General features: G+C 43.9%; 3 protein-coding genes across 3 annotated transcripts; all 3 read right to left on the minus strand.

The window, feature by feature from the left end:
* Positions 1 to 9,346: 9,346 nt before the first annotated feature.
* LOC140187543 (lysophosphatidic acid receptor 6-like) lies at positions 9,347 to 15,491 on the minus strand. Its single transcript, XM_072242923.1, has 3 exons — positions 15,431 to 15,491; positions 14,585 to 14,707; positions 9,347 to 11,356 (listed from the first exon to the last, which is right to left on the minus strand). Exon 3 carries the CDS (start codon positions 11,354 to 11,356, stop codon positions 10,352 to 10,354), a length of 1,005 nt encoding a protein of 334 aa, XP_072099024.1. The 5' UTR covers positions 14,585 to 14,707; positions 15,431 to 15,491; the 3' UTR covers positions 9,347 to 10,351.
* Positions 15,492 to 30,630: 15,139 nt separating this feature from the next.
* LOC140187544 (lysophosphatidic acid receptor 6-like) lies at positions 30,631 to 36,676 on the minus strand. The gene is made up of 2 exons (XM_072242924.1): positions 36,638 to 36,676; positions 30,631 to 31,963 (listed from the first exon to the last, which is right to left on the minus strand). The coding sequence occupies exon 2, from the start codon at positions 31,961 to 31,963 to the stop codon at positions 30,959 to 30,961; it is 1,005 nt and encodes a 334-aa protein (XP_072099025.1). The 5' UTR covers positions 36,638 to 36,676; the 3' UTR covers positions 30,631 to 30,958.
* A 3,890-nt stretch (positions 36,677 to 40,566) lies between these two features.
* Positions 40,567 to 119,186, minus strand: LOC140187548 (complement factor B-like). The gene is made up of 18 exons (XM_072242940.1): positions 119,051 to 119,186; positions 106,667 to 106,873; positions 100,876 to 101,058; positions 94,794 to 94,964; positions 92,285 to 92,359; positions 90,704 to 90,828; positions 87,661 to 87,793; positions 85,416 to 85,544; positions 82,600 to 82,680; positions 78,867 to 79,019; positions 76,210 to 76,340; positions 65,055 to 65,157; positions 55,964 to 56,108; positions 54,355 to 54,440; positions 50,694 to 50,821; positions 45,247 to 45,328; positions 43,051 to 43,100; positions 40,567 to 42,317 (listed from the first exon to the last, which is right to left on the minus strand). The coding sequence occupies exons 1-18, from the start codon at positions 119,133 to 119,135 to the stop codon at positions 42,195 to 42,197; spliced, it is 2,190 nt and encodes a 729-aa protein (XP_072099041.1). The 5' UTR covers positions 119,136 to 119,186; the 3' UTR covers positions 40,567 to 42,194.
* Between the last annotated feature and the right edge of the window lie 1,674 nt (positions 119,187 to 120,860).

Genomic DNA, 120,860 nt, shown 5'->3' on the forward strand with positions numbered 1-120,860 from the left:
GCAGTTTTTTGTTTTTGTTTCAATTTAAACATAATATTTGCAAATGCCTTTTTCTCTAACCTGACCTCTTTATTCTTAAGCTTATGCTGCAAAATTTACAGGGGACAAATATTTGTGGTGAAATATAAAGATATATTTCCTCTGATGCACAGTAATTGCAGAATCAGTGTGTCACTGAGGCACTTAAGTTAAAGTTACATCAAAGTTCTGTTCTCAGCCAAATGATAAATGGATGTCAACATCCATGAGACCATTGTTCTCCACTGGTGTCGTTCTCTTATGTGAATGTCCACACAAAAGATGTTGTGTTCTTGCTTCCGTAATGAGGATGGTTATTTGGACAAAGCTTTGATGCAAATCTAAATAATTTCTCCAATTCCTTTCTAGTTTTTTTTCTTATATGCAATACTTCCTACATCATTATTTCCATAAAGTGGCCAGGTGAGGGTTCGGAATGCTGCTGCAGTTTCCACAATGATGTTACCTGACCTGTCAGAGACCTCCTCAAATCTTTACAAACACTTTTGGATGTTTTTAAAACCTAGTCTTTTGGCGTTATATTTTCTCCTTGCCTCTTCCCATCTTGCATCTTAGCAAGATGTAAAGTCATGAGAGGACAATTCATTTCTTCTTTGGGGAAATGTCCAGTTTTCTCATTTAACTACGATTTTTTTTGTATCTAAAGAGTTTATAAAATAGGAATGATTCATTTGTCGCAATATGAATTATGTCTTCATTAACTTTGACATATTGAAAATGTTTTTTGGATTTCTCAGACTTCATTTAATTACTTTTTTCCAACTTTTGTATTGTTCTGTAGATCATGTTGTGAAGAATTGATGTTGATACATCAGTAAATGACATAACAAAAAAAAACAAGGTAATGCCATCTGTTAGTAATTTAATAATGTAGCTAGCTGATGGTGGGGGGGGGAGGTGGGGGGTAAGGTGTCTGTAAGAGAAGACCTGAGACAAATTTACGCACTTGTTTGTTTTCGGTCCCTCACAAGCTCAATGTCTTTCTCCTTTAGTGATACAGCTATAGAAACACAAAAAAGGAAAAAAAAATTATAACAAGCGTAAGAGAAGGCAAAGAGAAAGAGGGCTGAAATCATCACGAGTTGTCGTTCATTGGAGACGCAGAGCGAGGTTTAAAAAGATCTTTTTGGCAGGCAGCAAACAGCATGAGGTCAATAAAAAGAAAGGAGGTTCAACATTTAATATTGGAAAAACGTACACAATATTGAACCTGAAGTTCTTGCTCTTCGAAAACAGAAGAGTGCTCCAAAGAATGAGTGACTGTCAAAGCGTTAGAACCACCTGACAATTGGACGTACCACAGGCTTGCTCTCTCTCACCATTAAAGGGACAGGGAGGTGTCACTCTTGCAGTGCAAGAGGGGAAACATAACAAAACAACTCAGCTCGCTGATTTGCGATGGTAAAGTCTGGTGCATCGCTTTTTTTACCCCGGGGTCTCCAACTCAAGAATTGGCAACAAATTCTCCCACCAACAAGAGAGAATGAGATTCACATACTACAGAGCCCCTGACAGCCGATCCACTGCTCTTGATGTTCTGTTTTCTCTTGCGACGCTTTAGTCGGCATCAGCATGGAGTTGGTTCGTCCACAGGGCTGCGAAACCTTGGAAACCCAAAAGGCCGCTCGTCTTCGAGGCGGTGTCCTGGGATATTGAAAAGCGGCTGGTCTAGAGCCCTGGGGAGCAGTTCCCACCTCCAAAGTACTGAAGTTTGAGTGTAACTCCAGATCAGGGTTTTTGACAGAACCCCATTCACTTTGAAAAGGAAAAAAAGAGAGACGTTAAAGATTGAAATTAAACTGTTTCTGCAGATGAGCTCAGAGGAGTTGTCGTTCAGTGCCATCATACAGTGGCATGCAAAAGTTTGGGCATCCCTGGTCAAAATTTCTGTTACTGTGAATAGCTAAGCGAGTAAAAGATGACCTGGTTTCCAAAAGGCATAAAATTAAAGATGACACATTTCTTTAATATTTTAAGCAAGATTACTTTTTTATTTCCATTTTTTACAGTTTCAAAATAACAAAAAAGTAAAAAGGCCCGAAGCAAAAGTTTGGGCACCCTGCATGGTCAGTACTTAGTAACACCCCCTTTGGCAAGTATCACAGCTTGTAAATGCTTTCTGTAGCCAGTTAAAAGTCTCTAAATTCTTGGGGGACTTTCACCCATTCTTCCTTGCAAAAGGCTTCTAGTTCTGTGAGATTCTTGGGCCATCTTGCATGCACTGCTCTTTTGAGGTCTATCCACAGATTTCTGATGATATTTAGGTCGGGGGACTGTGAGGGTCATGGTAAAACCTTCAGCTTGCGCCTCTTGAGGTAGTCCATTGTGGATTTTGAGGTGTGTTTAGGATCATTATCCTGTTGTAGAAGCCATCCTCTTTTCATCTTCAGCTTTTTTTAACAGACGGTGTGCTGTTTGCTTCCAGAATTTGCTGGTATTTAATTGAATTCATTCTTCACTCTACCAGTGAAATGTTCCCCGTGCCACTGGCTGCAACACAAGCCCAAAGCATGATTGATCCACCCCCGTGCTTAACAGTTGGAGAGGGGTTCTTTTCATGAAATTCTGCACCCTTTTTTCTCCAAACATACCTTTGCTCATTGCGGCCAAAAAGTTAACTTCATCAGTCCACAGGAACTTGTTTCCAAAATGCATCAGGCTTGTTTAGATGTCGCTTTGCGAACTTCTGATGCTGAATTTTGTGGTGAGGATGCAGGAAAGGTTTTCTTCTGATGACTCTTCCATGAAGGTCATATTTGTGCAGGTGTCGCTACACAGTAGAACCGTGCACCACCACTCCAGAGCCTGCTAAATCTTCCTGAAGATCTTTTGCAGTCAAACGGGGGTTTTGATTTGCCTTTCTAGCAATCCTACGAGCAGTTCTCTCGGAAAGTTTTCCTGGTCTTCCAGACCTCAACTTGACCTTCACCATTCCTGTTAACTGCCACTTCTTAATTACGTTATGAACTGAGGAAACGGCTCCCTGAAAACGCTTTGCTATCTTCTTATAGCCTTCTCCTGCTTTGTGGGCATCATTTATTTTAATTTTCAGAGTGCTAGGCAGCTGCTTAAAGGAGCCCATGGCTGCTGATTGTTAGGACAAGGTTTGAGGAGTCAGGGTATTTATAAAGCTTTGAAATTTGCATCACCTGACCTGGCCTTTCCTAATGATGACAGTGAACAAGCCAGAGCCCTCACACGCTAATTAAGGTCTGAGACCTTGGCAACAGTTATCTGAGAGCTCAAATCTCTTGGGGTTCCCAAACTTTTGCATGGTGCTCCTTTCCTTTTTTTCTACTCTAAAATTGTACAAAACAAAAATAATACACTAATCTTGCTTAAAATGTTGAAAAGAATGTTTCATCTTTAACTTTATGACTTTTGGAGATCAGTTCATCTTCTACTCATTTAACTATTCACAGTAACAAAAATTTTGACCAGGGGTGCCCAAACTTCTGCATGCCACTGTAGCTCTGCCCTGGTGTAGTTCTGATGTAAGCAGAGCGGCCTTTGCTGGAGCGGGACATTGTTAGAGTGGTCTGGCTTTGACTCAACAGGCTTGGGCAAGCACAGGTGGAGGTTCTAATTAAGTAAGAAAGTTTCGAGCAGATTTTTTTTCCCTGTTACTACACAGCTAGTGTACTGAGAATGGATATGAAGGTTAGTGGTATGTTCCTTGTGTGAGATATCAGGAAATTTGGGAGACTACCAATTTCTCTGAGAACTACATCTGCGCGAACTTCATTGACCTGCAGCTCCTTAGAGGCCATGTAAAGGAAATGGAACTGCAGCTGGATGACCTTTGGCCCATAAGGAAAAATGAGCAGTGTGCAGCAGTTCTGTTGGGCAAAAACTCCTTGTTAATGAAAGAGGTCACAGGAAAATGACCAGAATGGTTCAAGCTAACAGGAAGGCAACAGTAACTCCAATAATCATGTGTTATATCAGTGGTGTGCAGAAGATCACCTCTGAACACATAATGAACCTTGAAGTCTTCTAGCTATAGCAGTAGAAGACCACAAACATGCAGAAATGCACTCAGTGACCTCCTTATTAAGTACAGGAGTGTAGTTTTACTCCTAACATTTAGTCCAATAAAAGATCGAGCTAAAGCAGTGAAAATCCTCTGCATGATTGGATACATTGATCTTGCATGTTTATTTCTCCAGTTTGCCATGAGTCCAAATGATGTACATTAATGGGAGCACAAATGACACCCCAACTCCACACTACACTGAAGATTGCATTCATGCTACTTCCTGCACACTTGCTGAGCTCCTCAATCTCACCAACTTCGCCTCCAATTTCCACCGTGCTGTCAAAATTACTTGATCCATCTCTGACACCTTTTACCTTTCCTGATCTCCTTTTCTCATTTCTGGAAACAGACTTTTGCGGCTTTCTTAACTATACCTCTTCCCCACCCACTTCTCAGGACGAGGCTTTCCATTCTGGAACATATGAAATGTTGTGTTTATTTTTCCATCACCATCGATGCTGTCCTCACCTGCATCCCATCTACTTCCTGTACAACTGCCCTCATCCACCCTGCTGCTGCTACAACAGGGATAGGGTTCCCCTTGTCTTAATCTACCACCTCACGAGCATCCGTATCTGACAAATCATTCTCTGTAACTGCTGCCATCTCCACCAGGATCCTACCACTAAGCACACCTTTTCCTCCCATCCCTCTGCGACTCCCTTGTCTACTTGTTACTCCCCACTGATCTCCCTTAGGTCAGATATCCCTGCAAACAGGACAAGTGCTACACCTGCCCCTCCACATCCTCCCTCACCACCATTCAGGGCCCCAAACAGTCCGTTGAGTTGAAGTGACACTCCACCTGTGAGTCTATCAGGAACATCTACAGTTTCTGGTGCTCCCGATGCAACAGCCTCTACATCAGTGAGACTTGACGTAGACTGGGGGATCACTTCATCGCGCACCTTCACTCCATCTGACGCAAAAGACAGGATCTCCCCATGGCTAACCATTTCAACTTGACGTTCCTTTCCCATACCGACAGTCGGTCCATGACCTCCTCTATTGTCACAGTGAGGCTCCTCTCGGATTGAAGGTGCAGCATCTCATATTCCATCTGGGGGAATCGCCCATCTGATGGTGCAAATGTCGATTTCTCTAACTTCTGGTAATTTTTCCCCCTCTTCCCTTCTTTCTTTTCCCTTTCCCCAGTCTGGGTTTACCTCTCACACCTGCCAGTCACCTCCCTCTGGCGCCCCAACTCCTTCCCATTCTTCCATGGTCCACTGTGTTCCCCTATCAGACTCCTTCAGCACTTCACCACTTGGCTACACCTATCGCTGCCACCCTCTCCCCAAGCTGCTTTATTCACTGGTTTCCCCTATCACCTGCCAATTTGTACTCCTTCCCCTCCTCCCACCCTATTCTGGCTTCTTTCCCCCTTCCTTTCCAGTCCTGATGAAGGGTCTTGGCCCAAAACATCCACAGTTAATTCACCTCCCTTGATGCTGTCTGACTTGTTGAGTTCCTCTAGCATTTTGTGAGTTGCTCAAGTTTTCTAGCATCTGCAGAATCCCCTGTGCTTACAGTTATCATTTAAACCTTCTTAACCAGGTTATCTACTTGTGCTGCTGTCTGCAGGGGTTGCTGGACAGGTACAGAATGGTTCCTTTGTTCTACACTGCTTCCTAGCATCCTATTCATTGTGTTGACCTGAACCTTATTCAGCCTTTCCATTCACACCATCTCCTATGTTAGAACATAGAATATGGAACAGGACAGCACAGGAGCAGGCCATTCAGCCCAAAATGTTGTGCTGACCCAGCTGAAATGCACATCAGAATTAGAGTCAGGTTTATTATCACCGGCATATGTCATGACATTTGTTAACTTAGCAGCAGCAGCTTAATGCAATACATAACAGAAGAAGAAGGGAAAATAATAATAATAAATAGGTAAATCATTTACAGTATACACATACTGAATAGATTAAAAATCATGCAAAAAAAATAATATATGTATTTTTTAAAAAAGTGAAGTAGTGTTCACAGGTTCAATGCCCATTTAGGAATCAGATGGCAGAGGGGAAGAAGCTGTTCCTGAATCGCTGAGTATGTGTCTTCAGGCTTCTGTACCAACTACCTGATGGTAACAGTGAGAAAAGGGCATGCCCTGGGTGCTGGAGGTCCTTAATAATGGACACTGCCTTTCTGGGACACCGCTCCTTGAAGACGTCCTGGGTATTTTGCAGGCTGGTACCCAAGATAGAGCCAACTAAATTTACAATCCTCCGCAGCTTTTTTCAGTCCTGTGCAGTAGCTTCCCGCCCCCCATACCAGACAGTGATACAGCCTGTCAGAATGCTCTCCATGGTACATCTATGGAAGTTTCTGAGTGTAATTGTTGACATACCAAATCTCTTCAAACTCCTAATGAAGTATAGTGGCTGTCTTGCCGCCTTAATAACTGTTTCGATATGTTGGGACCAAGTTAGGTACTCCGAGATCTTGACACCCAGGAATTTGAAACTGCTCACTCCCTCCACTTCTGATCCCTCTGAGGACTGGTATGTGTTCCTTCGTCTTACCCTTCCTAAAGTCCACAATCAGCTCTTTTGTCTTACTAAAGTTGCGTGCAAGGTCGTTGCAGTGACACCATTCCACTAGTTGGCATATCTTGCTCCTGTATGCCCTCTCGTCTCCATCTGAGATTCTACCAACAATAGTTGTATCATCAGCAAATTTATAAATGGCATTTGAGCTATACCTAGCTACATAGTCATGGGTATAGAGAGTAGAGCATTGGGCTAAGCACACACCCCTGAGGTGCACCAGTGTTGATCGTCAGTGAGGAGGAGATATTATCACCAATCTGCACAGATTGTGGTCTTCCAGTTAGGAAGTTGAAAATCCAATTGCAGAGGGGAGATACAGAGGCCCAGTTTCTGTAACTTCTCAGTTGGGATTGTGGGAATGATGGTGTTAAATTCTGAGCTGTAGTCGATGAACAGCATCCTGACATAGGTGTTTGTGTTGTCCAGGTGGCCTTAGGCCATGTGAATAGCCATTGAGATTGCACCTCCTGTTGACCTATTGCGGCGATAGGCAAATTGCAATGGGTCCAGGTCCTTGCAGGGGCAAGAGTTCAGTCTAGTCATGAACAAGCTCTCAAAGCATTTCATCACTGTTAATGGCAATAGTCATTAAGGCATTCTTCTTAGGCAATGGTTTTTAAGCAAGTGGGGACTTCCACCCCTAGCAGTAAGAGGTTGAAAATATCCTTGAATACTCCTGCCAGTTGGTTGGCACAAGTTTTCAGAGCCTTACCCCGTACTCCATCAGGACCTTCTGCCTTGCGAGGGTTCACCCTCTTTAAAGACGGCCTACCATTGGCCTCTGAGACAGAGGTCACAGGGTCACTGGGTGCAGCAGGGATCTTCACAGCTGTAGTTTTATTCTCTCTTTCAAAGCCGGCATAGAAGGCGTTGAGTTCATCTGGTAGTGAGGTGTCACTGCCATTCATGTTATTGGGTTCTCCTACTGCAATCCATGTTTTCTATCACCAGAAAGTTTTGGATCCACTTTACCAGCTTGCCCTGGATCCCATGGGCTCTTCAGTTTGAACTAGGCTCTGATGTGGGACCTTTTCAGAACCTTACAGAAATCCATTTAGACTAATTCATCACATTAACCTCACTGAAGCATGTAGATGCTTCTTCAAAACATTCAATCAGTTTAGTCTTCTTAGCAAAGCCCTCTTGCTGTCCTTGATCAAGCCCAGCCTCTCCATGTGCAGGTTAATTCTATCTTTCAGGTTTCATCCTCTGTGTTAGACTCATGAGCCTATTTTATCTCAGTTGCCCTTCTCAAATAAGTGTACCATATCTACTCTTACCCTGTCATGTGGCATCTCGCCTATGGCCAGAGAAGATCAGAATATCTCTTGAATCCCACAAGGTTGCCTTTCTTCTCTCCCATAGCAACCTGGGATACATCTCATTGGGCTTTGGGAACATATCCACTTTTATAACAAGTAAGATATCTAATGGTGCTTCCTTTTTAACAGCAGTTAATTTAGTCCTCCCCTTCCCTGAATTATCCAACAAAACTGTCCTCCTTACTGAACTCAGATGAGGAATATATTTAACACCTCAACTACATTCTCTGACTCCGTACATGGGTTTCCACTTTGTCTTCTGTGGGCCCAATTCTTTCCCTGGGTGCCTTTCTGCAACTAATATAAAAATGCTTTGGGATTTTCCTTAACCTTGCTGCCAGTTCTATTGCATACCTCCACTTTGTTCTCCCAATTACTTTTTACGCACGCCCTTCACAGTTGATGCCCTGTTGGATGTCTCCTGTTTGCAGTTCTTTATAAATTCCCCTTTTGATTCCTTATCTAACCTTTGACATTTTTTCTTGATTCTCCATGCTCCTTGACATCCAGTGTTCCTTTGTTGTCTTTGCCTTTCACCATAGTCCTGAATTCTCATCGTTTCATTGGCAAATGACTCCCATATTATTTATAGATTTATCTGCCTTCAGTCCGCTTTCCCTGTGTCGTGTCATATATTGAAGAATATTCAACACAGCATTTCCAGTCTAACCTTGGCTTTCTCTGTTATATCCTTGAAACTTAGAGTTACAGTCAATATTTCTAAAATCCTCTCCCACTGACACCACTATTGCCCAGACACATTCACAAAGATTAGGTCTAGTGTTATCTACACACTAACTCAAAAAGCTTGCCTTTTAACAACTTTGCCTCCTCTGAACTTTCAGACTAAGGTGATCCCAGTTGATAGTACAGAAGCCATTTCAGGCTGTTTGTACTTTTAATTCTCCTTGTGGAAATTTTCTTGAAAGTTGGACCATGATGGGCTGTATAACAGACTTGTGTTAAAACAATCAGCCCACTGATATTTCCATCAGCTGAGACTGAATTGAGATGGGAAATCAGCGGTCACACTAGAGAACAAGGACAAACTGAACGTTGCTGTTTTGGAATCTGTCCATTCTTTCTCTCTTGATCTCTCCTGATGTCAATCTCCCTCATTTTTTATCTTCAGTCCACTCGCCTGAATGTTTCTCCTAACTGGAAGATGGATGGGTTTATAAGCACTAACTTCATTTTGAGGTCTGGACCAAATGCCTATATATGCAGTTTGGTAGATTGTAGCTGATCTATTTATTCGCTTGTGCTCTCTCACTCTCTGTAGATGTGGATCACTTGACAATGTATTTTAGAATTCATTCCATCATTCTTTTCATTAACAACACTTTCAGGTCTTATGGTTTTTAGATGCATAAATGGTCAGAAACTCTGTCAATTCAATGTTTTTATTTGTATAGGCAGACATACTCATGGGAGTAGCTTTATTTGTATAGATATGGGGAATTACAAACAAAACAATTATTGCCAAGAATCTACAAGTATCTTAGATGCCCATTTTCAAGATGTTTTCAGTGAAGCATATCATAATCACTCACTTTTGAACTTGGCTGAAAACACCTGCCTATTGGTACCACAGCAAGCATTTAAACACAAGAAATTTTAAAAAAGAACAGCCAGTTAATCTGTTTTGGAGTATGTTAAAGAATAATACTAGACTAGTTCCATGTAGTGGTAATGGTGGCTTGAACTGCTGGAACAGCTCACTTAGTCTAAGTTTGACATTTGTCTTGAAGTGCAAAGATGAAATAAAGCTCTGATATTACTGTGAAGATTGCATTCATTTGAAATAAAGTTAGGCTTGTGTCAGTACGTCCTACACTTCATGGCCACTTTATTAGTTCACCTGTACACCTGCTCATTAATGCAAATAACTAATCAGCCAATTATATGCAGCAATGCACTGCATAAGAGCATGGTCAAGAGGTTCAATTGTTCAGACGAAACATCAGAACAGGGGAAATTTGATCTAAATGACTTTGACTGTGGAATGATTGTTGGTGCTGGATGGGGTGGTTTACAAATCTGAGAAACTGCTGGTCTCCTGAGATTTTCACACACAACATCCTCTGGAGTTTATAGAAAATGGTGTGAGAAACAGAAAACTTCCAGTGAGCAGCAGTTCTGTGGGCAGAAACGCCTCAAGGGATTGGCCAGACTGGTTCAAACTGACAGGAAGACGACAGTCACTCAGATAATCATGCTTCCAACTGTGGTGTGCAGAAGGGCATCACTGAACGCAGAACACGTCGAATCTTGAAGTGAATGGGCAGCAGCAGACCATGAATATATACACAGTGGCCACTTTATTAGGTACAGAAGATGCATGATAAAGCAAGTGGCCACTGAGAGTAAATCATTGGCTCCTTACATCAATTGTCACACTCTTGACTCGTTGGTGGTTGTGGAGTTGCTGGCTACTGTAGGCAGTTTGTTACAAAAGCCCACGCCTTTAATGGTGTTAATGAGTATTGTCCGATATTTGGTGCTGGCGTAGAAGTACACAATAGGATCCAGGACAGTATTGGAATAAATGGCAAGAAGACAGCAGTAGTAAGCTACTCCAAGTTGTTGGAAAAGTGTGCAGTTCTTCACACCCACAGTGGAAATAACTAAGCGTGCTACATTTACAGGAAGAAAGCATATTACAAAGATGCACAATATGACTATCATCATCCGGACAGCATATTGTTTTTTTTGTGAATGTGCAGCTAATGTTAAATTGGCCAGTTTCCTTTGAACAAGTAAAGTTGACACCAGCAAGGAAGCCAATGGAATTCCAAAGGACAAAATAAATAACTTAACTGTGGAAGATTGTAATACTTCCTTGATTTGTGGATGATTAAAGCTCATACAACATAATCTTCCATTCATTTCAAAGGCAGTGGTCCGATAAAAAGCCGGGGATGTAACAAAGCCAGCTAACAACCAGATGAAGATAGAAAGGGTAATGGTACATTTCTTTGTAATCCTGTTTTTGGACTGAATGGGTTTGAGGACCATGTAACATCGATAATTACTGATGCACGTCAGGAAGAAAGTACTTGCCATCAAGATGAAATAAATGAAGAAGGTTTGGAGTTTGCACATAAATTCTCCAAATATCCAGTGGTTGTTGCTGTGGTAACTGATTACAAGCGGATAGGTGATTGAGAAAAGCAGATCACCCAGACACAGATTTAACATCAAAATATCAATTGGGGCCTTTTTCTTCACTTGTGAACAGAATATCCATAGCACTAGACTGTTAAAGCTTACAGCTAAAATGAAGAAGATTGTAAGTGCTGGAGGCATCAATCTTGTGAGGAATTGTTCATCCAAGAAGCACGTTTCATTAGTTCTGACTGTAGCTGATGAATTGCTTGTTTCCTCCGTGGAAGCCATCTACAAGTATAAGAACATGAACAAATAAAAAAGGATTTAAGTTGATTGTCTAGCTTTGCATCATGTTTGGTGATCTGCAAAAATTAGAGTGATACAGCATAGAAACAGGCCCTTCGGCCCAACTGGCCCATGCTGACCAAGATGCCCACCTAAGCTGATGCTACTTGCCTGAATTTGGCCCATATCCTGCTAAGCCAGGAGTTCCCAACCTGTTGTCCATGGACCCCTCGGTTAATGCTAGGGGGTCCATGGCATGAAAAAATGTTGGGAATCCCTATTCTAAGCCTTTCCTGTCCGTGTACCCATCCAAATGTTTTTTAAGCATTGTTAATGTTATCTGCCTCAGCCACTTCCTGTCAACTCATTCCATATTATAAATTATTCCCTGGGTGCAAAAGTTGCCCCTCGGGTTTCTGTTAGATCACTGCCCTCTCACATTAAATCTCTGCCAACTAGTTCACGCTTCCTCAAAACCACGGACAGAACTGTTCATTCACCCTATCTGTGCCCTCACTGTATTGCAAAACATCAAATAATGACTGCAGACATGTTTTATCTTAATGTCATGCATTGACCTGTTATGCATAATACACACAGCCTTCAGCAGAGTCTTAACTTTACTCTTTATAAAAAATGAGTCTTCTAGTCCTTAAATCGCTGAGTTTTTGAATCCCAAGCATTCGTGTGAATTTAAAATTATATGATAAGCCCCTTATTGTGTCCTCCTTAATTTCTGTACTGCCATCCCATTCTCCAACTGCCATCCTTCACACACCAGTTTCCCATCTATTTTCCCCTGAATTTCCACCTCTGAGTTTAATTTTGTTCAGATTGTTCCCAAATTCCTTTTGGAAAAGGGAGGCCATCACCTTGAAGGTTCCCACAGAGCTGTGTGTAGGTCTTTGCCATCACTTCTGGCTGCGCATTCCATACACCCATAACTTGCTGTTAACAGAATACCCTACCTCTGACATCCCCTATATTTTCTTCCAATTATCTTAAAATTGTGCCTCTTGTATTTGCCATTTCCACCCTGAGAAATAGGTGCTTCAGCCCTGACCTCAAATTTACCTGGTCCATTTTTGACACCTCCCTCACCTTTCTGAATGTCTTTGCCTCTCTCCCTCTCTGGAGACGGCTGTTCTTCTGATGTCTATTACAAACCCAGGACTCTCACAGCTACCTGGACTATACCTCCTCCCACCCTGTTACTTGTAAAAACACCATCTCCCTTCTCTCAATTCCTCCATCTCTGCTGCATCTGCTCTCAGGCTGAGGCTTTTCTTTCTGAACAAAGGAGATGTCCTCCTTCTTCAGAGAAAGGGGCTCCCCTTCCTCCATCAACTGCATCTCTTCCATTTCACGTATATCTGCTCTCACCCCATCCTCCCACCACCCTACCAGGGATAGAGTTCCTCTTGCCCTCACCTACCACCCCACTAACCTTAGTGTCAAGCAGATAGTTCTCCACAGCTTCCGCCATCTTCAACGGGATCCCAGCACCAAGCACATCTTACCCTCACCCCCCACTTCCTGCTTTCCGCAGGAATTGCTCCCTACGAGACTCTCTTGTCCATTTGTCCCTACCCACTGATCTCCCTCCTGGCATTTATCCTTGCAAGTGGGATGAGTGCTACACCTGCCCCTACACCTCTTCCATCACCACTATTCAGAGCCAGAAATAGTCCTTCCAGGTGAGGTGACACTTACCTGTGTGTCCGTTGGGATCATCTATTGAATCCAGTGCTTCCAGTGTGGCCTCCTGTATATTGGTGAGACCCTACGTAGATTAGGAGAGCACTTTGCCAAGCACCTATGCTCTGTTCACCAGAAAAAATGGGATCTTCCAGAGGCCAACCATTTTATTTCCACTTCCCATTCCCATTCCAATATGTCTATTCCTGGCCTTCTCCACTGCTGTGATGAGGCCGCACTTGGGTTGGAAGAACAACACCTTGTATTCCGTCTGGGTAGCCTCCAACCTGCTTGCATGAACATCAATTTCTTAAACTTCCAGTAATGTCTCCTCCTCCCCCACTTCACCATTCCCCATCCTCTTTTCCGTCTTTCACCTTCTCACCTTATCTCCTTGCCTGCCCATTGCCTCTTTCTGGGGCTCTTCTCCCCCTTTTCTTTCTTCCACGGCCTTCTGTCCCCTTCTATCAGACACCCCCTTCTCCAGCCATGTGTCTCTTTCACCAATCAGCTTCCCAGCTCTTTACTTCATCCACCCGCCCCACCCGCTTCAGGTATCACCCATCACCTTGTGTTTCTCTCTCCCCTCCCCCACCTTTTAAATCTACTCCGCTGCTTCTTTTCTCCAGCCCTGCTGAAGGATCTCCGCCCGCAACGTCAACTGTGCTGCCTGGCATACTGAGCTCCTCCAGCATTTTGTGTGTGTTGTTGGGATTTCCGGCATCAGCAGATTCTCTCTTGTTTGTAATAGGTGCCGGACGCCCACTCTGTCTATGCCTTTTATAACCTTGAACACCTCTATCAAGTCTCCTCTCGTCCTCCTTTGCTCCAAAGAGAAAAGCCCTAGCTCACTCAGACTTTCTTCATAAGACATGTTGATTAGTCCAGGTAGCATCCTGCCCACTTTCCACAGCCTTATGATGAGGCAACCAGTAGTCCATGTGGTCTAACTAGAGTTTTATCGAGTTGTAACATTACATCAAGGCTCTTGAACTCAGTGCACCAACTAGTGAAGGTCAACATATATTGTACCCCTTCTTAACAACCCTATCACCTTGCCCTAGACTTTGAAGGATCTATAGACCTGGATCCCAGGAGCCCCCTGTTTCTTCTACCATTAACCCTGTTCTCTACCTTCAAGTTTGACCTTGCAAAGTGAATCACTTCACACTTCTCCAGATTGAACTCCATCTGCCCAGCCCAGCTCCGCATCCTATCAATGTCAGTTTTAAGCTATTTCAACCTTCCTACACCATCCACACCATAACCAACCATTATGTCGTCTGCAGTGCATCCTTTCACTTCATTCAATAAATTTATTTTAAAAAATCTCAAAGAGCAGATGTCCGAGAACAGAGCCCCGAGGAACACCACTTGTCACCAACCCCCAGGCAGAATATGTTCCATCTACTGCCACCCTCTGGTTTCTGTGGACAAGTCAATTCTCAATCCACCTAGCCAGCTTTCTCAATAATATGATACCCCAACTTCTTTTCAACTTTCACATCAAATTCCCACAGATGTACTCCTTACCTTTCTTTCTCTTTGGCACCGGCTCAGTAAATTTATTTCTCCTTGTGGATTTCTTTTAAATGAAAAATCGGATGGCCCAGTGGTGTAGTTGGTGGTCCTCTGTGATCCTGTATAGGTCGTGAGCTGCCAAAGGAAATGGCTGATGCAGGTATAGTATGTTAACATCATTTTAATGGCACTTGGACAGGGACATGGATAGGAAAGGATATGGGCCAAACACAATCAAATGGGAATCTAGGCCACCGTGGGCCAGTTGGGATGGAACACATGTTTGCATTCTGTACGATAAAAACAATCTGATCAGCTGGACATCTCCCACCCCCAGCCCAACCCCAACCGACACACATCCGCCAGAGTAGCTGAAAACGGAGGATGAGCATTCGGGTGTCATTGAGAATCCACAGGAAGATGATGACAAAATATGGGAATTGCAGCCCCAAGGCAAACACTTTATTTCCAGCACTGTTGTACCAGGTCAACAAGGAGACCAAGGAAAACATCCAAAGATGTAACTCAACACTCCTACTGACTCCTGGGAGACTTTGACCTGTGACCACTCATAGAGGAGAAGATCAATTAGAATGTTTGGGAACCTCAAGGCCATTCCTCAGATGCACACAGATTGCCAGCATGATTATGGGCATTATGCATCCACTGCCTGAGTTACTTCTGCCTCCCTCTTCCCCACCATCTCAACAAGCACACTCCTCCCTCACTTGCAGTCCACATTGACTTCATCATCCAGGAACTGCTAATGAAGAAATAATGTTCCTCTGTCAGATTTTAATATATTCTACAAATATTCATTAAGTGATTAGAATCCAAGCAACCGAGTTCATTACTTACCAGTCTGAGCCTTGATGTTCCTGTGGCACTGCTGTCAGTGCTCAGCAAATCGTTTCTTGAAGATTGTTTTGCAATTCTAACTAACCTTATGTGAATGATGAAATTTGGGAGGTCCAGAATTGGGTAGAAAACTCAGCATGTTGTTTGTCAAAGTGACCGACAAAAAAAAATATTCAGGAAATGAGCTCATTGTTAAGGCAATGAGAGAAAATGATCAAGATAATTTCTTTAAAAGTTTTCATTTGTTTGATAAATGTGCATTTCTAGTAAGTTCAGAATTTATTTTAGATTTTCAGACTTTAGATATTTTAAAGTCCCTCATGAGAGGCTAATCCAGAAGATTAAGATGCATGGGGTCCTCAGTGAATTGGCAATTTGGATTCAGAACTGGCTTGCATGTAGAAGTCAGAGGGTTGTGGTGGAAGGGACTTATTCAAGCTGGACAATGTTCCACAGGGATCTGTGCTGGGACCACAAGAAGTATAGGCTAAGTCAATGGAGAGGAGTTTGGTTTTCATACGTTATCACAAAAGCAAGAAGCTTACATTCTCAGCTGGGTTAGTAATGGCCTTTGGCAAAGGAAAAGTTGATTTAGTCCACTTACCACTACTGTGGTTGGCCTTTTTGACTTCAGTGACTCCAGTCCCAACAGCGCAGAGTCCTGATGAGCCCAGGAAATAAGCTATTGTGCTTGAGCACTGGGGACCAGCCGCATTGCCTGCCGGGATTACATGAAACAAGAGAGTGATTTTCAGATGACATTTAGGAAGTTTCATACTGGAGAAGTTTAGGCGTCCAATACAAAAGGGAAAGGGCAGCACTGTTGGACTATTGGTTCATGAGCATTAGACTGCAACATTTTATGAACCACTGAGGTCAGGCTAACTGGCCTATAATTTCCTGTATTTTGCCTCCCTCTCTTCTTAAAAAGTAGAATAGCACTTGCAGTTTTCAAGTCCTCTGGAACCGTTCCAGAATCTAATGATTCTTGAAAGATCATTACTAATATTTTCACAATCTGTTCAGCTATCTCTTGCAGAAACCTTGGCTGCAGTCCATCTGGTCCACGTGAGTTATCTACCTTCAGTCCTTTCAGCTTTTCAAGCACCTTCTCCTTAGTAATAACAACTACACTCACTTCTGTCCCCTGACACTCTCGAGTTTCTGGCACACTGCTAATGACTTCCACAGTGAAGTCCGATGCAAAACACTTACTAAGTTCATCTGCCATTTTTGTCCCCCATCTCTATCTCTTCAGCGTCATTCTCCAGTGGTCCAATATCCTTTTACTCTTTATATATTTGGAAAAAATTCTGCTATCCTCTTTGGTATTATTGGCTAGCTTACTTTCATATTTTCTTTCCTCATGGTTTTTAGTTGCCTTCTGTTGATGTTTAAAAGCTTCTCAATCCTCTAACTTCCCACTAATTAGTGCCCTCTCCTTCACTTTCATGCTATCTTAGACTTCCCTTGTCACCCACAGGTGCCCCAGCCTCCCTTTAGAATACTTCACCTTTGGGACGTATCTATCCTGCACCTTCCGAATTGCTCCCAGAAATTCACGTATTGCTGTTCTGCCATCATCCCTGCTCGTGTTCCCTTCCAATCAACTTTGGCCTGCTCTCATGCCTTTTTAATTCCCTTTACTACACTGTAATACTGATACATCTGACTGTATCTTCTCCCTCTTGAGCTGTGGGGTGAATTCTATTATATTATGATCCTTATCTCCCAAGGATTCCTTTACCTCCCTAATCCCTAATCTGGTTCATTACACAACACCCAATTCAGAATTGTCTTTCCCCTAGTGGGCTGTTCTAAAAGCCCACCTCATAGGCATTCTACAAATTCCTCTCTTGGGATCCAGCACCAACGTGATTTTCCCAATCTACCTATATATTGAAATCCCCCATGACCATTGTAACACTGCTGTTTTTCCAGGCCTTTTCTATTTCTTATTGAAATTTATATCCCATATCCTGGCTGCTATTCAGAAGCCTGTATATAACTCCCATCAAGGTCTTCGTACCCTTGCAGTTTCTTAACTCTTCTCACAAGAATTTTACTTTGTCCGATCCTATGTCACCTCTTTCTAAGGGCTACCCCATCCCCTCTGCCTACCTGCCTATCCCTTGGATATAATGTGTATCCTTGGATGTTAACCTCCCAACAGTGATCTTCTTTCAGCCATGACTCAGTGATATCCACAAAGTCATACCTGCCAATCTCGAACTGCGCTTTAAGATCACCTACCTTATTCCAGATACTGCGTGCACTCACACCTTCAGTCCTTTTTGATCTTTCCCCCATGTTACATTTCAGCTCATCCCACTGACTACAATTTTGCCCTATCATCTGCCTGTCCTTCCTCACAGTCTCACTACACACTGCATCTACTTGTATACCAACTGCCCCTATCACTCCGGTTCCCATCCCCCTGCCAACCTAGTTTAAACCCTCCCCAACAGCTCGAGAAAACCAGACTGCCAGGATATTGGTCTCCTTCGGATCCAGATGTAATCCATCCTTTTTGTACAGGTTATACTTTCCCCAGAAGAGATCCCTGTGACCTAGAAATCTGAAACCCTGCCCCCGAACTACTCCCTTAGCCACTCATTCATCTGTACTATTATCCTATTCTTGCTTTGACTAGCACGTGGCACTGGGAGGTTCCTGCTCTTCAGCCTCTTCCTTAGTTCCCTATATTCACTGCACAGGACCTCTTCCGCCTTTCTACCTATGCTATTGGTGCCAATCTGCACAGTGACCTCTGGCTGTTCACCCTCCCTCTTGAGAAACTTCTGCAGCCACTCTGAGACATCCTGGATCCTAGAACCTGGGAGGGAACACACCACCCTAGATTAGATTATGAGGACAAGCAGTCCTCTTTTACTGTCATTTAGTAATACATGCATTAAGAAACGATACAATGTTTTTTCCAGAATGATATCACAGAAACACATGACAAACCGACTGAAAAACTGACAAAAACCACATAATTATAACATATAGTTACAACAGTGCAAAGCAATACTGTAATTTGATAAGAACAGACCATGGGCATGGTAAAAGTCTCAAAGTCTCTCGAAAGTCCCATCATCTCACACAGATAGTGAACCTCCAGCGCCGCCAACTTGCCGATGAAGCATCCTGGAAGCATCCGACCACAGTCCGACTCCCAGTCCGTCTGAAAACTCTGAGCCTCCGACCAGCTCTCCGACACCGAACACCGAGCACCATCTCTGCTGAGCGCTTTGACCCCGGCCCCGGCAACAGGCAATAGGCAAAGCCAAGGATTTGGGGCCTTCCCCTCCAGAGATTCTCGATCACACAGCAGCAGCGGCAGCGAAGCGGGCATTTCAGAAGTTTCTCCAGATGTTCCTCCGTGCTTCTCACGTCTGTCTCCATCAAATCAGGATTGTGCACGTCCCCCTAGTTAACACATATCAATATCAATTCAGAATGGCCGTGCTCGCTGCGTCGCACTGCCATCTTCTCCTCCCTAGCTTGTCTTTCATGCCCACAGAGTCAGCTGTCTGTCCTCCTAACCATTGAGCCTCCTATCACTATCACTCTTCCTGACTTTACCCTTCCCTACTGAGTCTGAGAGCCGGCCGCAGTGCCCCTGGCCTGCCTACTGCTGCTGTGCCCTGATAGCTTATCCCCTCAGCACTATCCAAAGGGGTATACTTGTTTTTGAGAGCTATGACCACAGGGGAACTCTGCACTCATTGTTTACTTTTCCTGGTGGTCACCCATCTGCTATCGGAAGCCAGCACACTATGGAGTTTGCAGCCTCCCAGATAGTCCTGATAGTTTACTTCAGCAAAAAAAAAGAGTATCAGCACCCTCCACCCACCAAACAAACAACAGCAAAGCCCCCAAGAAAGACCATGATCTGGTACAACAAAAAACGGATTGTCGGGCAGCATCCATGGAAACGATAGGTCGACATTTCGGGCCGAAGCCCTTCGTAAGGATGGTGGTTTCCCTTCTACCGTCATCAATGATGCCCTAACCTGCATCTCCTCCATTTCCCGCACTTCGGTCCTCACCCCATCCTCCGGCCACCACAACAGGGACAGAGTTCCCCTTGTCCTCACCTACCACCCCACCAGCCTCCGGATCCCGCACATTATCCTCCGCAACTTCCACCACCTTTAACAGGACCCCACCACTAAGCACATCTTTCCCTCTCCACCCCTCTCCGCTTTCCACAGGGATCGATCCCTCCATGACTCACTTATCCGCACGTCCATCCCCACGGATCTCCCACCCGGCACTTATCCCTGTAAACGCAAGTGCTATGCCTGTCCCTACACCTCCTCTCTTGCCACCATTCAGGGCCCCAAACAGTTCTTCCAGGTGAGACAACACTTCACTTGTGAGTCTGTTGGGGTCACCTGTTGCATCCGGTGCTCCCGGTGCGGCCTCCTCTACATCGGTAAAACCCGATGCAGATTGGGGGACCACTTCGTCGAACACCTCCACTCCATCCGCCACAACAGACAGGATCTCCCAATAGCCACCCACTTCAACTCTGCTTCCCATTCCCATTTGGATATGTCCATACATGGCCTCCTCTACTGCTATGATGAGGGTAAACTCAGGTTGGAGGAGCAACACCTCACATACCGTCTAGGTAGTCTCCAGCCCCTTGGTATGAACATAGAATTCTCCAACTTCCGGTAATTCCCTCCCCCTCCCTTCCTCTATCCCTATGTCACTCTGCCCCCTCCGCCAGCTGCCTATCACCCCCCTCATGGTTCCGCCTCCTTCCACTACCCATTGTGTTTTCCCCTATTCCTTCTTCACCTTTCCTGCCTATCACCTCCCTGCTTCCCCTCCCCAACCCCTTTATCTTTCCCCTTACTGGTTTTTCACCTGGAACCTACCAGCCTTCTCCTTCCCACCCTCCCCCCACCTTCTTTATAGGGCCTCTGCCCCTTCCCTCTACAGTCCTGTTGATGGGTTCTGGCCCAAAACGTCGACCCATCGTTTCCACGGATGCTGCCCGACCTGTTGAGTTCCTTCAGCGTGTTGTGAGTGTCGCTTTGATCCCAGCATCTGTAGATTATTTCGTGTTAAAAAACAGATTGTTCTCCCCGACAGTTCGACATGCTACAGGCTCTCTCCCTCTTCCCAATAAAGGGACAGAGAGGTGTCACCCTTTCACTGCGAGAGGGAAGACATGATGAGAGGCATTGATCGTGTGGATAGTCAGAGGCTTTTTCCCGGGGCTGAAATGGCTGCCGCAAGAGGGCACAAGTTTAAGGTGCTTGGGAGTAGGTACAGAGGAGATGTCAGGGGTAAGATTTTTATGCAGAGAGTGGTGAGTGCATGGAATGGGCTGCTAACAACGGTGGTGGAGGCGGATACAATAGGGTCTTTTAAGAGACTTTTAGGTAGGTGCGTGGAGCTTAGAAAAATAGAGGGCTATGGGCAACCCCAGTAATTTCTAAGGTAGGGACATGTTCCGTGCAAATTTGTGGGCCGAAGGGCCTGTATTGTGCTGTAGGTTTTCTGTGTTTCTATAACAACACAACAGGCTGATTTGCAATGATAAAGTCTGCCGCATTGCTCCCCACTGTGCTCTACCCCCGCCTGAGTTCTCCAACTCAAGAATTGGCAGCAAACCTCCCTACCGATAAGGAAGAGTGAGTGCGATTCGTCGAGTGCAGAGCCTCCAACAGCTGATCCGGTGTTCCCGAGGTTCTGTTTTCTCCCGCAACTTCTTGGAACCCCAAAGGGCCGCTTTTCTTCGAGGCATCGTCCTTGGGATATCAAAAAGTGGCCAGCCTAGAGTCCCCGGGAGTAGTTCCCACCACCGCAAAGAACTGAAGTTTGAGTGTAACTCTAGATCAGGGTTTTCGACAACCCCATCCGCCTTGAAAAGGAAAGATAGAGATTTAACTGTTTCTGCAGTTGAGCTCAAAGGACTTGTTGTTAAGTGCCATCCTAGCTCCACCCTGGTGGAAGTGAAGCTGTGGTTGAACACTGAAGTGTGGGTCTTCAGGCTCCTCTACGTCCTGCCTGGTGGCAGTATCGAGAAGTGGGCATGGGTCAATAGGTGGGAATCCTTGATGGACGGGATCTCACTTTCCTGAGATATTGCCCCTTGTAATGTCCACTGCTGAGATTTGTACGAGTGATGAAACTGACTGCGTCCACCATTCTCTTTAGACTCTTGCATTTCTGCACATTGGCGTTTCCATACCAGGCTGTGATGCTATCAGTCAGAATGCTTTCCACTGGACACTCATAAAAAATAACCTGAGCTTAGTTGAGAGACAAGAAAATTGGGGTGGAGTGATGTGTGGACATGAGAAGAAGTTACAGGACTGCATATGGGGATTGGGACTGATTGAAAATGCTCTGAGATCTGGCATAGACTCGATGAACTGAATGGGCTCCAACTAAGGGAATATGAGAATATTTGATTTCTTAAAGCTTGTTAGAAATGCAAGTTTCCATTCATTTTGAACCCACCAGTCAAAACCTATAAAAATTTGAGGCTGATGGCAGAGGATGCTGATAAAGTCTAGGATAATCATACACTGCCTAGGAGGATGAATACTTGGAGCTTGCAGGTGAAGATTCCAAAAGTCCAGTGATTTTTGTTCTTCCTGCGGAAACCTATGAGTGGGAAAGTTGATCAACCATGCATCTGTTCTCAGAATCAAGAGGTGTTGTCTTTATTTGAGAACAGAATATCCAAGATCTGGATTGCAGCTAAAATAGAAAAGATCAAAGGGACCGGAGGTATCATTGTTAATGAAAAGATGTTCATCCCAAATATGTTGTATTGGTTGCAACTGTAATTAATGAATCTTTTCATTTCTTGAGTAGAAGTGATCTGTACATATAATAGTGCCATATAGCCATATAACAATTACAGCACGGAAACAGGTCATCTTGGCCCTTCTGGTCCGTGCCGAACTCTTACTCTCACCTAGTCCCACCCACCTGCACTCAGCCCATTCCTTTCCATTCCTTTCCTGTCCATATAGCTTTCCAATTTAACTTTAAACGACAACATCGAACCTGCCTCAACCACTTCTGCTGGAAGCTCGTTCCACACAGCTACCACTCTCTGAGTAAAGAAGTTCCCCTTCATGTTACCCTTAAACTTTTGCCCCTTAACTCTCAACTGATGTCCTCTTGTTTGAATCTCCCCCACTCTCAATGGAAAAAGCCTATCCACATCAACTCTATCTATCCCCCTCATAATTTTAAATACTTCTATCAAGTCCCCCCTCAACCTTCTACGCTCCAAAGAATAAAGACCCAACTTGTTCAACCTTTCTCTGTAACTTAGGTGATGAAACCCAGGCAACATTCTAGTAAATCATCTCTGTACTCTCTCTATTTTGTTGACATCTTTCCTATAATTCGGTGACCAGAACTGTACACATTACTCCATATATGCATATAAAAGTTTCTCCGTTTGTTCTGCACTGTACACTAACGTTGGGCTTATGCAAAGCATATAACTTCCTCATGTTGCTACTGTGAAGCATCCAGTCTGGATGCTGATGTCTGTTCAGAATTGTATTTGCTCAGCTTCTTATCTCCCTTCCTCCGAACAGGAAGCTAAGGTTTTAAGGACTGCGGTGTGAGTTGTTTTTTCTCTTGATTACAAATGTGTGTGTGTATTGCTGGATTTATGTTAGAGACTTGTAAAGTCAGAGGGTCGTAGAAGGGGGAGACCCTTTGGGCCATCACACCTGCGCTGGACGTAACTACATATTCCATTTTCTAGCACCCATCTTGTAGAGTTCTGTGTATTTCTATTATTTATTATATTACTTAAATGTTGTGAGAGTATTACTTGACCCATCTCTGACACCTCTCACCTTTCCTGATCTCCCTTTCTCATTTCCGGAGACAGACTTTCACAGTTTTCTTCACTATACCCCTTGCCCACTCACTTCTCAGGATGAGAATGTACAAGACGTCCTCTTCATTTTCCATCACCATCGATGCTGCCCTCACCTGCATCCCATCCATTTCCTGTACAACTGCCCTCATCCACCCTGCTGGTGCCACAACAGGGATAGGGTTCCCCTTGTCTTAATCTACCACCTCACGAGCATCTGTATCTGGCAAATCATTCTCTGTAACTGCTGCCATCTCCACCAGGATCCTACCACTAAGCACATCGTATCATCACAGATATCGTATCTGTGAAGTAGGATGCCGTGTACAATCCTGATTTGATAGAGACAGACGTGAAGGAGCACGGAGGAACATCTGGAGAAACTTCTGAAATGCCTGCTTCACTGCCACTGCTACTGTGTGATCGAGAATCTCCGGCGGGAAGGCCCCAAATCCTCGGCTTTGCCTATTGCCTGTTGCCGGGGCTGGGGTCAAAGCGCTCGGCAGAGATGGTGCTCGGTGCATTGGTGTTGGACAGCTGGTCGGAGGCTCGGAGTTTTCAGACGGACTCAGAGTCGGACTGTGGGTTGGATGCTTCCGGGATGCTGCATTGGCAAGTTTGCGGTGCTGGAGGTTTACCATCTGCGTGAGATGGTGGGACTTTCGAGAGACTTTGAGACTTTACCGTGCCCATGGTCTGTTCTTATCAAGTTATGGTATTGCTTTGCACTGTTGTAACTATATGTTATAATTATATCGTTTTTGTCAGTTTTTCAGTCTTGGTTTGTCATGTGTTTCTGTGATATCATTCTGGAAAAACATTGTATCATTTCTTAATGCATGCATTTCTAATTGACAATTTGTACTCCTTCCCCTCCTCCCACCCTATTCTGGCTTCTTTCCCCCTTCCTTTCCAGTCCTGATGAAGGGTCTTGGCCCAAAACATCCACAGTTAATTCACCTCCATTGATGCTGTCTGACTTGTTGAGTTCCTCTAGCATTTTGTGAGTTGCTCAAGTTTTCTAGCATCTGCAGAATCCCCTGTGCTTACAGTTATCATTTAAACCTTCTTAACCAGATTATCTACTTGTGCTGCTGTCTGCAGGGGTTGCTGGACAGGTACAGAATGGTTCCTTTGTTCCACATTGCTTCCTAGCATCCTATTCATTGTGTTGACCTGAACCTTATTCAGCCTTTCAATTCACACCATCTCCTATGTTAGAACATAGAATATGGAACAGGACAGCACAGGAACAGGCCATTCAGCCCAAAATGTTGTGCTGACCCAGCTGAAATGCACATCAGAATTAGAGTCAGGTTTATTATCACCGGCATATGTCATGACATTTGTTAACTTAGCAGCAGCAGCTCAATGCAATACATAAAATAGAACAAGAAGGGAAAAATCAATCAATCAATTACAGTATACATATATCGAAAAGATTAAAAATTGTGCAAAAACAGAAATAATGTATTTTTGTATATCTAAAAAAAAGTGAGGTTGTGTCATGAGTTCAATGTCCATTTAGGAATCGGATGGCAGAGGGGAAGAAGCTGTTCCTGAATCGCTGAATGTGTGTCTTCAGGCTTCTGTACCTCCTACCTGATGGTAACAGTGAGAAAAGGGCATACCCTGGGTGCTGGAGGTCCTTAGTAATGGACGCTGCCTTTCTGAGACACCGCTCCTTGAAGACGTCCTGGGTATTTTGCAAGCTAGTACCCAAGCTGGAGCCGACTAAATTTACAACCCTCTGCAGCTTCTTTCTGTCCTGTGCAGTATTCCCCAGACCAGACAGCGATGCAGCCTGTCAGGATATTTGTTGACATGCCAAATCTCTTCAAACTTCTAATGAAGTATAGTCACTGTCTTGCCTTCTTAATAACTGCATCGATATGTCGGAACCAGGTTAGATCCTCAGAGATCTTGACACCCAGGAACTTGAAACTGCTCACTCTCTCCACTTCTGATCCCTCTATGAGGATTGGTATGTGTTCCTTCGTCTTACCCTTCCTGAAGTCCAAATCAGCTCTTTTGTTTTACTGACATTGAGTGCCAGGTTGTTGCTATGACACCACTCCACTAGATGGTACATCCTACTCCTGTACACCCTCTCATCTCCATCTGAGATTTTACCAATGGTTGTATCGTCAGCAAATTTATAGATGGTATCTGAGCTATGCCTAGCCACGCAGTCATGAGTATAGAGAGAGTAGAGCAGTGGGCTAAGCACACACCCCTGAGGTGCACCAGTGTTGATCGTCAGCGAGGAGGAGATATTATCACTAATCCGCACAAATTGTGGTCTTCCAGTTAGGAAGTTGAGGATCCAATTGCAGCGGGAGGTACAGAGGTCCAGTTTCTGTATCTTCTCAATCAGGATTGTGGGAATGATGGTGTTAAATGCTGAGCTGTAGTCAACGAGCAGCATCCTGATAGTTGTTCATATTGTCCAGGTGGTCTAAGGTAATGTGGAGAGCCATTGAGATTGTGTCTGACATTCACCTATTGTGGTGATAGGCAAATTGCAATGGATCCAGGTCCTTGCTGAGGCAGGAGTTCAGTCTAGTCATAACCAACCTCTCAAAGCATTTCATCACTGTAGATGTGAGTGCTACTGGGTGATAGTCATTAAGGCAGCTCACATTATTCTTCTTTAGGCACTGGTATAATTGTTGCCTTCTTTAAGCAAGTGGGAACTTCCACCTATAACAGTGACCTTGAATACTCCTGTCAGTTGGTTGGCACAAGCTTTCAGAGCCTTACCACATACTCCATCAGGACCTTGCGCCTTGCGAGGGTTCACCCACTTTAAAGACAGCCTAACATTGGCCTCTGAGACAGAGATCACGGGGTCACCGGGTGCAGCAGGTTCTTCACAGCTGCAGTTATATTCTCCCTTTCAAAGCGGGCACAGAAGGCATTGAGTTCATTTGGTAGTGAAGCATTGCTGCCATTCATGCTATAGGGTTCTCCTACTGAAATCCATGTAGACTCCTGCTTTCTATCACCAGAAAGTTTTCGATCCAGTTTACCAGCTTGCCCTGGATCCCATAGGTTCTTCAATTTGAACTAGGATCTTTTATATATTTTTATTGAAGGAATGACACAATACAGAATACATAATGGATTACATTTTCCTCCATTTTGCTTTTATATCTTACTCCTAGACAAACCTCCCCTCACCCACCCTCCCCAAACATACCATGGCACAAATACAAGTACGGACATTTCACAGCCATACCCCACACTACTTCAAGACGAAGGCCCACACACATCCACAACATGACAGATGATCCAGAATACACTCATATTACAATTCAGCAACCACCCTGTGAGGTAAATTATAAGCGTGTTAAATGGGAGGCAACTTCCCAAGTACAATCAAATGCCCTCAACTAGTAGGTAATTCCTTAAGACTCCCAGAATATGACAAGAAAGGTCCCTATTTCGAATGGAACTTTTTCACAGACCCCTCAAAATGAATTTATTCTTTTCTAATTTCAGAAGAAACATTACATCCTCTAACCAAGCAGCAGCGGATGGGGGAACGGCAGATTTCCAGACCAGCAAGATTCTCCTACAGGCCAATAGCAATGTAAATGCAATGATAACCGACTGGTTTGCATTTAAACCTAAACGATCATCTGCCACACCAAATACAGCTATAAGTGGACAAGGTCTCAGTGTCACCCCCAAAACCTCACCGATAATTTTTGAAAACCAGTGCCCAATAACCATCAAGCTGAGGGCAAGTCCAAAATGCATGTACTAAAACAGCTGGAGAGAAGGAACACCTGTCACAGCTAGCATCTGTGCCGGGATATATGTCAGCAAGCCTGGCTTTACTTAAATGTACTCTGTGTAAAACTTTAAATTGTATGAGCCCCAGTCTAGCACATGATGGCGAGGAATAAACCTTATTCAATGCTTCTGCCCAATATTCCTCAGCCAGATCCATACCAAGGTCATCTTCCCACCTACTCTTAGTTTTGTTTAGATCGTGAACTCCCAAAGACATCAGCTGAGAGCATAGTACAGGGATCAGCCCTTTATTATTAAAGCTAAGAGTGAGCTTTTCCCATAACATAACAGGTGGTAGATCAGGAAAAGTGGCGAATCTGCAGGTATTTAAAAAAATGATTATGTGGAAGACCATATTTACTGCACAGGTTATCAAAACTATCAAATATGTTATCAGTGTACAAATCCTTAATGCATATAAGACCGTTCAAACCCCATTGTCTAAAAACTGAATCGAGTGTGAAGGGAAGAAATAGGTGGTTTCTATGAATGGGACCCAAAACTGAAGCTGATGTGAACTTATAGTGGCAGCGAAATTGATTAAAAATTGGGGGTGGAGAGCACGACCAGGTTAGATGTGAATTGAGAGGATTTCAATGGTAAGGAAGAATACACTAAAACTAGGAGAGACGAGGAGTGGCAAGACCGTGTCTCAAGCAGGCACCTGTTTATGTCTGGCCAGTGGAGCCAAAATAATACCTTTTGAATGTTCGATGCCCAGTAATAAGGAATAAAGCTAGGAAGGCCCATTCCACCTACGTCACAACCTCTTTGGAGAGTGCGCTTATTAACCCTTGGGACCTTATTTTCCCAAATAAAGGAGGTTATAGCTTGGTCGACTGATTTGAAAAATAACTTAGGTAAGAAAACTGGCAAGCACTGGAACAAGTAAAGAAGTCTGGGAAGTATTGTCATTTTCACGTTTGAATTCTCCCAGCTATAGTAAGGGGTAAACTGCTCCATCTCTCAAATCAGCCTCCATTTGGCTAACCTGAGGCCTATAGTTAGCTTCAAACAGAGATGTAAGAGAGCGAGTAATGTGTATTCCTACATATACAAAACCATCTTTAGATAAAGGAAAAGAAAAAGATTCCTTTCGGATCTGTAGGGCCAAGTTATTAATGGGAAAGCATTTGCTTTTTTGAAGGTTCAGTTTATAGCCGGCGAAGGCTCCAAATTGACCTAATAATGACACAATAGCAGGACTACTACCTACAGGCTCGCTAACATAAAATAAGAGGTCATCAGCATATAGGGAAACACGGTGTTCCATGTCCCCTCTCCTAACGCCTTGAAATAATGTAGTTGACTTAAGTGCAATAGAAAGAGGCTCAATTGCAATTGCAAAGAGAAGAGGGGACAGTGGGCAGCCTTGGCGAGTGCCATGTGTTAATGGGAAATAGTCAGATTGAAAATAATTTGTCTGTATACATGCTAAAGGCGAGTGGTATAATAGCTTAACCCAGGCTACAAATATTCTGCCAAATCCAAATTTCTCCAAAACACTAAACAAGTATACCAATTCCACTCTATCAAATGCCTTCTCCGCATCCAAGGAGATAACAACCTCTGGACTTGGAGAATCACTGGGTGAATAAACCACATCAACCAGTTGACGGATATTAAAAAAAGAATAGCGATTTTTAATAAAACCTGTTTGATCATCTGAAATTATCTTGGGAAGGGGACATTCTAAACGTCATGCAAGCACTTTAGCCAAAATTTTCACATCTACATTCAAAAGTGAGATGGGGCGATATGATCCACATTGAGTCGGGTCCTTGTCCTTTTTAAGAAGTAGCGAAATACAAACGTAGATGCCTGTGAAAGAGTAGGGGGTAAGGAACCGTTCTCCAAAGATTCCTGAAACACTTCTAGAAGGACCGGTATGAACTTATCCTTAAATTTCTTACAAAATTCTATCGGCTAACCATCAGGGCCTGGGGACTTACCATTCTGCATAGCCATAATGGCATTATTAATCTCTTCCTGCCCAAGAGCCCAATCTAAATTCTTCACCTCCTCTGGTTCAAGAGTTGGTATTTCCAAATTATCTAAAAAACATTCCATGTTTGTTATATCTGAAGGAAACTCTGAGGTATACAGAGAGGAATTAAAAAGTTGCAAAGATGTTATTAATCTCTTTTGGATTGCTTGTCAAGTTTTGGTGTGTGTCTCTTATCTGGGGAATAAGTCGTGATGCAGCTTGACGCTTCAACTGATGAGCCGTAAGCCGGCTCGCCTGGTCACCATATTCATAATAGAGGCCACGTGTCTTAAGAATTAATTGTTCTGATAGGTTTGTAGGTAGAAGATTAAACTTTGCTTGCAAATCAGCCCGGCTTTTATATAATTCCGCAGCGGGTGCCTCAGAATATTGCCTATCCAGGTCCAAAATAGATTGCAGTAACACTCGCATTTCCTTCCTACGCTCTTTATTGACATGTGAAGTATCAGATATTATTTGACCCCACAAGTAAGCTTTTAAAGTTTCCCAAAGTAAAGTGTACAATACCGACTCAGTTTTGTGTCAATGTGAGCCGATATATAACTACAAAATTTCTCATTAGAAAGCAAAAGGGGGTTAAGTCTCCACAGAGGCCGTTCTCTAATTTTTAAAGGAAAACATAGGTCCAGTTTCACGGGCGAGTGATTAGATATAACTATAGCAGTGTACTCAATTTGTCTAATCATTAGTATCAAGGAGTTATCTATAAAGAAATAGTCTAGCCTGGAATAGGAATGGTGAACATGAGAAAAGAAAGAGAATTGCCTAACTGATGGATTCAAAAATCTCCAAGGATCCATATCACCATTTTGTTGCATAAACATCGAGAAGGCCTTTGCCATACCAGAAAATGTTCCCCGAGGGCAAGACCTATCAAGCAGTGGGTCAATAGCACAGTTCAAATCTCCTGAAAAGATTAGCTGGTGTGTATTCAGGTTAAATATTAATGACAAAACCTTATTTGCAAAGTGGACGTCGTCCCAATTAGGGGCATAATCATTTACCAAAATGACAGGTATCTGAAAGAGAGATCCAGAGACTATAATAAAGCGACCATTAGGGTCACTGATTACATCAGATGGTGTAAACTGCATTCTTTTGGTGATTTATATTGTCACCCCCCGGACCTACTATTAAATCTGGAATGAAAAACCTGACTAATCCACGCCTTACGACGTCTATTATGGTCCTCCACTCTTAGATGTGTCTCTTGTAGAAATAGTATATCTGCTTTTAATTGTTTCAGATGAGAGAAAACTTTAGTCTTTTAACAGGACCATTGAGCCCCTTTACATTCCAAGAAATAAACCTCACAGGGTGGCCTCCATCAGCCGCCTCATGTTAACTATATCAAAAGACACACAGGGCCTACAATCCAAAACAGTGCAAGGGTATAAGTTGCACACAATAACGCACAATGAAAAGAAAGTCTGGCCAATCTGTAACACACAAAAGAATAAACTGCCATGGTATTCCCCCCAAACATTCCCCCCACCCCCTTACACAACCAACAAAAAAAAACCCAATTAACCCCTGAAACCTAGATCTACCTCCCCAACTGAGGATGATCGCAGGCATTACCAAACAAAAAACTTCCAAAGCGTTCCCCATACAACCAAGCTTTCAATCTAATCTATGGTGGCTCCCCTCCTTAAAATTTATACCATCACTTATTCTACCTTTAATCTATCTAACTGAACGCAGAACACGTCGAATCTTGAAGTGAATGGGCAGCAGCAGACCATGAATATATACACAGTGGCCACTTTATTAGGTACAGAAGATGCATGATGAAGCAAGTGGCCACTGAGAGTAAATCATTGGCTCCTTACATCAATTGTCACACTCTTGACTCGTTGGTGGTTGTGGAGTTGCTGGCTACTGTAGGCAGTTTGTTACAAAAGCCCATGCCTTTAATGGTGTTAATGAGTATTGTCCGATATTTGGTGCTGGCGTAGAAGTACACAATAGGATCCAGGACAGTATTGGAATAAATGGCAAGAAGACAGCAGTAGTAAGCTACTCCAAGTTGTTGGAAAAGTGTGCAGTTCTTCACACCCACAGTGGAAATAACTAAGCGTGCTACATTTACAGGAAGAAAGCATATTACAAAGATGCACAATATGACTATCATCATCCGGACAGCATATTGGTTTTTTTGTGAATGTGCAGCTAATGTTAAATTGGCCAGTTTCCTTTGAACAAGTAAAGCTGACACCAGCAAGGAAGCCAATGGAATTCCAAAGGACAAAATAAATAACTTAACTGTGGAAGATTGTAATACTTCCTTGATTTGTGGATGATTAAAGCTCATACAACATAATCTTCCATTCATTTCAAAGGCAGTGGTCCGATAAAAAGCCGGGGATGTAACAAAGCCAGCTAACAACCAGATGAAGATAGAAAGGGTAATGGTACATTTCTTTGTAATCCTGTTTTTGGACTGAATGGGTTTGAGGACCATGTAACATCGATAATTACTGATGCACGTCAGGAAGAAAGTACTTGCCATCAAGATGAAATAAATGAAGAAGGTTTGGAGTTTGCACATAAATTCTCCAAATATCCAGTGGTTGTTGCTGTGGTAACTGATTACAAGCGGATAGGTGATTGAGAAAAGCAGATCACCCAGACACAGATTTAACATCAAAATATCAATTGGGGCCTTTTTCTTCACTTGTGAACAGAATATCCATAGCACTAGACTGTTAAAGCTTACAGCTAAAATGAAGAAGATTGTAAGTGCTGGAGGCATCAATCTTGTGAGGAATTGTTCATCCAAGAAGCACGTTTCATTAGTTCTGACTGTAGCTGATGAATTGCTTGTTTCCTCCGTGGAAGCCATCTACAAGTATAAGAACATGAACAAATAAAAAAGGATTTAAGTTGATCGTCTAGCTTTGCATCATGTTTGGTGATCTGCAAAAACTAGATTGATACAGCATAGAATCAGGCCCTTCGGCCCAACTGGCCCATGCTGACCAAGATGCCCACCTAAGCTGATGCTACTTGCCTGAATTTGGCCCATATCCTGCTAAGCCAGGAGTTCCCAACCTGTTGTCCATGGACCCCTCGGTTAATGCTAGGGTGTCCATGGCATAAAAAATGCTGAGAATCCCTATTCTAAGCCTTTCCTTCAATGTACCCATCCAAATGTCTAATCCTTCCTTCCCACATGGCCCTCCATTTTTCTGTCATCCATGTGTTTCTCTAAGAGTCTCTTAAATGTCTCTGGTGTATAGATCTTTGCCACCACTTCTGGCAGCGCATTCCATACACCCACCACTTGCTGTTAACAGAATACCCTACCTCTGCCATCCCCCTATACTTTCTTCCAATTGTCTTAAAATTGTGCCTCTTGTATTTGCCATTTGCGCCCAGAGAAGTAAGCGCTTCCACCCTGACCTCATGTTTACCTAGTCTATTTCCGACACCTCCCTCCCCTTCCTCGATGTCTCTGTCTTTATCTCTGGAGACTGCTAATCTACTGATCTCTATTGCAAACTCACGGACTCTCACAGCTATGTGGACTATACCTCCTCCCACCCTGTCACTTGTAAAATGCCAACCCTTCTCTCAGTTCCTTCACCCCCACCGCACCTGCTCTCAGGTTGAGGTTTTTCTTCCAGAATGAAGGTGATTTCCTTTTTCAAAGGTGCTTCCCTTCCTTCAGCATTAATGCTGCCCTCAGCTGCATATCCTGCACTTCACGCATGTCTGCTCTCACCCCATCCTCCCGCCACCCTACCATGGATAGTGTTCTTCTTGTCCTCACTTAGTACCCCACCAGCCTTCGTGTTCAGCACATAATTCTCCGCAACTTTGCCATCTCCATCGGGATCCCAACGCCAAACACATTTTTCGCTTCCTCCCCGATTTCAGCTTTCCGCAGGGACCCTCCCTCTGTGACTCCCTTGTCCATTCGTCCTTCCCCACTGATCTCCCTCCTGACACTTATCCTTGCAAGCGGAACAAGTGCTACGCCTACTCCTTGACTACTGTTCAGGCCCAAAGCAGTCCTTCTAGGTGAGGTGACCCTTCACCTATGAGTCTGTTGGGGGTCATCTATTGTTTCTGGTGCTTCTGGTGTGGCATCCTGTATATTGGTGAGACCTGACGTAGATTGGGAGAGCAAGCTGCCGAGCACCTATGCTCTGTTCACCAGAAAAAGTGGGATCTCCAAGAGGCCACCCATTTTAATTCCACTTCCCATTTCCATTCCAATATGTCCATCCATGGCCTCCTCCATTGTTGTGATGAGGCCACACTTAGGGTGGAGGAACAACACCTTGTATTCTGTCTGAGTAGCCTCCAACCTGCAGGCATGAACATCAATTTCTTGAACTTCCAGTGATACTTCCCTCCCACTTCGCCATTCCCCATCCCTTTTTCCCTCTCTCACCTTGCCCACCCACCGCCTCCTTCTGGTACTCCTCCCCCCTGTTCTTTCTTCCATGGTCTTCTGTCCTCTTCGATCAGACACACCCCCTTCTCCAGCCACGTGTCTCTTTCACCAATCAACTTCCCAGCTCTTTACTTCATTCCCACGCCCCGCAGCTTCAGGTATCACCCATCACCTTGTGTTTCTCTCTCCCCTCCCCCACCTTTTAAATCTACTCCGCTGCTTCTTTTCTCCAGCCCTGCTGAATGGTCTCCACCTGAAACATCAACTGATTACTCTTTTCCATAGATACTGCCCGGCCTGCTGAGCTCCTCCAGCATTTTGTGTGTGTTGTTTGGATTTCCTGCATCAGCAGATTCTCTCTTGTTTGTAATAGGTGCCAGACGCCCACTCTGTCTATGCCTTTTATAACCTTGAACACCTCTATCAAGTCTCCTCTCGTCCTCCTTTGCTCCAAAGAGAAAAGCCCTAGCTCACTCAGACTTTCTTCATAAGATATGTTGATTAGTCCAGGTAGCATCCTGCCCACTTTCCACAGCCTTATGATGAGGCAACCAGTAGTCCATGTGGTCTAACTAGAGTTTTATCGAGTTGTAACATTACATCAAGGCTCTTGAACTCAGTGCACCAACTAGTGAAGGTTAACATATATTGTACCCCTTCTTAACAACCCTATCACCTTGCCCTAGACTTTGAAGAATCTATAGACCTGGATCCCGGGAGCTCCCTGTTTCTTCTACCATTAACCCTGTCCTCTACCTTCAAGTTTGACCTTGCAAAGTGAATCACTTCACACTTCTCCAGATTGAACTCCATCTGCCCAGCCCAGCTCCGCATCCTATCAATGTCAGTTTTTAGATACTTCAACCTTCCTGCACCATCTACGCCATCACCAACTGTTATGTCGTCTGCAGTGCATCCTTCCACTTCTTCCAAGAAATTTATTAAAAAAATCTCAAAGAGCAGATGTCTGAGAACAGATCCCTGTGGAACGCCTCTTGTCATCAACCCCCAGGCAGCATATGTTCCATCTACTGCCACCCCCCAGCTTGTGTGGACAAGTCAATTCTCAATCCACCTAGCCAGCTTTCTGAATATTATGATTCCCCAGCTTCTTTTCAACTTTCCCATCAAATTCCCATAAATGTACTCCTTGCCTTTCTTCCTCTTTGGCACCGCCAAATTTCTTTCTCTGTTTGCCCCAGGTACTCCTGGTTCTCTCCCAACTTCCAAAGACTTGCTGCTTGGTGGGTTAATTGGCCATTGTAAGTTGTCCCTAGTTGGTTGGTGTGTTGTATAATCTGGGCCAGAGAAGATGGGAATGTGGGGAGAATAAAAATTTGAATCAATGGAGAATTAAAGTAATTAATTAATGATTATTATAAATGATTGGTTGATGGTCAGTATGGACCTGTTAGGCCAACAGCCTGTTTATGTGCTGTGTCATATCAAAACTCTGCTCCTGTAAAATGTAGAAACTTACATCAAAATTGTGATAAAAGGCTTCAATTGGAAACATTAACTATTTTTTTTGCACATTTTCAGAAGTTTCTGTTTTTAAATCCAGAATCTTTTGTGGTTTTGTACACTATCTAGACCTCATCTGGTTGGGATCCATCAAAAATGGCCATGACCAAAGCAGATCATGTCTGAATCACTGAGCCAAGACTGGAATTGAGCTTATGAATGATGGAGAGGTAGTCAATACCTTATGGAAGAGGCAACATAAAAAAACTCATTTGTGACACCCCTGACTCTACTACCCTGCAAAATAATCCAGTCCCTCCTGACAACCATCCCTAACTGACAAGAAGCAGCGAAGACCATGTTACAAATGGTAAACAACAATTCAGAAGCAGATGAGATCAGTGTAAGACAAAGTGGAATGGAATGTCAATCTCAAATTCACAACGTTGCCTCCTGTGACTGGGAAGGCAGCATGTGCCTGGGGAGCTGAGAGACCCGACAGTCGTGTCCAGCTCGAAGAAAGGAGACAATTCCATCTGTAGTCATGTAAATACAAGGGATTCTGCAGGTGCTTGAGATCCAGCATAACACGCACTGAGTGCCAGAGGATATCAGTGGGTCAGCAAACATCTATGGAGAGGAATAAAGAATCGATGTTTCAGGCCAAAATCCTTCATCAAGAGTGGAAAGGAAGAGGGAAGAAGCCAGAATAAGAAGGTGGGGGGGGGGGGGGCGGGAGGGATAGGTGAAGGTAAGTGAGGGGGAAGGTAGGTGAGTTGGGGACAAGGGATGAAGTGAGAAGCTGGGAGTTAAAAAGTGGAAAAGGTAAAGGGCTGAAGAAGAAGGAAGCTGACCTGCGGAGAAAGGCACCAGGAGGGGGTGAGAGACAGGTGACAAGAAGGGGTAAGAGTGGAGCCAGAATGGGGAATAGGAAAAGAGAGAGGGGCTAGGGAGAGAAATGATCAGAAGTAGGGGAAAATCGATGTTCATGTCATTGGGTTGGAAGCCACCCAAACGGAATATGAGGTGTTGTTCCTCAGCCTGAGAGTGGCCTCATTGTGGCAGTAAGGACGGCTGTGGGCTGACTTGATCAGAACAGGAGTGGAGAGTGGAACTAAAATGGTTTTTCACTGGGATATCCATCCTATTGTGGATGGAGTGCTGGTGCTCGACAAAGCAGTCCCTCAATCGTCAGTGGTCCTGTGTAGGTCGTGAGCTGCCAAAGGAAATGGCTGATGCAGGTACAGTATGTTAACATCATTTTAAAGGCGCTTGGACAGGTGCATGGATAGGAAAGATTTAGAGGGATACGGGCCAAACACAATCAAATGGGAAACTTAGAATGATTAGAATGGTGTTGGGAGCTTTGAGGCCATTCCTCAGATGCATAGAGAAGCCCAGCATGATTATGGGCATTATGCATCTACCTCCCTCTTCGCCACCAGCTCAACAAACACACTCCTCCCTCACTTGCGGTCCCACATTGTTATAGTTATAGATAGATTATAGAATAGTACAGCACAGTACAGGACATTTCTTCATCATCCAGGAACTGCTAATGAAGAAATAATGTTCCTCTGTCAGATTTTAATATATTCTACAAATATTCATTAAGTGATTAGAATCCAAGCAACCGAGTTCATTACTTACCAGTCTGAGCCTTGATGTTCCCGTGGCACTGCTGTCAGTGCTCAGCAAAACGTTTCTTGAAGATTGTTTTGCAATTCTAACTAACCTTATGTGAATGATGAAATTTGGGAGGTCCAGAATTGGGTAGAAAACTCAGCATGTTGTGTGTGAAAGTTACCAGAAAAAAATTCAGGAAATTAACTCATTGTTAAGTTAATGAAAGAGAAAGATCAAGATAAGTTCTTTAAAAGTTTTCATTTGTTTGACAAATATGCATTTCCAGTAAGTTCAGAATTTAATTTAGGTTTTCAGATTTTAGATTTTTTAAAGACCCTCATGGGAGTCTAATCCAGAAGATTAAAATGCATGGGGTCCATGGTGAATTGGCAATTTGGATTCAGAGCTGGCCTGTGCGTAGAAGACGGAGTGTTGTGGTAGAGGGGTCTTATTCGAGTTGGAGATCGGTAATTCACAGATCTGTAATTCAGGAATCTGTGCTGTGGAGCTCTGCTGCTTGTGATGTATATACAAGACCTGGATGAAAATATAGATGGGTGGGTCAGTAAATTTGTGTATGATACCATGTTTGGTGGAGGTGTAGATAATGTTGAAGACTGACAAAGAATACAGCGAGATATACATCAGTTACAGATACGGGCCGAGACATGGCAGATGGAGTTTAACACAGATAAATGTGGGCAAGTACAAGGAGATAGTACACTGATAGGATCCAAGTTCATAGCTTCTTGAAGGTGGCCACATAGGTCAATAAGGTGGTTAAGAAGGCTTATGGAATGGTTACTTGTTCAAGGAGCTATGAACTTGGATCCCAAGATCTCTCTGCTCAGCAAGACTTAAGGATCTTACCCTTACCAGTGTGCTGTCTCTTTGCATTTGCCCTACCACAGTGCAACACCTCACATTTAACTGGTTTAAACTCCATCTGCTTCTTTATACTCCTCATGAGCTTCCAGACGAGAATTGGATGTACAGGGTCCCATGCACAGATTGAAAAGGGGACAGGGGTTTTCTTTTGGAAGATATTGAGCTTCTTGGATGTTTCTGAAGCTACGCCAATACAGGCAAGTGGGGAATAGTCCATCAAACTTTTGCAGGGCTTTGAGGCATCAGGGGGTGGATTGCTTGGCATTTGACTATACCTGCCTCACGGCCACTCCTGTAACTTAGACGATCCAGTTAGGTTACTTTTCAATTGAGATGTCCATGATATTGATGCTGAGGAATATGGTTCATGAGCTGCTGTTAAACGTCAAGACATTTGACTCCTTTGCTGGAGACTGTTATTGGCTGACATTTTCACTCAAAGCCTGAAGGCTTCAATAGTTCCATTTGACATCAGAGAATGTAAACAGCATACGACCTGAAATTCTTACTCTTCACAGTCATCCATGAAACAGAGTGAAAAAAAATAAAGAACGAATGACAGAAAGTGTTAGAACCCAAAGCTCCCTCCTCCCCTCTGCCATACACAGGCACCAACCTCCCCCTCCCCCCACTTACTTCAGCAAAAGCATCAGCAACACCCCCCCCCAACTACCTACCATGCAATAGCAAACCCCCAGAGACCATAATCTAAAGTCCATCAAAACATTCTGTCCATCCTAACACCTCAACATTGCAACCGGCTCTCTCTCTTTCTTACTAACAAGGGAGAGAGAGATCTCGCTCCTGTCACATGAGAGGGGAGGCCAACAGCTCGCTTTTTCGACGTTACGGTCTGCAAAGTCCCTTATTTAAGTTCCCCCGACTCAAGCATCAACAAATTCCCTCTCACCATCCTGGTTTGCTGCAAATATGCAGTGATATTTCTTTGTCTGAGAGTTATAAAAGGAACTGTGTAATCATCAATGAAGCCCTACAATTTTGCCCTATTTGATAATAGTTCAAAATAATGCGGAGGTGTGTTTCTCAGAAACTCTAGTAACTGGAATTACAGGTCTCCAACGACTGTAGTTGTAACATTTGTTTTATGTACAACATATGCATCCTGGCACTGCAGTCAAACAACTGCAATTGCATTCCTTTGTGTTGGGAATGAGTTCAACCACTGGAAGGTACCATGAGAGCATTCTGACAGGCTGCATTACTGTCTGGGGGCGGGGGGGCTACTGCACAGGACTGAAAAAAAGCTGCAGGGGGTTGTAAATTTAGTCACCTCCATCTTGGGTACTAGCCTACAAAGTACCCAGCACATCTTCAAGGAGCGTTGTCTCAGAAAGGCAGCAAACATTATTAATGACCTCCAACACCCAGGACATGCCCTTTTCTTACTATTACCATTAGGTAGGAGGTATAGACGCGTGAAGGCACAGACTCAGCGATTCAGGAACAGCTTCTTCCCCTCTGCCATCCGATTCCTAAATGGACATTAAACCCTTGGACACTACCTTGCTTTATAAATATATATTATTTCTGTTCTTTGCATGATTTTTAATCTATTCAATATATGTATACAGTACTGTAATTTATTTATTTATTTCTTCTTCTTCTTCTTCTATATTATGTATTGCATTGAACTGCTGCTGCTAAGTTAGCAAATTTCACAACACATGATTCTGATTCTGAAATCCACCTCTCCTCCCTCCCACTGCGTCAGTCACCATTTCCTGGTCAACTTCTGGCATGAGTTCAAGGGTAGTCAATTTCATCATACCTTCCGAGTTCAGCTCTTTTGTCCAAGTTTAGATCAAGGCTCTGGGTCAATCTGTTCTTACCAGGAGCCAAAATGAATAACGGTGAGCAGTTAATTGCAATGTGACAGCAACTTCAGCACGTCAAGAAAACCATTCTCTTCTTCATGGACCCTTGTCTGTACTTCTCGCTGCTTCAATAAAGCTACCAGCTTAACCAAAGACCTCTCCTACTCCAGACATTCTCCATTCTCCACCCTCCCATTGGGCAGAAACTACAAAAGCCTGAGTGCTTGTCCCACCAGGCACAAGAACAGGTTCTATTTTGCTGTTTTAAGACTATTGAATGGCTCCCTGGTGCAACATGATGAATTCTTGACATCACAGTCTCATGATGTGGAGAGGATGTTGACGGCATTCATCTAGGACCAGAGGACACAGCCTCAGAATAGAGGGGTGTCCTTTTAGACTGGAGATGAGGAGGAATTTCTTTAGCCAGAATGGTGAATCTGTGGAGTTCAGAGTCAGAATCAGGTCTAATATCACCAGCATATAGGCATATATCATGAAGTTTGTTAACCTTGTGACAGCAGTATAATGCAATACATGATAAATATAAAAAAATCTGAATTACAGTATATATATATATATATAAATTAGGAGAGGAAGCTGCTGGCAGCTGTGGAGGCCAGGTCCTTAGATATATGTAAGGCAGAGGTTGGTAGGTACTTGATTAGTCAGGGCATGAAGGGATATAGGGAGAAGGCAGGAGATTGGGGCTGAAAGGGAAATGGATCAGCCATGATGAAATGGCAGAGCAGACTCGATGGGCCAAATGGCCTGATTCTGCTCCTAAATCTTATGGTCTTATGGTCTCATTATGGCTTTGCATCTTATGGTCAGCCTACAGTGTTCTTTCTCTGTAATTGTAATACTATATTCTATATTCTTCCATTGTGCTACTTTAATGTACTGATGTGATGAAAGGATCTGTTTGCATGGCATGAAAAATGAAGTTGTTCACCGTACCATGTGACGATAACAAACAAATTGACCAACTTTACTACTCTGACGGAGACTGGGGCAGAAACTTGCAAAATTGGATTTGTCCTTTTTCTGTTACAAAGCACGAGAAATTTTCTATATTTTCCAAGGTCACGATTGACAATTGCGTTAGGTCTGTAATTGTATAAAACTTGACATAAAATAAATAAAATCTGAAATTTTAAATGTATGCCCCATTTGCCATTGGTAGGGAGAGGGGTGCCACGGCACAGGATTGAAATAAGCTGTAAGGAGTTTAAAAGTTTCAAATTACATTTATTATTAAAGAATATGTAAGTTATACAACCTTGAGATTTGTTTGCATACAGGTAGCCACAAAGCAAGAAACCCGAAAGAACCCAATTAATTTGTAAATTTAGTCAGCTCCATCATGGGCACTGGCCTCCGTCATATCCAGGACATCTTCAAGAAGTGATGCCTCCAAAAGACAGTATTCATCATTCAGGACCCCCATCACCCAGGACTTGCCCTCTTCTCAACAGAAAGGAGGTACAGGAGCCCGAAGGCACACACTCAACAATTCAGTGCTGATGAAGGGTTTCGGCCCAAAACGTTGACTGTATTCTTTTCCATTGATGCTGCCTGGCCTGCTGAGCTCCTTTGGCACTTTGTATGTGTGTGTTGCTTAATACAGCAGACCTTTGTCCATGTATATTGGATTTGACAATCAAAGAGGACCACAAACCTGAATAGAAATTAAACCCAATACAGACTGAACAACCTCATTGATAATTTTGGGATGCATTGTGGTAACTGTGATAACAGGAGTAATGAGGAGTTAAACTGCTAAAATGAAGTGAGATGTTGGTCAGTCAAGTGGAATGAGAATTTCTTTGTCATCTCAATTGCCATGTTTCTGACAATACTTCCTTACAAGACTTCAGCTCATTCTGTCTGTGACCATTCTCAGAGCCACCCTATCAATCCCATTCCACTAATTCCCTGTAACCTATTTTCTTAGACATGCCCATTAACAGCTGCCTGATTTTTCCCTACTGCAGTAGGGGTAATTTACAGTGGCCAATTAATTTAATATCCAGTACGTCTTTGGGATCTGGAAGGTAACAAGGGTAGCTAGGGTAAGCCTGTGTAGTCACAGGGAGAACGTCTAAACTCCATATAGTCTGCTGCATGGGTCTGGATTGAATCTGAATCTTTGGAACCTTGAGGAACGATTCTGCCTTCAGTCTCAAAGTGGAATAGGTTGGAACAATTATCAATGTTCATATAACGAAAGGTCTGTGATTACCAATAAGCACTTGTCTTCCGAAGAGATAGATGAAGAAGGAATTGAGGAAATGCTGTCATACAATTGCTCTCTGGAATAGGAAATGGATTCCCACAGTGGATATTGAGTTAACATAATTTGAAAATGAAAATGGCAAGGGTAAGATGGAAATCTTAGGACCAGAGGACACAGCCTCAGAATAGACGGGCGTCCTTTTAGAATGGAGAAGAGGAGGAGTTATGACTGCAATACATTAAATTCAGATTAAATTTTTTGTTCCAGGCTTACTGTATGACCAAACTTTGTAGAAAATTGTAACATGCTTGCTTCAACATCAAAGCCACACCAAAGCAGATTTATAAAAGGGAACAATAAAGCTTTTTCTCAGGGAATTGTCTGCATATGGTAATTACGTCATCTCTCTTTTCTCTTTGGAATTTCAGCTTCAGCAGCTGAATTGTTATCACACTGAGGAAACTCTTCTTGCTGCCAAAAAAAAAATGGAACTGTCCACACATTTAAAATATGCAGGATGATACTTAAGATTGATTAGTCAAGATGCTTTGTCCAATTTGCTGGGCTTCTGATTTGATACTTATTGCACCTAGTATGTTAAGGTTGTGTCCTTGGCTCTTTATTCATACTGCAATTCTGTTACTCTCTCTCTAATCCAGTTCATATACTTGGGCACATTACTATAAAATCCCATGATGTCCTGTCCGCAGATCTCCGTTTTTCCAAAACTGATGATGCCAACCTATGGATGGGTCAAAGAACGGAGCATGTTAGTTCAGGGAATGCAACCAACACAAAGGATGGCAGTGGCTTTTTAACCGAGCTCTTTCTGTTCGGAATCAAGTTCATGGTGGTTTTTCTTCCCCATTTTCCCTCAGCCTCCTAATGCCACCATATTCAAGAGGGTAGACCAATATCCTGCCTTGTATGTAGATTCAGTCCTAAGTCCCAATGCCAAGAGATGAGACATAGAATGTGGTTTAAGGTGAGTCTTCATTTTACATCAGAGAGTAGGCTGATTCTGTTAATCACAACCTTGAAATGATCCAGTGAACTAAATCTGTGAGAGCATAATTCTTCATTGCTATGGAATAACAAAGTTGAGAGAACAGATCTCTTTAACAGAAACTCCCAGAAAGGAATAGATGTATTCTCCAACTAACTACGAACTGTCCCCAACTGGATATGCTGGGTGTGAACATTGAATTGAAAAGGAGATCAGGCAACTACTTTATCAAAGCAACATACCGTCACCTCACCTGATTCAATGCTTTTTTCATATAAATACATCCAATTAAATCATCGTAAAAGGAAAAATGAAGAATACAATTTGAATTTGCATTAATTGACTGAATTAAAGATTTTAATTGAAAAATAAAATGAATGAATTACTAAATCAGATGCAATTAGTAAGCGAAGTGTATCGCTAATCATTCCTGAATATTTCATGCTTTAGAAAGTGAGCGATCAAGTACCTGGATCCACCGATGATTTATCTCCATGACCAGGGGTCCACCTGAGTCTCCTATCAAAGCCATTGGGGAAATAGTCAGACTTCATCAAGCAGTGATTACTTCTAATCAAATCCCTCCACAAAGCTAGAGGGCTGTTTACACCCCAGCAGGAACCCAGAAAGAGGCCAGCACCCATCTTGGTCCTTGGAAAAGAAAAGGGCTCTTCCATCTGGTCCCTGCATCTTATAGGGAAATAAGGAAAGGGGTTTGGGGATGATGTGAATTAAGGAGACTGCGGATGCTGAAAAATTGAAATAGAAACAGGAAGCACTAGAAATACTGGATTGGCCATGCATCGTCTGTGCAGATAGACGGGCTTCAGATCTGAAACTCTTCATTAAGATGGTCAATTCTTAATATGGGAAAAATGGGATTCCTGATGGGTGCTGGCATGGACCCAATGGGCCAAATGGCCTTCTAAGCATAAGATAATATTCGTTTTTGTTCAATCCATGATGGTAAGCGGTTTCTAAATTGATGTCAGTTGAGCATCATGTAAGAGATGCATGGCCAAGGAAGCCTTTTTCCCCAAAATTCGCAGGGCTGTACTGGGGGCCGATACCAAAATCTCTCTGCCCCACTGCAGCACTGTTTTCGAACATCTTCCTCAAAGGAGAGCACGCCTGTGGTTGGAATGTGCTGTGCCTATCAGGAGACACCTACACCTGTGCAATGTATACCAGAAACTGCCCACCAAGTGCCTGGAATACCGAGGTGCTGGGTTCTGGACTGTAGTTTTGATGGTCTCTGGATCAAGGGCTCTTGGGGGTGTGGGTTTTGCTGTTGCCTGCGGGGGGGGGGAGTGTGGGGGTGGGGGCAGTACATCTGCTGGTGCAAGTTGGGGGGTGAAGGCTTTGATGTTTCCATCATTCATTCTCTGGGGTTTCTTGTTTTGTGGATGCCTGTGAAGAGGAAAAACTTCAGGCTGCATATTGAATACATTCTCTGATATACAAGTGAACCTTTGAGTTTTACTGGAGCATGGCTGATATATGGATACTGTACAAGGCAAATCCTGCTGGCTAGGGACCAATATGCACAAACACCAGTACATGCCACCTCACACCAAACGCATATGCACACACATACATTCACACTGGTCCAGAGGCACACTGACACACATCCTTGTACCTGGATGGCTTTGCCTTTTGGTAACATAGAGGCAGAGAAGTGTTGTTGCCTGCGCTGTGACTTCAGGTCTTTAGCACTGGGACCACCAAGCAGAAGGAAGGTTTCTTCCCACCTTGAAATCAGATGGAATATCTCCGTGTGCTTTACTGATCGATCTCTGTGTGCTTTACTGATCGATCTCTGTGTGCTTTACTGATCAGTCTCTGTGTGCTTTACTGATCGATCTCCGTGTGCTTTACTGATCGATCTCCATGTGCTTTACTTTTTTTTAATATAATCTTTATTGAGTTTTCAAAACCGTGAGCTTTACTGATCAATCTCTGTGTGCTTCACTGATCAATCTCCGTGTACTTTACTGATCGATCTCTGTGTGCTTTACTGATCGATCTCTGTGGGGTTTTCACCCTGCATCTATGCACAGAGGTTTTGAGAGTTCCAGTTGAGACACAGCTTTGACATTGGACTGACACTGCCTGATAGCTCTCCAGAGCAGGACAGTAGTTGGTGTGGAAAGGAGGTGGTTAAAAGCAACACCAAACTTTGCCTATTTCAGGGATTTGATTAAGAGTCACATCACACAACCAGTTCTTTAGTCCATCATGCCCATTCTGATTATTTTACACTAATCCTACACTGATACAACTCTATTTCTCCCACATTCGTATCAATACCCTCCACCCACCTCCTACCAACTCTATAACTAATCTACACATTGGCAGCAACATTATAGGCTAATTAACTTACAAAGTTTCACAGCTTTGCGAAGTGAGAGAAAACTAACACAGTCAGAGAGAGAATGGGCAAACCCACACAGACAGCACCAGGAGTCAGTGTTAAACCTGGGTTGTGGAACTGTGGGGTAGCGTCTGTACTGGCTTCGCCACTGTGCAGTCAAGAACAGACTGTTTCTTCACAACAAAGCGACTGATAATCTCAGCCAGATTACTAACTGTGTGAAGTGCCACTTCTGCAGAGAGGCGAACCTTTCAGAAAAGCTGGTGGAACCGGGGAGAAAGAAAGGCTTACCTTTGCAACTATCTGCTGCTGTCCCTTTCGCACAGAACATGTTTTCAGTCAGCGGATATGGAGAAGTACATGTCAATCGATTCTACAAGAGAGCAGAGCACTCAGCATATGGCAGAAACAGGCGAGAGCTATTAGTTAGATAAGAAGTTGCTCGGCCTACGTCTTGGTCTGAGAACAAGAAGGCAGCAACAGATTAGAGAGCTGCTGAGGCAACTTTACATAGACAACGTGGTAATAATAGTAATGACCATGTGATGGTTGAGTTATCTACCGGTGCTAGTTTCTGTACGATTAAATTGGTACAGTACCTGCCCAACCGTGCCAGCCTCTGGGGATTAAATGCTCCAATTCTCCGAAGTGTGGATAGCTGGTGTGGTCCTTTTAAAGATTCTGGTCTGCTCTGCAAATTGGTGGCCACATTTGGCAACAAGATTTGGATATTCAAAGAATACCGGAACTCAGGTTCAGGGCCCAACTGTCAGCTCAACTTTGGGTCAAGTCTACGATTGAGTTTAGGGTTTCCGTCTCGTTTGGATTCTCGTCTAGTCTTGTCAGGTTCTTGTCTAGCATCTAGTCAAGAACCCTGTTCTCGTCTCAGTCTTAAAACAGTGTCTCGCTTCTAGTCTCAGATACTCCAGCACCTGGGTCCTTTCCATCCTCACCTAGGCCTCTTGTCACAGAAATGATCAGAAATCAGTTTGACTGTTTCTTTGAACTCCTTCATTCAGTTCACTCGCTGGTGTGAAATTCCTAATCAATCAACTGGCTATTAATTATTGATACATTTCCAATATTCTCTCAGTTCCCACAAGGGATCCACATTAGACCTGGTCCTGAGACCGAAAAACTGTAGCGAAGTGCACTGCAAGACACGCAACTTTCAAAAGTGATTTTCTGTCACTAACCATACCTGCGAGCAACGTCTAAGCTGTGTCCATGATATGGAACTGTTGAAGTTGTGCTGGAATTGTCCATGGAAGAACGACTAAATAAGTGAACATCAAAGCACCATAGATGGTGAGAATTTAAAATAATAAGCAAGCAAAATACTGGACGTACTCAGTAGGTTAGGCAGCACCTGTGGAGAGTTACTGCTTCAGGTCTGGATTTCTTTCATTAGAACTGACAACGAGAGAAAAATGATTAGTTTTAGGTGGCAGAGAAGGTGGGTGGTACAAAGGAATATCTCCAATAGGGTGAGTCCAGAGGTAAGTTGCAGTTGATATCACTTTAAGACTGTGTAATGTGTTGCTAATGGTAAGGATGTGGACATGCCCATCAGTCTAGAGTATACAAAGAAAAGAAAATACCAAAGCCAAGTGATGTTAGGCAAAAATAGCCAGTTCTGACAAACAGGAAAAAATCTGCAGATGCTGGAAATCTAAAACAACACATAGAAAACGCTGGAGGATCTCTGCAGGCCAAGCAGCATCAATGGAAAAGAGTAAGTAGTTGACGTTTCAGGCCGATGGAGGGTCTTGACCTGAAACGCTGACCGTTTACTCCTTTCCATAGATGCTGCCTGCCCTGCTGAGTTCCTCCAGCATTTTGAGTGGATAGCCAGTTCTGATGTAGACAGGAAAAAGGTGAGTTAAATAAGATTGGAAAATTCAGTGCTGAGTCCTCAGAGATTGCAGAGGCAGAATATCAGATGTTGTTCCTCAAGTTTGCAATGGACTTCAATCTGTCAGTGCGAGAGGAGACAGACAGGGAGGACAGAATGGGAGTGGGGTGATGAATGACAATGAAATGCACAGGAAGCTCAGGGTCATTCCTGCAGATTGCAAAGTGATCACCCAATCTGTATTTGCTTTTTCCAATGAAGACCTCCAAGAGGACCATAACCTGGGGTTTGAAGGCTTGTGTGTGTCTCAATGACCCGGAAAGCTATGTTGGCTAGAGTCAGGGCCTTGTGCTTTGGTTCTTGTACAGATCAAAGAGCAGAGGCCAGACTAAGAGGATGTGCTGGAGCTTTTGGAAAGCATCAAGTTGGATAAGTCACTGGGACCGGACGGGATGTACCCCAGGCTACTGTGGGAAGCGAGGAAGGAGATTGCTGAGCCTCTGGCAATGATCTTTGCATCATCAATGAGGACGGGAGAGGTTCGGGAGGATTGGAGGGTTGCGGATGTTGTTCCCTTATTCAAGAAAGGGAGTAGGGATAGCCCAGGAAATTATAGGCCAGTGAGTCTTAATTCAGTGGTTGGTGAGTTGATGGAGAAGATCCTGAGAGGCAGGATTTATGAGCATTTGGAGAGGCATAATATGATTAGGAATAGTCAGCATGGCTTTGTGAAAGGCTGGTCGTGCCTTACGAGTCTGATTGAATTTTTTGAGGATGTGACTAAACACATTGATGAAGGTAGAGCCGTAGATGTAGTATATATGGATTTTAGCAAGGCGTTTGATAAGGTACCCCATGCAAGACTTATTAAGAAAGTAAGGAGGCATGGGATTCAAGGGTACATTGCTTTGTGGATCCAGAACTGGCTTGCCCACAGAAGGCAAAGAGTGGTTGTAGACGGGTCATATTCTGCATGGAGTCCAGTGACCAGTGGTGTGCCTCAAGGATCTGTTCTGGGACCCTTACTCTTCATGATTTTTATAAATGACCTGGATGAGGAAGTAGAGGGATGGGTTAGTCAATTTGCTCAAGACACAAATGTTGGGGGTGTTGTGGATAGTGTGGAGGGCTGTCAGAGGTTACAATGGGACATTGATAGGATGCAAAACTGGGCTGAGAAGTGGGAGATGGAGTTCAACCCAGATAAGTGTGAGGTGGTTCATTTTGGTAGGTCAAATATGATGACAGAATATAGTATTAATGGTAAGACTCTTGGCAGTGTGGAGGATCAGAGGGATCTTGGCGTCCGAGTCCATAGGACACTCAAAGCTGCTATGCAGGTTGACCCTGTGGTTAAGAAGGCATACAGTGCATTGGCCTTCATAAATCGCGGGATTGAGTTTAGGAGCCGAGAGGTAATGTTGCAGCTCTACAGGACCCTGGTAAGACCCCACTTGGAGTATCATGCTCAATTCTGGTCACCTCACTACAGGAAGTAAATGGAAACCATAGAAAGCGTGCAGAGGAGATTTACAAGGATGTTGCCTGGATTGAGGAGCATGTCTTATGAGAATAGGTTGAGTGAACTCGGCCTTTTCTCCTTGGAATGACGGAGGATGAGAGGTAAACAACAGGAATTCTGCAGATGCTGGAAATTCAAGCAACACACATAAAAGTTGCTGGTGAACGCAGCAGGCCAGGCAGCATCTCTAGGAAGAGGTGCAGTCGACGTTTCAGGCCGAGACCCTTCGTCAGGACTAACTGAAGGAAGAGAGACCATATCCAGATAATCAACTTAAACATATGGATATGGATATGGATATGGTCTTCCTTCAGTTAGTCCTGAAGAAGGGTCTCGGACTGAAACGTCGACTGCACCTCTTCCTAGAGATGCTGCCTGGCCTGCTGCGTTCACCAGCAACTTTTATGTGTGTTGGAGGATGAGAGGTGACCTGATAGAGGTGTAGAAGGTGATGCGAGGCATTGATCGTGTGGATAGTCAGAGGCTTTTCCCCAGGGCTGAAATGGCTAACACGTGAGGGCATAGTTTTAAGGTGCTTGGAAGTAGGTACAGAGGAGATGTCAGGGGTAATTTTTTACACGGAGAGTGGTGAGTGTGTGGAATGGGCTACTGGCAACGGTGGTGGAGGCGGAAATGAGAGGGTCTTTTAAGAGACTCCTGGATGGCTCCGTGGAGCTTAGAAAAATAGAGGGCTATGGGTAAAGCCTAGGTAGTTCTAAGGTAGGGACATGTTCGGCACAGCTTTGTGGGCCAAAGGGCAAGTATTGTGCTGTAGGTTTTCTATATTTCTAAGAGTGGTCTACCGGTCCTCCAGGTTTGGGGGTTCAGCTCAGGGCTAATAAACCCTGACTGGTAAAACAGCAATGAAGAATCCTTCTACATCTGAGTGGCCATGGACAGACAGAAAAGGAGGACCTTCATTGCTGCCCTAAACACCAGTGGTGTAACAGACATGATATATCTCCAGTGTATGTGAACTCACAATGCCAACAGCAAACACAGTACATTAGATTGGAAGAAATGCAAGTGAATCACCGCTTCGCTTGCAGGGAATGTTTCGGTCCTTGGATGGTGGGAAGGGAGGAGGTTAATGTGTGGGAATGTCACATCCTGTGGCACTGTGGGAAAGCAGCGTACAAGGAGATGGAAGAGCCGACCAGGGATTCATTAAGCGATCGATCCTTTCAAAATGCTAAAAGGGACAGGGAGGGGATTAGAGTCTGGTGGTGGAGCTGGCAGGGATTGCAAAGGGTGATTCATTAAACGTGGAAGCTGGTGGAGTGCGAGTGAGGACCAAAGCCCGGCTGTGTGATGAACTGAGGCCGAGGCTGTGGGCCTGCTCCGGCCTTCATGTCTGCTCCAGCCTTCATTCTTTCATTCAGAAAGCTGTGGCTTGTTTTATTGTTTGCATGATTTGTCTCTCTCTCTCTCTCTCTCTCTCTCTCTCCCCTCATCGGGTGGTCATTAGACTTTTTAAGATGGGTTCTTTCGGGTTTCTGCCTGTAAGGGGATGAATGTCAAGGCTGTATAATTTATACATACTTCAATAATAAATGTATTTTGAAGTCTGAAGCACCTTTCTCTTCCTCTGTCCAGGAGGAGAAGAGGTGAGCTGAGGAGATGAGATATGGTTAAGGGATCAGTGCACCGTGGCAGAAGGAATGCCATTGTTCAGGAAGAATGGGTCAGGTGCAATCTCTGGGCTCAGTACTGAATTATCCAACTTCAGGTAACTCTTTCTACATCAGAACTGGCCATTATATGACTTTATTTTTTTTTGTTATATATACTGTGGCCTTCTGGGCATTTCCTACGGGCTTACTATGCACATCACAAAGACAAACAAATTGAAATCGATTTTAACTGCTGCCTCACTGTTAGATTAAGTCAACTACCTCCTGCGGTCAGAGATATTCCCTTTGTTCAAACCCATTCTTCCCCAAACTTCTACCTAAAATTTTCTGTCTTTTGCAATTCTGATGAAAGGTGTTGGATTTGAATCATTACATGTTTCTCTTCTCACAGATGCTGCCTGACCAGCTGAGTATTTCCAGAAATTTGCATGTATTGGCGAATTAACTAGTTCCTCTACCAGCTGCTTTAATAGGTCTGTTAATCCTTCTAAAGAGCAATTGGACCCCCTTTTTAGCTTCCACTACTTGCCCCTTCAATGTTCCACCTCCAATTTATGAGGAACTGAGTAACTGGGGGATTAAATCATCAGCTCATACAGCAAAAAACTGGATTCAACCGATTTTCCATTATACATAGGCTTGGTAATATGACTGTGCTCTCCCAATAACTATTCCAAAAATTAGAATTGGAAAGAAGAAGCAGAGAAAAAATCATTTATCAATTTACCTGAATGTACACTTGGGCATGCTGCAGATCATAACTTGATAAAGTTGACCTTTTCCTATAGTATCCCCAGCCTGTCACGTAACCTGGTATCTTCCGGGTTCTTCCATTGTCATTTGTCAACAGAACATCTAGGAGGTAAGATTAAAGCAATATTCATCTCCGCTCTTTCAACTCATCGTGTAGCACAATTGCAGTGAACATGAGCATGAATGCGGGCACTGGGCTTAGTTAGTTAAACATCAGCCTTTCTCTTAAATACTTCAGACCATAAGAGATAGAAGCAGAATTAGGCCGTGTGGCCTATTGACTCTGCTCTGCCATTTCATCACTGCTGATCCAATCTTCCTCTCAGCCCCAGTCTCCTGCCTTCTCCCCATATTACCTCAAGCCCTGATCAATCAAGAATCTATCAACCTCTGCCTTAAATATACATAAAGACTTGGCCTCTACAGCCATCTGTGGCAACAAATTTCACAGGTTCGTCACTCTTGGGCTAAAAAAATTCCTCTTCATCTCTGTTCTAAAAGAACGCCCCTCTATTCTGAGGCAGTGTCCTCTGGTCCTAGACTCTCCCACCATAAGAAACATCCTCTCCACATCCACTCTATCGAGGCCTTTCAACATTTGATAGGTTTCAATGAGGTCATCCCTCAGTCTTCTGAATTCCAGTGAATGTAGGCCCAGAGCCATCAAATGCCCTTCACACGACAAGCTGTTCAATCCTGGAATCATTTTCAGTGAACCTCCTTTGAACCCTCTCCAGTGCTGTGATGTATATACAGAAGGAAATCCTAAAGTGGTTATCTGGAAGTCAAGGTATGCTCATGGAGGAGATAGGAGCAGGATTTAATCGAGGAATGAGTACATGATTTGGGATGGGAAATCAGCTGGTAACTTCAGGATAGGGAGCGGTGGTAAAGGGGTGTGATGTAGTTGGGAGAGGCACAGGAAACAGCAGCAGATGTGGGTATGCTGCTCATGGTCATCAGTTTGGAGTTTATCTTGGAGACAATTAAGATGCCACATTTGTGAATGGCCTGGCTGAAGCTGAATGAATGATGAGATTCAGATTCCAATTAGTTGATTATCTGGCAACACACATCAAAGTTGCTGGTGAACACAGCAGGCCAGGCAGCATCTCTAGGAAGAGGTATAGTCGATGTTTCGGGCTGAGACCCTAGAGATGCTGCCTGGCCTGCTGCGTTCACCAGCAACTTTGATGTATGTTGCTTGAATTTCCAGCATCTGCAGATTTCCTCGTGTTTAAGTTGATTATCTGGATATGGTTTGGATGCAGGAAGGTGGGACTAGATAGAAGATTAGGTCAGCATGGACTAGATGGTATGAAGAGCCTTTCTCTGTGCTGTCTTTGTAGTGCCCTGTGACTCTATTGTCATATATACAAGGATGCAATGAAGTTCCTTGCTCATGTGAAGCTCACGGAGTCAGGGAGGGTGACAGAGTTTGCACCATTGACAAGTGTTGGGCTGGGCCTTACTGGATCTGTCAACGACACCCTACCAAAATTCAGCTGGTCTCCATGGAGAAGGCCAAAGACATGGACTCCCTCACACTCTGCGTTTAGTTGGGCGGAGCGTCTATGTGGTGGCCTCAGCTTTGGAGGGGGCACACCCCCAGCATGGCTGTACGGTTCTGTCCAGCAGCAGGAACCTGGCAACAAGGTCCAGGGACAGATGTGGTGTCATCTGTCACTCAGTAAGACCCAGACTTGCGGAGCCTCCAAGTAAGAATGGACATTCCCTTCAACATCTTGTACAACCATCAGTTTGTGGTTCACCACAAGCCCTTCCAATTAATAAATGGAAATTCAAGTCATCCTTCCGGACTTTGCCACAATTCTGTGTTCATATATCTGATTGCATATACGCTGTCCTACCACAGTCTCAGACAATACTAGGTTATCTGCTGTTGGACTTGGTTTATCATTGTCATATGTACTGGGATACAATGAAAAACTTATCTTGCATCCTGTTTGCACAGATCAGATCATTCCACAGTGGACTGAATTAGAACAAGGCAGAACAATAACAATGCAGAATAAAATGTAACAGCTACAAAAAAAGTGCAATGCAGGTAAACAATAAGGTACAAGACCATAAAGAGGAGAGAGTTCCAGTTCCTGGGTGTCAATAGCTCTGAGCATCTAACCTGGTCCCAACATATCAATGCAGCTATTAAGAAGGTAAGACAGTGGCTATGTGTCATTAGGAGTTTGAGGGGATTTGGTTTGTCAACTAAAACATTCGAAAACTTCTGTAGATGTACCATGGAGAGCATTCTGATAGGCTGTATCACCGTCTGGTTTAGGGAGAGACGGGTGGGGAGGAGCGGTGCTACTGCAGAGGACCAAAAAGAAGCTACAGGAAGTTCAAATTAGTCAGCTCTATCATGGGCAGCAGCCGCCATAGTTTCAAGACATCTTCAAGGAGCGGTGCCTCCAGAAGGCGACGTCCATTATTTAGGACCCCCATCACCCAGGACGCGCACTCATCGGGAAGGAGGTACAGAAGCCTGAAGGCACACACTCAGTGATTCAGGAACTGCTTCTTCCCCTCTGCCATCCGATTTCTGAATGGAAATTGAACCCTTGGACACTACCTCACATTTTAAAATATATATTATTTCTGTTTTTGCACTATTTGATTTAACTATTTAATATACATATATACTCTAATTTATTTATTTAATCTATATTTATTATGGATTTCATTTTACTGCTGCCACTAAGTTAACAAATTTCATGACGTATGCCAGTGATATTAAACCTGATTCTGATATAACATTGAGGTCGATGTTGTCCTTGAGCCTGGTGGTAGGAACTTCCAGGCTTTTGTATCTTCTGGCCAGTGGAAGCCTCTTAGGGAAGTAAAGGCACAGGTGAGCTTTCTTAGCTGTGATGTGATTGGCCCAGGCCAGGCTATTGGTGATGTTCACTCCTAGGAACTTTAAGCTCTCAACCTCAACACCTTTGAGCATATGTACCACCTGTTTATCTTGACAATCTACTTGACCCATACCTGTGCTTCTGAGGTTAAATTCCTCTCAGGCCAGAAGATTGTGAATGTTTGGAATGCAGAGGGTGACATGTATATGAAACGAGCTGCCAGAGGAAGCATTTGAAAGACATTTGGATAGGTACATGGGATGCAACACACACAAAATGCTGGAGGAACTCAGCAGGCCAGGCAGCATCTCTGGGAAAAAAAGACCAAACCATAGACTGTACTTCTTTCCATAGATGCTGCCTGGCCTGCTGAGTTCTTCCAGCATTTAGTGTGTGTTGCTCAGATTTCCAGCATCTGCAGATTTGCTCTTGTTTAGAATTTGAGGTAAATGGGATGAATTGTTTAGGGGCATGTACATCAAAGATAGTCAAATGGTAGAAACTTGGATGGACACCTTGATTGGCAGGGATGAGATGGGCCAGAGGGCCTGTTTGCACACTGTCCACTACTGATGAGGAAAGCCAAGTCTAGTAATGGAGATGAGATCGATAGTTGAACGACATTAACTAGAGACAATATTTACCTGCATGAAATGCACTGAACATTATGAAACTCCTAGTTTGACCATTAGTGATAACAGTTGTTAGTCTACCAGACATCTGCAGTAAAGGAGAAATCCTGTGAAACTGCATTACCTTCATAGCGACAAGCTTCGGTCCATCTGCTCGTAGGTGAGACGAGTAGCTGGGCACTCCTCTGAGTGCAAGGCAAGCAAACAGGTCTGCAAGATATAAACCCAGGAGGAGGTTGTAAACCCTGAGGGATTTGTCCACGAGAGGCAGGGAAGAAGGGGAGTTCAGGTGGTGTGACAGGGCAGTCTGTTCTAGCTCTACTCAGTCATTCACTGGGTGGCTGAGGCATCCACTAGACCCCACCCAAGCCAGCTATTATTTCTACTTCCTACTGAGCAAAGCTTACACTGCTCAATAAAATCTAATTCAAAGTGGAAGTGATCTGGAAGGGCAGCTGTTGGTACATCTATTCCACACCCACTGACCATGAAAAAGCATTGCCATGACCCGCCCTGTTGAAATCAACACAGAACTGAAAGCTTTTCAGATTCAATGGCTCAACTATTCAGTACCCCAAAGAGAAAATCATTGCAGCCGTCCTCACATACTTAATCCAAATGCTCCTAGCAAAAGGTCCAAGGCAACCAAGCCTGATTTATTGGTTAACCACAATAAAGAGAGGCAGGGGGTTTAAAGTTGTGTCCCATAAGTGAAAGTGAGAGAGAGAGTGGCAGAGTAAGTGAAATTGTGAGACAGAGAAGGGGAAGAGAGAGAGAAAGGGAGACAGAGTGAGTGAGAGAGACAGAGAGAGAGAGTGGGAGTCTGAGAGTGTGTGAGTGAAAATGAGAGAGAGAGAAAGAGAGGGAGTATAAGAGAGTAAGTGTGTAAGAGAGGGAGAGTGGGTGAGAGTGAGTGAGAGTGTGAGAGAGAAAGAGACGGAGACACCGGGAGTGAGTGTGAGAGAGTGAGTGAGAGTGTGAGAGGGAGTGTGAGAGAGTGTGTGAGAGAGTGTGAGAGTGGGAAAGAGAAAGAGAGGGAGAGAGGGAGAGAGAAAGAGAAAGAGAGGGAGTGAGTGTGAGAGAGTGAGTGAGAGTGTGAGAGGGAGTGTGAGAGAGTGTGTGAGAGAGTGTGAGAGTGGGAAAGAGAAAGAGAGGGAGAGAGGGAGAGAGAAAGAGAGGGAGTGAGTGTGAGAGAGTGAGTGAGAGAGTGAGTGAGAGTGTGAGAGGGAGTGTGAGAGAGTGTGTGAGAGAGTGTGAGAGTGGGAAAGAGAAAGAGAGGGAGAGAGGGAGAGAGAGAAAGAGAGGGAGAGAGTGTGAGAGGGTGAGTGAGAGTGTGTGAGAGGGTAAGAGAGTGTAAGAGGGTGTGAGAGAGAGCAGGTTGGCTGGTGTTTGTAGACTTTATATTGGCGGCTGAAGTTAGTGGTCATTTCACCCAGCTAGACCCAAAAACTGTTTGTGTTTGATCTTTCAGGAGAAACTGAACAAGCTCCTAAGATGTGCCTATTCCACCAGAAATGACAAATGATGGGGCAGGGCACATATGTTGTACTTTCTAGACTTACAAAATGCTATCACATACATGATGAGTGAATGGCCTCCTTCAAAGATATAACTTTCATGTTAAATGGCTCATTTAAATGGCCCTGAATTTATCTTCAGGGCATTTATTTTTTCTCATTGCCTTTTAACTTATTGTTATTATTGGTAACCAGCTGGCCCAGTAGGTATTGTACCTCACGTGAGAACTGTATATGATGGTTTCCTTAGTCTTCAAAAGGGCAATGTCATTGTTCATCTCCGTTGGAACACTGAATTGTTCGTGCAAGATGATCTGTTCCACAGTTAATTTTTGCAAGCCAGTCTTCCTTTTGATGGAACCTGAAAGGAAATATTCAGTCACATAGAAACATCAAAACATAGAAAACCTACAGCATAATACACAATACTGTGCCAAACATGTACTTCTTTTAGCAATTACCTCGGGTTACCCATAGACTTCTATTTTACTGAGCTCCATGTACCGATCCAGGAGTCTCTTAAAAGACCCAATTGTATCCGCCTCCAGCACCACTGCCAGCAGCCCATTCCGCACACACCTACCACTCTCTGTGTGAAAAAACTAACCCCTGACATCTCCTCAGTACCTGCCTCCAAGCACCTTAAAACTGTGCCCTCTAATGTTCGCCATTTCATCCCTGGGAAAAAGCCTCTGACTATCCACACGACCAATGCCCCTCATCATCTTGTACACCTCTACCAGGTCACCTCTCATCCTCCGTCGCTTCAAGGAAAAAAGGCCGAGTTCACTCAACCTATTCTCCTAAGGCATGCTCCCCAATACAGACAACATCCTTGTAAGTCTCCTCTGCACCCTTTCTATAATTTCCACATCCTTCCTGTAGTGAGGTGACCAGAACTGAGCACAGTACTCCAAGTGGGGTCTGACAAGGGTCCTATATAGCTGTAACATTACCTCTTGGCTCTTGAACTCAATCCTACGGTTGATGAAGGTCAATGCACCATATGCCTTCTTAACCACACAGTCAACCTGCGCAGCAGCTTTGAGTGTCCTATGGACTCGGTCCCCAAGATCCCTCTGATCCTCCACACTGCCAAGAGTTTTACCATTAATGCTATATTCTGCCATCATATTTGACCACCAAAATGAACCACCTCACACTTATCTGGGTTGAACTCTATCTACCACCTCTCAGCCCAGTTTTGCATCCTATCAATGTCTTGCTGTAACCTCTGACCGCCCTCCACGCTATCCACAACACCCCCAACCTTTGTGTCATCAGCAAATTTACTAACCCATCCCTCCACTTCCTCATCCAGGTCATTTATAAAAATCACAAAGAGAAGGGGTCCCAGAACAGATCACTGAGGCACACCACCGGTCACCGACCTCCATGCCGAATATGACCCATCTACAACCATTCTTTGCTTTCTGTGAGCAAGCCAATTCTGGATCCACAAAGCAATGTCCCCTTGGATCCCATGCCTCTTTACTTTCTCAATAAGCCTGGCATGGGGTACCTTATCAAATGCCTTGCTGAAATCAATAAATACTACATCTACTACTGTATCTTCATCAATGTGTTTAGTCACATCCTCAAAAAACTCAATCAGGCTCGTCAGGCACGACCTGCCTTTGACAAAGCCACACTGCCTCTCCAAATGTTCATAAATCCTGCCCCTCAGGATTTTCTCCATCAACTTACCAACCACTGAAGTAAGATTCACTGGTCTATAATTTCCTGGGCTATCTCTACTCCATTTTTTGAATAAGGGAACAATATCTGCAACCCTCCAATCTTCCGGAACCTCTCCCATCCCCTTCTGGCAAAGATCATTGCCAGAAGCTCAGCAATCTCCTCTCTTGGCTCCCACAGTAGTCACAAACAAGAGGAAATCTGCAGATGCTTGAAATCCAAAGCAACACACACAAAATGTTGGATAAACTCAGCATGAAAAAAGTACAGTCGATGTTTCGGGCCAAAACCCTTTGCCAGAACAGGAGAAAAAAAGCCGAGGAGTAGATTTAAAATGTGAGGAAGGGGAGAGAGAGAGAGGAGATAGGTGAAACCTGGAGGGGGAGGGATGAAATAAAGAGCTGGGAAGTTGATTGGTGAGTGAGGTGAGAGAAGGAAAAAGGGATGGGAAATGGAGAAGGGGGTGTCATTACCGTAAGTTTAAGAAATTGATGTCCATGCCATCAGGTTGGAGGCTACCCAAACGGAATATAAGGTGCTGTCCTTCGAACCTATGTGTGGCCTCATCACGACAGTGGAGGAGGTTATGGATGGACATTTCGGAAAGGGAATGGGAAGTGGTATTAAAATGGGTGGCCACTGCGAGATTCCACTTGATCTGGCGGACAGAGTGTAGCTGCTCGGTGAAGCGGTCTCCCAATCTACGTCGGGTCTCACCAATATTCAGGAGGCCACACTGGTTGCACCAAACTCAGTAAGTCGCCCCAACAGACTCACAGGTGAAGTGTCTCCTCACCTGGAAGGACTGTTCAGGGTCCTGGATGGCAGGAAAATAATTCAGCAATTATTTTCCTTCGACCAGACTAAAGTCAATATTGATCTTTTGTACACCACTTGAAGCAGAAACTCTTTTTCCAAAGCTTCCTAGGATGAACAGTTCTGTATTTATATTAAAGGTGTTGAAATGTCTTACAGAGAGAAAACATACACAGGTAACTCCCAGGAAATCACAGCTCCAATATTTTGCCTAACACAAGTTGAAGTCTGTTTCGAGATGGCCCGTTTCCGTGCTGTAATTGTTATATGGTTATATGGAAGTCAAAATCAAGTTTATCCTCATAGGTATGGACAAGTACATGTGTGCACACAGGGGTATTGAAAAGCTTGCAGCTGTATCACAGGCACATAGCATCAAAGTACACAAACTTCACAAGAGAAATATAAATTATATATGGTACAGTTCTTTCAAGAAAGAACACAATAAGAACAAAAAAAACACACACAAAAATAACATCCATTGTCGTACAAAGTTGTCGAAGTGGTGGTGGGGTTTGTAGTGATTGAGGCTGTGCAAGGTGGTTCGGAAACCAAATGGTTGGAGAGAAGTAGCTGTTCTTAGACCTGACGTATGGGACTCCAGGCTCCTGTGCCTCCTACTTGATGGTAGCTGCGAGGGGATGGCATGGCCTGGATGGTGAGGATCTTTGCTGACTGACGTTGCCTTCTTGAGGCAGCGCTTCACGTATGTCCTACCAGCAGTGGGGAGGGATGTGCTCGTGATGCACAGTGCCTCGTTAAAGTATTCAGCCACCAACCCTTTGTTTACATAAAAGAGTATTACAACCAGGGATTTTGATCAATTTATCTGAGAATTTTTATTCGTGAATCACATGCTCCTTTTATAACAGTAGAATCTAAAAAAACTGGGAAAATTGTAAAGCATGAAAAACTAAAATTTCGAAAACTGAACTATCAGCAGTTCAAAAGTATTCATCCTCTTTCGCTCTGCGCTTTAACTACCTCTCACAGCTATTATAGTCAGTCGACTATTTGGATAAGTCTCTATTAGTTTCGCACGACGTGATAGAGCAAGATTTGACCATTCCTCCTTGCAAAATTGCTCAAGCGATGCCAGGTTAGTTGCAGAGCAGTGGTGGACAGCAATTTTGAGCTCTTGCCAGAGATGTTTGATTGGTTTAAGGTCAGGACTCTGACTATGCTACTCAAGAGTGTCAATTTTCTCCATTTGAAGCCACCCTGTGGTTGCTCTGGCAGTGTGTTTGGATTGTTGTCATGCTGAAAGATGAACTTCCTCCCCGACTTAAGCTTTCTGGCAGAGCATAGTAGGGTTTTATCCAGACCTCTCTGTATTTGGCCGCATTTATCTTCCCATCAATTCTGACCAGATTTCTAGTTCCTGCTGCTGAAAATCATCCCATAGCAGAATGTTACCTCCACAATACTTTACAGTAGTGATGGTGTTACCTGCCTGGTGCACAGTATTAGATTTACATCACAGGTACCACTTAGTGTTGAGGTCAATAAGTTCCACTTTAGTCTCATCTGACGATAAGACATTCTTCCACATCTTTATAGTATTTCCTAAGAGACACTTTTCAAAGTCTTTACAAGCAAGGATATGCTTTTATCTTCCATAAATATCCTTTTTGTTCAAGACCGCAGAGATTGTGCAGCCAGGAACTTCATCTCCAGTTGCAGCCATTCACTTCTGCAGCTCACTCAGTGACTGTTAGCATCACAGTAGCCTCTCTTACAAGTGTCAATCATCTCCAGCGGTTAAGCTTAGACGGGCAGCCAGACCTAGGCAGGGTGGCTGTGGTTTCATATATTTTCCACTTTGTCATGATGGACTGCAATGATCTCCGAGGTATGTTCAGTGCCTTTGAGATGTTCTTTACCCTCCCCCAGGTTTCTGCTTCTCTATTATCATTCCCCTGACTTTTCTTAGAAACAGAAAATAGGTGCAGGAGTAGGCCATTCGGCCCTTCGAGCCTGCACCGCCATTCAGTATGATCATGGCTGATCATCCAACTCAGAACCCTGTACCTGCCTTCTCTCCATACCCCCAATCCCTTTAGCCACAAAGGCCATATCTAACTCCCTCTTAAATATAGCCAATGAACTGGCCTCAACTGTTTCCTGTGGCAGAGAATTCCACAGATTCACCACTCTCTGTGTGAAGAAGTTTCTCCTCATCTCGGTCCTAAAAGGCTTCCCCTTTATCCTTAAACTGTGACCCCTCATTCTGGACTTCCCCAACATCGGAAACAATCGTCCTGCATCTAGCCTGTCCAATCCCTTTGGAATTGTATACGCTTCAATAAGATTTGCCTCAATCTTCTAGATTCCAGCGAGTATAAGCCCAGTCGATCCAGTTTTTCTTCATATGAAAGTCCTGCCATCCCAGGAATCAATCTGGTGAACCATCTTTGTACTCCCTCTATGGCAAGAATGTCTTTCCTCAGATGAGGAAAATCTAATGCCCTTTTGCCTTCATTTTGGTTTGGTCTGTTGAAAATCTACCATACAGTTAGATCTTACAAAGAGAGTGGAGTATTTATTCAGGTGATCCTCCAATTTTCTACATCAACAAATTGGGTGAATTGGTAAGGTAATGTTGCACTGGAGGAAAGTTAACATACTAATTACAAAGGGAATGAATACTTCTTCAGCCTTACAATTTTTGTTTTTGATTTTTTAGTGAATTGTTGACAGGTTTTGGATTTTTTTGTTTGATTTGACATGATGCACAATGTTTTGTAAATTAGCACAAAATCCTACTTCAATATATTTGAAATTTAGAAAATGAGACAGTAAAATGTGAAAATAGTTGTGGGCGCTGAATACTTTTCCAAGGCAGTGTATTGGGCTAAGGCCACTATTTTCTGCACATTCAATTTGCCGCAACGAATCATGATGCAACCCAGTCAGGATATCTTCAACAGTACATCAGGAGAAGTTTGCACGGTGACATTCTGAACTTCCTTAACCATATTCTCAGCATTCCATAAAACTCTCAGTCTTGACAATCACTGGTGTCCAGGCATGTGTAGGAAAGTTGGTCTCTGCCTGTGCAAACTGAATGCCAGGCGCAGATTCCCTCCCCCTAACCACATCCCCCCCCCCCCCCCACAAGAGCTTTATCCCTCGTGTGGTTCTTGGTGTAACTGCTACAAATTTATAGGATCTCAGAGGGCTGGTGGTGTGAGCTTTTCGAAACCACAAATATAACTCCATTCTCTAAGAAGCGAGGGAGACAAAAGACAGGAAATTATAGTCCAGAAATTTGAGAGTGTCAAGGGGAAGAAGTGAGTGCAGTTGCTATTACTACGGAGAAGGTGCTTGGGAAGTTGCAAGTTCTAGAGGTAGATAAGTCAACTGGACCGGATGGACTACACTCCAGGGTTCTGAAAGAGGTAACTGAAGAGTAGTAGTGATCTTCCAAGAGTCAATAGGTTCAGGAATAGTTGGAGGATTGGAAAATTGCAAAAGTCATTCTATTCTTTAAGAAGGGAGGGAGACAAAAGGCAGGAAATTATAGGCCAGTTAGTTTGACTTCAGTGGTTCATAAAATGTTAGAGTCCATTTTTAAGGATGAGGTTTGTGGGAGGTACATGATAAAGTAGACTGAAGCCAGCATGTTTTCCTTCAGGGGAAATCTTGCCTGAAAAATCTATTGAAATTTTTTAGGAAGACAAAGGAAAGTCAGTGGATGCTGCTTACTTGGATTTACAGAGGACCTTTGAGAAAGTACCACATATAAGGCTGCTAAACAAGAGCCGATGGTAATACAGGAAATATACTAGCATCGACTGAAGATTGGCTGACGGGCAGAAGGCAAAGAGTGAGAATAAAAGCCTTTTCTGATTGGCTGCCGATAAATATTGGTGCTCTGCAGAGGTTGGTGTAAGCTCTGCTACTTTTCAAATTATATGTTAATGACCTGGATGACAGACTTGATGGCTTTGTGGCCATGTTTATGGGTGACACAAAGACAGGTGTATGGGCAAGTAGTGCTGAGGAAGCAGGGAGCCTGCAGAAGGACTTAGGCAGATTAGGAGAATGGGCAAAGAAGTTCATGGTCATGCACTTGGTAGAAGGAATAAAGGCAGAGACTATTTTCTAAATGAGGAGTGAATTCAGAAATTGAAGGTGCAAAGAGATTTGGAGTCCTAGTGCAGAGTTCTCTAAAGATTAACTTGCAAGTTGAGTCGGTGGCAAGGAAGGCAAATACAACATTAACATTCATTTCGAGAGGACTAGGTTATAAGAGCAAGGATGTAATGCTAATGCCTTTGTCAGACCACATTTGGGATATTTGTGAGCTGTTTTGGGCCCCTTACCTAAGAAAGGATGTGTTGGCATTGGTGAGGGTCTAATGGTGTTTTACGAGAATAATTTCGGGAATAAAAGGAACATTTGATGGCCTGGACCTGTACTTGATGGTGTTTAGAAGAATAAGGGAAATCTCATTGAAGCTTACCAAATATTGAAAGGCCCAGATAGAGTGGACATGGAGAAGATATAGCAAGAGAGTCTATGACCAGAGGGCACAGCCTCAGAATAGAAGGACATCCCTTTAGAACAGCGATGAAGAGGAATTTCTTTAGCTCGAGGGTGGTGAATCTGTGGAATTACTTGCCACAGGCCTTTGGGTACACTTAAAGCAGAGGATGATAGGCTCTTGTTTAGTAAGGGTGTCAAAGGTTATGGGGAGAAAGCCATGGGGAGAATGGAGTTGAGAGAAAAATAAATCAGCCATGAATGTGGAGCAGTCTTGACGGGCTAAATGGCTTCATTCTGCTCCTGTGCCTTATGAAGCTGTGTTGTCCTCTGGTCCCAGAGCATCATAAGCTGGTGATGGGGCAGGAGAGCTGCCAAGTCCCATTCACAAGTAGCCACCTCACCAACCAAACAGCACAAAATTCGCAAACCTAGCTCTGATTCTTATAACACTCTGTTTCCTGGTGTTTGCTCCATCCCTTCCTAATGACAATATCCATGAAAAAATATTTTCACAGTTACTTAATAAGGCAGATGAAGAACATAATATCTGTTGACAGATTTACCAATCATTGATTGAACTTGGGGGACAGTTAGGTTAATACCACTCTTAATGAATAACAACTGTACTGGAATTACCCACTCATTCCTGCACACAGCCTGATATACTCACTGTTGTGGAGTTCTGATGAAAGTCTTTAACTTGAAACTTTAAATCTGTTTCTCTTTCCACAGATGCTGCCTGATGTGCCAAGCGTTTCCAGCACTTCTTGTTTTTGATCGCAGATTTCCAGTGTCTGCGGTTTTCATTATAAATGGATGCCACCAGGTTGGCAACTGAATTCGGAAGTGCTGTTGTTTTAGGCGGCCACTTTCGAACCTTCTCGTTGACATGAGATTAAATTCCTCCCCATGTCTACTTCCCGTGGTGTTTGTGACTGTGAAGTATGTTTCGTTTTGATGCAGGATGGGGAAATTTGTCCCTGTCTATCCAGTGCAGGTCGCTCAGAAAGAGAGAACTTGTGGCTGTCAGATCCTCAGTGAAGAATGTGACTGATGATGGATTATGTTGGAGTGCGAGGACTGTTATTGCACAGGAAAACGCTAAAGCCAGATGCGTACACAGCAGGATCATATCGGTGACAAAATGAGGTGATGAGCCAAGTAATTTGTTTTTGATTGTTTTGCGTTAGAGAGAAAGGTTGGTCATTGATGATTACCAAGTAGGATTTTGTCTGGATTAGAGCATTACAGTGATAAGGTGAGACCAGATAGGCCGGGTTTGTTTTCCCTGGAACAGAGGAAGCTGAGCAGTAACGTTATGGAGTTAACAAAATGGTCAGGTGAATAGTTAGGTACATAGTAAAAACCTTTCTATCATGGGGAGGACGGAGAGAGAAGAGATCCTAGGTTTAAGGTGAAAGAGGGAATCTGAGGGGGCATTTCTTTGCCACACAGAGGGTGTTTGAAAGCTGGAATGCACTGCGGGAAGAGGTTGTGGAGGCAGAGACTCTCACTACATTTAAGAAGTATTGACATCTAATTGCCAAAGCCATAGGAGGCTACAGACATCATCTATAGACAATAGATATAGGAGCAGAATTAGACCATTTGGCTTGTCATTCACAACTGATTATTTTAAACCCCATTATTTTGCCTGCTCTCTGTAATCCTGAATCCTTCACCAATTAAGAACCTGTCAATCCTTGCCTTAAGTACACCCAATCACTTGGCCTCCACGGCCATCTGTGACAAGGAATTCCATGGATCCATCAACTTCTGGCTGAAGAAATTTCTCATCTCAGTTTTAAAGGGACAGACCTTTATTCGAGGTGATGCCCTTGGATCCTAGACTCTCCCCATAATGGACACACTCTCTGCACGTCCACTCTATCCAGGTCTTTCAGTATGGGCAGGCTTCAATGAGATCTCCTCTTCATCCATCTGAACTCCATTGGGTACAGGCGTGGAGCCACCAGAAACACTCCTTATATATTAAACAATTGAGATTAGGGACAATGGGTGGTGTGGACATGGCAGACAGAAGCACCTACTGTATTCGTTTGTTTGCAGCTCTATGACTCTAAAATGCTACCGATCTTTCTCGTCCTTTCAAAGTTTAAGACTCAGTTTATTGTCCCCAAGATGCTGTAAACCTTTGGTGCTGAAATTATTTATCAGACCAGAAAATGGCACAAATTGTGGACTAGAGTTTTACAGTTAACCTCCTGTAGGTGAGAATGCTACAAATAAGGCAAATTGACATCAAAATGTTCCTTGTAGAATTGAATGGTCTGATCCTCACCAATCCATATACTTATGTCATCTATCATGTCCAATGAGCCATTAAAACAGTGAGCAGCAGAGAGAATCCAACGCGTTGAGATGATTGAACCTCCACAAAATTCCTGTGCAAAGGAATGAAAGGAAAGGAGTTACAGGAGGAATAAAATGTAAACTCTTAGGCCTGAGCTGTACAAATATGTTATCGGGATTGCTGTGCATGAAACTGAGTCCTATTGACATGCATAGACCAACAATATTGAGGATAGTCAGTCACTCTTTGAAAGAGAGCACCCAGTTCTTAACAGAGGTTTCCCAATTTCAAGAGCAAGATATCCCAGTGTTGTGCTGCGGGAGCTTCATCAGTCCAAGGATTTGGGTCAAATCATCTTCCAATGCTTTGTAAATGACCTTCCTTTCCATTATGAGGTTAGAAGTGTGTTTTGCCCTGTTTAGACCATAAAGACATAGGAACAGAATTAGGCTACTTGGACCATCAAATCTGCTCCGTCATTCCATCATGGCTGACTTATCGTCCCTCTCAAACCCACCTTCCTGCCTCTCCCCGTAAGTTTTGGCGCTCCGACTAACCAAGAACCGATCAACCTCTGCTTTAAATACGTTCAATCACTTGGCCTCCACAGCAGTCAGTGGCAATGAATTCCACAGATTCTCCACCCTCTGGATAAAGAAATTCCTTCTCATCACTGTTCTAAATGGACATCCCCTTATTCTGATGCTCTGCCCTCTGGTCCTAGACTCATCCACTACAGGAAACATCTGCTTCACATCCATTCTGTCTAGGCCTTTCAATATTCAATATATTCAATAGTATTCACTGAGAATCCACCCCATCCCCAACAATCTTTTAAACTCCAGCAAATACTGGACCAGACCTATCAAATGTTCCTCACTGTTTTCACGAATCTCCTCTCATCCTCTCCAATGCCAACCCATCTTTTCTTAGGTAAGGGGCCAAAACTGCTCACAATACTCCGTGCTGACTGACCAATGCTTTATAAAGCCTCAGCATTACATCTTTGCTCCTCTTGAAATGAATGCTGACATTGCATTTGCTTTTCTTACCACTGACTCACCAGCAAATTAACCTTCAGGGAATCCTGCACAAGGACTCCCAAGTTCCTTTGCACCTCTGATGTTTGAATTTTCACCCTGTTTAGAAAATAGTCCATGCCTTTATTCCTTCTACCAAAATGCATCGCCATATATTTCCCTACACTACATTCCATCTGCCATCGGAAAAGAGAAGTGATCTCATCGCTGACCCCTGGGGAACACTCCTTGTCACCGGCAACCAACCAGAAAAGGCCCCCTTTTTTCCAACTCTTTACCTCCTGCCACAGCCAATCTTCGTTCCACACTAACATCTTTGCCGTAATACCGTGGGCTCTTACTGTGCTAAGAAGCCTCATAACATGTGACACCTTATCAAAGGCCCTCTGAAAGACCAAGAAACAACATCACTGACTCGCCTTTGTCCATGTTGACTGCTATTTCCTCAAAGAATTCCAACAGATCTTTCAGGTAAGATTTCCCCTTAAGGAAACCATGTTGACTTTAGCCTACTTCATCATATGCTTCCAAGTCCTCTGAAGCCTCATCCTTAATAAAAAGCTTCAAACATCATCCTAACCACTGAAGTCAGGTTAACTGCATGTAATTTCTTCTCTACTGCTTCGCTCTGTCTTTTAAGAGTGAAGTAGTACTTGCAACTTTCCAGTTCTCCAGAACCATTGCAGAATGATTCTTCAAAGATCATTACTAATGCCTCCACAATCTCTTCAGCTACCTCTCTCAGAAGCCTGGGTGCAGTATATCAGGTCTAGCTGACTTATCTACCTTCAGACCTTTCTGCTTCCTAAGCACCTACTCCTTAGTAATAGCAACTACACTCACATATGGGAACTGTACCTCCCTTATCCGTAGGACTCTGCAGAGAGTGGTGCGGACAGCCCAGCGCATCTGTAGTTGTGAATTTCCCATGATTCGGGACATTTACAAGGACAGGTGTGTAAAAAGGGGCCGTAGAAATTCCAGCTGTTGCTGTTCTGCTGTTATTCATGCTAGTGTCCAATAAATTTTAGCCAACTCCTCTCTCATGCCTCTGTAATTCTCTTTACTCCACTGTAATACTGATACACCTGACATTATATTCTCTCCTTTAAACTGCAGGGTGAATTATATCATATAATCACTGCCTCCTAAGGGTTCCGTTACCTTAAGCTCCCTAATCAAACTGGTTTATTACAGAACATCCAACCGAGAATTCCCTTTTCCCTTGTGGAATCAACGACAGGCTGCTCTAGAAAGCCAAATCTTAGGCATTCTACAAATTCCTTCTCTTGGGATCTGGCATGAACTGGATTTTCCCTATCCACCTGCATATTAAAATCCCCCATAACTATCGTAACATCATCCATATTACATGCCTTTTCTATTTCCCATTGAAGTTTATATCACACATCCTGGCTACAGTTCAGAGGCCTGTAATATAACTCCCATCAGGGTCTTTTTACCTTAGCAGTTTCTTAAGTCTACTCACAAAGATTCTACACCTTCTGATTCTAGGTTGTCTCTTTTTAAGGATTTTATTTCATTTTTTTACCAACAGAGCCACCCCACCCTCTCTGTCTAACTGCCTGTCCTTTCGATACAATGTGAATCCTTGGATGTTAAGATCCCAACTATGATCTTCTTTCAGCCATGACTCAGTTTTACCCACAACATCATACCTGCCAATCCCTAACTGCGTTACAGAATCATCTAGTATTTAGTATATTATGTGCATTCAAATATATCAGTCCTGTATTCATCACCCTTTTTGATTTTGCCTCCAGGTTACACTTCACCTCATCCCATTGGCTGCAATTTTGCCCTATCATCTCCCTCTCCTTCCTCATGGCCTCACTACGCAGTGCATCAACCAATATAACTACTGCCTCATCCTCAACGCTATTACTCAGGTTCCCATTCCCCTGCTGGCTTAGCTTAAACCTTTCTGAACAGCTCTAGAAAATAGCTTGCATGGATATTGGTTCCCTTTAGGTTCAGGTAAGATAGAATAGGTAGAAGAGTACAATACAGGAACAGGCCATTTGGCTCACACTGTTGTGCTGAACGAGCTAAAACTCAAATCAAAAACACCCAAACACTAATCCCTCCTGCCTACACCATGTCCATATCCCTCCATCTTCCTCACACTCATGTGCCCATCCAAACGTCTCTTTAAAGCCTGTGATGTAGTTGCCTCTACCACCATACCAGGCAACGCATTCCAAGCATCCACCACTCTCTGAGTAAAAAACTTACCCCTATCCCCCACCCCACCTTCAATACCTCAGGTATTAGACATTTCAACCCTGGAAACTGATACTCTCTGTCCACTCTATCTGTGCCTCTCATAATGTTGCAAACCTCTATCAGATCTCCCCTCAGCCTCCAACGCTCCAGAGAAAACAACACAGGTTTATCCAACACATGCCCTCTAAACCTCACATCCTGGTAAACCTCTTCTGCACCCTCTCCAAAGCCTCAACATCCTTCCCATAACGGGGTGACCAGAACTGTGTGCAGTACTCCAGGTGTGGCCTAACCAGAGCTTTATAAAGTTGCTACATAACCTCTTGACTTTTGAACTTGACTAATAAAAGCAAGCATTGCACAAGCCTTTTAAACCACCGTACTGATCTGTGTAGCCACTTTTAAGGAGCTATGAACTTGGATCCCAACACCTCTCTGCTCAGAAACATCGTTAAGGATTTTGCCCTTAATAGTGTACTGTCTCCTTCCATTTGCAACACCTCACATTTATCTGGGTTAAACTCCATCTGCCATTTCTCTGCCCATGTCCACATCTGCAATTTAATAGCCCACCCATCTATATTTTCATCCAGGTCATTTATATATGTTACAAACAGCAGAGGTCCCAGCACACATCCCTACAGAACTCTACTAATAACAGACTTCAGACTTCCAGCTCAAATAAGTCCCTTTAACCACTACCCTCAGTTGTCACTAAGCAATCCAGTTCTGAATCCAAATAGCCAATTTGCCGTGGATTCCATGACTTCTACTCTTCTGGAGTAGCCTCCCATGAGAGAATTTGTCAAACATCTTACTAAAATCCATGTAGACAACATCTACTGCCCTACCTTCATCAATCTCTCTCATCACCTTGTCAAAAAACTCAATCTAGCTGGTAAAGCACGACCTGCCCCACACAAAGCCATGTGGACTCCCCCTAATTAGGCCATTGATTTCCAAATGCTCATATATCCTATCCTTAAGAATTTTCTCCAGCAACTTCTCTACAACTGACATGAGACTCATTGGTCTATAGTTCCCAGGATTTTTCCTTGGTTTCTTCTTAAATAGAGGTACAACATTATCCACTTGCCAGTCCTCCAGGACCTCGCCTGTGGCTAAAGAGGACACCAATATACCAGTCGAGGGCCCAGTAATATTGTCTCTTACCTCCTTCAATAACCTGGGGTCAATCCCATCAGGCCCTGGGGGCTTATCCACCTTAATACTCATTAGGAGGCCCAACACTTCCTCCTCCTTGACATCTAAATGCCATAACATATTTATACACTTGGCACTGATCTTCTGGTCCTCAGTATCCTTTTCCTTGATAAACACTGAAGCAAATTACTCGTTAAGTACCTCACTCACATTCTCTATATCCAAGAAAATGTTCCCCCCTTCATCCTTGAACGGTCCCACCCTCTCCCCGGTTATCCTCGTGCTCTTGATGTACGTATAGAATGCCTTGGGATTCACCTTGATCCTACTTGCTATGAGCACTTCATGGCCACTCCTGGCTTTCCTATTTCCCTTCTTCAGTTCTCTTGTGGCTTCTTTATAATCCTCACGAGCTTCGTTTGATCCTAACTTCCTGATGTTTTACATAATTTTCCTCTTTCTTTTTTACTAAATTCATCACCTCTTTGGACATCCAAGGTTCTCTTATCTTTCCATCCATCCCCATTCTTCCTTCTAACGGGAGCATACCTTTCCTGTACTCTGTGCATTTGATCTTTAAACACCCTCCACATGTCTGATATGGACTTGCCAGAGAAAAGGTTTTCCCAATTAACGCTTATTCCTGCCTAATGCCCTCGTAATGCACCCTACTCCAATTAAAAACTCTCCGACAAAGACCATACCTATCCCTATTTATTGCTATCCTGAAAGTTAAGGAGGTGTGGTCACTGTTCCCTCACTGTTTACCCACTGAAAGGTCAGTCATCTGGCCAGGTTCATGACCCAAAACCAGGTCCAGTACAGTCTCCTTTCGTTGGACCCACCGCATATTGATTTAAGAAACTTTCCTGCATACACTTAACAAATCTAAACCCTTTACACTAAGAAGGTCCCAGTTTATATTAAGGAAGTTGAAATCCTCCATGACAACAACCCTATTATTTTTACACATTTCCTTAATCGGATTACATATCTGTTGCTCAGTCTCCATGGGGTCTATAGTCCAATCCCATCAGTGAGAATGCACCTTTTCTATTCCCGAGTTCTACCCAAATAGTCTCGGTGTCTGGCCCCTCCATTACGTTTCCCCTGAGTGTAGCTGTGATATTGTCCCTGATTAGTGGTGCAACCCCACCCCCTCATTTACCTCCTCCTCCATCTTTTCTAAAACCTCAAAAACCTGATACATTAATCACCCATTCCTGCCCCTCTCTCAACCAAGTTTCAATAATGGCCACAACATCGTAGTTCCATGTACTGATCCATGTTCTAGGTTCATCACCCTTACCCATAATATCCATAAAATATACACATTTCAAACTATCCGACCCATCATATCTGTTATTTTGATTTTGCCTTTCAATACTTTCCCTGACATTTACCTTCTGGTCTGATCTTTCCCTTACTGATCAGGAGCTCCAATTCCCACCCCTTGTAAAACTGGTTCAAACTCTCTCGAGCAGCATCAGCAAACCTCTAGGCCAGAATATTGGTTCCAAAACCAATTCATGTGCAACCAGTCCCTCTTGTACAGGTCACCCTTCCCCAGAAAAGGTTCCAATGATCCAAGAACTTGAAACCCTGTCCCCTGCGCCATCTCCTCAGCCACTCATTCATCTGTGCTATCACCCCATTCCTACCTGCACTAGCCTGTGGCACCGGCAGTAATCTGGAGATTACACCTTCGAAGGTTCTTCTCTTCAGCCTCTTCCCTAACTCTATATACTCACTGTATAGGACCTCTTCCCCTTTTCTGCCCATGTCATTGGTGCCAATATGCACCCCTACCTCTGGCTGTTCTCCTTCCCCCTTGAGAATATTCTGGGTCCTAGCACCCCAGAGGCAACACACCATCCTGGTGTCTCCTTTGTGGCACAGAATCCCCTTAACTATCAAGTCCCCTCTAACTACCGCACTGCCTGACTTCACCCTTCCTTGTTGCTTCTCGGAGCTGGCCACAGTGCCACCAGCCTGGCAGCTGCTGCCGTGATCTGATGGGTCAAACCCCCAGCAGTATCCAAAGGGGTGTACTTGTTGCTGAGGGGAATGGCCACAGGAGAACCCTGCACTGACTGCTTCTTCCCCTTCCCTCTCCTGGTGGTCACCCATTCACTGTCTGTAGCCTGTACTCTGGGTGTGACCACATCTTCAAGAGTCTCGTCTGTAATGTCTACAACCTCCTGAACGACCCTGAGTACATCCAACTCCAGCTCCAACTCCTTGACCCAGTCAGTCAGGCGCTGAAGTTGGGTGCACTTTCCACAGATGTAGTCGTCAGGAAAACTGTGAGGTATCCTGAATTCCCACATCTGACAGGAGGGGCATTCCATACTGACTTCTCTATACCAACAAAGAAAAAGGCTTGCCTCTTCTTAACTGTGTCTCCACCTGTTCACACGTTAAGCCAAAGTCTTCCCGCTCTATCACTGGCACACTCAAACAGTGGCCGCTCCCCTTGAGCCAACCCTCCCTTTATTTGCAGCTGACATTAGGCCTCTGACACTGACATTTTCTGCGCCCGTGCAGCCCAAAAAGACTGGCCTTGCCTGAATTTGCTCCTTTTACCCTCTCTCTCCCAACTTCCATCAGGCTCTGACATTGACTGACACCTGTCTCGCCTGAGCCGCCGAAAAAAGACCGGCTTTTCCCAAGTCTGCTCTTCTTATACTCATACTCCTAGCTTCAGTGTGCCTCTGACACCCGTCCTTATCATATAAGTCATACTTTCCTCAGAAGAAATTGCAAAGATCTAGAAATCTGAAATGCTGCCCCCAAACCACTTCCTCGGCCACTCATTCATCTGTACTATCATCTTATTCCAGCCCAGACTAGCACTTGGCACTGGGAGTAATCCAGAGATGCAGACACGAGGAAACCTGCAGATGCTGGAAATTCAAGCAACACACACAAAAGTTGCTGGTGAACGCAGCAGGCCAGGCAGCATCTATAGGAAGAGGTACAGTCGACGTTTTGGGCTGAGACCCTTCGTCAGGACTAACTGAAAGAAGAGATAGTAAGAGATTTGAAAGTGGGAGGGGGAGGGGTAGATCTGAAATGATAGGAGAGACAGGAGGGGAAGGGATGGAGCCAAGAGCTGGAAAGTTGATTGGCAAAAGGGATACGAGGCTGGAGAAGGGAGAGGATCATGGGACAGGAGGCCTAGGGAGAAAGAAAGGGGGGGGGGGAGCCCAGAAAATGGGCAAGGGGTGTAGTGAGAGGGACAGAGGGAGAAAAAAAAAGGACAGATTAATAAATAAATAAATAAATAAGGGATGGTGTAAGAGGGGGATCCTTATTTATTTGTTTATTTATTATTTTTTCCTTTTTTTCTCTCTCTGTCCCTCTCACAATAACTCCTTGCCTGCTCTCCATCTTCCTCCGGTGCTCCCCTCCCCCTTTCTTTCTCCCTAGGCTTCCTGGTCCATGATCCTCTCCCTTGTATACCTTTTGCCTATCACTTGTCCAGCTCTTGGCTCCATCCCTCACCTTCCTGTCTTCTCCTATCATTTCAGATCTCCCCCTCCCCCTCCCACTTTTAAATTTCTTACTAGCTCTTCTTTCAGTTAGTCCTGACGAAGGGTCTCGGCCCGAAACGTCGACTGTACCTCTTCCTAGAGATGCTGCCTGGCCTGCTGCTTTCCACCAGCATTTTGTGTGTATTGCAGTAATCCAGAGGTTATTACTTTGGAGGTCCTGTTCTTCAGCCTTTTCCCTAACTCTGCATACTCACTGCACAGGACCTCTTTCCTCTTTCTACCCACGTCACCACGACCTCTACCTGGTCATGCTCCCTCTTGAGAATCTTCTGAGACATCCTGCACCCTAGCACCTGCGAGGACACACACCATCCTGGCTTGTCTTTCGCAGCCACGGAGTCCGCTGTCTGTTCCCTTGACTATTGAGAAGGACATCTGTCCTCCCGTCACAATCGCTCTGCCTGACTTTACCCCTCCTGCTGAGCCTCGGGGCCAACCACATTGCCACTGGCCCAGCTGCTGTTGCTGTGCCTTTATAAGTTGATGCCCACATAAAGATGCTGGTGAGTCACTTTCTTTAACTGTTGGAACCAGTGCATTGAAAGAACTCTGGCAGTATCCATTAATAGAGGGATACAATATCAAAGAATAGTTGATGCATTTCTAGATCAGAATGGCAAGGCTCAGTACAGATGGCAATAATCCTAAGTGCAATGCATCATCTGGCCGTCCAGAGAATTGAGGTTGTGGCTTTGAAAGGGGAAGTCAGAGAAGGTTTGTGAGATGTTACACAGGACACAATAGTCTGCAGCATAATTCAGAAATTACAGCATGAGTGATATTGGAAGAGAAACTCTGACAGCACAGGGGAATAAATAGGTAAGTTCTGCAGGTGCTGGAAATCCAGAGCAACACACACAAAGTGCTGGAAGAACTTTGCGGGTCCGGCAGCATCTATGGAAAAGAGTAAACGGACAAGGTTTCAGGCCGTGACCCTTCTTCAGGACTGGAATGGAAAGGGAGAAGACGCCAGAAAGAAAAGGTGAGATGGGGGCAGGGGGAGGACGGAGGATGGCTAGGAGGTGACAGGTGAAGCCAGGTGGCTAAAGGGCTGGAGAAGAAGGAATCTGATAGGAGAGGAGAGAATGGATAAATCGGAGTTCAAAGAAGAAGAGGTGACTAGGAGCTGGTGTTATAAACACAGAGATGAAAGCTGGGGTTATATACACTGAGAGGGAAGACATGGGGTTATATATTCTGCTAGGTAGGTGGTTATATACACTTGTAGGAGCTGGAGTTATATACACAGAGATGGAAATTAGAATTATATACACTGATAGGATCTGAACTTTAGTACTCAAACAGTTTGGTGATGGAGTTGTATACATTGAGAGATAGGAGCTGCAGTTATATACGTGGTGAGAGTACATCTCTATACAACTGGGTGTTTGACTTCCTAGTGACCAGACCTCAGATAGACAGGATCCTCCCTCCCCATTATCCTCAAACCAGGTGGCCCCCAGGATTGTGTGCTGAGCCCAGTGCTGTACACCCTGCTCTCACGTGACAGCACGGCCAAACACCCGCGTAGTCACATTGCCAAGTTCGCCGATGATATGAGAGTGGTGGGGCTCATCATCAACAACGATGAGACGGTCTACAGAGAGGAGATGGGAGAGCTCGTGGCCTGGTGCCAGGAAAATAACCTCTCCCTCAATGTCAACAAGACTAAGGAGATGGTTATCAACTTCAGGAGAACTCACACCACTCACAATCACCTTGATATCAGCGGCACAGCAGTGTAATCTGACAGCAGTTTCAAACTCCTGGGAGTGCACATCACACAGAACCTCTCATGGTCCAGGAACACATCCTACACAGTCAGGAAAGCTCTGCTTTCTGAGGAGGCTGAAGAGAGCTGGACTTTGCACATCCATGCTCACGTCATTCTACAGATACACGGTAGAGAGCATCCTGACAAGCTGCATCACTGCTTGGTACAGAAACCGCACAGCTGTGGACAGGAAAGCCAAAACATCACCAGCACCAGTCTACCTACCATCAGGACATACGTACAGTAACTTCAAGAAGGATCTGATCCACCCTGCTCATGGCCTGTACGTCCTATTCCCACCCAGGAGGAGGTTATGTCGCATCCATGTCAGGACCACCAGACCCAAAAACGGTTCCTTTCCGCAAGTAGTAAGGCTGATCAACACCTCCACTCACCAACTCCACCATTACTTTATTATTTCCTGTTAGTCACCTTATGTACAGTCTAGTATCACTTTATGGGTATACAATCAATCTATGTGTAAAGCTATCTGATGTATTTATTATGTTTTTATTATTATAGTGTTCTTTATCTTTTGTGCTGCATCGGATCTGGAGTAACAATTATTTCATTCTCCTTTACACTTGTGTACAGGAAATGACATTAAACAATCTTGAATCTAGAGAGCAGCTGGACTTTTATACACAGACATGTTGGCGAAGGGGATATACACATGAGCTGCAGTTACATACACTGTGAGTGGGAGCCGGGGTTGCATACACTGATGGGAAAAGCAGCAACTTACTCGACATGCTGGAGGAGCTCAGCAGGTCAGGCAGCGTCTATGGAAAAGACCCTTCTCCAGGGCTGGGAAGGAAAGGGGAAGATGACGGAATTAAAAAGGTGGAGGGAGGGGAAGGAGGTTAGCTGGAAGGTGCTGGGTGGGAAGGGTCAGGGGCTGGAGAGGGAAGGATCTGATAGGGGAGCAGAGTGGACTAGAGGAGAAACAGAAGGAGGAGGGGACCCAGGGAGTTTTGCACACAGAAGGTTAGTGATAGAGTTATATACATTGAGAGATAGGAGCTGCAGTTATATACTGTAGATTATGAGTCAATAGTTGGAGTTATATATACTGATAGGTGGGAGCTGCAGAGGAAATCATTGAAAATCAAAAATACTGCTAAAGCAGGAAACCCGAAATAAAAACAGAAAATACCCAGCGAGTCAGGCAGCAGCTGTGGAAGGAGAAAAAGATTTAACATTTCAAGTCCAAGGTTCTATTGAAAGGGGTGAGGAGGAGCGGATGAGAGATGAAGGGGGAAATACTGTTGACCGGCAAATGGGATATGCTATGCCTTAACAACATACAATATTACCTTTAAAAGTCTCTTCATGAAGGGCTTTAAAAGCTGCTAACTTACTTTATGTGGGAAGTCTATATTGACTTGCCATGGCCATTCATACTCTTTCGATTTGACACCACCAAATATCCTCCCAACTGGTCTTTGGATTAAATTCCCTCGGATGCCACAATCATAGGTCTGTAAGGTACCTGAGAACAATGGAAGTTTCATCCAGTGAGATGAAAGAGCTTAATTTGTTGTGTCCTACCTTTGCTTCAGAGAAAGGAACTATTAAATTGAGGTAATGACCACCTCAACTTAGAACACAGATGATTGAACTGACTAAATGATGGCACTCTTCCTTTCTGTGTGTTATAGCCAGAAAGATTTACAGCATGACAACAGGCCCTTCAGCCCATCTCATCCATTCTGACCAAGGTGCCCATCTACCCTAGTCCCATTTGCCTATTTGGCCTATATCTCTCAAAGCCACTCCTATCCAACAACCTGTCCATGTGGTTTTTAACTGATTCTGCCCTATCTGTCTCAACCACTTGCTCATTCCATCTACGCACCGCCCTTTGCATGACGATCCCTCAGGTCTCCTTTAAATCTTTCACCTCTCACCTTAAACAGTGCTCCCCCCGCCTCACCCCAGTTCACCCTTCCTGGGAAAACAACTGAGCCCATTCACCCTGTCTATTCCAGTGATTTTACACACCTCTGTAAGATCACCCTTGTTCTCCTACATTCCAAAGAATAAAGTTCTAGCCTGCCCGATCTCTTGCTATAACTTCATTCCCCAAGCCCTGGCTGCATCCTTATAAATCTTCTCTTAATGGTGCCTTGTGTTGGTGCATGGCCAAGTGGTTAAGGCATAGGTCTAGTGATCTGATTGTCGCTAGTTTGAACCTCAGCTGAGGCAGCGTGTTGTGTCCTTCAGCAAGGCACTTAACCACACATTGCTCTGCAACGACACCGGTGCCAAGCTGTATCGGCCCTAGTGCCCTTCCCTTGGACAACATCGGTGGCGTGGAGAGGGGAGACTTGCAGTATGGGCAACTGCCGGTCTTCCATACAACCTTGCCCAGGCCTGCGCCCTGGAAACCTTCCAAGGCACAAATCCATGGTCTCACAAGACTAAAGGATGCCTATTATTATTAATGGTGCCTTTCCTATACCAGGCCAACCTAATCTGCAGGCAGTACTCCCAAGTGTTCTGTAGAACTGCAGGATAAGAGTGCGACAGCATCTGTCTCCTTGTGTGGTCACAGGTGGAAGAATGTGGTGGTACTCCCTGACTCCCTCCTATTGTCAACACTTGGTCATTGGATCAGATAAGACTGACCAGTTAGACATGGCAGCAGCTGGCACCCATGGGAATAGCTTTTTTTTGATGCCAACATCTGCTGGAATAAAAAGGGAAGGAAAACACTTCTTGGGGAAATGAACACACAGCTAGGAACATCAGAACCAGCCCAACATATCGATGCATTACAAGGAAGGCAAGACAGCGGCTATATTTCATTAGGAGTTTGAGGAGATTTGATATGTCACCTAAAACACTCACAATTTGCTACATATGTACCGTGTCGAACATTCTAGCTGGCTGCATTGTTGCTTGCTGCCTCTCAGGTGCAGGAGGGAGGGGAGCTGGGGGGGGTACTTTTGGGTTCTAACATTTAACTGTCATTCACCCTTGGGACACTCCTCTGTTTTCGTGGATGGTTGCAAAGAAAAAACATTTCAGGATATATATTGTATACATTTCTCTGACATTAAATGTACCTTTGAAACCTTTGGGAGGAAGGGGGGTTGCTACTGCACAGGTTTGAAGTAAGCTGCAGAGAGTTGTGAAATTAGTCAGCTCCTCATGGGCACTAGTCTCCGTAGCATCCAGGACATCGTCAAAAAGGCAGTGTCCATCATTAAGGACTCCCATCACCCAGGACATGTCCTCTTCTCTTTGCCACTATCAGGATGGAGGTACAGAAACCTAAAGGCACACACTCATTGATTCAGGAACAGCTTCTTCCTCTTGGCCATCTGATTTCCGATTGGACATTGAACCCGTGGGCACTACCTCGCTACTTTTTTATTTCTAATTTTTACACTACTTATCTAATTTAACTATTTTATATCTATTTGTCTATCTATCTATATTTCTGACTGTAATTCATAGTTTATGATTTATTGCATTGTACTGCTGCAGCTATGTTAACAAATTTCATGACATGTGCCGGTGATATTAAACTCGATTCTGATTCTGACTCTAAGTCGCCCTGATGGATGTGGAGCTGTCCAACAATGGGAAGAAACACAACAGATAAGGCAAATGCGCTGAAGTAGGATGTATTGAGGATCCTGCACCTGTGCTTTCATTTAACTGCAGTGGGAGGAAGAAACGGTGTGCTGGCTTTCTTTGATAGATCATTTGAACCGCTTGATGGCTACAGAAATGTGGCCTTTGGAGAATCTGTGCTTCTTCAGGAAACAGACGTGCAATTCATCTTTGGATGCTAATCTCTGTCTGTACAATAGATAGCCATCAATAATCTGACAGGACCTTCCACTCTGTAGGACACAAGCTGGTGTTCTGGTCCATGCGAGACAGCAACTTCAGAAGGTCCCACATGAAGAATAGGAATTTGTGCTGATTGCTTCTCTTACCTACCCTATTGACCACAAAGGGGTATATTGGATCTCTTGGTAATAACTTGATTTAATATACTTACCATCCCGTCTCGGCTGCTCATGTGCTTGCTCTAGATGATCATAGGTTGGCAAATAGAAGGCATACCGCTGATCGTGTGCTAGTGTTTCCTTCAGTGGTACCAAATTTTCCAGGTAATTTTTATCTATTTCCCCAATTCCAATGGCATAGACATCTGCATAGTTGGAGGAGGACATACAATAAGACCATAAGACATAGGAGCAGAATTAGGCCATCTGGCCCATCGAGTATGCTCTGCCATTCAATCATGGCTGATCCTTCTATCTCCTCCTCAACCCCAGTTCCTGGCCTTCTCCCTGTAACCTTTGATGCCATATCCAATCAAGAATCTATCAATCTCTGCCTTAAATACACCCAAAGATCTGGCCTCCACAGCTGCACGCGGCAACAATTTCCACAAATTCACCACCCTTTGGCTAAAGAAATTTCACCGCATCTCTGTTTTGAAAGGGTGCCTCTCTATCTTGAGGCTGTACCCTCTTGCCCTAGACTCTCCCACCATGGGAAACATCCTTTCCCCATCTACTCTGTCTAGGCCTTTAAACATTCGAAAGGTTTCGATGAGATCTCCCTCAACCTTCTGAATTCCAGCGAGTATAGGCCCAGAGCTATCAAATATTTCTCGTATGATAACCGTTTCATTCCCGGAATCATCCTTGTGAACCTCCTCTGGACCCTCTCCAATACGAGCACATCTTTTCTAAGATGAGGGGCCCAAAACTGTTCACAACACTCAAGGTGAGGCCTCAGCATCACATCCTTGCTCTTGTATTCTAGACCTCAAAATGAAAGAATACATGCTGGAATTCACTTCACTTAAGGAAGCTCCTGCTTCGCACGATATAAGGATACTTTGAGATTGAAGGGGAAAGCCCGCACTGTTAAAGCCTGGGTTTCCTGTACAGCACAGTATAAAGTGGTTTTCTGAGAAAGTCCTGGTGAGTTCCCAATTTTTGGTGAAAAGAACTTCAAAAAGTATATTGTATACATTTCTCTAACACTAAATGTACCTATTGAAACCTATTAAACTTTGACAAACTTCTTTAGATGTGTGATGGAGAGTGTATTGACAGGCTGCATCACAGCCTGGTATGGAAACACCAATGCCCTTGAATGGAAAATCCTCCAAAAAGTAGGATAGCCCTTCAAGCCATTGAGCACATCGACATGAAATGCTGTCGTAGGAAAGCAGCATCCGTCATTCAGAGATCCACACCCCCCACAGGCCATGCTTTTCACTCACTGCTGCCTTCAGGGAGAAGGTACAAGAGCCTCAGGACTTGCACCACCAGGTTCAAGAACAGTTATTACCCCCTCAACCTTCAGGCTCTTGAATAAAAAGGGGTAAGAACACTCATTTGTCCCATCATTGAAATGTTCCAACAACCAATGATCTCACTTTAAGGACTCTTTATCTCATTATCTCATGTTCTCGTTACTTATTGCTATTTATTTATATTTGCATTTGCACAGTTTGTTGTATTCTGCACTCTGGTTGATCTTTCATTGATCCTGTTTATAGTTACTATTCTATAGATTTGCTGAGTATGCCCACAGGAAAATATATCTCAGGGTTGTATATGGTGACATATATGTACTTTGATAATATAACTTACTTTGAATCTTGAAGGCTTATGGGTTTTGAGGAGCCAGCTGATAGTACTGGTTTGATATGTTGACACTGGAATTGGTTTTAGTGCTTCCAGTTGAGAAGGAGGATGGTCAGGAAATGGGAACTTGGGGATAATAGACAGGGTGAGGTAGGATGAGAATAAATATTGATGCCCGATAATAGTTATAGATTCAGTGGGCCTGATAGTGGGCATGCATTCAGTCGGCATGATAGTGGGTATGGATTCAGTGAGCCTGATAGTGGGTGTGGATTCAGAAAGTCTGCTAGTGGGTATGGGTTCAGTGGGCCTGATAATGTGTAAGGATTCAGTGGGCCTGATATTGGGTATGAATTCAGACGGTGTGATAGTGGGTATGGATTCAGTGGATATGATAGTGGATATGGATTCAGTGGGCCTGATAGTGTGTATGGATTCAGTGGGCCAGATACTGGGTATTGATTCAGTGAGTCTGCCAGTGAGTATGGATTCAGTGGGACTGATCGTGGTTATGGATTCAGTGGGCCTGGTAGTAGATATGGATTCAGAGAGTCAGATAATAGGTATGGATTCAGTGAGTCTGCTAGTCGATATGGATTCAGTGGGCCTGATAATGGGTATGGATACAGTGGGCCTGATAGTGGGAATGAATTCAGTGAGTCTGCTAGTGGGTATGGATTCAGTGGGCTTGATAGTGAGTATGGATTCAGTGGGCCTGATAAAGGGTAAAGATTCAGTTGGCATGGATTCAGTGGGCCTGAAAGTGGGTAAGGACTCAGTGGGCCTGATAGTGGGAATGAATTCAGTGAGTCTGCTAGTAGGTATAGATTCAGTGGGCCTGATAGTGGGAATGAATTCAGTGAGTCTGCTAGTGGGTATGGATTCAGTGGGCCTGATAGTAGGTATGGATTCAGTGAGCCTGATAATAGGTAAGGATTCAGTGGGCATGCATTGAGTGGGCCTGATAGTGAGTATGGATTCAGTGCACCTGATAATATGTAAGGATTCAGTGGGCCTGATATTGGGTATGGATTCAGTGAGCCTGATCATGGGTATGGATTAGGTTGGCATGATAGTGGGTATGGATTCAGTGGGCATGATAGTGTGTATGGATTCAGTGGGCCTGATACTGGGTATGGATTCAGTGGGACTGATTGTGGTTATGGATTCAGTGGGCCTGATAGTAGGTATGGATTCAGTGAGTCTGATAGTAGGTATGAATTCAGTAAGTCTGCTAGTGGATATGGATTCAGTGGGCCTGATAGTGGGTATGCATCCAGAGGGCCTGATATGGATTCAGTGGGCCTGATATGGGTATGGATTCAGTGGGCCTGATCGTGTTTATGAATTCAGTGGGCCTGATAGTGGGTATGGTTTCAGTGAGTCTGATTGTGGGTATGGAATCATTGGGCATGATTGTGGGTTTGGATTCAGTGAGCCTGATAGTGGGTATGGATGCAGTGGGCCTGATAGTAGGTATGGATTCAGTCGGCTTGATATTGGGTAAGGATTCAGTGGGCATGAATTGAGTGGGCCTGATAGTGGGTATGGATTCAGTGGGCCTGATAATGGGTAAGGATTCAATGGGCATGGATTTAGTCGGCCTGATAGTAGGTATGGATTCATTGGGCCTGATAGTGGGTATGGATTCAGTCTGCCTGATAGTGGGTATGGATTCAGTGGGCGTAATAGTGCGTTTAGATTCAGTGAGCCTGATAGTGGGTATGGATGCATTGGGCCTGATAGTGGGTCAGGATTCAGTGGGCTGATATTGGGTATGGATTCATTGGGCCTGATAGTGGGTATGGATTCAGTGCTGAAAGTGCTATTCCTGTGCTGTATCTATCTACAATTCATATATGCTGACCTGGATCTTCTGAATCTGTTTAACTAATTCTGGTTTAAACTGGTAATTCGGCTATGATAAGCATCTTAAGAATCCAATGTATATAATAATTAACAGCGTGCCCTTGTAAAGGTGACAGCAGGCAAAGTCTTGACACAAATTGGCCCTGCTTTATGATTGCAATTTTAACGAGTTAAAGTGTGCTCCATTGCCTTGCTTTGACAGAGGCAGCTTTGTGGACTTCAGGAGTGGGGGGAGGCAGGGAGGGTTCAACATACCGAGAATATTTGGCAAGTGCGAGAGCAGAGCTGAAATTTTATCTCTGACAGCAATAGGTGATGGTGCTCCATTGTATTTCCCTGTTGAAAGAAAAGAAAAACAACCTGCGTCACGTTGCAGTGTAAAATAACACAAATTGAAATGTTTCACGTCAAGAACTGTAACTGTAAGCGGAGCAGAAGTAATGGAGAGATGGTTCAAGTAAGCAAGAGAAAAGGTTAAAGTAACTTCATGCAAAAAAGTAACCACAACAATAACTTGCATTACATTGTAACCTTAAGATACGAGGCATGTTTGAATCCCTTCACGATGGTACAGTCAAAATAGAGTTAAGCAAAGGTTAAACAAGGTATTTGAGGAATGTGTCGTGGAGATTAGGCGGGGGATTCGATCTCACTTCCGAGACGGAGAACTCCAGAGCAGCTGCCAGTGGCAAGATGAGTGAGAAGCCTGGAGAAAGATTTTATTAAGGGAAGGGTGGAGGAAAGGGAGGTGCTGTGCGTCAGGAGGAGGTGGCCAGAAGGGATGAGCTGGAGCTAATGAAAGGTGCCAGACAGGGACTGTCTGGCTCAACATTGAGTCGGTTGTATGTGGAGGCCTCAGAAGCAAGCGGGCAAAGACAACCAAATTGCTACAATGCTGGAGAGAACAAGATAGAAAGTTGCCTCAAGGCTTAACATGGAAATATAAATCCAAGGAGCCCCACTCAGCTTACGAGAGTTGGAAAACCTGTGGCCCGGTAGTTTCCAAAGGTAGTGGAGACGGTGAAGATTTTAGCAGGGGTTGGAAGAGTGCCCACAACGATGGTCAACACTTGGGAATGGGATCAAGGGAGCAGAGGAGACAAGAACAGGCTCCTGTCAGAGAGGATATGGAAGGGAGATGGGGATTGATGTAGGAAATGTTTGGGTACAAGGTTACAGGTAGAGGGACGTCTATCCTGGTGGATGATGTGGAGGAAGGGAAAAGCAAAGTGCCACTGTGAGAGAGCAGGAACTAATGAAGTCAAAAACTAGAAGCAAAATAGATCTAATTTGCTTAGGATTGCCCAAAGCATGCAACCAAGTAGCTGTTACATACATAATTTAAAATGTACTGTACACAAACACAAGCTCAATTTGAGCCTTTCTGCATCTTTCCTTTCCCATCTCAGAGTGTAAGAGAGAGGAGTTTCCAAACTCGGTCACTACATGTCCCAGCACTTTCTACATTCTCCCAGCCCCTTTCTGAGCAGTTCTTGTCTTCCCTGTTCCACTGACCTCGTTCCCAAATGTTGACCTTCACTTCCTATTGCCTGACATTGTTAAATAAAACTACAGAACAGACTAACTGGGTTGTTATTTTCAACGTGTTCAATAGGTAGGTTTTGGATGACATGGAAATCCATGGTTGGGTAAGGAAGGTGTAGTTGAGGCCAGGTCACTGAGTGGTGGGGTTGGCTTGAGGGTATGTATCACTGACTTCTGACCTGTTTCTTATGTCATCATTCCATACTCTATGGGAGGTGATGCTGCCATGCTGCCTATTTGCCTATAATGGAAATTATTCACTGTCAGTCACTGGAAATTATTTCATCATTATATTCAGTTGGAGTAGTATGTAACACATAATCCAAATCCAGGCAATTGGATGACAGAGTGGTAGCCTGATTGAATGAGGTTTATATGCACATTTGCAAATATAGACAGGCACAGAATCCCTCAAAAACAAGTATACTAGAAGAGTGAAGAGAGAGTGAAGAGGAAGTGAAGAGGGAGGGGGAGGGGGAGGTAGAGGGAAAGATCTGAAATGTGCAGTGCCCAGTCACATGTGGCTGATCCAGACTGTTCAGTACCACAGCCAGAGGCAACCCCCACCTCAGGGGCCTGTCTGTGCGCAGTTTGCAAATTCTCCTTCAGATGGCGTGGACTTCTCCTCAGCGCTCTTGGTTTCTTACTGTGAAGACCGGAGGTTTAATTGGACACAGTAACTCGTCCCTATTGTTCATAGCTGCTGGGGAAATTGGTGGGGTTGTTAGTGGATGTGTGTGAGAGGCAGGCTGATTTGAGACGCAAAGAGACTGCAGGTGCTGGAATCGGCGGCAACAAGCAATCGGCTGGAAGGACACAGCAGGCCAGGCAGCGTCTGTGGGGGAAGGAGCTGTTAACGCTACAGGTTGAGAACCTGCACTAGTATTGAGGTCCTCCAGCAGGTTGTGAAGATGACAGGATATCTCTGAGAGCTGAATCGCTTCCTTCTAGGCCATAAGGAAATGTAATGTCCAATTTAATGAAGAGTTTGGATTAGCATTGGCATCTTAATTCGGCCTCGATCTTTCACCCACTTTAGGATGCACTAGAATTTCTTGGCAAATAATTTTCCCGACAGTCAGAAGGAGATCATCCTTACCGCTGGCATCTCCAGTTGGAACGGAGGCCCCAATGGACAGAACTGAAAGGGGTGACAGAGGGTTAGAGACTCATCGATCACCATTTTGGGCACAACCCACTCCACCATAAGCGGCATCTTCAAAAGGCAGAGCCTTAAGAAGATGGCATCCATCACTAAGGACCGTCACCACCCAGGACATGCCTTCTTCTCATTACCACCATGAGGGAGAAGGTGCAGGAGCCGGAAGATCCAAACTCAACATGTTAGGGATACCTTCTTCTCTTCAGCTGAAAAGCCCATGAACACTACCTCACTATCCCCCTCTTTGGAAAATTAAAGAAATTTTAAAGTTTGCTTTATTTGTCATGTGTACATCAAAATACCAAAAACATACAGTGAAATGTGTTGTTTGCATTAGTGACCAACACTGCCTGAGGAAACTCACCACTGGTGATGATGATAATAACTTGTTTCGGCATAGCTTGCCCTCTGTGAAGGTTCAAAGTTTCATTGATGTCTTTGTAAACGTATTCGAGGGCAAACCCCAATCTTCTTCCTTTGTCGTTGTAAAACTCTGACAAAAGAAGGAAAAGTTGCTTTAAAAGTCTTACTACAATGATGAACACAGTAAATATCAATTTCTTGTCTCTCTCATTCTCCTTTCCAAAGGTATTCAGAGACATTTGGAGCGTCACGGTAGCGTAGTGATTAGCACAGTACCAGCAACCCGAGTTCAATTCCCGCCACTGCCTGTAAGGGGTGTGTACGTTCTCCTACTGACTGCACGGGTTTCCTCCGGGTGCTCCAGTTTCCCCCCACAGTCCAAAGACATACCAATAGTTCTTGTAAATTGTCCCAGGATTAGGCTCAGATTAAATTGGGGGATTGCTGGACGGTGTGGCTCGAAGGGCATATTCTGCACTTTATGTCAATAAATAAATAAATAAACAAACAAACAAACAAAACATTTGTGTTCAAAACCGAAGGAGAAACATAAAAGGAAGGTTCAGTTTAGTGAAAGCCACATTTTTCTGACCTGTGACACTAGAATAGCAGCAGCAACTGCCTCAACTTTACAGAGTTTATAAACATTATGATCTTGTAATTTATAACAAAAGGCCATTTAGCAACTAGATCATTTGAGCAGCCACAGGAATGAGCCAAATGCAGAAATAAAATTACTTTAGGATTATCGTAGGACTCGTTTTAGGATTATTGCATATGGGTGCTTAATGGTCAGCAGATACCCCTAGCCCAAGGGCACTTTTCTGCATTGAATGACTCCGCGACAAGTGGTTGACCAGACAGCCTTGGAAATGTGAAATCAGGATTTACTGCAAATATACTGGAAAAAAAATATACTGGAATAGCCCCCCCTCTATTCCCCACTCTGACCTTTTACCTCTTCTCACCTGCCTATCACTTCCCCGAGTCCCCTCCTCCTTCCCTTTCTCCTATGGTCCACTAGCCTCTCCTATCAGATTCCTTCTTCTCCAGCCTTTGACCTTTCCCATCCACCTGGCTTCACCTATCACCGTCCAGCTAGCCAATTTCCCCAACCCCCCACCTTTTAATTCAGGCATCTCCCCCCTTCCCTCTCAGTCCTGAAGAAGGGCCTCAGCCTGAAACATGGACTGTTTATTCATTTCCGTCGATGCTGCCTGATCTGCTGAGTTCCTCCAGCATTTTGTGTGCGCTGCTTTGGATTTCCAGCGTCTGCAGACTTTCTTGTGTATGTGATGTGTGTTACTGTCACGCAGGAAGTACAGAGAAGGCAGACAATAAGGGGCACTTTTTTTTACAGTACTCACTCAACCGCCCCAGCCTCCGGTGTTTGGATGCTCCGATTCTCTGGCTTATCGATAGCTGGCACCTTTACTTTAGAGATTCCGGCCTGCTCTGCTAATTGATGGCCATGTATTGGCACCAGGATTTGAATATTTAAAGAGCACCTAAACTCAGGTTTGGGGCTCAATTGTCAGCTCAACTCTGGTTCAAGTCTGCGATTGCATTTAGGATTTTTATTTCATTTGGATTCTCGTCTAGTCTTGTCAGGTTCTTGTCTAGCATCTAGCCAAGAACCCTGTTCTCGTCTCAGTCTCGAAATAGTGTCTCGCTTCTAGTCTCGGATACTACAGCACCTGGTTCCTTAACATCCTCGCCTTAGCATTTTGCGGGAGAAATCTTCTTACATTTATCAGGTCAAGTTGCTATCGTGTTGACTAAGTTTAATTTGGAGTCACTCAAAGAGATTCTTTATCTTTAGCCACTCTACAAAACAGATTTTGATAATTTTGCTGTTTGCTCTGTTGGTTTAGAGCAGACTTCCTTCTATGAGAACTGCACCACTTCCAACTTTGGTTGGCACAGCGGTTTCAAAAGCACTCTGATCTTTTGTATCCCTGTTTCTCTGTCATATGCAGAGTGTGATCTCAATGATACGGTCTGTATTTTTGTACGGTCTAAGAGGTGCTACCAAGTAGTCTGTAAGCTCCTGATGAGCCTATTTTTCTCTTCTCCTCTATAAGTGAAATGTACTTCATCTCTTAGTCTTGTCTAAAGAGTATTTCCACCCCTCCAAAAAAAACACAGCCTACATTTACTTTTCCTGATGACAGTCTGACAAGCTGTGCACTCTCAGATTCTCCTGCCTTTCTTGCTCTTGCCACATAGGAATTGGTCCAACTTACCGCTATACTGAAGGCCTTTAATCCTTTCTATCATCATCTCCACGGTAAGGCTTTCACTGATGTTTATGATTTTATGAGAAAAATATGCGAATGCAATACATTCAAAGCGGACCTTAACGTTAGCACCCGACATCTAAGAGAATGTAGGAAAGAGAATCCGTCAAACCAAGCAGTCAGTTTCATGTTCAAATTTCTCGAGAATATAGGAGACAATCAGCCCATCAATTCTACGTTGGCTGTCAGAGCAATCTCGGTCCCCCCACTTATTTCCTGAATTATATTTTATCTCACATGCTCATCAAATTCACCCTGGATTTTCCTCCTGCCAAGCCACACCAGGGATAATGTGTGGAATGTGCAAACTCCAGACTTAGACAACATTGGAAGTCAGCATCAAAGCCTTTGTCACTAGAGCTGTGAGTTTATGCAGTTCTGGTTCCAATTTGCCTCTGTTTATGCTTGTAATGTCAAGACAAATGTAAAATAGTTTAAATTACGGGATACTTCTCAGATATTTCAATATAATTATTTTACAGGCAATTACACTGGAAGGAGTGCAGGAAAAATTTACAAGGATGTTGCCATGACGTGAGTTATGGAGAGAGGCTGGACAGGCTAGGATGTCATTCCTTGAAGTGAAGAACCCTTGGCTACAACTTGGACTCTTTTGAGTTAGTGGTGCAGAGGAGGACACTAAACAAACTGTTATCCATTATGGACAATCAGGCACATTCTTTCCATGACCTACTGAATAAGCAGCGAGCACCTTTTCAAACAGACTCGTTCAGCTCCCCTGTCGCAAGGATCGTTACAGAAAATCTTTCCTACCTGATGCAATAAGCATATACAACAGTTCATCTCTGTGTGACAGGAGAACACACATCATAGTACAATACAACACACATCAAAGTTGCTGGTGAACGCAGCAGGCCAGGCAGCATCTCTAGGAAGAGGTACAGTCAACGTTTCGGGCCGAGACCCTTCGTCAGGACTAACTGAAGGAGAGCTAGTAAGAGATTTGAAAGTGGGAGGAGGAGGGGAGATCCAAAATGATAGGAGAAGACAGGAGGGGGAGGGATGGAGCCAAGAGCTGGACAGGTAATTGGCAAAAGGGATATGAGAGGATCATGGGACAGGAGGCCCAGGGAGAAAGAAAAGGGAGAGGGGAGGAAAACCCTGAGGATGGGCAAGGGGTATATTCAGAGGGACAGAGGGAGAAAAAGGAGAGAGAGAGAGAGAAAGAATGTGTGTATATAAATAAATAACGGATGGGGTACGAGGGGGAGGTGGGGCATTAGCGGAAGTTAGAGAAGTCAATGTTCATGCCATTAGGTTGGAGGCTACCCAGATGGAATATAAGGTGTTGTTCCTCCAACCTGAGTGTGGCTTCATCTTTACGGTAGAGGAGGCCGTGGATAGACATATCAGAATGGGAATGGGATGTGGAATTAAAATGTGTGGCCACTGGGAGATCCTGTTTTCTTTGGTGGACAGAGCATAGGTGTTCAGCAAAATGATCTCCCAGTCTGCGTCGGGTCTTGCCAATATATAGAAGGCCACAACGGGAGCACCGGACGCAGTATATCACCCCAGCCGACTCACAGATGAAGTGTTGCCTCACCTGGAAGGACTGTCTGGGGCCCTGAATGGTGGTGAGGGAGGAAGTGTAAGGGCAGGTGTAGCACTTGTTCCGCTTACAAGGATAAGTGCCAGGAGGGACATCAGTGGGGAGGGATGGGGGGGATGAATGGACAAGGGAGTCGCGTAGGGAGCGATCCCTGCGGAAAGCAGAGGGGGGGGGAGGGAAAGATGTGCTTAGTGGTGGGATCCCGTTGGAGGTGGCAGAAGTTACGGAGAATAATATGTTGGACCCGGAGGCTCCAGCATCTGCAGAATTCTGTGTGTGTGTGTGTGTGTGTGTGTGATAGTACAATAGTCTGTTTATTATTTTGTACATTATTATTGTATATATTATTATTCTGTACTTTATTAGTTAAGCCTGCACACTGCTAAGTGTGTTTTTAAATGTTGCTGCTGTAATGAAAGAATTTCCCACTCGGGATCAATAATGTACTTACTATTATTATTATTATTATTACTATTTAATTATTTATGGTTTTATTACTATTTAATTATTTATGGTGCAACTGTAACGAAAACCAATTTCCCCCGGGATCAATAAAGTATGACTATGACTATTATTATTAAGATGGAGAGGTGATCTAAGGTTATAAAGTGTATAAAATCACCAAGGGGATAGAGTGAATGTCCTCACACAGAAAATGCTGGAGGAACTCAGCTGGTCAGGCAGCATCTATGGCAATGAATAAGCAGTCAACGTTTAAGGCCGAGACATTTCATCAGAACTGGAAATGAAGGAGGAGATGGCAGAATGAAAAAATGGGAGGGGGGAGGTGAAGGAGGGTAGCTGGAAGGTGATTGTTGAAGCCAAGTGTGTGGGAAAGATGAAGGGCTGGAGATGAAGGGATCTGACAGGAGAGGAGAGTGGAGCATATGAGAAAGGGAAGGAGGAGGGGACCCAGGGGAAGGTGGTAGGCAGGTGAGAAGAGGTAAGAGGCCAGATGAGGGAATAGAGAAGAGGGGAGGGGGAGAGAATTTTTTTCCTCAAATGGAGACATCTATATTCATGCCATCAGGTTGGAGGCTACCCAGACAGAATATAAGGTGTTGCTCCTCCACCCTGACGGTGGCCTCATCTTAGCACAAGAGGAGGCCATGGACAGGCATGTTGGAACGGGAATGGGAATCGGAATTGAAATGCTTGGCCACCGGGAGGCATGTGTATGTTGCTCAAGAGCTCCAGTATCTGCAGTCTCTCTTATGCACGTGTGACTGTTGGTAAGACAGTTTTCAGCATTTTCTATGTGTTACTCTGGAATTCCAGCAGCTCTTGCGTTTATGATTGTCATTTTATTCCAGACTGTTTGTCCTCGCCCAGTCATGGTCAGTTTAATCCTGAGCCTCTGAGATTTTGGAACACATTTCTTTTGAAACCGGTGTGAGTTTGAAGAGTCATACTTGCCCTCTTGATGAAAGTTGTGGCAAAGTCAAAAGTCTTGATGAAGTTTTCATTGGTAAGTCTTCCTGAAACTTCAAGGACAAAGTAGATATCGAACCCACTCACGTGTTCCTTTTCAGAACTAAACTCTGCAGAAATAAAAGCAGATCTAATCAGATTCGCTTCAGTATAATTTGGACGCCAGGTCTCACTACAGGAAGCATTTAGGAGCATTATTTGAGGTTCCCAAGCTTGTTATAATGTCAGAGCTGGGAATAGTTCCCTGATGATTGCATTCAGATAGGGGATAGTTCAACTGCTTTCAGAACTTTGCGACAAAATAAACAGTCTTTGCCTATAGCCAGCAAATGACGTATGGACTGGAACACGGTAAATAACATCAATGTCTACCTCTAAAACCTACCCTTGGCATTACTATTCCTGAATCACTACCATTTCCACCCTGGAAGTCGCCATTGAAGAGAAGCACAAATGGATTAGCCATGTATGGTTGCGGAGCATATCTGAGACAAGGTATCCTGTAGTAAGCGATTCACCTCTTAACACCCCAAGGTACCAGTCCAGATCCAGATGGAACAATCTGCAGATGAAGACTGCTCCAACAACACTCAACAACATGTACCCATTCAGGACAACGCAATGCGTTTGATTGGAACCTCATCCACCATACTGAATACTCATTACCATCAGCCACGGGGCAGTGTGAATGCAGTGCACACCATCTGCAGAGTGTACTCCCGTGACCAGCACAGACTGCTCCAGCAGCTCCTTTCAAGCGCAACCTCCTGTTGTCAGAAGGACAAGTGATTGAGACTACCATCTGCAGGTTCCGCTCCTTTTCATAATCAATCCTAAATTTAAAAATTCCTTTCATCTGTGAGTCTAAGTCTTTCCCCAAGAACACTGTACCTTCACCAGAAGAGCAACAGCCACTCACCAGCATCTTCTCATGAGCCAGTTGGCCATGGGAAACCAGTGGTGGCCTTGCCAGAGATGTCCAGCAACATGCAAAATGAACAACACACCAAGCCCTCATTGCTTCCAGGTGGAGCTGTGGTGATTGGGGAGGCTCCTCAGGAACACAAGTCCAGGTCAGAATACTCTGGACCAACTATCCCATGGATTTTCCTTACAATTGATTCTATTGATTGTCTACTTAGAACTTTCTGTATCGCTTTGGTTTCAAAATAAACTTGATACTTGTAACGCACAGACAGGAAGGTTGTGATTTAGTCTGTCCCTTCAGGTCAACTTCTCTCACATGAAACACCAACACATCATAATTAAATATTTTTGGGAAAAAAACAGGCAGAATTTTCCTCCTGTTTCTCATATAACTCTCTCAGGAAGGAACCTAAATCGGGGGAGAGGGGGTGGAAACCCTCCAACGGCAGTTGGTTTTGAACGGACTATAGAAAGTATAACTTCGGATCACTTTTGTCCAAAAAGTCCTAACCCATGAATCTAAACGGTAGATGAAGTTTGCAGCCATACTCCTTATCCAGATTCTAATCTGCCCACGAGCGGCAGCAGAGAAGATCAATTAGTAATGACAATGATGAAAGTAAGCAATGGAAGTCCTACCAGCGTTGCGTATCGTTGACTCCAAGACATCCAGTTCTCTCGCCACATCCTTCACATTATCAAAAGCATTTTTGCCTGTTTAACAATGGAATGTGGAATTTAACAACCAGGCGGAGAGAGGTTTTGTTGTCTGCTGTTTAACAAAAATTACTTTGTCATATAATAGGCTGCATGTCTTAGCTTTGCATCAATTCTTAATCCTCACACTATTGGCCCTAATAGATCTATTCACCTAATAGATCGTTATGATTGAAACCTGCTGAAATGTTCCGAAAGGCTCTGAGCTCTTTTTAAATGATGCACTGCCTCACCAACAAGCAACCACTCACGATGATTGAAGCACGCCCTTGATTAAAGCCCAAGAACAACTTGGTCTCACCGCTGTACAGGAGGCTACATTGGGAGCACCAAATACAATAGGTGACCCCCAACAGTGAAGTGTTGCCTCACCTGGAAGAACTGCTTGGGGCCCCGAATGGAGGCAAGGGAGCATGTCTAGTGCTTCTTCCGCTTGCAGGGATAAATGCTGGGAGGGAGATTAATGGGGAGGGACAAATTGATAAGGGGATTACGGAGGGAGCAATCCCTGTGGAAGGCGGAGAGAGACGGGAGGATGCTGTTGAAGATGGCAGAGGTTGTGGAGACTGATGCAGAGGCACATGGGGCAGCAGGTGAGGACAAGAAGAAGTCACTCCCTGTTAAGGCAGCGAAAAGATGGGATGAGGGCAGATGTCCGGAAAATGGAGGAGATGTGGGTGAGAGAAGCAGCAATGGTGGAGGAAGGGAAATCCCATTCTTTGAAGAAGGATAACATCTCTTACTTTCTGGGACCTCATCTTCTTGCTGCCTTAACACTTCCACTTCCTTTCTATCCATTCTTGTTTACTCTAATTTCTCTGTTGGAAAACTAACCATATTCTTTTCTATGCCAGGTACCCCAGTTGAGCTTCTGTTCAACATATCTGCACAATACTCTTCAACCACTCCCAGCTGGAGGTTTCCCATTCTGAACTTTGGTGTCAGCTGAGGCTCATGCGTAGCATTCCCTCTGAGCCAGATGTGATTAGTTCTAGTCCACGTGAGTCTTGAGCGTTTGTGCAAATTTGGCACTCTAAAGCTCTACCAAGAAGAGTTTGCACGGTCATAGAGGCTATTCCTTGTGCAGTAGATGTAAAAGATGCATGGCATTATTTTCATAAAGAGCAGGCAGGTTAAAAGTTCCAAGTTCAAAGTACATTTATTATCAAAGTATGTATAAATTGTACAACCTTGAGATTTGTCTGCCTACAGGCAGCCATGAAGTAAGAAACCCGAAAGAACCCAAGACCAACATGCAATCCGCAGAGAGAGGGGAAAAAAAATACAAATCATGCAAACAATAAAAGCAAGCAACAGCATTCAGAACCAACCAGATTGAGTCCATGGGCCCAGAGCCCCAAGTAGCCAGAGTAGGCCCATAGCCTCAGTCCCAATTCAGTAAATGGCAGGACCAATCACTGTGAGGCTTGCAGACACGGCTTAGACACCGCAGAGAGGGGAGTAAACATCGAGAGAGCGCGAGGTTAACACCTGCATCCTTCACATCACCGAAACATGATCTACTTATTGATGGTTCTGGTATGTTGTACTGATAAGATTCCTTTAAATCATTGAACACTAAAGGTCAGGAACAGACCCTTGGGCTATGATGTTGTGGTGAGCTAATTAAGCTAGTTACTACCTAAAGTAATCCCTTCTGCTGATACAAGGTTCTTGTCTTTCCATTCTTTGCACAATGCAAGATCCTCTAAAACATCTTTATAGCATTTGCCTCCATTGCCACCAGCAGCTGTGCATTCCTGACACCCTCCATCCTCTGTGTAAAAAATACTTCCCCTGCACCTTTGAACTTGCATCCTCTCACCTTCAACGCATGCCCTCTAGTATTAGACATTTTTACCCTGGGAAAAAGATGACGGAATTGTACAGTACTGTGTAACATTTTGGGCATCTAAGATTTTTTAAATAAGGTTTCGGATGGTATGACTGCCACAGAGCCCTGATCTCAACATCATTGAGGCTGTCTGGGATTACCTGGACAGCCAAAGAACCCTGGTAAATTCTCCGAAATTCTTGGAACAACCTACCGGCCGATTTTCTTATAAAACTGCATGACAGTGTACCTAAGAGAATTGATGTTTTAAAGACAAAGGATGGTCACACCAAATATTGATTTGATTTAGTTTTTTTACTGTTTGCTGCTCTTTATAGTAATTTTTTGATATTTAGAAACTTCCCATTTCATTATTTTTGAAAGCATCTTCACTTTACAGATTTTTTTACATATGCCTAAGACTTTTGCACAGTACTGTATATTACAAAGTTCTTAATTGGCTGTAAAGAAATGTAGGAAGCCTTAAAAACATAAGGACTTTTTTCTTAGAGGTCTATATCCGAAGTTCCATATTGCAATGTCATCAGATAACTGCTTGATTAATATACTAAAAGAGATAATATATAAAAATTGTACTTTCACACCGAGGCTCCACTCCAGACCACTGGCCAGATTCCAAGCATTTACGTTTTGATGAACCTCGTAAAATGTATTCACCACAGTCATACTCTACAATTGAAAGGACATCAAAATTGTTGCCGTTTCTTCTTGAACCAAAGGGCGTTCCAGGGTTGGGGCAGAATGTTTCTAAAGAGAGAAGATAGACAATTAGAAACTTTTTAATTAAAAAAACAGTTCCACAATTTGAGAATATCTTGTCTAAGTCATTAAGATACTTGATGATGGTGACTGTTGAGTGTCCTGTGCTAGAACTGGAATAACTTCTCACAATTGATTTTAAGTAGCTTCAGTTTGTTTTGTAACCATATAACAATTACAGCATGGAAACAGGCCATCTCGGCCCTTTTAGTCCGTTTTGATACTGGTTTATTACTGAGAAACAGTGAAAAAGTTTGGTTTGCAAGTCATCTGCACAGATCATCTCGAAACTTTAATGCTTTGAGGTAGGCAAGGGATAGGCAAAAATAGAATGCAGAATATAGTATTACCGGTACAGTTATAGATGGAGTGTAGTGCGGATACACAAAGAGATGCTAGGGCCATCGTGTGGTAGACTGTGAGGTTAGGAGTTCATCTTTAAAATACAAGAGATCTGTTCAATGGCAGGAAAGAAACTGTCCGAGAGCCTGGTGGTGCATGCTTTTAAGATTTTCGTTTTATCCCCCAATGAAAGGGAGGAGAAGGGAGAATGTTCAGGATGGGAGGGGTCTGATTATGCTGGCTACTTGTCTGAGGCAGTGAGAAGTGTAGGCAAAGTCCAAGGAGGGAAGGCTGGTTTCTGTGTCTACTTCTGTCTCTAGGTTCTTGTGGTGTTGGGGAGAGCAGTAGCTTTACCAAGCTGTACATCTCTGAAAATTGGTGAGGATCGGTATGGGTATACTGAATTTCCTTAACCTTTTGAGGAAGTTGACGTGATAGTGCACTTCCTTGGCCATAGAATTGATCTGGTTGGATCAGGACAAGCTAGGAATTTGACGCTCTTAACTAACTCCATATCATCACTAAGGGCATGTTTCGCAGGCATTAAGGGAAAGGTTGTTGTCATGAAGCACAGCTAGGTCAGGCAATGAGTAGAGTAAATCCCCTCCACAGCTTCCCATACTCTTGCCATGCCCTAGCAGGATAACCTCATAGTCATTTCAAATGTACTGAAGACTTCCACAGTGTTATTTCAGAATTAAATTGTTGATAATCCATTTTTCCATTGTGGAACTTGACCTCTTCAGAATTTGGTTTAAACCTCCCTAACTAACTCTATCTAGGAAACTTAAAAACATTCTGATTGCATAGTTTGTAGAACTGAAATAGGGAGAAGCTTGCTGCCAAAGTTATTTTAAAACTGCAACACGAGAGAATCTGCAGATGCTGGAAATTCAAGCAACACACACAAAATGCTGATGGAACGCAGCATCTACAGGAAGAAGCGCAGTCGACGTTTTGGGTCGAGACCCTTCGTCAGGACTAACGGAAAAAAGAGATAGTATGAGATTTGAAAGTATCCCTTTTGCCAATCAACTTCCCAGCTCTTGGCTCCATACCCCCCCCTCCTGTCTTCTCTTATCATTTCGTGTCTCCCCCTTCCCCTCCCACTTTCAAATCTTTTACTATCTCTTTTTTCTGTTAGTCCTGATGAAGGGTCTCGGCCCGAAACATCGACTGTACTTTTTCCTATAGATGCTGCTTGGCCTGCTGTGTTCCACCAGCATTTTGTGCGTGTTGCCAAAGTTATTTACTTCTTTGAACTCAGAAAATACAATTCTCACCAAATGACACTTCCTACAGACTTTGGTCGAATAAATGCTCCAGTTCACTATTTTTGGTGTCACTGCAATTTTGTTCATCGTGCTAGCGCCATTTGAGAAAGTCACATAAAAAGTAAGAACTTCTCTGTAAGAGTTTCACAGAGCAGTGCAGCCAGGTGTACTGCTGGTACTGATGTTGAAGGTTTCTGAAGATTTCTATGTTAATTTGATGCAAGTTCTCAGAGCTATAACCCTATTAACTTAGTCAGTGCAATCTCATAAGTAAACTCTTAAAGGGATAGCAACACACATCAAAGTTGCTGGTGAACACAGCAGGCCAGGCAGCATCTGTAGGAAGAGGTGCAGTCGACGTTTCAGGCCGAGACCCTTCATCAGGACTAACTGAAGGAAGAGTGAGTAAGGGATTTGAAAGTTGGAAGGGGAGGGGGAGATCCAAAATGATAGGAGAAGACAGGAGGGGGAGGGATGGAGCCAAGAGCTGGACAGGTGATTGGCAAAAGGGATACAAGAGGATCATGGGACAGGAGGTCCGGGAAGAAAGACAAGGGGGGGGTGGACCCAGAGGATGGGGAAGGGGTATATTCAGAGGGACAGAGGGAGAAAAAGGAGAGTGAGAGAAAGAATGTGTGTATAAAAATAAGTAACAGATGGGATACGAGGGGGAGTTAGAGAAGTCAATGTTCATGCCATCAGGTTGGAGGCTACCCAGACGGAATATAAGGTGTTGTTCCTCCAACCTGAGTGTGGCTTCATCTTTACAGTCGAGGAGGCCGTGGATAGACATATCAGAATGGGAATGGGATGTGGAATTAAAATGTGTGGCCACTGGGAGACCCTGCTTTCTCTGGCGGACAGAGCGTAGGTGTTCAGCAAAGCGGTCTCCCAGTCTGCGTCGGGTCTCGCCAATATATAAAAGGCTACATCGGGAGCACCGGACACAGTATATCACCCCAGCCGACTCACAGGTGAAGTGTTGCCTCACCTGGAAGGACTGTTTGGGGCCCTGAATGGTGGTGAGGGAGGAAGTGTAAGGGCATGTGTAGCACTTGTTCTGCTCACAAGGATAAGTGCCAGGAGGGAGATCAGTGGGGAGGGATGGGGGGGACGAATGGACAAGGGAGTCGCGTAGGGAGCGATCCCTGCGGAATGCAGAGAGAGGAGGGGAGGGAAAGATGTGCTTAGTGGTGGGATCCCGTTGGAGGTGGCTTAAAGGGATATATCATAATTCCATCAACACCCTTCCAGTAATTGGGGTATCTTGCTGTTGAGTGAACGTATGCTGTTACGGAGGCACAGGATGAGGGGAGATCTCAGTGAAACCTATTGGAAAAGCCTGGATAGAGTGGGCACGAGAGGATGTTTCCATTAGTAGAAAAGTCTAGGGTCTTCAGAATAAAGGGATGTCCCTTTAAAACTGAGATGAAGAGGAATTTCTGCAGCCAGAGGTTAGTGAAACGATGGACTTTGTTGCTATTTGAGCAAGAAACAACAGCTGATAGAGTGATGTTGCAGCAACAACCTAACACTCAACTTCAATAAAACCAAAGAATTGACTGTGGACTTCAGAAAGGGTAAGACAAGGGGCCACACACCAGTCCTCATCGAGGGATCAGAAGTGGAAAGGGTGAGCATTTTCAAATTCCTGGGTGTCAACATCTCTGAAGATCTATCCTGGGCCCAACACATCAATGCAGTTACAAAGAAGGCACAAAAGCAGCTATATTTCCTTAGGAGTTTGAGGAGATTTGGTATGTCATCAAAGACACTCGCAAATTTCTACAGATGTTCTGTAGAGAACATTCTGACTGGTTGCATCACCATCTGGTACGGAGAGGCCACTGCACAGGATCGAAATAACCTGCAGGGAGTTGCAAACACAGCCAGCTCCATCATGGACACTGGCCTCCCCAGCATCCAGGACATCTTCAAGGATCAATGCCTCAAAAAGGCAGCACCCATCACTAAGGACCCCTGTCACCCGGGACATGCCCTCTTCTCATTGCTACCATCAGGGTGGAGGTACAGGAGCCTGAAGGCTCACACTCAATGATTCAGCAACAGCTTCTTCCCCTCTGCCATCCGATTTCTGAAGGGATATTGAACCCACGAACAATACCTCACTACTTTTTTTTCTTTTTCTGCACTACTTATTTAATGTAATGTTTTAAATACATATATACTTCTTACTGTAATTTAGCAGTTTTATTATTTTATATTACAATGTTCTGCTGCCACAAAACAGCAGATTTCATAACATATGCCCATGATATTAAACCTGTTTCTGATTCAGAGAACGAAGACCTCACCAAAAATGTGGAGACAGATTTTTTTTCAATGGGCTATAATGCCCAGTAATGCACCCTAAAATGTGTGCAAAATTGCTCTTCTGCAGGTTAATTTCATTTTCAAAAGTTAAGCACCTTTTTCACATTGAATAATTTTCTCGCCCAAGTTATTCTGTTCACATTCTGCTGGTAATTTCAGATACCAAATGATCTTCTCCTTCTTGAATTTCCAACTCTTTGCCAGTCTTTTCCACCAGCATACATCACCCATATGTTTTATTCCATCTCTTTGCCCTCCACCTTAGCACAGAGCATGCTTTGAGTTTTTCCTGTTGTTTCTCCTCTTCCCTGCATTTCTGGGAGGCTCCGCCATTGAGGGCTTTCCCATACAGTGACTGACTTCACCATTGTGCCTACAAGAACCCAGTAGAGTTCCCGGCTTTGCTGCAGTGGTAAGGTACCCACTCCCTGAATGCTCAGCTCCTGATAGGTGACGGGAAGGAGTTCTGGGCAGCGAAGTGGCACAACGAGGAGAGCTGCTGCCTTGTTGTCCCAGCTATCTGGGTTCAGACCTGACCTCCGATGCTGTCTGTGCAGAGTCTGCATGCTCTCCCTGTGAACAGGAAGGTTTCCTCCAGGTGACCTGGTTTCCTCCCACATGCCAAATACTCTCAGATTGGTAGATTAATTGGGCACCATAAGTCTCACCTAGTATGTAGATGAGAGGTAGTGTCTGAGGAAAGTTGATAGGAATGTGGAGAGAAGTCAGTTGGATTATTGAATCTGGACTTGGTTCATGTATAAACCAAAACCATTAAGTTTGCCAAAGAATTATTATGATCATTTAATTACCATAAGTCAACCTTTTATAACAAGTTAAACATTTCTATTGACCATAAGACCATAAGATATAGGAGCAGAAGTAGGCCATTCAGCCCATCGAGTCTGCTCCGCTATTCAATCATGGGCTGATCCAATTCTTCCAGTCATCCCCACTCCCCTGCCTTCACTCCATACCCTTTGATGCCCTGTCTAATCAAGAACATATTGCTATAGTGTTCAAACAGAAATCCGTATGATATGTCTTTAGAGTGATTTTTAGATTTAGGACATACACATTCCGCAATTGACTTTGGCTACCTGTCCTCACAACTGAAGATGTATTGTGGATTTAATTTGGAGTGCAGCTCTGCACAAAGGGTTCCTAAAGGCAGTGAATCGCAGACCAGACAATGCTGATTAAAATTCATTTGGATGTTCTTGGTGTGCGTGTGAATATGGAGGTGTGAAGTTTCTGTGTAGTTTCAAAGAAAGCATTGTCCATACGTTGTAAATATGGAATTGTCATTTGATGTTTGTCACATAAAGTACTGAGCCCCATGTTGGGTGGCAGACCTTTCCACCGAAAGCATCTCCATATGATGCCTGCTGTACCTTGTTTTGTCAAATAAAGAGGCTGCTTTGTATCTACCAGAACTTTTCTCTGGTGACTTCATTCACGCAACAACTGTGTCATACCAAACAACTGACAATGTCGCTGTCAAATCAAATTCTGTGTTGATGACACTTAGAAGTTTCTAAGTGCATTTCTACACATAAAATAGTCATCTGCTTCTGGTGAATTAACCCAAGGTCTCTTTTATTTATTGATTGATTGAGATACAGTGAGGAATATGCCCTTCTGGCCCTTCAAGCCGTGCTGCCCAGAAACCCCCAAATTAATCCTAGTCCAATCACAGGACAATTTACAACCGGTACATCTTTGGACTGTGGGAGGAAACCAGAACACCTGGAGGAAACACACACAGTCACAGGGAGAACATTCAAGCTCCTTACAGGCACTCTTCAATACAATGACTTCTTAGGTACAACTTGGATTATGCCGTACATTTCTAGCAGGAGATCACACATTCAGTCACTAAAAGTAAACTTAAATCTTAAACCACTATGCTTATTAAACCACGGAAATATAAGATAAAAAATAAATACTTAAACTGCTGCATCTGGGCACTTTGCCACTCCATTGACCATTTGGCAAACAGGTGCTCGAAGCTGAACCGGCCAGCTGGAATCCATCAAAGCAATGAAATTTGATGGTTTCATTAACTGTGTAGCTGTTTTGAGGAGGACTGTACATTCCAAATCTTAAAGAAGGAACAGGGCAAAGTATTGCTGCAAAATAAACCAGATGAAAATTAAGAATGGTTACATCGAGAACCGTATCATTTACTGCATGGAATAATAATTACACTGTGGAGACACAAGAAACTACAGGTGCTGGAATCTGAAACAACAAAATAATCTCCAGAGGAACCTAATGAAAAGAATTGGAACACTCACAACATGCTGGAGGAACTCAGCAGGTCAGGTAGCATCCGTGGAAAAGATCGGTCGACGCTTCGGGCCGGAACCCTTCGTCAGGACTCCGGCCCGAAATGCCAACCGTTCTTTTCCACGGATGCTGCCCAACCTGCTGAGTTCCTCCAGCGTGTTGTGAGTGTTGCTTTGACCCCAGCATCTGCAGATTATTTTGTGAAAAGAATTGGAGTTACTTCACATTGAAACCCTGCATCAGGACCATGTTGAGAATGTTTTTGGAGATGTAAGTGGTGGGGCAAAATGTACCAGAGTTTGAAATCTCAAGTATCAAAAAATATATTGTGTTCCAGGGAATAATTAAAGGATATAATGAAACAAAGGGAAGGAACTCTATTGTTGGGCCAGTCCTGAGCTGTGGTTCAAAGGAAGGACCATACTGTATATAACAAAAGCATTATTGGAATTACTTGCAGGGGGACTTTCATAATTAGGGCATAGATTACAACTTAACTTACCGAGGAGAGCAATGCTTTATACTTTATACTTTATTGTCACCAAACAATTGATACTAGAACGTACAATCATCACAGCAATATTTGATTCTGCACTTCCTGCTCCCTGGATTACAAATCGATAGTAAATATTAAAAATCTAAATTATAAACCATAAGTAGGAAATATAAAAATGGAAAGTAAGGTAGTGCAAAAAAACCGAGATGTAGGTCCGGATATTTGGAGGGTACGGCCTCCGAATATCCGGACCTGACTATCTGGAAAGACTAGATTCTGTTAGCACCACACACTGTACTAGGTTAGAGAGCAATCATTTGCAATGAGAGCCTTGAAAGTTTCAAAGGCATTTAAAAAAATACAAAGTTTTGAGCTGGGATATTCTGCAAATCACTTGTTCATTTTGTGCCATGTCATATGACGTGGACGATCATGGTCTTTCCATGACTGTGATTGTCCTTGGCAAATTTTTCAACTGAAGTGGTTTGCCTTTGCCTTATTCTGGGCAGTGTCTTTACAAGACAGGTGACACCCCCCTCCCTCCCCCAAACCATTATCAATACTCTTTAGAGATTGTCTGCCTGGCATCAGTGGTCACATAACCAGGACTTGTGTTATGCACCAGCTGCTCATACGACCATCCACCACCTGCTCTCATGGCTTCACATTACCCTGATCGGCGTACTAAGCAGGTGCTACACCTTGCTCAAGTGTGACCTGCAGACTAGCAGAGAGAAGGAGTGCCTTACACCTCCTTTGGTAGAGACCTATCTCGACCCTGCCACCCAGTTCTACAAATAACCACACATAAATTGTTAGATTTGACATTGGATTAAAACAACAAAACTGTGTTGCAGGTAAAACACCAGACTGTTGCAGATCTAAATGGTTAAAGTATTCTCTCAGGGATGGAGTCTGTGATTATAGTGAGCACTTTGAAATAAGAACAATAATCTTGATGTTTGAAGTCAGGGGTTACTTTGGAGAGGGTTGTGGTAAAAGAAAGACTAATGCTAATTTTAGGAAATGTGGATTCAAAGAGGGTCAGTCAGGAAAGCAGAAAGCTATATTTTATAACACTTTCTCAAAAGGAAAGAACATCAATCCAAATGGAACCAACTACTCAGAGAGGGGAACAAGGGATGGTATGTGAAGGATAGCGGCAGGGTGGTGTAGTGGTTAGCACAACGCTTTACAATACCAGCGACATGGGTTCAATTCCCCCCACTGCCTGTAAGGAGTTTGTACATTCTCCCCGTGACGGGGTGCGTCTCCTCCTGGTGCTCTGATTTCCTCCCACCATCCAAAGACGTGCTGGTCGGTAGGTTAATTGGTCATTGTAAATTGTCCCGCGATTGAGCTGGGGTTAAATTGGAGATCGCTGGGCGGTGCAGCTCGAAGGGACGGAAGAGCCTGTTACACACTGTATCTCAATAAATAAAATAGTAAAAATGAATAGATGGATCAGATGTGACTGACAAAAGCAGACAGCCCAGAATAAAGATAGAACTGGGAAGAGATGAGTATTTATTTATTCATTTATTTTATTTAGAGATACAGCACGGAACAAGATCTTCCAGCCCAGTGAGTCACACCGCCCCACAACCCTATTTAACCCTAGCCTAATCACATGACAATTTACAATGCCCAATTAACTTATCTACTGGTACATCCTTGGACTGTGGGAGGAAACTAGCACCAGGAGGAAACCCACACCCACACGGGAGGAGCGTACAAACTTCTTTACAGAGGATGCCGGAAGGGAACTCTGAACTGTGACGTCCCAAGCTGTAATAGTGTCTCGCTAACTGCTACACTATCAAAAAGGAACAGGAATGTTTCTGTCACGAGTAAGGCCAGAAAATGAAATTGTGATCACTAAGAATCTACAATAAAATGTAAAGGCTTATAAATATATTCCTAACACGCAAAGATTGCAAAGTATCAGGAAGCCCCAATATTTTTAAACCAATGGCCAGACAGAGTTTACTTATGTTACTAAAGGGAATAAAATGGCAAAGTCTGGGCAACCATCTCAGATTAAATATTGTTTGAAGCAGAGGACAGAAAGATGACAAATATTAAAACATAGCAATTATTCATCAGCTGTGGAATAAAAACAGCAGGATTTTATGTTTTAGCCATGGGATCAGGCAGGATGCTGCGCATATCATAAAAATGCTTCTATGTAAAGCTCCTGTTTTGAAGGAAGCATATGAATTATTATGTCTGACTGCCAAAGAAACATGTTAAGTATTGTATTCTCCAGTTTGAGTTTGAAGCAGATAGGCAGAGCGAGTGGGGTGGTTCTGGTTGTAAAAAATTAAATCAAATTCTTCGAAAGAGGTGACATAGGATTGGAAGGTGTAGAATTCCTGTGGGTAGAGTTAAGAATCTCTAAGAGTAATAACACCCTGATAGGAGTTTTATACAGGCCTCAGGACAGTAGCCAGGATGTGGGGTACAAATTACAACAGGTGATAGAAAAGGTATGTAAAATGGTAAATGTTATGATAGTCGTGCAGGTAGATTGGGAAAATCAGGTTGATGCTAGATCCCAAGAGACGGAATATGTAGAATGTCTAGGAGATGGCTTTTTTAGAGCAGCTTGTGGTTAAGACCTCTAGGGGAACGGTAATTCTGGATTGGCTGTTGTGTAATGAACCAGATTTGATTAGGGAGCTCAAGGTAAAGGAACTCTTAGGAGGCAGTGATCATAATATGATAGAATTCGCCCTGCAGTTTGAGAGGGAGAAGATAAGATCAGATGTATCAAATTAGAGTGGAGTAAAGGGAATTACAGAGGCATGAGAGAGGAGCTGGCCAGAGTTCATTGGAAGAGGACGCCAGCAGTGATGATGCCAGAACAGCACAAGTTTCTGGGAACCATATGGAAGCTGCAGGATAGAATCATCCCAAAGAAGGAGTAATCTAAAGGGAAGATGACAAAACCATGACTGACAACAAAGTTCAAGACAGCCTAAAAGCAAAAGAGAGGGCATACAATAGAGCAAAAATTAGTGTGAAGCCAGAAGATTGGGAAGCTTTTAAAAAACAACAGAAAGCAACAAAAAGCCAGAAGGAGAGAAAAGATGGAATATGAAGGCAAGCCAGCCGATAATATAAAAGAATATACTAAAAGTTTATCAGGTATATAAAGAGTTTCTCTCTCCTCTCCCCCCACCTTTCAAATCTACTCCTCAGCTTTTCTTCTCCAGCCCTGCCGAAGGGTTTTGGCCTGAAATGTCATCTGTGCTTTTTTTCCATAGATGCTGCCTGGCCTGCTGATTTTCTCCAGCATTTTGTGTGTGTTGCTCGGATTTCCAGCATCTGCAGGTTTTCTCCTGCCTGTGAGGTGAGAGTCAATATTGGACTGCTGGAAAACAATGCTAGGGAGATAGTAAAGGAGAATAAAGAAATGGTGGATGAACTGAATAAGTATTCTGTGTCAGTCTCCACTGTGGAACTGACTAACAATATACCAGAAATTCAAAAGTGTCACGGGGCAGAAGTGAGTGTAGTTGCTACTACTAAGGAGAAGGAGCTTGGAAAGCTGAAAGATCTGAAGGTAGACAAATCATCTGGACCAGATGGACTACACTCCAGGGTTCTGCAAGAAGGAGTTGAAGAGATTGTGGAGGCAGTAGCAGTGGGCTTTCAAGAATCACTAGTTACTGGAATGGTTCGGATGGATTAAAAAATTGCAAATGTCTGCACTCTTTGAGAAGGGAGGAAGGCTGAAGAAAGGGAATTATAAGCCAGTTATCTTGTCCTTAGTGGCTGGGAAGACGCTGGAGTCAGTTGCAAAGGATGAGGTTTCAGGGTACTTGGAGGCACATGATAAAATGAGCCAAAGTCAGCATAGTTTCCTTAAGGGAAAATCTTGCCTGACAAATCTATTTGGACTCTTTGAGGAAATGACAAGCAGAACAGACAAAGGAGAATCAGTGGGTGTTGTGTACTTGGATTTTTATGTCACACATGAGTCTAAAAGAGCCTATGGTATGACAGAGAAGATACCAGCATGGATGGAAGATTGGCTGACGGCCAAGAGGCAAAGTGTGGGAATAAAGCGGGACATTTTCTGATTGGCTGCCAGTGACCAGTGGTGTTCTGCAAGGGTTGGTGTGAGATCTCCAACCACCTTCACATTTGCAATGAGTGTTGTTGTCCTATTTTTTTTTACATCTGTTCTCAACCCTGGGACAAATCTATTCTAGCTTTCCAACAGAGCATACGCTGCTCAAGTTGATAATGTGAAGAAAAATTAGTTAACCACACGGATCTTTCTCGTTACAAAGCCATTACAATCTGGATAGAAGATCAGTGACAAGCCAATGATAGTTTAGAATTGTAAATTGATCCCTCTTTTACACCATTAACTGATACATTTAATGCATGTATCTTAAAAATGGTATTATAGTTTCATATACCAAGGCTTCTCCAAGCTATGTTGGGTTGCTGATAGACGCATCCACGAATGAAGCAATAGAAATTGGAACAGAAAATCTCCTGGGAGTAATCAGCAGGTCGGATGGTAACAGTGGAAAGAGAAGTAGAGTGAATGTTTCTGCAGCAGTAGAAAAATAGACCTTTGTCAAACTAAGCCCTGATAATCTGTAGATATAAATACAAGCTCCCATAGAAATGAATTGCTTGGATTTTGTGGGCAAGGACCTGGGGCAGTGATCTGGAGCAGCTGGCATCCATAGCAGGTTGTTTTCAAGGATAGGAGTGAATTACTAAGTTCACTGGAGAAATTCTCACTGAGTTATTATGCCATCTCTTTGCCTTGAGACCAGCTTTTAACACTAACGTGATATGGTATTGTGCCGCCAATGCAGAACAGTTTATATGCCTGAATGCATTGCTGACCTCGAATTCAGTCAAAAGCAGCTTCCATCATATTTTAGCCCCCTTAAAGAGGATTAAGGTATTAGACAAAGGCAAACCTGCGCACGAAGCCCTTTCTGCTTTTTCACCGTAAGCATTCCTCAGATGACTCCATCTACCACTCCTGCCACAGTACCTCAAGCTGACAGGAAAGGGTCGGAATCCATCCGGACAGAAATACATCATTACACTTCCTTCAATTCGATTCTCTGGCCATTTAATCCATCCTTTTTCAATTACTTCTGTATTATCACAGATGTCTCCTTCTATAATGTTAAGCATAACCGCATTAGAGATGAAAATATTTATCCTCTTTAATACACACTTATTCTACATAAATTCATTTCTGCAATGTATATTTGTTCCTTAAATCAACACATTTCCCAGTCTAAAGTATCAGCACATTTCTCTCAGCAATGTTCCCCACCTTGCAAAGGTCACAGTGTAATTCCCCAAGAGTCATGCAGTTTTCTTACTGGGTGTCCCAAGATATGTGAGAGAAATCGACCAATTTTCATTTAACTTCATGGCTCTGATTATGAGTCATCTCTAATTGGTGCTGGGTCAGTTGTTGTCTGTCCATCTATATCAACGATCTGGATAATAATGTGTAGTTAACTGGATCAGCAAATTTGTGGATGACACGAAGACCGGGAACGTAATAGACAGCGAGGAAGGTTATCAAAGCTTGCAGCGGGATCCGAACCAAATGGAAAAATGGGCTGAAAAATAGGATAGTAGCTATAACAGGATCAATTAAAGATTAATAAGAATGCAGAAGACAGCAAACTGTGCAAATAAAAATATAAGTAGATAGCAATAAATAGTGAAAACGTGAAATAACAAGATAAAGGGTTCTTGAAGTGAGATAATTGGTTGTGGGATCATCTCAATGGATGGGCAAGTGAATACCCTTCTTGTTCAAGAGCCTGATGGTTGAGGGGTAGTAATTGTTCTTGAAGCTAGTGGTGCCAGTCCTGAGGCTCCTGTACCTTCTACCTGATGGCAGCCGTGAAAAAATGAGCATGGGCTGGGTGGTGAGGATCTCTGCTATTTTCCTATGACAGTGTTCCATGTAGATGTGCTCAGTGGTTGGGAGAACTTTACCTGTGATGTACTGGGCTGAAGCCGCTATCTCTTGTAGGATTTTCTGTTCAAAGGCATTGGTGTTTCCATACCAGGCTGTGATGCAGCCAGTCAATCCACTCTCCATTACACATCTGTAGAAGTTTGTGAAGGTTTTTGATGTCAAGCTGAATTTCTGCAGACTCCTAAGGAAGCAGAGGCTCTACTGTGCTTTCTTCGCAATTGCATTTACAGTACGTGCTGGGTCCAGAACAGGTCCTCTGAAATAGTAAAACCCAGGAGTTTAAAGTTACTGACTCTCTTCTCCTCTGATCATCTGTTGAGGACTGGCTCATGGAACTCTGGTTTCCTTTTCTTGAAGTCTACAATCAGTTCCTTGGTCTTGCTGACATTGAGTGAGAGGTTGTTGTGGTGACACCACTCAGCCAGATCTTCAATCTCCCTCCTGTGGCACGGTAGCGTAGTGGTTGGCACAACGCTCTACAGTGCAGGCGACCTGGGTTCAATTCACTGCTGCCTGTAAGGAGCGTGTACGTTCTCCCCGTGACTGTGTGGGTTTCCTTCCACAGTTGAAAGACGTAGTGGTAGATTCTGTGATTAGGCTACAATTAAATTCAGGGATTGCTGGGTGGAGTGGCTCAAAGGGCCTGAAGAGCCTGTTCTTCACGATATCTTAATAAACAATAAATAAATGTCCGGTAATTCATCACCACCGTTGATATGCTCTGCGCAGCGGTGTCATCAGCAAACTTGAATATGGTGTTGGACCTGCACTTACCCATACAATCATAGGGTATAGTTAGCCGTACAGTCATAGGTGTAAAGCAAATACATCTGTCTCTGAAGCCAAAGTTGAGTTTATTGTCATATACACAGGTACATCTCTGCACAGGTGCAATGAAAGACATCACAGGAACATAGCATCAGATAAGAGCATTCACAAGAAAAATATCAATTAAACATATTTATATAGATTATTTACATGAAAGAACACAATCAGAATTTTTAAAAAGTCCAATGTAATGCAAAGTGATCACCGTGTTGCTAGATCAAGGTATAGTTGGTTCTAGAACCAAATGGTTGAAGGAAGCTGCCATTCTTGAACTTGGTGAAGTAGGACTGCCAAGGCTGATGAAGCAGGTGGACAAAAGCTGTTTCACTCATTGTGGTTGAATCCTCACTGCTGTGTCCTGCACAAACTCTCATAGTCTCAATAAGCCTACAATTTTCCAAATTACTGGCATGTGCCTATTCCAGAGACTGGAATATTGTAATCACAGCTTCTGTCTTCCTGAATCTGTCCCAGGTGACTCTTCTGCTTTAACTTGCTAGCTTCTCCTTTCTCCAATCTGATCCTAACAACAATCTTTTCCTTCCTTTGATCCCGGCTGCATCTTCTTCATACGTCCCGTTGTAAGTAAACTCACACACTGTTCTTGTATTTTGCCTCCACAAGAAGTTTTCTTGTTTTGTTCCCGAATCAACCCCAATCAGTTTGTCTTTGCACTTTGTCCTTACCTAGATACCATAATAGTTAAAGATCACAGAGGGGGAGCAGTGAGAGAGGATTTCACTGAACTCCTGGTGAAGGGAAGATTTAAACTTCTTTAGGGTAGGTACGCCTGGAAGAAACCCCTGGAGGGTTTAAACTAATTTGCGAGGGGAATGGGATCCAGAGCGATACAGCAGTGAAAGAAGTGCATGGAGTAAAGCCAGATCTAACATATAGAGAGGTTTTGAGGAAAGAGAAGCAGAATAAACGGTGTAAAGGTAGTAAGGTAGAAGGGCTGAAGTGTGTGTACCTCAATGCAAGAAGCATCAGGAACAAAGGTGATGAACTGAGAGCTTGGATACATACATAGAATTATGATGTATTGGCCATTACAGAGACTTGGCTGGCACCAGGGCAGGAAAGGATTCTCAATATTCCTGGATTTCAGTGCTTTAAAAGGGATAGAGGGGGGGAAAGGAGAGGACGGGTGGCATTACTGGTCAGGGATACTATTACAGCTACAGAAAGGGTGGGTAATGTAGCAGGATCCTCATTTGAGTCAGTATGGGTGGAAGTCAGGAATGGGAAGGGAGCAGTTACTCTATTGGGGGTATTCTATAGGCCCCCTGGTAGCAGCAGAGATACAGAGGAGCAGATTGGGAGGCAGATTTTGGAAAGGTGCAAAAATAACAGGGTTGTTATCATGGGTGACTTTAACTTCCCTAATATTGATTGGCATCTGATTAGTTCCAAGGGTTTAGATGGAGCAGAGTTCGTTAAGTGTGTCCAGGACGGATTCCTGTCACAGTATGTGGACAGGCCGACTAGGGGGAATGCCATACTAGATCTAGTACTAGGTAATGAACCGGGTCAGGTCACAGATCTCTCAGTGGGTGAGCATCTGGGGGACAGTGACCACTGTTCCCTGGCCTTTAGCATTATCATGGAAAAGGATAGAATCAGAGAGGACAGGAAAATTTTTAATTGGGGAAGGGCAAATTATGAGGCTATAAGGCTAGAACTTGCGGGTGTGAATTGGGATGATGTTTTTGCAGGGAAATGTATTATGGACATGTGGTCGATGTTTAGGGATCTCTTGCAGGATGTTAGGGGTAAATTTGTCCCGGTGAGGAAGATAAAGAATGGTAAGGTGAAGGAACCATGGGTGACAAGTGAGGTGGAAAATCTAGTCAGGTGGAAGAAGGCAGCATACATGAGGTTTAGGAAGCAAGGATCAGATGGGTCTATTGAGGAATATAGGGAAGCAAGAAAGGAGCTTAAGAAGGGGCTGAGAAGAGCAAGAAGGGGGCATGAGAAGGCTTTGGTGAGTAGGGTAAAGGAAAACCCCAAGGCATTCTTCAATTATGTGAAGAACAAAAGGATGACAGGAGTAAAGGTAGGACCGATTAGAGATAAAGGTGGGAAGATGTGCCTGGAGGCTGTGGAAGTGAGTGAGGTCCTCAATGAATACTTCTCTTCGGTATTCACCAATGAGAGGGAACTTGATGCTGGTGAGGACAATATGAGTGAGGTTGATGTTCTGGAGCATGTTGATATTAAGGGAGAGGAGGTGTTGGAGTTGCTAAAATACATTAGGGCGGATAAGTCCCTGAGGCCTGACGGAATATTCCCCAGGCTGTTCCATGAGGTGAGGGAAGAGATTGCTGAGCCTCTGACTAGGATCTTTATGTCCTCTTTGTCTACGGGAATGGTACCGGAGGATTGGAGGGAGGCGAATGTTATCCCGTTGTTCAAAAAAAGGTAGTAGGGATAGTCTGGGTAATTATAGACCAGTGAGCCTTATGTCTGTGGTGGGAAAGCTGTTGGAAAAGGTTCTTAGAGATAGGATCTATGGGCATTTAGAGAATCATGGATTGATCAGGGACAGTCAGCATGGCTTTGTGAAGGGCAGATCGTGTCTAACAAGCATGATAGAGTTCTTTGAGGAGGTGACCAGGCATATAGATGAGGGTAGTGCCGTGGATGTGATCTATATGGATTGTAGCAAAGCATTTGACAAGGTTCCACATGGTAGGCTTATTCAGAAAGTCAGAAGGAATGGGATCCAGGGAAGTTTGACCAGGTGGATTCAGAATTGGCTTGCCTGCAGAAGGCAGGGGGTCATGGTGGAGGGCATACATTCAGATTGGAGGATTGTGACTTGTGGTGTCCCACAAGGATCTGTTCTGGAACCTCTACTTTTTCTGATTTTTATTAACGACCTGGATGTGGGGGTAGAAGGGTGGGTTGGCAAGTTTGCAGACGACACAAAGGTTGGTGGTGTTGTAGATAGTGTAGAGGATTGTCAAAGATTGCAGAGAGACATTGATAGGATGCAGAAGTGGGCTGAGAAGTAGCAGATGGAGTTCAACCCAGAGAAGTGTGAGGTGGTACACTTTGGAAGGACAAACTCCAAGGCAGAGTACAAAGTAAATGGCAGGATACTTGGTAGTGTGGAGGAGCGGAGGGATCTGGGGGTACATGTCCACAGAGCCCTGGAAGTTGTCTTACAGGTAGATAGGGTAGTTAAGAAAGCTTATGGGGTGTTAGCTTTCATAAGTTGAGGGATAGAGTTTAAGAGTCGCGATGTAATGATGCAGCTCTATAAAACTTTGGTTAGGCCACACTTGGAGTATTGTGTCCAGTTCTGGTCACCTCACTATAGGAAGGATGTGGAAGCATTGGAAAGGGTACAGAGGAGATTTACCAGGATGCTGCCTGGTTTAGAGAGTATGCATTATGATCAGAGATTAAGGGAGCTAGGGCTTTACTCTTTGGAGAGAAGGAGGATGAGAGGAGACATGATAGAGGTGTACAAGATTATAAGAGGAATAGATAGAGTGGATAGCCAGCGCCTTTTCCCCAGGGCACCACTGCTCAATACAAGAGGACATGGCTTAAAGGTAAGGGGTGGAAATTTCAAGGGGGATATTAGAGGAAGGTTTTTTACTCAGAGAGTAGTTGGTGCGTGGAATGCACTGCCTGAGTCAGTGGTGGAGGCAGATACACTAGTGAAGTTTAAGAGACTACTAGACAGGTATATGGAGGAATTTAAGGTGGGGGCTTATATGGGCGGCAGGGTTTGAGGGTCGGCACAACATTGTGGCCTGTAATGTGCTGTACTATTCTATGTTCTATGTTCTATGTTGTCCAACTACAAACAAGAGAAAATCTGCAGATGCCGGAAATCCAAGCAACACACACAAAATGCTAGAGGAACCTCAGCAGGCCAGACAGCTTCTATGGAAAAGAGTACAGTCAATGTTTCAGGTCCTGCTGAAGGGTCTTGGCCCAAAACATTTTCTGTACTTTTACAAAAGATGCTAGCTGGCCTGCTGAGTTCCTCCAGCATCTTGTGTGCGTTGCTCGGATTTCTAGTATCTGCAGATTTTCTCCTGTTTTTCATAATAATCAAGCTCTTTTTGCTGTTTCATTTCAAATTTCATAACTTTAGTTATCCAAACAGTTCTAGGTTTGAAACGTTTTTTTCCTTCTCCCCAGTCAGATTGTCCAGTCTGAATTCTTCTTCCTCTATTGCTGCTGCCATCAGATAGAAGGTACAAGAGACTCAAGACTTGCACCATCAGGTCCAAGAACAGTTACTACCCCTCAACCATCAGCCTGTTGAATAAAAGCAGATAACTACACTCACTTTCCCTATCATTGAGATGTTTCCCACAACCAGTGTTCTCATTTTAGGGACTCTTTATCTTCAAGGCTCATTCCGGTGGCCCAGTCAATGGTGGGAGCAGGCCACAGCGAGGAGGTTTCTCGTATGTTGGCGACACTTGTTTTAAAGGAGAGTTTTGCAACCATTCAAGCTCATTCTGGCAGCCCAATCAGCAGCGGGAGCAGAGCACAGCAAATTAAATAAAAGTACAGAAGGGACAAAGCGGGGTGGCCATTGTTGGGAGTAGGCCAGTGGTGAGAGTAGGAGTGTCAGGCTTTGGCACAAAGGAGGCTTCGGCTCTGGGTAAGTTTCTAGAACCATAGAACCATAGAAACTACAGCACAGAAACAGGCCCTTTGGCCCTTCTTGGCTGTGCCGAACCATTTTCTGCCTAGTCCCACTGACCTGCACACGGACCATTTCCCTCCATACACCTTCCATCTGTGTATCTGTCCAATTTATTCTTAAATGTTAAAAAAAACCCCGCATTTACCACCTCGTCTGGCAGCTCATTCCATACTCCCACCACTCTCTGTGTGAAGAAGCCCCGCCTAATGTTCCCTTTAAACTTTTCCCCCCTCACCCTTAACCAATATCCTCTGGTTTTTTTCTCCCCTTGCCTCAGTGGAAAAAGCCTGCTTGCATTCACTTTATCTATACCCATCATAATTTTAAATGCCTTTATCAAATCTCCCCTCATTCTTCTACGCTCCAGGGAATAAAGTCCTAACCTATTCAACCTTTCTCTGTAACTGAGTTTCTCAAGTCCCGGCAACATCCTTGTAAACCTTCTCTGCACTCTTTCAACCTTATTTATATCCTTCCTGTAATTTGGTGACCAAAACTGAACACAATACTCCAGATTCGGCCTCATCAATGCCTTATACAACCTCATCATAACATTCCAGCTCTTATACTCAATACTTCGATTAATAAAGGCCAATGTACCAAAAGCTCTCTTTACGACCCTATCTACCTGTGACGACACTTTTAGGGAATTTTGTATCTGTATTCCCAGATCCCTCTGTTCCACTGCACTCCTCAGTGCCTTACCATTAACCCTGTATGTTCTACGTTGGTTTGTCCTTCCAACGTGCAATACCTCACACTTGTCAGTATTAAACTCCATCTGCCATTTTTCAGCCCATTTTTCCAGCTGGTCCAAGTCCCTCTGCAGGCTCTGAAAACCTTCCTCACTGTCTACTACACCTCCAATCTTTGTATCATCAGCAAACTTGCTGATCCAATTTACCACATTATCATCCAGATCATTGATATAGATGACAAATAACAATGGACCCAGCACTGATCCCTGTGGCACACCACTAGTCACAGGCCTCAGAGAAGCAATTCTCTACCACCACTCTCTGGCTTCTTCCATTGAGCCAATGTCTAATCCAATTTACCACCTCTCCATGTATACCTAGCGAATGAATTTTCCTAACTAACCTCCCATGCAGATCCTTGTCAAAGGCCTTACTGAAGTCTATGTAGACAATATCCACTGCCTTCCCTTCATCCACTTTCCTGGTAACCTCCTTGAAAAACTCCAACAGATTGGTCAAACATGACCTACCACGCACAAAGCCATGTTGACTCTCCCTAATAAGCCCCTGTCTATCCAAATGCTTGTAGATTCTGTCTCTTAGTACTCCCTCCAATAACTTACCTACTATTGACGTTAAACTCACCGGCCTATAATTTCCCGGATTACTTTTCGATCCTTTTTTAAACAACGGAACAACATGAGCCACTCTCCAATCCTCCGGCACTTCACCCGTAGACAGCGACATTTTAAATATTTCTGCTAGGGCCCCCGCAATTTCAACACTAGTCTCCTTCAAGGTCCGAGGGAACACTCTGTCAGGTCCCGGGGATTTATCCACTTTAATTTTCCTCAAGACAGCAAGCACCTCCTCCTTTTCAATCCGTACAGTTTCCATGGTCTCACTACTTGATTCCCTCAATTCCATAGATTTCATACCAGCTTCCTTAGTAAATACAGACGCAAAAAACCTATTTAAGATCTCCCCCACTTCCTTTGGTTCCGCACAAAGCCGACCACTCTGATCTTCAAGAGGACCAATTTTATCCCTTACAATCATTTTGCTCTTAATATACTTGTAAAAACTCTTTGGATTATCCTTCACTTTGACTGCCAAGGCAACCTAATGTCTTCTTTTAGCCCTCCTGATTTCTTTCTTAAGTATTTTCTTGCACTTCTTATACTCCTCAAGCACCTGATTTACCCCCTGTTTCCTATACATTTCATACAACTCCCTCTTCTTCTTTATCAGAGTTGCAATATCCCTTGAGAACCAAGGTTCCTTCTTCATATTCAATTTGCCTTTAATCCTGACAGGAACATACAAACTCTGCACTTTCAAAATTTCCCCTTTGAAGGCTTCCCACCTACCAATCACATCTTTGCCAGAGAACAACCTGTCCCAATCCACGCTTTTTAGATCCTTTCTCATTTCTTCAAATTTGGCCTTCTTCCAGTTCAGAACCTCAACCCTAGGACCAGATCTATCCTTGTCCATGATCAAATTGAAACTAATGGTGTTATGATCACTGGAACCAAAGTGCTCCCCTACACAGACTTCTGTCACTTGCCCTAATTTGTTACCTAACAGGAGATCCAATATTGCATCCCCTCTAGTTGGTCCCTCTATATATTGATTTAGAAAACTTTCAGGTTCCCTTTTTTTCTCTTACTGTACCTAGTGTAGTAAATGGCCGTTGTGTGTTCTTCATGCTGGCTATTGGAGTCCTGGGAGACCAAGAGTCTCCCAGGGAACTACATCCAGCTGCACCTCCTTGAAGACCGTGTTAGGGATCTGGAGCAGCAGCTGGATGACCTTCAGCTTGTACAGGAGAGTGAGGAGATAATGGATCAGAGTTACAGGGAAGTAGTCACCCCGAAGTTGCAGGAGGCAAGATGCTGGGTGGCTGTCAGGAGAAATGGAAATGTGAATAGGCAGTTAGCGCAGAGCACCCCTGTGGTCATTCCCCTCAAAAATAAGTATACAATTTTGGATCTTGTTGTGGGGGATGACCTCCTTGGGGAATGCCATGGAGACCAGGATCTGTGGTGAAGAAGGGAAAGAGGGAGAAGAGGGGAGTGGTACTGATAGGAGACTCAATAGTCAGAGGAACAGATAGGAGGTTCTGTGGACATGAACGGGACACCTGAATGGTATGCTGCCTCCCAGGTGCCAGGGTCATGGTTGTCTCAGATAGGGTCCACGGCATTTTGGAGGGGGAGAGGTGTCCTCGTTCATGTTGGTACCAATGACATAGGAAGGAAAAGCAAAGAGGTCCTGAAGAGGGAATTTAGAGAGCTCGGCGGAAAGCTGAGAATCAGGACCTCCATGGTAGTAATTTCTGGACTGCAACCTTTGCCATGCGCCAGTGAGGATGGAAACAGGATGATTTGCACATAAATACGTGGCTGAAAAGCTGACACGGGATAGGGCTTCAGGTTCTTGGATCATTGGGATCTCTTCTAGGGGAGGTATGATCTGTTCAAAAGTGACAGGTTGCACCTGAACCCGAGGGAAGACCAATATTCTTGCAGGCAGGTTTGTTAGAGCTGTTAGGGAGGGTTTAAACTAATTCGGCTGGGGAGTGAAGGGACTCAGGATAGGACGGATGGTAAAAAAGCCAAGATAGCGTGCAGTCAGACTATCAGGAAGGGCAAGCAGGTACCATCCACACTCAGTGGCCTCCTTGTTACGTACACTTTTCAACCCAATGTGGCCTTCTGCTGTAGCCCATCCACTTCAAGGTTCAATGTGTTGTGTGTTCAGAGATGCTCTTCTGCACACCACTGTTGTAACGTGAGGTTAAATGAGTTACGGTCGGCTTCCTGACAACTTGAACCAGTCTGGCCATTCCTCTCTGACCATTCTCAGTAACAAGGAGTTTTCACCTATTGTACTGCTGCTCACTGGATGCTTTCTGCACCATTCTCTATAGACTCTTTAGAGACTGTTGTGCGTGAAAATCCCAGATCAGCAGTTTCTGAGATACTCAAACCACCCCGTCTGGCACCAACGATCAGTCCACAGTCAGTCACTTGGATCGCATTTCTTTCCCATTCTGATGTTTGGTCTGAGCAACTTGACCATGTCTAAATGCTTTCATGCGTGGAGTTGCTGCCACCTGATTGGCTGATTAGCTAATTGCAAAAGCGAGCAGGTGTACAGGTGTAGATAATAAAGTGACATCTGCGTGTATTTCTCCCTCGTCTGATTCTGCAGTTATGGGATTCAGAGCAGTGTTCCAACTTCCCGAACCCCAACAGGGAGATAGGGAAGAAATTCTGAGGCTAAATCTATGGAAAGTCCTGAAAATCTGAAATTAGGAAAATCAGCCTGTGAACACGTTACTGATGCCTTTAATGCTACTTACTTAGTCATGTATTCAGAAAGAAAGTGGAAGGGGAAACCAGTCTCTAGAAATGCAATTAATCCTTAAAACCAAGTGTGCCAATTAATTCCCAGTAGTAAACAGAATAGCAATGTAAACACAAAGATTTGGGACATTATGTGTCAGAGGAACTTGGGAAGCAAAATGCTGCAAATGCTGGAAATATGAGATTAAAAAGCCCCCAGAAAACATTGGAAATACTCGTGCACATCTGTGGAAAGAGAGACAGAAGGAATGTTTCAGATCCAAGACCTTACATCAGGACTGTGAAAGAGCTCTTCTTAGGTCTGTCAAAGGGTCTCAGACTGTAAAATTAATTTTGCTTTTCTTCTCAGAAATTTTGGAGTGATTAATCAAGTTTTTCAGGATGATATTGGATTTGGAGCTCAGTAGGAATTATCTTTGGCTGTGGTCGTAGGCCATGACTTTCTGGATCAACTACGTGCAGTAGCTTGATGTCTTGTCATTGGTTTCAGCTCACAACATGCCCTGCTATGCCTGGAAGTCAGGACTGGCTTAGCTCCGAGTTTTCATTTCATTATCAAGTGAAGCCATCACACTGCCAAAGAGGCCCTTCTTACACCATACCCAACCAATGTCAGAGTCCAAGTCAGTCAAGTTTATTGCCAAATGTACAGAAATATGTTTGCACAAGTGCAATGAAAAACTTGCTTGCAGCAGCATCATATAAATAGCATTCATAAGAAAGAATGTAAATTGTACACAATCTTTACAAAAAAAACACATTATTAGAAAAAAATGAAGCCCATTTTCATCTCAGAGAACAAAGTGGCCCTAGTGTTGCTGTATTGATGCAGTGGTTAAAGTTTTGCCGGTTGGTTCAAGAACAAAATGGCTGAAGGGAAGCACCAGTTCTTGAACCTGACGTGTAGCACTTCAGGCCTGATGATAGCTGCAAGAAGATGACATGGTCGAGGTGGAGGGGATCTTTGATGATGGATGTTGGTTTCTTGAGTCAGATACCACCAGTGGTGGGCAGAGACGTGCCTAGGACATATTGGGTTAAGCCCATGACTCTCTGTGGTTTCTTGTGTAATTACACATTGACATTTCTATACCAGACAATGAGGCAACCAGTCGGGATACTTTCAACAGTATAGCTGTAGAAGTTCGTTCATATATTTGGTGACATTCCAGACCTCCCTAATCTTCTAAGAAAGTAAAGACGTTAACGTGCTTTCCCAATGATTATATCCATGTGTGGGGCCTAAGGCAGGTCATCCGATATGTTAACACCCCCGGATTTTACAGCTGCTGACTCTCTCCACCAACAGGGACTGGCTCATGCTTGCCCTCCTTCTCCCTCCTGAAGTCAACAATCGGTTCTTTCATTTTACTGGCACCGAGCGAGAGGTTGGTGTTGCGGCACCACTCACCCAGGTGCCCCCTGCTTGCTCTGGGGGGGCTGACTCATCTCCACCTGTGATTCATCCAACCACCGGGGTCGATTTGGGAAATCTGAACGTGGCAGTGGAGCTGTGATTAGCCACACAGTCAAGTGTGTATAGAGTCAGAATGCAGTCTAAAAAGCCTAGGTAGTCCACATATACCTCAGCTCTGATCACTGTCAACAAAAAACCCAAGTTGAAACAGCATACCATCAACATCCTACCACATTAGCACTCCTTTATCTATATTGTATAATATCTGCAAATCTTACATTTAAAATGGAAAACAAAACTATACTATTACACCAATTAAAATTACATTATTATTTAGGGTATCAGAAAAGGTCCTTACCACAAATCACAACAGGCCAGAGTCCAATTATCCAAATTATTAACATAACATCCAGTCCAGACTGCCTAGCCCACTGAATAGCCATGATTAACTGTACAGCAACTGGCAAAAATAAATTCCACTTTACAGAAGATGATGCACTGTATCGCTACTTTTGGTTAATTGTTCTAGTCGAATCAGGTTAGAGATGTATTTTCTGATCCTAGTGTTTGTTTTTCTGTTAAAACATTAATCATTAATAACTGTGTTTATGCCGCAGCAGAGTTATGGGAAGGAGTTGGGAGCGAATGTAGTTAAACTTTGTCTCTACATTAAATATAAATACTTCAACAAACCATTTGATTATTTCTGAGTCTATAACTTCCCAAACTGGACAAGGCAATCTCACCATGGTCCTGGGCCAGCAGATGTTCTGATGATTGAATGTTGTCATATTAAAACATTAATGCATTTTTAATTCACTTTTCTGATGTTACTTTGTATTTTAATATGTGTATAGTGAATCCAACTGGTCTATAGGGAGTAAAGGAAATAGACTCTAATTAGTTTAAAGAAAACATTGGAACCAGGATCTGGAGAATGGAATGGGGCATGGGAACCAGGATCCAGACCATGTAAGGGAGCATGGGAATCAGGATCTGGAAGGTGGAAAGGAGATTGGGAACTGGGATGCAGAGAGTGGAAGTGACTATGGGAACCAGGATCCAGAATGTGAAACATTAAACGCTGAGCTTGATGGGAAACCATTGAGATTAGAGAATCAATGCTCATGCCATCAGGCTGGAGAAATTCTGGGTATTTCTGCCCCCACATCTTCCTCACTTATTCCATTCCCCATTCTGGGTCCCTTCTTACCCCTTCTCTTCTCCTTACCTGCCCATCTCCTCCCTCTGGTGCCCCTCCTTCTTCCCTTTCTCTCACGGTCAACTGTCCCCTCCTCTCAGATTCCTTCTTCTTCAGTCCTTAACCTCTTCCACCTATCACCTCTCAGCCTCTCACTTCATCCCCCTCCCCCACCGACCTACCTACTTTCCTCCTCATCTGGTTTCACCTATCACTCGCTAGTTTGTGCTCCGTATCCTGCTCACAACTTCCCATTCGGGCTTCTTCCCCCCAACCCCCGCCATCCCATCCCCCTGGCAGCAACATCTCAAGTTTCACACTGCTGACTCACGACTGCGCTACCACATCCAGCTCTCTGATGATACGACAGCCTCATTGGCAGACAGGAGGCTGAGAGGCTTGTCAAATGGTGTGACAGCTATAACCTGAGCCTCAGTGTGGACAAGACTGATTGAAACATATAAGATTATTAAGGGATTGGACACGCTAGAGGCAGGAAACATGTTCCCGATGTTGGGGGAGTCCAGAACCAGAGGCCACAGTTCAAGAATAAGGGGTAGACTATTTAGAACGGAGTTGAGGAAAAACTTTTTCACCCAGAGGGTTGTGGTTCTGTGGAATGCTCTGCCTCAGAAGGCAGTGGAGGCCAATTCTCTTTATTCTTTCAAAAAAGAGTTAGATAGAGCTCTTAAAGATAGCAGAGTGAAGGGATATGGGGAGAAGGCAGGAAAAGGGTACTGATTGTGGATGATCAGCCATGATCACAGTGAATAGTGGTGCTGGCTCGAAGGGCTGAATGGCCTACTCCTGCACCTATTGTCTATTGTCTAAGACAAAAGAAATGTTGGTGGGCTTCAGGAACTCGTAGGTTGACCACTCTCCATTGCACATCAATGGCTCTGCTGTGGAGAGAGTGGCGAGCACAAGTTCCTTGATATGCAACTAGTGGACAATCTAACCTGGACCC

Source organism: Mobula birostris, chromosome 25 (genome assembly GCF_030028105.1).
Source record: "Mobula birostris isolate sMobBir1 chromosome 25, sMobBir1.hap1, whole genome shotgun sequence".
In the NCBI taxonomy this organism is placed as follows: Eukaryota; Metazoa; Chordata; class Chondrichthyes; order Myliobatiformes; family Myliobatidae; genus Mobula; species Mobula birostris.

Bases quoted from the DNA above. Each gene is read 5' to 3' on its own strand.
- LOC140187543 (XM_072242923.1), bottom strand. From the start codon at position 11,356: ATGGCTTCCACGGAGGAAACAAGCAATTCATCAGCTACAGTCAGAACT.
- LOC140187544 (XM_072242924.1), bottom strand. From the start codon at position 31,963: ATGGCTTCCACGGAGGAAACAAGCAATTCATCAGCTACAGTCAGAACT.
- LOC140187548 (XM_072242940.1), bottom strand. From the start codon at position 119,135: ATGGCTATTCAGTGGGCTAGGCAGTCTGGACTGGATGTTATGTTAATA. The intron at 106,874-119,050 runs GTAAGGACCTTT...TTAACATTATAG, and splicing joins CTGGCCTGTTGTGATTTGTG to AAGGAGACATCTGTGATAAT. The intron at 43,101-45,246 runs GTAAGCCTTTCT...TGGCTTTGATAG, and splicing joins AGCAGCAGATAGTTGCAAAG to GAGACTCAGGTGGACCCCTG.